The sequence below is a fragment of the Rhinolophus sinicus genome, linkage group LG10, assembly GCF_036562045.2.
Source record: "Rhinolophus sinicus isolate RSC01 linkage group LG10, ASM3656204v1, whole genome shotgun sequence".
NCBI lineage: Eukaryota > Metazoa > Chordata > Mammalia > Chiroptera > Rhinolophidae > Rhinolophus > Rhinolophus sinicus.
The window spans coordinates 97,578,952-97,723,130 of record NC_133759.1 but is presented as its reverse complement, the minus strand read 5'-3'; the positions used below and the strand labels follow the sequence as shown (position 1 = coordinate 97,723,130).

Here is a 144,179-nt window from a genome sequence, read left to right as displayed (position 1 = left end):
TCATATGAATGCTAACTGAAATGAATGATCACCACAGTTAGTTGTAAACACAAAATTAATTAAGGTGCCCCACATGGATTTCAAAGATACCCTTTTCGTTCACCACCTGCGTAGCCTTACCTCCCTAAACAGTTTGTCTTCGATATAACACGAATTAGACAGTTCGGTCTTCAATTCTGAAAAAGAGCACCCAGTTCCATTATTTTCCAAATAAGAATGCCTATTTTCCTGTCAGAGAAACTACTTAACTGTTTTTCCCTCCACTGTTGGGTCTTCCAGATGAGATTTTGTGGGGGATTGCCGGTTTTCAATACAGAAAACACCCCCTAGTAGTTTTACATTGAAGGGAGCTGTGGGAGATTGGTGTCAATCTAGCATTTTATTAAGGAGACAGCGTATGTGAGTTGCTATGTAGCAGATGGGTATATTTGTAAGGCTCAATTCAATAGAACATTTTACAGTTTCCTTCAAGTGGTGAAAAAGTGCATTAAAAAAAAGCAAAAAACTGAACAATTGTTAAACCTAGTCTCTAAAAATAGCAAACCAGTTTGTCCTCCAAAAGCTTCCAGATGTTTTAATTGGAAAATCTTACTGAAAAATATTTTTTAGACAGCTTTTCTCCCTTGGAGTGTGATCTGCCCAATTGTTGTAAACTGGCACCTTCATGATTCTAAAAAGGAGATTAAGTTAAAACCGCAAGGAATAGAATACATTTTTTTAAGGAGAGTATGCTTTTTTTTTTTATAAAAGACTTTATTTTTTAAGAGTTTTAAGTTCACAGCAAAATTGAGTAAAAGGTCCATAGATTCCCCATATATGTCCTGCCCCCACCCTCCCTGCACTGCCTCTCATGTTATCAACATCCCCATCAGAAGGCTACTTTTGTCACAGTGGATGTCCTCATAGAGTTATCTCATAGATTTATCACCCAAAGTCTATAGTTGACATTAGGATTCACTCTTAGTGTTGTACATTCTATGGGTTTGGACAAATGCATAACAATATAGATCCTTCAGTACAGTGTCATACTGAGTATTTCCACTGTCCTAAAAATCTGTGCTCTGCCTAACCATCTCTCTCTCTCTATCCCCAATCCTTGGCAACCACTGATCTTTTTTACTGTGTCTGTGGTTATGCCTTTTACAGAATACCGTATCGTTGGAATCAAACACTATGTAGGCTTTTCAGACTGGCTTCTTTTATTTAATAATATTCATGTCAGTTGCCTTCAAGTCTTTTCATGGCTTGATAACTCATTTCCTTTTAGTGCTGAATAATATCCCATGGTCTGATGTGCCACAGTTTATTATCCATTCACCTACTGATGGACATCTTGGTGGCTTCCAGGTTTTGCAGTTATGAATAGAGCTGCTGTAAACATGTGTGTATAGGTTTTTTGTGGACATATGATGACATATGATGTGGGGCATTTTCTCATGAGCTTATATGCCTTCTGCATGTTTTCTTTGGTGAGGTATTTATTATTATCTTTGGTTACTTTTTTAATCGGATTGTTCATTTTCTTATTGTTGAGTGTTAAGAGCGTTTTGTATATTTTGGATGACAGTCCTTGATCAGATATGTCTTTTGCAAATATTTTCTCCCAGTATCTGGCTTGTCTTCTCATTCTCTTGATGCCACGCTGTTCTGATACTATTGTGGTAAATTTGCAATGAGGAATTGTGAGTCCTCCAACTTTATTTTCCTTTTTCAAACTGATGTAATGTGTGTGTGTGTGTGTGTGTGTGTGTGTGTTTAGAAGAGGGTGATTTCTTAAGGTGAAAATTGCAACTTTAATTATTTTAAAGTTGCCACTAAAATATTGACTATTAAAAATGACTTGTTCAATTTTGAGTAGAGAAGGAGGCTTTCACATAAGGTAGAAAATAGGTAGGATAAGATATAGCATAAATTAAAATTAAGATGTTTGCCTGCTGAAGCTATTTACTTTGTTCTATTTTTCTGCTAATATTACTGAAGTATTTATAAGATAATGTTAGCATGATAAAATAAAGCACTGCTTAATATAACCTATGGAATTATTGATACTTGAGCTAATGTGTCTAATAAAATGCAGGTTGAAAACTGAAGTGAGAGGTGATTTTCTGTAAGAATTTACAAATGGAGTATTTTCTGAAATTCATCAGAAGCAAGTGAGAAAATAGGATAAAAAGAAGCAGATATCACATAACCTAGTTATTGTTTGGGGAACATTGTTTTTGTCTTGAAAAGCGTTTCTTTTAAGAATCATGCAAACCATTTATGAAATACATTTGCGTAATCATTGTTTTACAGGAAGTGCATGTCCTTTTTTTGTTTGTTTTTTGTTCTTCTTGTTGTTTTTGGAGGGACTTTTTCTACAACTCTTGGGAGCAAAGGAAGGGCTCATGTTTTAGGCTCAAAACTCAGCTCCACCCTGTGGCTGCAAACATGGGTAGAAAAGGGTCCAAGGATAAAGTGTCAGAAAAGCAAAAGATGCCAAATCAAAGAGAACCACCACTAGAAGTTTGAAAAACAGTTTAAGTCTAGCACTCTGCAAACCAGGATTGCAAAAAAAGTTCAATGTGGGTTTGAGGGAATGAACAATGGAGCTTGCAGATACTAAGGAGTACTCACATCTACATTTTAGAACTTCCCCCAGCCCCCAACCAGAGGGCTTTTTGCTTGTGAGTAGAAACTGAACCAATTCAGGCAATCATCCTAGAAGTAAGGCATCACTTTTAAATGTTACAGTTAATCAACCGAGCAATCTGTCATTCTGTATTAGAATACAATAATACAACACCCATATAAGTGTTCTACAACTTACCTCTGATTTTAAATCTTTAGCTCTCAGTTAACTCAGCTATAAAATGAGATCTTAAGAGTAGACTAACCTTATGTTTTAAGAAAAGTAAATAATATATCTCCGAAGATTTTAGTTTTTCATCTGGAATATAGGAAGCACTTGATAAATATTAGCTTTTATTTGTAGTCATACCACGTGCGTAGCTGTGTTCCAAGCAGAAGTGCTAGAATTAGGGGTAAGGGAGGAAATGCAAATGTATTTATTGATTCGTGAACCAATTAACTTAATTTCTGAGCAAGTTCTTACTCTCTTTTAGCCTGTGAAGATACACAACTAACTAAAATAAAGTTTCTACTAGCTGGAGGGTCCCAGGGTTTAGTTGGAGACAGGACAATATGAAGTAGAAAAGGGATAACCTTGCTGTCAGGGTGGGAAGCCTAACACCTGCCCTATAACATAGTCAATGTTCAATAAAGCATTTAGCAGATGAATAAGCAAAGTAACATTTAATGAAGAATGCTAGACTAACACACCACACACACACACACACACACACTCACACACTTACACACACACGTCCAATAGCCAAAAAGGTATAGCTAAGCAACAAAGGGATAACAGTAACAAGGTTTATCGTGTTGAGTTAGGAGGTAATAAAAATGGGTCATTCAAGGTATGTGACTTGAATTATGTGTGAGGTGTTATGAAAATTATAAGAGATTACTGTGATCCTACAATCTCTCCCAAACTCTGCTAGCTATGAGGGGTATAAGGTAAGTTAGACTAGAGAGACAGATAGAAAAACAACAATTGGAAATACAGTGGGTCAGCCTGGTAATCCACGTGTCCATTTCTGTTTATCGCTTGTACTTATTCAATGCCTGGTCCACTGTACATGTTCAATAATCTTTGATGCATGAATACAGGAATGATGGTTTTATGAAAATCAAACAAACAACCACCAAAAAAAAACCCCCAAAAAAAAATACAAAGTGAGACATGTCTAACCCTGCCTGACAGAGTTAGGAAAGAACTCACAAAGGAGGTGACGTTTGGGTCTTAGTGGATCAGCAATGGCTCACTTACTTGGGACACAGAATGTGGAGTGGCGCTTGATCAGCTTTGTGCTGGTTTGGGTTTTTTTTATTTTTTGTTTTTCTTTCAAACTGGGGGCTGAGTATGATAGGCCACTAAAGATTCTGGCCCCTGCATATCTTACTGAAGACAGGTTTCCACTTGTGTTCATTCTCCTTTGAGCTCCATCCTTGTGAAATCGTAGCATTGAAGACCTCTAGAATAATCACCTTCTTTACTGCTTATATTAAAGATCCATGTATTGATTGTCTTGGTGCAGGACAGCGAGTCGCCTTTGTTTTCTTCTGTGACAGTCTTTCTCCCCGGTTAACCATAATTGAAGTTGTAAATTGTCATTTTGCCACCAGGAATAGGAGTTTAATCTCAGAGTTTATTAGGAATCAGCTCCTTGAGGCCTCAGGATGCATTGAACAGTAGGCAGGGAATCAATTATTCAGCCTCCATAGACCTGTGCTTCATAACTTGTCATCCAGCTGAGGCGTTATGGTTAGGAAGATTTGTGCTCAGGGATGATTCCAAATGCAGCCTTTTTCCTCAAGAAGATGACTTCAAAAGCTGCCCCTTTCTCAAAGAATATCTTCCTGGTTTAGACGTTTAATCCACCGTTCAGTTGTCCCTGATTGATTTTCTCTGATGGTCATAATTGTTGACATGTTCAAACTCTAATTTCCTCATACTCTTACTGAGAAGCATGCACCGTAATTACAGAAGAAAGCTTGGGCACACAATATGCTTTCATTAACTGTGGTCACAAAAACTTTCTCTTCTCTGAACTATTAACAGGAGTACTCAAACAACTAATTAATTGTACTAGCATTAGACGCATATCAGGCTGTACAATACCAGGTGTTCATGGTCTTTCTCCCCGTTGAGAAGAGTGGGGTGAAGTTGCTAGCTCAGAGGCACATAAGAACCCATATCTTGAAGACCTTTCACTGAACCCCAAAATAACTACCACACCAGGCTCACACCCAGTGCAGTACTCTCCAAATTTACACAACTTAGTTTTCATAGTTGCACAGATCTGGGCTGATTTTGTGTTTCTTGTTATGTCTCTCTATGCTTAGCTTTTCTAGCCTTTGCATTTAGTTAGAAACTCCTCATGCATCCAGAGAACTCGTGTTACTGATTTCGACCAAGGAAGATAAACTGGGTCCTGCATAATCTTGATATGTCTGGGAGCATCTGAATATCCTGCCTATTTCTAAAATCCTAAAACTATTGGTTGGCAGTTGCCTATAAGGTGAGTTAATTGGTAGTGACTTTTTAACTGTGGGAGAAATAGTGAGAGTGATTGCCCAAGACAAGTGGCAAAAAAGGGTTTAGAGGAGGCAGAGTATCCAAATGAAGGAAAACCTTTTCATTTAATGAAATTTAAAAAAAAATTTATCTGTAATTTGTATTTTTAATCAAATTTTAATTATTTTAGGAATATAAAGTGCTTTGGGCCGGTAATTGAGAGCACTTTAAGATGATGGTAATGATGATCCAAACAGTAAAATCTCTGGTTTGATTTAACATTTCTTATTTCCTTCCTTCTTCCCCTCCTTCCTTCTTTCCTTTCTCTTTTCCTTTCTTTCTTGTTTCTTTCCTTCCTCTCTTCCTTCCTTCCTGCCTTCCTCCCTTCCTTCCTTCCTTTTTAAATTCTGGAGGTGTGCGATATTTCAAACACTGTATGGAAAAGTGGACAAAAATAGAGTCTTAAAAATTTTCCACTCAGGGGTAAAACAACCCTGAATATCTTAAAAGTTCTTCATGGTAAAACTACTACTATGTGTAATATCATTGTTGATGTATCTGCTGATAATTTGTTCCTTTAGAAACATGGATTACATTCATCATTTCTTTAATTTTCTTAACTAAACTTCCCCCTCCCTTTACTTATATAGTACAAGCAATTTATTTGTGTCTTCTCAGTATATGTTTCTGAGCTTCTAACTTATTTGTTTTGTATCCAATGGCAAATCTAAAAAATACCTGGAATATATATTGTGCTAAGAATAATTGAAAACTTACATTTATATTTTTTTTTTAGCATGGAGTAAGAAATTAAGGAGACTCCTCAATTATCTTAGAAACTCCATTTGCAGCTAGATAAGATCAGTTAATTTGGTATACCCTTATGTGGAGTTATCTTCTTTATAGGAAAATTATCCAAAATTTGAAAACAAAAACATTGATTATGTGACTTCAGTGCGATGCTATATTGTTTTCTAATAAGCCCATCTGAGTGATACCCGATGCTCTCAGAAAGTGTAATTTTGGCTAATGATTAGAGCTTGGATGTTTACAGCCTTCCTAAGGTAGCCATTAACTTGTAGAAACTGGCATCAAATGATGTTTTTATCCTGTCCAATAGAGAGGATAGTCCAAAGATTGTGGTTTATTGTTTATAGGATAGCAGTCATTTTCTAATACAACAGTCTTATTTTAGCACTCCTTTTCCATATGTATATATGGCTTATATATACATATATATACAGAGGGTGCCAAAAAATTGTATACACATTTTCAGAGAGGAAGAAGCTGTATTAAAATTGTAATACTCAATATATACCGATGACAAAAGATGAATACAAGTCATGTGTATACATTTTTTTGGCACCTCCATTATACACATAATATATATGTCATTTTCTCAAATCCTTTCCACAAAAATCTTTTATAGTCTGCCAATTCTCTCATTCAAGACTCAAATGCATCTTTGGTGCATGCTTACTCTCTATTTGTACGAAAGTTGTGTTTAACCACTTGAAAATCATCCTTTCCTATTTAATTCTTCAAACATTCTTGTTGAGTACACAAATATTTTTTCCGAAGAATATAACCAGTGCATGTAAGACAATATCTGCATGTTTATAATCTCCCATCTACTTGGAGAAGCTATGATAGAGGGGTTAAGTATGATTTTTTAAAAAAGTATCTTTGGATATGAGTTTAGTATATTGAGGAGTCTGTTCATTCAGAACTTTGGTCTTATTTACGTAATTTAGATCAAAATTCTCCTGCTTCTAGATCACCTAGAGCCAGACAACAATATTATTACATATTTACACCAGGCACCTGTGTATAGTAGATATTTTGCAAACATTTGTTGTGTTGTTTTGTTTTAATTATGAGGTAGTGGTAAAAGTAACTACAACATTCCTTTTCTGTGATCTCTCAAAAGAAACTGTTTTAATTGAGTGAACAGTTTCTTTCCCTGTTAAAATCTGCCATGTTACAAATTAGAAACAATTTACTGAATGCTCCCCTAATTGGAAGGGCAGGTAAGTCCCAGGCCTATGGGACTGGCTGAGTCTAAGGTGTTGGGCACACACAAATCACTTCTTTGTTTTGTCTCCCTGTAACTACCAAAGCCACCTTGTTAAGTCACTTGAATTATGAGGAAAGCCAGCTCATTTATCATCATTACGCTTTCTGTGGAGAGGATCTGTTGATAGGCCCTTTCCTGTCTAAGCTAACTCAATCTCTGTTGTAAACACAGGGTCCCTATTTACAGATCCTATATCGTGAGGGTGGGGCATCAACTAAACAAACACAAGCGAGCCATAGCAGCATAGTCAAGGACAGGAAAATTATGAAGCGAAGTGAATAGTTGAGAGAAAAATATTGCCACTTCCAGTTATTTGAGGAGAGGAGTGTTTTAACTTCCATACCTGTGCTTCTGTTCGTTTTCAGCGTTTTCTTTACTCATTACTTGGGAGTCTTTTAATTTTAAGTTGCAATCATCTACCTCAAAGCAGTTTAAACTGAAGAAAGGGAATCTGTGTGCCCATTGAACAGACAGTCCAAAAGGAAATTCACTAGACACACCTACATTACTGAATTCAGTATCAACAGAGTTCTCTCTTTGTCTCTTAGCTCTGCTTTTTCTGTTCTTATTTCTCTTCAAGGACATTCTTTTCATATGTAATTAATGTGACTACAGATCGCCACAAGCCTCCATCATCCTTATAGTTCTTGATCTGAAAAAGATACCGTCTTTACTGATAGCTGTGGCAAAAATTTCAGAAAACTCTACTTGATCCAGTATGAGACATACAGCCATCCTATAAACTAGAATTGTGTCCAGAGGGCTGGAGTTCATTGGTAATAGAAATGTGCACCTCACCCAAACCATGCCTATGGAGGATAAAGTGCTAGAAAGCAGTTCATGCAGACTGTGGTGAATGCCATCAAAGAGCTTCCAATAGGAATTTAAATTTCAGAGGCTATAATACTAAATCTGGCTAAGGCAACTTTCAAAGGTATTTTAGAAGAGATGGCATTTCCTTGTTTAAAATATATAAATATTTATCTGTAGGTCTATATGTCTGTGTGGTACACACACACACACACACACACACACACACGGTCAGACAATTAAGTTCGCGAACTTGTTGCAACAATGTTGCTAAGCCTTTTTGATATCAGAGGGATTATTCATTATGAATTTGTACCAACTGGACAAACAGTTAACCAAGTTTACTATTTGGAAGTGCTGAAAAGCCTGCGTGAAAAAACACAACCTGAACTTTTCGCCAACAATTCATGGCTCTCGCATCACGACAATGCACCAGCTCACAGGGCACTGTCTGTGAGGGAGTTTTTAGCCAGTAAACATATAACTGTATTGGAACACCCTCCCTACTCACCTGAACTAGCCCCCAATGACTTCTTTCTTTACCCGAAGATAAAGGAAATAATGAAAGGAAGACATTTTGATGACATTCAGGACATCAAGGATAATACAATGACAGCTCTGATGGCCATTCCAGAAAGAGTTCTAAAATTGATTTGAAGGGTGGACTAGGCGCTGGCGTCAGTGCATAGCTTCCCAAGGGGAGTACTTCGAAGGTGACCATAGTGATATTCAGCAATGAGGTAGGTAGCACTTTATCTAGGATGAGTTCGCAAACTTAATTGTCAGACCTCTTGTGTTTATATATATATATATTTGCTCCGAAAAATCTGTAAGACTTTCATCACATTTTGTGGAGACTAGAGATGTACTTGTGCCTTTCTAGGAAGAGTTCAAGGCATGAGGCAAGGTTCCCAGGGAAATCTAAGGGGTTGAAGAAAAGAAAGGACGATCAGAGAAGAAACTCAATCATGTCCATCTGAACAGGCCCTACATGGACGGAAATGATAGAAACAGCTGTTGTTTACACTCTCGGACTCTGCATACAGGGCTGCCTCTCACATATGCAATACCTGTGTGGGATTTCAAAAAGGCATTTATCTGTCTCCTCAGTACATATGGATTAGAAAAAGACACCTCCTCTTGGTTCATACAGGTCCATGAAATACAGGTTGGCCAGGAGTGTGGGACCTGAATTTCATCCTTCATTCAAAACTTTTGCCATGCAAGTGACAAATCTGTACAAGTTTGTGTGAGTGTGTCTGGTAAATAAACTACTGTCTTTTTGTGCTAATGATCTAACCCTGTTTACCCTCCTGGATGTCACAGGCATAACTGAAGGGTTTTGTGTAGTAGAGTTTAATCGTAATTACCCAGGTAGAGATCTGGCCTTTGCTCTAGGTAACTGGGATGTAACCAAAGACCTCCTTGGCTTCCATTTCTCTGTGGTTGTTTTTCGTTTCTGCATAGCCTACATTCTTGCAATTCTTCGCCTCAGGTGCCACCTGCTCTCCTGAAAATGAAATGTGGCATTTACCAGTTATATTTGCTGTGCTCAGCAGTGTCCTGGAAAACAAATAAACAATGACAGCTCCACTCCACACTATCTCTGGGTTTCACACTTCTGTTTCCCTTTGCAAATTGGGAGAAAACTCAGAATTCTGTTGAGAAAAGTTGTTGATGGACAATGCTGCTTCCATTTTCTGACTTTTAGAAGACTCTTGAAGTACCTCTCTCTTGAGCAACAACAAAAGAATTCCAAATGCAAAGTAAAGCAACCACACAGTTCCCTAGAGAGAAAAGGGAATATTATTATGCCTACTCTATCATCATTATCATTACCAAATAGTGTTTGCTAAACTTCCGGGAGCAGGAGGCAAGAAGGTGGCTAAATTGGCATATTTTCCTCCTCCCAAGAGCTTGCAGTTTAAATAAAAACAGCATCAAAGACAAACGTATACAAGGTCAGGCTGAGACCAACACTAATACTTGAACATACTCATTAAAATAGAATAATGAGTACTCTTTAAAACTCAATAAGAAACGGAGGCAGCAAGATGTAATATAAAAATGTGCTAAACTCAGAGTCGGGCTTTGCAACATTCTGGGTGTATGGCTTTGGGCAAGTCACCTCCCCACCCCTCAGGTGACATGTTTGGAAAGATTTGAGGAAGGTAGTTTGGGAAGGGGAACCAAACACAGACTGTGAAGTCAGAAAACCAGCCCATTTCTGTAAACATGATGACAAAGTGATTTAATCACTCTGGATTAATGTGTCCTCCTTTTAGAAAGAAAGACTCAGTTTCTCAAAATGAGGAAACAGAGGCTGAGGAAAGGCAGTTGGTTGTTCAGGCATCCTTTGATTGGAAGGAACAGAAGCCAAACAAATCTAAGGACATAAGGAAATCTTAAGGCGTAGAATTACAAAAAGTTAAGGGGAAACAGCAGTCAGCAGACTGCTCTTCCCGTGTCTTCTTCCCTGTGGCTGTATAATCATCTGGCTCATGCTTTTAAAAATCATTTTTATACACATTCAGCACAAAATGCTTATTGGAGCACCTACTATGTTCCAGGTAAAGTTACGTGTACTTGGGATCCCATGGTGTACATGAGTGTAGTGGAAGCCCTGACGGTTGGGATTTCTCTTTTTTGTAAAGCAAATGCCTGACTTAAGCTTCAGAGGGGCATCCACTTAAAGCTGGCTATCTTGAACAAACACATTGCCAGCCACCTGTGACTAAAGAGCCAGGCCATATACCACCACCCCCCGTTACTGAGCATTTGAGCCACTTGTTTTAGCTCTTCCAAAGCTTTAAATTCCCACTCTTACATTTTAAATTCACCATTAAAGAGGGAGCCCATGAACTCCAATGCCCCCACCCTTGACCCCAATAAAGGCAAAATCCCAGGCCTACATACTCATTTGTGCTTTCCCAGCCCCCACTCCCTCGCTGTCTGGCCCCAGGTGTGCCATGTAATTTCCAAGACCTGTAAGGAATAAAAAAAAAATAACTTTTTCTTCCAAAGTTTCATGATGGATTTTGCTGAAAGATGTCTTGCAGTCGTAATAAGAACCATGAACCCATGGGCTGGTCCAGCCACAACATTCGTTATCTACAGGCTGAGACAGGCACGAAAACAAGGAGCTATAAGGCTCCTCTTTTCATGGAGCTGCCATTCTAGGAAATGGGGAGAGATGGATGATAAATAAATAAACACAAAGAAAATATCAGATAAAACGGAGTGTCAAGCTGAGAATTGAAATGGGGTTATATTATAATAATGAGTTATTAGATTACTTCTTATATTCAAGAGGCAGAGACAATCCCTTTGCACATTTAATATTTAGGATAAGAGCTAAATATAGAAAGGGAGAAGTTGAAGATGCAGAACTAGAAAAGTCAATTGGAAATAAAATCCCTGCAATGAAGCAGAGTTCCTCCTTTCCACAAAGCAATAGCCTAGATGGCTCGTAGTTTTTCTGTCCCAGTTTTTTTTTTCCTTTCTTAAAATGTGTATACATTTTTTAGCACCCTCTGTATATATATGTTTATATATCAAATAATGTTTTATGTATATCAAATTTGAGATATATGTATCTCAAATTATATATATATGTGTGTGTGTATGTATATATACACACGTTGTGTGTGTGTATGTGTGTTAGCACAGCTGCAACAACAGATACAATTTTCATGATGAATGTGGAAAGTCAATTCATTTAAATTCACACCTAGTACTTTTCAGGATGATCCAGTTCCAACTCATGTTCATGGTGCTGACAATAAGGCTTGCGGAGGTATTTAATCAGCAAAGACAGTATTAGATTCCTTAGAAGTATTTCATTATGATAAGACTATATGGTTTATGAAGATTTTCAATCATAATTATTTAAAGAAAGACACTTAGTTATCTCTTCAATACTCTTATAATCCAATTCCCACACTCCATTTATAAACCCTTCTAGAAAATTAAAATCTTACTGTAGATAATTTGAATGATGTGTTTACAAGTCTTTCCTCTTCCCTCAAATAAATGGTTCTGTGGTCTATGGATACACACACATATATGAATGTATAAATAAAGTGTGTCAGTAATCATTAACAGCATCAACTCTAGAGACCATCATATCTCAGCATAAATCCCAGCTCTATCATTTCCCTGCTATGTAAATCTGGGGAAATTACTTAAACTCTCTAAGCCTCACTGTCCTAAAACTGTTAAGAGTTGCCGGGAAAATCAAATAAAATACCTACATACAAGGCCCTAAGTGTCGTGCCTGACTCATGATAAGTAAACCCTGAATAGTTGTTGTTTTTATATATACTTTCCCTCTGGAAACACAGCTTGCTCACCTTGTCCATCTTATTCGTCTTATAAGAAGCCGGAAAGGAGTAATGAGGTTTCTGAAGCTTTTTTTTTTTTTTTTCCAATATCATTTGTGGTGGTATCACTCTTCATTTTCTTCCTTCTTTATCATTTGAATCGTCTTCATCTCTCTGCCTGTAGTGCTAACAACTTTGGGTATTGGGCATAAAGAAAAAAAGTATGTGTGCGTGTGTTAACCATGTCTTTTACCTTCGGTATTCTGATGCGTTGACACCAAGGGCTTTGCTGACCCCGGAGAGAATGCCCCTTTCCAGTGTGAGCCAATTCTGAGAGATCGTACACAGCTCACTGAAGAGCTAGCTTTGGAAATGTCCACCAACTATCCGAAGCCCACGCCCTCAACCACATTTTCTAGGAGGCTCTCCCACTTTGTGCCGCTATCCATCTGCCTTAGCCACCCCAGCGCCAGGTACCAGACGACTAAGGACAGTCCTTCTGCCCTAGAGTCCCCTGAAGCTATTCAAACTAGCCAATGCCAAGCGTATTTACTCTGTCTGCCTCTTCCATGCCTTCCCATGGAAGCCAGTGTGCAGAGTCTTGCCCACATTTACCCCTTTTGCCTCTGCCTCCTGACCTGTGTGGCCAGGGTTTCCCTATGTGGTCCCCTGGGGTATGGCATCCCCATTCTCCTGGGATCTGTGAGTATAACAAACGATATAATTTTAATAGCAGTCATCTCACCGTACCTAAATAACATTACACCCTATGTTTTAAAACAATGAGTAATTCCAGTTAAGTAACGACTATAGCTGTCTCCTCCATTTCACTATAGGGAACCTTGAGATTAGGGACCATGCCTGCACCAGCCAATTAATGATCAGTAAATATTTATTGGATGAATACATTTATTGTATATCTAAAATGTACTGATGTATTTTTTATTTGGAGGACATCTTTGTATTTTTAAAGTTGAATGAATATACTTGTGTTGTATGTAGGTCTCCTCACTTGTTTTCTAACAAGGATTTGTTTGGTTATTTAAATGTATAGAAACATGCTAATTGGATATACCAACGGGGGAAATATGTCCCAGAGTAAAAAGATCAGCCCTGAGACTCCGGAACTCTGCTAAAGTAGGCTCAAGAAAGGGTTCAAGGTTAGGTGTCCTTAACTTTTTGATTTAGGACAGAAAGTACATAATATTCTATCAGCTGCCTAATGCTGCCAGCAAACTTCCTAAGGCTTCTTTCTACTAAAGTGTATTTTTTCCCCAACAATTTGCATGCTATTAGAACACCTCTTTGGCAAGAGAGAGGGATTCCAGATGAATCCTTGGCTCAAGGAATGCAAAGAACTTAAGGAGAGGGTATAGATCTTGTGTCTTGGGAGGAGCAAACAGTATGGAAATAGCCTTCATACTAGTTTGGAGGAATAACCACAACAGGGGACCCTTTGGAATATTAGAGACTGCATCCACTATATCTTTCTATCTAGCATCTGCTCTGATAAGCTGAAAAATAATATATAATGAACTCATTTTGCCCAGGTTAACTCTATTGCTTCTTTGAAGTGCTTTATTTAAAATGTATACCCGATAAACATATGTTTAATACATGAATCTGTCTTTGGATGGGAGGAGGCCCAGAGTTTGCCATCCCCAAAATATACCTCTTTTAGATATTGATTATTTTAAGCTGGTTATTTCTAAGGAACAAAAGACTCAGGAAAAACCTTTGACCTTTCCCCTCACTGTCTAAAAGAATTAGACAGAGACCTGCCTCAGAAAGACAGCTATTATCATAGATAACTATACAGTGGTACCTCGGTTTTCTAACGTAATCCACAAGTTCTGAAATGTTCAGAAACAGCCGACAGCGAAGCCTCAGGGTATGGCGGAAGCCATGTGACATGATCAACTTATGAGTCGTGTTCGAAAACCGAAGCATTTACTTCCGGCTTTACGGCATTCATAAACCAAAATGTTCGTCAACAGAGACGTTCGAAAACCGAGGTACCACTGTACTTGAATGTAAACTAGGTGTGATAGACAGGGAGGACCCTAGCAAGGCTGGGATCAAAGCCCTCTCTGTGTCCCATTGTTAAAGATGGCCCAGCAAACATTTGTGTACCAAACACTTGCTTTCCCACCGCCATGAGAATTACCCCCCTACGCTTTATAGTAACAAACCCCTATCCCCTGCCCCTCCTCCTTAGCTCTAGGTGGCTACTAAGCCTCAACTGCCCAATTGGTCCTCAGACCTCATGTTCTTATGGAACCACAGTATATACATATGTAATAAAATGTGGTATTTTCTCTTGTTAATCTTTCTCATACCAATTTGATTAGCTCAGCCAGAACTAAGAGGGAAAAAAGAGGGAATTTTCCCCTCCCTCTCAGATGCATTTTTTTCTAGTAAAGGCAACTATAATACCTGATCCAGTCATCTTTTCTTGTTATGATATTGAAATGTTTCTGAAGAAGCCAAATGTATATTAAATATATATATGTATTAAATATGTATGTTTATTTATATACTTATATTAAATATGTATGATATATACTAAACATATAGTAAATGTATATATAATATATATATATTAAATATAAATATAAATACCAGAGACGCCAAAAAAAAAAAAAAGGTATACACATTTTAAGAGATGTTATCTATGCTCAAGCAGTAGTTCGCTGTAATCAAAAGTGTCTGGACACTGATGGTAACCACTCTCAGCACCTCTTGTAATTGCAGGAGTCAAACGTGACTTGTATTCATTCTTTGTTATAGGTATATATTGAGTATTACAATTTTAATACAGTTTTCCTTTCTTAAAATGTGTTTACAAGTCTTTCCTCTTGTAAACATTCCTCGTGTATACATTTTTTTGGCACACTGTGTGTGTGTGTGTGTGTGTGTGTGTGTGTTACATGAAGACATTTTTATAAAATGATATGCTTCATTTAAAATAAGATTCTTATATGGGGAAATATTGTGAAAGTCTCCGAATAGACCAACAAGATTTCTGAGTGTCCTATTATTCCTCTCCAGGTTAAATCTGCTTTTCATTTTTAAACTACTTTACAGGTCTGTCGGATGTAGGAAACTGATAATTATGCAAAGACTTTTGTCCATTGCAATGTCAATTTTTTCCAAACTCAGTTGATGGAATCCCTATCAAGAATGACCAGTTTTGTCAATTCTGCATCAATTTAAGCCCATTTATTTCAGCATTCCTGATGGGCCAATAGAGTCGCCTTCCATTCACATTTTTCTTTGATAATCTAAGTAATATATTACTGGTTCTCTCCTTAATTAATTAGCTAAATACGAGCTTTGACATGTGTTTTTTATATATCTATATGATTATACTCTTTTTTTGGAAAGTATATCTTTTTAACGCAAGTACTATAAAAAGGAAAACAAAACACAGTTCCTAGGGAGGAGATCAGGTAATTAACAAAAGCATGTAGGGTAGTACTCCTGTCTGTCTAAATGACTAAAGTGATGGAGCCACTCAGGAGTATTTCCTAGTACTAGATAGTGAAGCTTTTTCATTCTTCCAAGGGAAGTTAATTACTTCCTCAACAGTTTCTTTCTAAATGACTCCCTGGAGCTAATCCCCTACAGCTCACTTACAAGGCTGCAGCAGTTTCCTTGGTGCCCCTTGAATCACTTCCTTCCAACCATTTGAACAACTTCTACAATTACCTTGCATTTAGAGGATCCAATCTAAAAAGAGAATATACTGTAATGCATTGCTTTGTGCACAGCACCTTTATACTTCAGCAGGTAAGGCAGCAATTACCAAATCAATTCCCCCAGCATATTAGTTTTAGAGATACAACACAGTAGCTTTTGTCTCTACTTTTTTTATGGTGTTTTAAACTGCTGTTGTATTCCGCTCAATTGTGCTCATGAATTCCCTTGACGGTCATTAATGCTTTATGAAGTAGTGCATTATTTGTTCAATGAAATTCAAAATCTATCCTAAATAACTTCAAATCAGAGGTATCTGACTGCCTGGAATACTGACAAATATCCCTGTCATTAGCTGGTAAATGGGCAATTACCTAGATAGACACCTCTGAGCGGGATAAACTGTATTTCCCTAAAATAAAATGTGCTTTTTCCTTAAATGGACTCAAATAATTGAAAAAAAAAAAATTAAAACTGATGAGGCTAAGAGGGAGAGGTAACGATGGCTGCTGGAATGCTATCCCAAATAATTCAATATATTTACTATATTCTGGTTGGAAGGTAGTGGGCTTTGACATTGGATAATCTTAGATTTAGTTGACGAATCCTCTACAAACTAGCTGATAAAAAAACTAGTGAGATAAAAACAAGTTTGTAATCAGTTTAAGCATTAGATTCTTCATCTGTAATGTTAACAATATTAAATTCATGAAGCTTTATGAGACTAAAGCTATATAAAGCATGAAAATGCTAGTGTTGACATATACTAAATGTACAATAAACACTGGCTCTTTTTATTTGATGTTTTAATTAAAAATTCACATCTTGTATTGAAGTCTGTGATTAGGTATCTCCACTGATTTCCAATGTCCAGTGTGATGCCTTGTACATAGTAGTAGAAAATTAATAGTATTTCTTGGCTGAATGAATGGCTTACTCTATTCTAGAATGTAGAATATACTTTTATTCCTGAGTATAAGAGGTCAAGCAGTGATGGTAAATGTCATTTAAAAAAAAGAAAAAGAGAGAAAATGATGTTACGGATACCAGGACCGGAAAGAACCCAGCGGCACTCAGAGTTAGGAGAGTCAGCTTTATTACACCGCAGGCTCAGCGGGATCCTTCCCAAAAGATTGAGCATGTTTTTATGGGTTGGGGACTTCCATGAGTTGGGGAAGGGGTAGGTGTCGTCTGGTGATTGGCTTGGGGTGTGGCTTGGAGGGGGCTATTCGGAAGTGGGCTGGGGCTTAGGCTGCGGACTTCTCTCTCTCTGCTCTGGCCACCATTTTAGGTCAGTTCCACGTGGCAGGGAACCACTTTAGGTCAGTTTCTCCATCAATGAGACAAAGTACAGTAAGTTCTTACTTGATGTTGCTGATAGATTCTGTGACTTTGAGCAAAATGACATATAACAAAACCAAGTTTCCCATAAGCTAATTGATATAGATAAGAATTAAGTTCTTATGGCATCTCATTAACTTTATAACAAAACAACTTGAACAAAACATTATTTGAGGACCTGTACCAGTGTGAAAAGCAAGCCAGTAGGTTCCTATTAGGGCTTAGGGTTGATTTTTCCAAATCATCATCTTAGGGTAATTTCATATCAGAAAGAATTCTTTCAGAGAAAAGATACAAATGTGAGTAAGAAGTGGACCAAAGAGAAAGGAAGAAGTGCAATACACAGCATTTCTATTTTGGGGGTGAAGCACTGAAATAGGAAATTACCAATTAAATAAATTATTATAGACTATAATTGGGGCAACCCTCATAACTTACAAATAAGTTCGTTGGATAATTGAGTTCTACACATTAGAGCGGATGGAGTTCACAGTTACCTGAAAATCCTTCTTCTGCCTAATGAGTTTATCTAGTGGTTATCTTATGTTCCTATCCTGATCAGAACACATAAATAGGACTTTAAGTAGAGTGTTAACAAGTTAAATGGCAAAAAACACCAAACAAAAACAAAACAAAACAAAAAAAGCAAAGGGCTTTGATACAGAGGAATCAGAACTTTGTATCGTGGCAAAAAGTTAATAGAATAGCATAATAGAATAGCTTAAAGAAGAAAAGTCCCAGAATGATATGAGTATCTCTAAATGCTTGAGGTTCTTAATGAGTAAAATTGATTATATTTATTCAGTGAGACTCCTGAGAGGTAATGGAGAACTCTGGACACAATTTATGAACAAACAAATTAATTTCTAAGAGTGAACACTATTTCAGCACTGTAAGAATCTACCTGGGCTGAATGGGTTTATTCCCATCAGAGAGATTCCAGCAGAAGCTGGACCATCATATCTCAGGGATATTATAGTGTTGGAATGGATAACTTCTGAAGGTCCTTTCGACTCCAAACTTCTGTGTTCTGCAATTGCTCAGTTCCAGCCAGTGTTTTCAAATTTTCAGACTTCAGGTGGGTTCTGTATGCATCAGAAAATTCTGATAAATCATTACAGCCCAGAATTTCTTCTGCTTATTCAATGAAATAACTGAATATGTATTCCTGACATAAATTCCTCTCACTTGCTTAATTTTTCATGACCAAAATCAAATTAGGAGGAAGTTATTTGCCTATTACACTGTCTGGAACCTTGTTGAGAAATTCTCATCCTCCTGGGGTCCTTTCTGAATAGGGAAAATCTTACTCTAACATGAAAAAATGACTTTTCCTTTCTCATTCCACCCAGACCACAATGGTACTGTTCCTGTAATTATTATTGGTTATCCCAGAGAGATTCACTCAGCACATTTCCAAGCAGCATTTTCCCTTTTCCCCACATATGGAATTACTCCGTTTTTTATTTAGACACATTCCAGGCTACGTCCTAGAAACTACATAATTTCTGAGCTCTACCGTGTTTCCAAAAAAAAAATAAGACCGGGTCTTATACCATATTTCCTGAAAATAAGACTGGGTATGATACTAATTTTTGCTCCAAAAGACACTTTAGAGTTGATGGTCCAGCTACATCTTATTTTTGGGGAAACACAGTGTAAGAGAGAGCCCAGAGCCTAGCTATTTGAGGAAAATTAGTGTTAGACTCTTCAATTTTTTAAACTTTAGCTTCTTTCTCTGTAACATGGGATTAATTATCTTTGCCCTGCTTTCCTTAATGAACAGTTTCAATGCTTAAATAAGCCAGTGTATTTGAAAACTTCCTGTAAAGTATCAAGTATTGCTGAAATATAAAGGATGCCAAAGATGGTGATTGTTCAGACTATCAAATCAGTTCATGAATGGATTCTGTAGAGTATACATACAATAATACATCAAAGTTAAATAAGGTTATCATTCTTCTTACTTCTTTGGAGTTGGGCTTGTTAGGGGATTTACATTAGGAGAATACACTCAAATCCTAATTCTTATTCTCTATGATGTTGGGCAGATGCCTTCACCATTCTGAGCCTTAGTTTTCTTAACTGTAGTAAGAAGAGATTTGGTGTTTTCTTATAGAATTTTTGTAACAGTTAAGAAGGTCAGTAAGGTGAAAGCCGTTAGCACAGTGCCTAGAATATAATAAGCACTCAGAAAATAATTGTTAAACTTGAATCTGAGGTTTTAGCAGCAGTAGAGATAATTTGTAGCAGTAGTGGGCGTCAGTCCTTTAAAAACGCAATTTGTTCACTCTGTTAGCGATGAGAAAAGGCTTTTCTTCCCAGAGATCACTACGGTGCTCATGTTTCTGCTGGGGGTATTTTGTTTAGCTGATGAACGGTAAGGTGACTTCCTAGAAGCACAGTTAGCTCAGGGGGTACTTTGTTGTGTTAGCAGTTTCCAGAAAACGGGGGAGCTGTCTCTTCCAGCTGGCTGCTTGAAGACAGAATACCATGAACTTATAAAGTGATAAGTCTCTTTTGTCCTTTACCTACTTGTAACCTTTTAATATACTTTGATTTCAGGGTGGCAGTGGGGTGCGAGGGGCGCAGCCTGGCAGCATCAGGCTCTGGAATGCAATGAGAAAGGGCCACTATAGCAATGAGAATCCTGGCGGGAAGTAAAACTACATCCTGTTCTAAGGGTGGAATGGGTGGCTGACCTCTGCTCTCTGCTTTGGAGTTTTGAAGAATATCACGGCCGAGCAGGGAGAGAATTTTCGGTGCTAATAATGTTGGCATTGTTATACCTTTGAGATGTGTTGGTCCTTTGGATTTCTTCTCTTTCTTTCATGGGGCAGGTAGCCAAACAAAGCAGCCTACTTGGTTCTCAGTTATATTTCCATTGCCCATGTCCAGGCCCTAGTAGAAATGGAATTTTTATTGAATGAATGAATAAATAAAATGGCAGTGGTTTGTCTCAAAGCAGATGCTGCAACAAGCACAAAACCTGTTTCAGATGGGCTCCAAAAGCTACTGTTCACAGTTCAGTTCAGTATTACTGAGTAGAACTTCCTGTCAGATCTACTACAGAAGAAAAGCATGGAGTGTATGCAAAATATTTATTACAACCCACGGAAAGAGAAAAACCCTGAAGTATCAGAAGAAAAGATTTTGTACAAAAACAAAAGGGGATTATAAACGATGTATAATCTTTAAAATTACAGCAAGTGGATGTGAAATAGGGGAAATCTAAAATTAGAAAAACACATTTGAGGACTAGCACAATTACTAACTCACAAATGAACATAAAGTCAAGCAAGTATAGAATTAAAATATTTAAGATCCACAAGGTAAGATAGTTGAAAGACATTAATAGATACAGGAGCTCCAGTTTTTATGTGTGAGGAGTACTTGATTTGGGGTGGGGGCAGTATTGGAAAGAATGCACAGAGGAGAAGAAATACACAATGAAATAATAATATTAATAATAATTACTATTACCCTGAGAGGAAAATTTGACTATGCAGAGCAAAAATTTTACTGAGAAAAATTCAGATCTAGATGTTATTTTAATTTTATTATAAGTTCAAGAATAAAGAAAATGTAACCTTTATATATCAACAAAGAAAAAAAGATATATATATAGTTTAAGAGCTCTCTCAAACTTTTCCTCTGTAGCATGAAACACCAGAAGGCAATGCAATGATGTTGGCAGATTTGAGGGAAAAGTTGTAACTCAAGAAGTCTATACTAATTTAAGTTGTCATCTATATACAGTTGTGTGTGTGTGTGTGTGTGTGTGTGTGTGTGTGTGTGTGTGTGTAAAGCCTGTGTGTGTTTATTTGAAGAAATCTTAGGGATAAACAAATAAACAAAAAAAAAAAACCTGTATCTGTTACACATCCTTTATGATGGAAATCACACGTGCATACACAGCTGTCTGAAAAATGAATGTAAAAATTCAAGATTAAATAAATGACAGTATAAAATAATTGATAATGCTCAGTGAAGCCAATTATTCAAAGTGTAATGTTATAAATCTGAGTCTTCTTCGGATAAAACAGTTTTAAATTCATGAGGGGAACGGAGGAAGCCTCATTTCAACTTCACGCTCAAGCCACCGTCTCCAACATTCAGAATCCCTGTGTTTAGTGAGTTAGAGAGTACTATTCTAAATCAATCAAGCAAAACTCGAATTCCTATTTGGGTATTCATCCTTGAATATCTCCTCTCCTAATTTAACAATCCCAGAAGGATTGTTACAGCAGAAGGATTGAGTGGTGGTCCCTTTCACCACAAGCTTTCAATTGATATGGGTGGGACTGTTCTCTTAGGGTCATCAGTAGTACACGGTGACTATTGAATCAAACCCCTCTCCATTTCATTTCCAATGTTAAGAAAGAATCACCAACTTGAAAACAATAGAGTTTTAAACTATGCATTTAAAAAATGTAACCTTCTCAGTTTCCCTACAACTCTGGGGGTCTTGCCATGAGAAAGGGCTCTTTTGGGGGACAGGAGACATTGAAAATGCTGTATTGACCCTGCTCTGGGAGCTCCCGGAAAAGAGACTTAGCCACAAGGGTACTATAGAGAAAACAGCTTTATGCTTTCATTTAAAAAGTAAGAGGTCGCTATGAAAAGGGTTTGTTCATTACATACTCCGTAACCAGGACCTTTGTTACAAAATTGAGCCCAACAACTTTTCCAAATCTTCTGCATTTGTGGTAACAGGATACCAGGCTACAGAGGGGAAGATTTCAGACTTCTTTTGTTGTGTAAAGAAATCCTGATTACTTTCAAAGAGCTTAGTAAATAGGGAGGGGTATACTAATTTCAGAATCCTGAGAAAGCAATTACTGCAAAGCTTTTAACAGAATTGCTTTTTTTGGGGAGAAGAGAGGGAAATGGTGAGGGAAAGGCAGAGAAAGAGGGAAAAGGAGGAGGAAGGTGTTGAGCAAATAATGACAAGTCCTGTTGGTAAAGATATATACATGTATATCGTTAATTTACTACCAGGCTATGCTTGGTCAAAATCCAAAGGAACATTTTAAAACTGGGTTTTATTTAACATTATGACAATCACAATTTACTATAACAGAATACACTAAAAAAAAAAAAAAAAAAAAAAAGGGAATGGAGGATAATTGTACTTCATTTCATATAATTAATCTTGTTAGTTTTAAAGGCGATCCTGAGAATCTTCATAAGTCTTCTCATAAACAACGTTACAGCTTTCCAATATTTTTTCTAAGCATCTGCAAGATTTAATTACAGTTGAGCAATGCTACACTTATTAGCAAATAATGTTGATGCATCATGTGATATATTGAATAATTATGTTGATCTTCAACCTTTGAAATCCATAACGGCTTTTTGTGAGTTAATAAGGTGACTTTTGAAAAGCACCTAAGGATGGAATCTGGTTACCAGAACTACCTATGTGATTAGGGGGTGGAAATGTTTAGTTCTACCCCCTGACCTTCAAAGAGGAGAGAAGGTGGAGATTTGAGTTCAATCACCAATGGCTAGTGATTTAATCAGCCATGGCTTAGTAATGAAGCTCCATAATATCCCAAAAGGGCAGGGTTGGGAAAGCTTTTGGGTTGGTGAACACATGGAGATTGCACCTGGAGAAAGTATGCAAGTCCCCACCCTTTCCCCATACCTTACCCTATGCATATCTTCCATCTGGCTGTTCCTGAATTGCACCCTTTTATAACAAAAAGGTATTCCATTAAGTAGTATGTTTCTCTGAGTTCTGCGAGTTGCTCTAGCAAATTAATTGAATTCCAGGAGAGGGTAGTGGGAACATCTGAGTTATAGCTGATTGGTCAGAAGTATAGATAACAGCCTGGACTTGCACCTGGCATCTGAACTGGGGATCAGGAGAGGGGGGAATACAGTCTTGTAAGATGGACCCTTTAATCTATGGAATCTGATGCTATCTCTGGGTACATAGTGTCTAAATTGAGTATATCTCTCAGGCACTTAGCTGGTATCCAAAAATTGCTTGGTTATATGTGTGGGGGGAATCTCCCTCCCACATTGGAATTTAATAATCAAGAACTCAAAAGACTCCCCAAGAAAATAAAGAGGATACCTCTGCTCTAAGATAAGCTTTACTTGTTTTATCATGATAGAAAGAAGACAAGATATGGTAAAGATATAAGAACAGTAGAAGAACAGGATATGTAAAGAGAGGGGCAAAATAAAAATCTGCTCTATAATAACAATAATTAAATTTTATTTTGTTTTTATTATACATCAGAGATAGTACACTGAACTCAGATTATGGCCAGGACAGGAACTAATTACTCAGTGTGAGCAATGGGAAATGTTGGCCACTTTCTATTACAATAGCCAGAATACCCATTGAAAGTCAGGTCCTATGGTTAGTATCTCCTAGAACCAAAGGGTGAGCGTCTGACCTGTTTGTTGAAATCTGTAATTGGCCATTTAATGTGGGACTGGCACTATGTACCTTGAAATTGAACTAGGAACCAATGGATGAAGATCAAATTTAGAATCTCAGAGTTACCCACTAGAAGATTATTTCTGGCTGTAGTGCTAGTGCTTTTCTTGGCACCTATTGTTCAACCATTGGGTATCTGCATTTAAAATTGCCTGAATTTAGTCCTCAAACATAGGTTGTGAATATATAATATCTAGCAACAATACCAGCTGTGCTAGATCAGTTTTATAGAGCTATAAAACATTTCCTGGTGGTTAATTTTATTGGTTGGCGAGGTCAACAGTATTTTTGCTCTGACATGATAATTCTACAGAAGAGGAGATTAAAATTGACTCAGTTCATCCAGTGACGTCCCTGGTAGTGATGAACAGGTCAGCTAAGATGCCTGTAATGTAGACTCAGGAGGATTAGAAAGGCATAATAGAACCCCCCTCACCACACACAAGCACACACATACACACGCGTGTGCACACACACATAATTATTTAATAATTGCAATTCCTTCATAAAACTTTTTGTAAAGGATTTCGTAAGCGGTGTAGTAAGGAAGGGTAGGAAATAATGACGTGGATGCATGAGTAGGTCCCCTTTTTGATGCATGAACTTCACTGTGCTGGATAGCTTTGTTATGCCCTGCGTGCACATCGTCTTTCCCTGTGGGCCCACTCTCTGCCTCCCAAAGGCTGACTTTTGTGGATCCCTTGCTCTCTTCCATTGGCTTGACAACTAGAAAGAGAGAGAGAGAATCTATTCTCCTGGCTCTGTGGTTTCTCCTTGGCCTGGCTTCATCCTTTAACCAAAGGTTCAATCTCCAGGTGGCCATCTCTGCATGACTCTCTTTAAGAATATCTATACATGCTCTGTCCACTCACCCATCAGGGGTGGACATAGCCCTGGTGTTGACATGGCCACATCTTGGTAAATAGTCCCTTTATTAAACTCCCTTGAGTTATCCTAATTGGAATGTGCCATCTGTTTCTTGATGGCACCCTGACTAATATGCACATGACCAGATCTCAAAAATTAGTAACACTATGCAGCTTCTGATGATTGAACAGCTTTGTTTGAATAATTCGGAAACTAATTGCTTGAAGTTCCTTCTATTTAATAAGTCACAGCTAGTACAGCAAGGCTATGCTGGAACTACTGGATTGCTTTCCCAGTGAGATGCAATGGGGATTATAGAACACCCCAACTCTCTATGAAATAATCTCTCAGATGCCCCATGACTTGTATAATTATCAAGTATTAAACATGCCTATGTTTAATGTGATGCCTATGTGTGGAGGGTTCAAGGCCAGTATCGTGAATATAGTTCATTGAGCTATTGTTAAAGTAAGAGCGAAAGTATAAAGGTTGAATGATTTATATATATATATATATTCGGTTACTGTTCCAAAAAGTATACCAGGCTCCTAGATTTTTTCCTACATTAATATTTCACTGGGGACATATTTTATTTGTCAATCTCTACACAATGTATTAAAATGTATTTAATCCTTAGTGGAAGTTCTTTCAGCAGCTCAACAGAGCATTCTGGCATGCACTTGTAAAATCTCTTCCTATTATTTAATTCACTTCAGGTGACAGTAAAAAAGCATGTGTTCTAAGAACAATAATATTTTATCTTTAGATAATTTGTTTGAAGAAACAGCTTATTATTTGGACCTTGAAATCATGTCATGACATAGGTAAGTTCTTATATACCTAAGGAATACTTTAAAAATACGTTAATATATGAGTGCAATGAAAGAAAACATGCACATTGTGTAATACAATTGTGTAATCCATTGATGAATGAATTATGAATTAAGATTATGGATGAAATGTTTGAAGCAGCAGATTCATAGCATCATGTAATTTGTCAGGTCACATGGGAACAGAGTGGGTGAATGAAATACCCTCTTCCATGAATGTTCGATTCCTCTTGAATTTGCTACACTATAAACTGTGATAATTCCATGCCTTCTAAAAATTTCCAGCTTTAAAAAAACACCCTAGAAAAGACTTGCAATTTAAGTAGTGTTCTCTAAGACAATAGATATTATAGTAATGCTATATTCATATTTACAAACATTTATTAAAGCCAAAGTAGGTATTGTATGATACCCATATAAAAAGATACTCCTGCTCTTAAAGTTAATAATCATACCTGACTAGTCACAGCATTTTTATAAAAACTTTTTGAATGAATGAATAAAAATGCAAAGAAAGATCATCAATAACTAAAATGTAATAATCAAAGTATGGACCTAGCATTACACATGTTTGTTTCAGTTTTTTCCTTAGAACTTTAAGTAGGTAGTTTTATTTCAGTTTCACCAATTAGGAAGCTGGAATTAAGAAGGTTAATAACTCGATTCAAGGCATAAAGATTGGGAGCCATAGTACCACGTTTTGAACTTGGAGCATCTGAGCTCAAAGCCTATGCATTTGACATGATCTTAACTGCCTCCAGAGTGCTAGAAAGGGACCTCATACAACTGAGAGGTCCTAATACCTATGCAAGCAATATAGACACATAATTGTTACCCAAAAGACAGATGCCCTGCTATTTAACGGTTTAGTCTAATAAGAGGTCAGGACTCAGAGATGTAAAAGCAAGAATAATGATGAAAACTAGCTAATTGCTTCTCACTATTTGACTATCTCCAGGATATTAGGTTCTCTGATGAGAATTCAGCTTAATCACAGTCATAAAAGTAGAACTAATGACGATGATCAATGCTACCCCTGCCCCTCCAGCTAAGTGTAGCGTAGGAAATTGAGGTTTAAGGGAAGAAAGCTGACATTAATTTTAATGTGTCTTCACTTATCTTAGCAGAAATGTCTCTTCCTTTCATAATACAGAGTATGCAAGAAGCCATCCTTGTGGGTGGTGCCCCAGTGCAATTAGAGTGGCAGTAGGATGGGAGATGAGTAGCAGTCAGCAAGAAAGTTTCTCTGCAGGGACCCAAGATGACACTGCGTAGCTGGAAAATCTGCAGCAGGGGTTGTGTTAAACTTTTTTTTCCCGTCTTGTTTTGATAAAATAGAATCATTTTAAATTAAATTTATTGTGGTAACATTGGTTAATAACATATATGTTTAAGATATACAATTCTATAATACATCTGTATACTACATTGTGTACTCACCACCCAAAGTCTACTTTCCTTCCATCACCATATGTTTGACCCCTTTTACCCTCTTCATCCTCCCCCAGTCCTCCGTCCCCTCTGGTCACCACCATACTGTTGTCTGTGCATGAGTTTATTTGTTTGGTTGGTTTGTTGCTTTCTGTTTTACATCCAGCATATGACTGAAATCATATGGTTCTTGTCCTTTTCCATCTGACTTATTTCCCTTATATGATACTCTCAACATCCATCCATGTTGTCACAAATGGCAGTATTTCATCTTTTTGTGGCTGCGTAGTATTCCATTGTACGAGTATATATGTACCACATCTTTATCCAATCATCCGTAGAAAGACACTTAGGTTGTCTTGGCTATTATGAATAATGCTGCAATGAACATAGGGGTGCATATATCTTTATGGACAAACATTTTGCTGAAAGCAAATGAGAAAATGAGCGCAAATGCCCTAACTATCCATGATGTCTGAGGCAGTCATGGGTACAACTGGCTAAGAAATGATTTAGAAATCTTTGGTTGGTTGCCCAGCAGCAGTTAAGGAACTGGAAATTATTGCTGAATTAGAAGAACGTTTGGTAGCTGCTGAAAAAAAAATTAGCACTAATAAGAACCGGCAATAAAAGCTAAATATATTTAGGAGGCATGCCTGCTGTCTGGGACTTACTCTTGCAATAAATATAAACATAGGATAGAGGAGATGTGGCAAAGAAATTGTAGAGAGGAAAACTGGGTCAGTAGTGTGGTTGATATAACTCGGTAATGATGACAGTAATATAAATGCTGATTTATTTTTATTAGAAACTTCTTTTTAAATGCCAAATAAATACGTATTGATTATAATTTAAGTTAGTTGTTGCCATTAAATTTATCTGTTGAAAAAGTGTTAAGGTCAGTAATAACTAGATGTAAAGATACCCTCCTTCTTCCTGAAAAATAGCACAATAAATGATTTGTAGTTTTTTTAATGAATTTTTTTCAGGAGAATTAATTTAATAAATTTCCTGGAATCTGTCATCCTGTGAACTCTGCAAGGGACACGATAATTTTTCATTGGTCTCCCCTCAAAGCCTGATACAATGTTCAGCACATAGTGCTGACAATGTTTATTTAATTATGAAGCATATGATTAAAATATCTGAGATATTACAAAACCAAGGATGGGTTGGGTAATTGTTTTTTTGACTTTTAGTGAACATGATTGCTTATGTCGTTAAGGACCCATCCATTAGCAGTGTCATAATATTCACGAATGGAATATGTTTCTTTCCCCCCACCTGTCACTCATAAATGGCTTACAAGGCGTTTAATTCTTCTGGATTCTGTTCTCAGATGGGTGTAGCTATTTCTCCTCTTCTTCCTCTTCCTCCTCCTCTATCTCCATCTCCTTTACATTAATTAAACCCCTACTGTTAACCGTGTTGTGCATTCTATTAATCTCTTTATTTCCATTACCCCCTTTTATTTTCAAACAACCACCCAAGCTAGATTATATTGTATCTAAACATGTGATCAGGCAATCCATGTTTAGGAAAGTTAAGTACTAGTCCGTGGTAACAGCATTCACAAGTGGCAGATTAGACTGAAAACCTAATCTTTTAAAAAGTTATTTAGTTATTATTTTTAGTTGATATTCAATATTATTTTATATTAGTTTCAGGTGTGCAGCATATTGGTTAGACATTTATATAATTTTTGTATGCAATGATCCCCTCAATTACTCTAGTACCCAACTGGTACTATACATAGCGGTTGCAATATTATTGACTATATTCTCCGCGCTGTACTTTACATCCTCATGACTACTTTGTAAGTACCAATTTGTACTTCTTAATTCCTTCACCTTTTCCACCCTTCTCCCAACACCCCTCCCATCTGACAACCATCAGCTTGTTCTCTGTATCTATGAAGTCTGTTTCTGTTTTGTTTGCTCATTTATTTTGTTCTTTAGATTCTACATATATATGAGATCATGTGATACTTGTCTTTTTCTGTCTGACTTATTTCAGTTAGCATGAGGCTCTGGGTCCATCCATGTTTTAGCAAATGGTAAGATTTCATTTTTTTTATGGCCGAGTAATATTCCATTGTGTATACGTACCACATCTTCATCTATTCGTCTATCGATGGGCACTTAAGTTGCTTCCATATCTTGGCTATTGTAAATAGTTCTGCAGTGAACATAAGGGTGCATATATCTTTTTGAATTAGTGCTTTGGATTTATGTGGATAAATACCCAAAAGTGGGATTATTGAGTCATAAGGTAGTTTTGTTTTTAATTTTTTGAAGAGCCTCCAAACTGTTTTCCATAGTGGCTTCAATAATTTGCAATCCTACCAACAGTGCATGAGGGTTCCCTTTTCTCCACATCCTTACCAATATTTGCTGTATGTTGATTTATTGATGATCATTCTGACAGGTGTGAAGTGGTATCCCATTGTGGTTTTAATTTGCATTTCTCTGATGATTGGTGATGCTGAACATCTTTTCAGATGTCTATTGGCCATCTGTATATCCTCTTTGGAGAAATATGTATGCAGGTCCTCTGCCCATTTTTTAATTGTATTGTATTGTTTGTTTGTTTGTTTGTTTTGAGTTGTATGAGTTCTTTATAAATTTTGGATATTAACCCCTATCAAATGTATCATTGGCAAATATCTTGTCCCATTCAGTAAACTGTCTTTCTGCTTTGTTTATGGTTTCCTTTGCTGTGAAAAACTTTTTAGTTTGATATAGTCCCATTTGTTTATGTTATAATGTTTATAATGTTTATTAAATCAGAAAAAAATATTGCTAAGAGCAATGTCACAGAGTTTACTGCCTGTGTTCTCTCCCAGGATTTTTATGGTTTCGGGTCTTACATTTAAGTTTTTAATCCATTTTGAGTTTATTCTTATACCTGGTGTAAGAAGATGGTCCAGTTTTATTTTTTTGCATGTATCTGTCCAATTTTCCCAGCACGATTTATTGACTAGACTACCTTTACCCCACTGTACATTATTTCTTCCTTTGTCATAGATTAAATGACCAACAGGCATGGGTTTATTTCTGGGTCCTCTGTGCTCTTGCACTGATCTATGTGTCTGTTTTTATGCCAGTACCATGCTGTTTTGATTATGACAGCCTTATCATATAGTTTGATATCAGGTAGCATGATACCTCCAACTTTGTTCTTCTTTCTCAAGATTGCTATGGCTATTTGGGGTCTTTTGTGGTTCCATGTAAATTTTAAGATTATTTGTTCTAGTTCTGTGAAAAATGCCATTGGTATTGTGAAAACTTAATCTTTGGTGATCAGCTCCATCATAGTCCATCATCACATTATTTATGCTATACTGCTTACTCTGTAGGTCTCCTTCACACAGTAATAGGCTTGGCTTTGGTTTCTCTCAAACTTCATTTGTTTGTATAAAAACTTCATAATTTGTGTATGTATTATCAATACTGCAACGCATCAACACTAATATTTACACAGTACCTACCATATTCTGAGCATTTATTTGTATTAACAATTTTAATCCTCCAATAACCCTATAGGTAGTTATTATCCTTATTTTATACATAAATATCATTATCCTTATTTTATATTATTATCCTCATTTTATCCAAAAATGTGTTCTGTATTCTTTTAAGAGATAGTCCTATGCCCAAAGAACTTAAGTGGCAGAGCCAGAGTTAATACTAGAGTCTGACCCCAGAGTTTAAGTTCTTAAAAATTATATAATACTGCTCAATATTATCAAATTACTAAGTACTTCTCTTAAATAAATCATTATGCACACATTTATTTTTTTGAGTTTTATTCACTGTTATTTTAAATACTAGTTATATATTTCTCTAAAACTTCTTAAAGTAAAATATTTGTATTTGTTGATGAACATTTTTAAAAATGAGTATACTATCTAAAAATCAGCTCATGTAGAACTATTGGAACATGTACCACATTTTGGAGTCACTTGTTTAGTAGAAAACACTGGCTTTTGAATCACAAGACCTTTGTATTCTGGACCAAAAGCACATGGGTATGTATTGTCCGCCTCCAATGATGCCTTTGGCAGATATCATCTAATTCTTTACTCATCTCTTTTCCACTGAGTCCAGATCAAACAGGTGAGTTTTTCATAATTCATGATTCTGGGAATTTACCAGACATAGAAAATTGGTGTAAAAGATGAAACATAAAACCATCCACATTTTAGATCCAACTCTGCTCTCAGTCACTGTGTTACTTTAGACTAGATTTCAAATTCTTATATGTGTCAGATTCTCCTGCTGTACAATGGTGTGTTTGGTCAGTTATTGTCATTTTGGGTCCAGAAAGGTCTTCTGTGTTCTTTTAAGTGATAGTCCTATGTGGCCACTGGAGAGGATGCAGGAAAGGCTCAGGAAAACAAAGTTTGTTGTACTAACAGGTCATAAAGAGATAGAATCACTGCATGCCAAGAGGTGGGTCACACAGGAGGGGAGAGAAGGGAGCCAGCTCAACCAATCAGGTGGAGAGCAGAGATCAAGGACCTGTGAGTAGCAAAGTGCCTTTATTAAGTTCGGAGTGGAGTACACAAGAAAAGGCACGAGGAGATTTCATTGGTATGTTTAGATGTTACGAAGTCAAGACCAAGAGAGGACAGGAAGAGAAACTTATGGCAGGGACCGACTCTATTGCACTTGTACACCTGATAACCTGGGCAGAGTGCTCACATCCTGCTTGTGGGATGTTGAGGCAGCAAAAAAGAAAAGAAAAGAAATAATAACTTTAAAAATTTTATAAGATAAAGTTCATAATCCTACAACTTTGTTTCTCTGGCCCCTCACATATGCTTGTTTCCAAGTCTTGCCACAAATTCAGAGAAGAAACAGGAGGCCATATAAAATTATATCTGCACTCTACAATATTAAAAGTAGACTTCAGTACCCCACTTTCAATAGTGGATAGAAGATCCAGCAGAAGATTAATAGGAGACAGAAGATTTAAACAACATGATAGACAAAATAGGCCTAACAGATGTATGCAGAACCCTTTAACAATAGCAGAATAAAAACCTTTTTGCGTGAACATGGAATATTCTCTGGTATAGACCACATGTTAGGCCATAAAATAAATCTTAACAAGTTTTAAAACATTAAAATTATACAGAGTATCTTTCGGATCTTAATGGAATAAAAATGGAAATCAATAGCAGAAGAAAAACTGAAAAATCCGCAAATAATGAAAATTAAACAATATACACTTATAAAACCGTTGGGTCAAATAATAAATTACAAGGTAAATTAGAAAATATCTTGGGATAAATAAAAACAAAAATACCACTGCAAGAGATGCAGTGGCAAATCAAAAATTTGTAGCTATAAATGCTACATTAAAAAAAAAAGTAGTAACTTTACATCTTGAAAGGGACTAAAAAGAATTGAACCCAAAGCTAGCAGAAAGAAGAAAACAAAGATTAGAGCAGAGATAAATAAAATAGAATGAAAAAGCAATAGAGGAAAATCAACAAACCCCGAGTTGGATATTTGAAAAGATCACAAAAATTGACAAACCTTTGCCTAGAGGAACTAAGAAAGAGAGAGAGAGAGAGAATTAACATAACTAAAATCAGAAATGAAAGAGGGGTGATTACTATTGATTTTACAGATATAAATGTTTATTATAAGAGAGTACTATGAAAAATTATATACCAACAAATTGGGCAACCTAGATGAAATGGACAAATTCCTACAAACACACAGACTACTAAGGCTAAATCATGAAGAAATAGAAAATCTAAACAGATCTATAACCAGTAAGTTGAATGAACCAGAAATCAAAAACCTCCCAACAAAGAAAAGTCCAGATGGCTTTGCAAGTAAATTCTACCAAACATTGAAAAAACTAATGACATCAATCCTCCTCAAACTCTTTCAAAAATTGGAAGGGGAAGGAATACTTCCAAACTCAGTTTATGAAGACAGCATTACCCTAAAACCAAAACCAGACCAGAAAGACACCCCCAGAAAACTATAGCTCAATATCCTCTATGAATGTGGATGCAAAAATCCTCATAAAGTACTAGTGAAAAAAAAATTAACAATATGCAGTATAGAAATACAACTGATTTTTGTGTGTTGTTTGTATCCTGCAGCTTTGTGGAATTCACTTAATAGTTCTTTTTTGTGGAATCTTTAGGGTTCCCCTCATGAACAATGGTGTTTCTGCAAACAGATATTTTACTTCTTCCTTTCCAATTTGAATGCCTTTTATTTCTTTTTCTTGTCTGATTTTTCCAGCTACGACTTCCAGTATTGTATTGAATATACGTGTATAATACACCATGACCAAGTGGAAGTTATTCCTGAAATGCAAGAATGTTTCAATATATGAAAATCAATCAAGATGAAACACCACATTAACAGATTGAAAAGAAAAAACACACGATTATCTCAATTGGTGCAGAAAAAGCATATGAAATAATTTGACACACTTTTATGATAAAAAGCACTCAACAAACTAGGAATAGAAGAAAACTCTTTCCACATAAAAAGACCATATATGAAAAGCCCACAGCTGGCATCATACTCAATGGCAAAAGATTTAAAGTTTTTTCTCTAAGATCCAAAAAAGACAGGGCTGCCCCCTTTCACCACTTACATTTGACAGTATATATATATATATATATATATATATATATATATATATATATATAACATTTTTTTAAAAGTGTGACTTTTTGTTGACTCTACAGAAGCCAGGGTAGAGGGTGGGATGTGCTTTTCAAAATAAAAACAAACAAAACAGACTGAGAAAGTCTTGAACAGCCTGGGTGATTTTGAGCAGGAATGGAGATGCTCAGTTCTTCACTCCAACTCACCACGGTCAGGGATAAATTGTGTGTGAGTAGAGAGACCTGGAGCCTCCCAAGTTTTAACCCTTCTCTCTCACGCTGGCAAACACAGCCACTCAGAAATGATTAAGGAAAGGAGAGTTGAAGAAGGACGGGTCAGAATACCTTGTGGATGGGGCAATTTAGAAGAGCTTATAGACATACTCAGGTGAGAAGGCAGAGCGAAGTCATCTCTGGCTAACTCTTGTTAAGTTTTCAGGTATTGGTTACAATATTGACTACAACTCTAGGACACATGAACAATAAACTTACTTGTGTATGCCACTGAAGCTTTGTGACTGTTTGATATGTAGCCTGTAAAAGGAGATATATGTAGTGTGGACCTAGTCGTTCATCATGGACCCTTGGGTTTCTGATACTGTACATGAACCAGGCCTGCCTCTGAAAGTCATAAACATCGTTGATGTAATCCCATATATTACCCTTTCATAACAGCCTGAATTTTCTTTCAGAAAGCTTCCATAATTTATAATTACATATTTACTTGTCTGATTATAACTTCAGTGTCCATCTTTCCCCACTTGATTGTATGCTTGTTGAAGGTAGGAACCAGGCCTTGCAGACCTAGTACAATGGCAGGAAATACATTGAGCATTGATTCAAACATAGTTGTTAGTCACTAAATAGGGACTAAATCACCAGATTTCTGGCCTCAGTCCACTGATTGGGATAGAGAAATCATTTGGATTATTGGTGGTGTCTTTGCATTGTTGGCAATATTTATTTGCCTCTTAACCATCTAAATCAGTGGTTCCCATTTTTTAGCAATTTTGCCTCTCCCTACGAGGACTATTTTGCAATATTTGGGGACATTTTTGCTCTCACAAGTCAGGGCTGAGAGTGGCTCAACACCTGACAGAATCTCCCTGTGTATGTGCACATACACACTTGCACACATACACACCCTGCAACACATACTGAATATACAGAACAGTCCAAAATGCAGAATGTGGAAAACAGTGGTTGTCACCTTTAGAAGTCACAGTGAGTATTACAAAATACAGATGAAAGAACTGCACAGTTGAAAGAACTGTACAGATGAAAGAACTGCACAGTTGTTTGCCCACCATATCAGTCCAGTGGTTGCCCTTATGTGGACACAGCCTCCCAGTGAGGGCAGGCTTTAAGTATACTTCAAGACGAAGCATTTAACACTATTTACCAAGTGTACAGTTAGTATGTAAATGCTATAAAGTCTAGTCATTTAGTTATAGAATGTATAGTAGTCATTTCAGCAGTTGTCATAGATCTCTGCTTGTTTACCCCGATAATCCCAGGGTAGTTATTACTGGTGCCTCTTTCCCTCTCCAAAGTGTCCGAATTTAGATAAAATGAGAGGTCATCCTAAGGAGGGCCAGTATGAAGGCACCAGAGGGCAAGGCACAGACACGTATAGAGAGGCAGTGTCGGTGGCCAAAGCCAGAAGAGAACTCAAGGAGTAGAGAAACTAGCAGAACAGACCATGGGACGGTCCGCCCTTCAGATCTCGGACCAACAACTTCCCCAAATTATGGGCCCCGCCCCCCAGCCCTTGAGTCAGCCTGGCGCGTGGTTCCTTCCTCACCATCATGTGATGTTTTATAGGACTCTTCGGCTGATGCTGATGCTTTGTCAGTTTTGAGAATCACTGGGATAAATTCACAGACTGATTTGGACAAAATGCTTCTAACTAATTTGTTTTTAATATTTTGTAATGCTTTTGACTGTGGTCAAAAAGGACTCATTTCCCAGAAAATAGAGAAGTTCCAAGAAGAATGCTGGTTTTAAGGCTCAAAAATTTCCACAGTGTTATGACTCACCACACCTAAAAAATCTTCCCAGTTTCTTCCTCTTATTTCAAATAGGAGCTTTGTAGTCATTTTGAGAGTCAGCTGTGTGGCTTCAGAAGCCTGGGTTCTGATGCGGACTCCATCAGGTACCTGCTATGAAATGGTGATTCTCTCTCTCTCTCTCTCTCTCTCCCCCCCCCCCTGCTAACCTATTCTAAAATATCTTTAAGTTGTCTTTAAATGACTTTTGTTCACACCAAACATCCATGTGTTTCCATTTATATATACAATGGAAGGATTAATACTAGTTTTCCTCTCCCTTGGTTTTTCATGAAACCGAAATAACACCACATATGCAAAGTTGTTTATAAACTGTGAAGTGCTATGCAATCATAACATGGGAGGAGTAGTAGTGTGAGTCTTAGCTAGACTTTTCTTTAAATCCCAGAAAGTACAATTTTGCTTGATCAATCCATGTGTAATATTTGTGAGGAGACTTCAATGAAATAATAGTTTCTATTTTGAATGTTTTCACATAACAGAGACAGAGAGAAAAACATATTGGAAAAAAAGGGGATATTCTTTTCTTATTTAATAAATTTAGTTTCCCCTCTGTAAAAACAGGAGCTAAAGCTTTTAACAAGTATTTAATCAGGGAAAAATGTCTGGTTTGTTTCTTCCTGGGTACAATATCAGTTTCCTTTCAAAACACCACTTGGGAAAGGCTATAATGAACAAATAAAGGACTGGAAATCCATCAAATCATATTTTTGGATTGCATGAATGTTAGTGAAACCATCCAAGAAAATGAAAACCGGTCTCTATGGACTCTTAAATCCATCTCAGTTCCCACCAGGGACTTCATAGAGACACACTTAGCCACTGGGTATTGGGACATATACTTCAACAATACTAACTGAGGCAGAATAGAACCGTTCCTGGACCTGGCCAGGGGAAGATTAAGGAACAGTGAGTTACTGCCGGTGGCAAAGCTCTGATCCTGACTCCCCGCCCTCCCAGAAGTCAGCCCATCCATGATCATGTAAAAAAAATATGTTATCTAATTCCTCTAGCTTGCCATGTAGTTTTGGAAACCATAGCATCATTTCACCCACAGCGGATCAAACAACAAGTCCAGCTGAACGTGACCATGGCAGAAAGACCACACCATGGGAATCTGTGAAAAGTGTAGCTTCTGGAAAAATAGGCTTTTCATTTCCAAAGTGGGGTCGACAGAAAGTATGAAGCAGAAAAACTTTGACTTTTTTAAGGTTTTCTTGACAAAAAAGCTATTTCAGAAATCATCTCAACGCTGCTTTCTCAGGCATTCATCCACACCAGGCCGAAAATCTGTCAGAACTTGTCACTTTTATTTAAGCAAGACCCTGACGTACAGCAACTTTATTCTAATCATGCTCACATTCATGGTGACAGTTTCAGAATATCTTGTACGTCCCTTGTACGTGCTCAGATAGATAATTTATCACCAAATATTTCTCTTTTGGCAACTCTGATAGATTCTCCCCTTCTTTTAGCCCAACTTCTGGGGAGCAGAAAAAGCCTTTATTAAAAATATCACAGTTTTCCAGTTCTCTGTGGATATTGTGAGAAGACATATTATAGAAACAAACACAATTTATTTGTTACAGAGGGTAGAGGGGTGTTGAGTTGAAAAGCCAATGGAAAGTAGCATAAAGAGATGTAATACTCATAGGGAATCAAATACTGAACTTTTAAAATTTCTCTTTGAATCTAATTTTCTCAAGGGAATAGGTTACATTCACCCAGTTGGTTATGTTGGAGTTTACAAAACACCTTAAAGTGCAACTTCAAATGTTATATTAATAATGATATTTAAACTGACTCTTCTAACCATATTTAACACTCAACCTTAAAAAGACTAAAGGCCAGAGAAGCACATTACTGAATAATTTACTTAATTGATGTTGAAAAACATTGTCACAATAACACTATTAGCATTTCTCATTTCTTGACTGTGTATTAGGGCTCAAGTCTTCTATTTGCTTTATATACATTATTTCATATAATCCTTGCATCCACCCTAGGTGACATTATTGTTTCTCTTTGCAGAGGAGTAGAATGAACCACAAAGCAGTCAAACATCTCATATAAGGTCATTTTAAAGAAAGGTCATTTCAGCAACATGGTCATCTATGAATTTTCTATGTAGACAATTGGATAGCTCCATAACTATTTTTGGAGTTGGGGGGCACAGACATGTACCTTGCTATGGGCTACAGGACTGTTTGGGCAAATGTTACAAATGGGCTTTGACTAGCAGCCCATTCACAAAGTCTCGATCTCAATTGACACTTTCAATAGTAGGGGAAGCTAAAATAGGTGATTCCCCACAAATGGCAACACCCTCTTTGCAGAGATGGTTGAAATCAGTCTTCTGGCTAAATGTGTCCCTGGACTCTCTGCAGAGGTAAATTTAATTTGGTCACATAAGTGTCTAAAGAAAATAGTAAGCAGAGATGATTTGTTCTCACAAAATATCCATGCCCTCTCTTAATTTGTTAATAGAATACGGTCATGTAATGAGTTCTGATCAATCACTCTGAGAAGTGACTGGTGTGAATTTCAAGCCAAGCCAAATATAGAACTGGACATTGTTGAACAAACTGATGGAATTCTAATCAGGCCTGCAGTTTAGTTAGTAATATTCTACCAATGTGATTTTTATTTCAAATTTAAAACCGTGTATGCCTAATAATGTTAGAGTTTGTATCAGTAGCATTGGTGGTAGCAAATGGGTATTTACCAAGTTCCATACATTGTGCGAAGTACAACATGAAAATTACATGTTTAAATTCTAACATTAATCTTATGAGGTAAGAACCTACTCAAATCTCTAGAAAAACCACCATTAGATTTGACTGATGTTCTCTGAGTTTATACAAACAGTGGAGTTACGTAGTTTCTTCTGCTTTTATGCTTTCTAGAACTTTCTGGTTTAGATAAGAAGTTCCATGAAGATTTGTCCAGTTGTCTCAGTCATAATAAAGTGGAAAAGAAATACAAAAAAATTAGTTTTGTGACTTAGAATTATGTCCTGCTACATAGTCTTCACTTTTCGTCGGCATGTGGCCACTTTGAATTTGATGACCTTATGAGTATGGTCTCAGGAAGAGATAAGAACGGGATCCTGAATATCCCCAGCATGCTTGCAAATGCAAGTTTCTCTGGCATGTTAATTGATTATTTTTAGACTTTTTAACCTTAGAAGTAACACACACTTAGCAAAGTATCATGGCATTCTCCATGTATATTGTGTTCTGCCAAATGTATGGATTGTGTTTTTGTGATAAAGAGCCTAACGCTGTTTTTGATGTGTGACTGCTGAGAGGTTTTGAACAGCTTTGGTTTATGCCCCACATTCAGGAAATCTGACAGGAAATCTTGGGTGTTCTCTCTTTAGAGGCAGGGAGAGTTCTTCAAATCATACAATCCCCGGCCTGTGCCTGGTAACTCACATACTGTGGCCTCATCACCTAGTCACGATTAAGCCAATCTTTTCCTGCTTTCACTTTGGACCTATCCGTCCTCTCCTCAGAACTATTATGTGAGTAATGAAACTTTTCATGCCATCTTGGTGTAGGTGTCGCATTATCAGCCGCAATATCCAAACCAAATTTTTTTTTGGGGGGCGGTCCATCTTATCTCTGTGGAATAACAAGAACATCTTGTAGATTTCCTCCTATAAAATGGAGATAATAAAACCTCTTTTGAGACGTTATTAAGAAGTTGAGATAGGAAATCAGAAGAGACTAATGCATTGGCTGAAAGTCTCATTTCTTACTGCAAAGTGGCATGGACAAATTCAAAATCCCTTATAAAAGCATTTCAGATGATGCTTTCATAAAAATAAATTATAAAGATATCAGCGAAGAAAATTAAATATTTATAAAAAGATTAACATGAGAAAATTAACAGCAGTACATAGCAGGACTCAACAATTATAGAATATTCTTTGTTCTACTTGAATGCCGTAGAATAGAAGCATGGCAAGAATAACAGGTAAGTTTCCAAATTAGGTCTGCCTATCCATCACTGGGGAAGCATTAACATCAAACTAATTTTCAAAGTCTAGTGATTAATTTTGAACTTTTATTAAATGGAAATTATGTACGTAGTTTTCTGTTTTTCTAATAATTGAGTTAAGAATCTACATGAAAAACTCTCTTGATAAGAAAGGCACTATAATGAACTGAAGGAAAAATAATAGAACCAGATTCCACACAGCTGGAAAATTCAATCTGTATACCTCTTTCTTAACACCTTTGGGAAAATTGTCACTAGCAGCTAAAGTATGCAATATCTTTTAACAGTCATTTCTTTGGAAATCATGTACCAATGGTGCAAGATAGTTGAGTAAGTGAAGAAACTCACAACAATCCATTAAAAAAGTGGGCAGTGTAAACTGGGATTTTACAAGGAGAAATTTGTTAATTCCTACAAATTTAACCCAGTGGATTACCCTTTTACTGTGTAGTTTATAATGCTAGGCAATATAGTTCATTCATTATAGCTTGAAAAGCTAGGAAAACAGATGGTTAAGCCAGGAAACTATTAGAAAAATAGCAATATTCTAAGGTTTATTTCTCTAATTCAGTTAATATACTCTGGTTTAATTGTAACAGATATGTAAAATTATTGGATATATGGTTAAATTAAAAATAAAGAACATATATAATTTTACATAGCCTTTAAAACTTGTGTGGACATTATGTTATGTTACAATAGGCCAATAAATAAATTGATTGGAATAGAGACTTCTGGAAAATGACAGATAGATAGATAGATAGATAGATAGATAGATAGATAGATAGATAAACTTATATGACAGAAGTAGTGTATACTTCAGTATGGTAAATAACTGATTAGTGAATAATTTTTGTTGGGTTAAGTCGTCAAACATATGAAATAAATTAGATCCTACCATAATCATATAAAAGTAAATTCAAACTGGAATAATTACATTAATATAAAAACAATTAAAATTACACAAATATTACAATAAAATATATAAATATAATTGTTAATCACTATTTAGCGAAGACTTTCTGACGGATAAGTACATAAACAACTACAGTGAATTAAAAAACTGTATGCCTTAGCAATCATAAAGTTTAAAAAACATTGGGTAGACTGAAAGATACAACATTAACACTCCGTTAACAAAGGCTAAATATGCAAACAACAAAATAATCAACTAAACATGAATAAGACTGAAAAATAAAAATTAAAAAAAGAAGAAGAAGAGAGGAAAGATGGGAAGAAAAATATACAGAAGATATGATAGTCAATTCACAAAAGAAATTTGAATGTTTACAAACAAAAAATTTTGAACCTCATGAATGTAATGGAAAATGCAATTGAAAACAAAACAGCACAATTTCGCATCCAACACAGTAGAAAAAGTATTAAATGTTTCAAAGTAGTATGTATCAGCAGGAATATGAAAAACATTGTTCTCTCATATTCGTACTGATGGAGTCTAAATTGATGCAGCTACTTTGGAGAGAAATGTCAGTAAAAGAAAACTGCAAATAGGATGAAACTGACCACACAGCATTTCTTTCAAACTAACTACACTGCAGGTTCTCCTTTAATATTTTGAGTTGAAAAAAAAAATGTGTATATGTTCAGAGGATTTACAGAATCTCTGCAATCCATCCACTAACATTCTAGGGAGTCCATAAACTTCTGCACAAATGACCTGTGGTGTATAATTTCCCTGTCTGAAAACTAACAACATCAGGTAATGCATATCCTAGCAGAGCGCTTATAGGATACCGAGAACAATTTAGACATCCCCAAGACACGTACTTGTAGTGCAACAAATGTCGCTTTCTCTGTTACAATTTCACCCTTGGTAGAATTCTAGCTGAGAGGCAGATGACTGACTGCTCTAGACTGGTGTTTGTGTACCCTCAAAATTAATACTGTGTTGAAACCTAATCCTCAATGTGATAGTATTAGGAGATGGGACATTGAGGAGGTGACTAGGTCAGGAGGATGGAGCCCGCGTGAATGGGATGAATGCCTTTATAATGGCAGTTTCAGGGAGTATCCTAGCCCCTTCTGCCATGAGAGGATACAGTGAAAAGATGGCCAGCTATGAATCAGGAAGAAGGTCCTCAACAGACAATTCTGGCACCTTGGTCTTAGATTTCCCAGCCTCTAACACTATGAGAAATAAATTTTGGTATTTTATAAGACACCTAGTCTATGGTGTTTTGTTATAGCATCCCAACAGACTATAGTATTAACAGTATTGGTATTGATTTGGGTTGGCAAATTTGTTGATTGAAAGCATTCTAAAATGTTAATTAAAAATAAAAGCTAATCTGCGATATATATATATATATATATATATATATATATATATATATATATACACACACACACACATATGTGTATATTCATACATATATATTTAATTCTGAAAATCATCCTAGGCAATTATCCCTTGCTAAACTCTATAAAAATAAAATAAACAAAAACACTTATTTCAGAAGCATAACTCTTTACCTCTATCCATTGGTGACATTTACAGATCTTCCTATTGCTCCCCATCATTTACTGGACAGCTAAGCCTCTGACTTACAGCCCTGCTCCCTACCCTAAGTCCTAAAGAAGTTCCCAGTTTCATCAGCATCTATATGGATCACTCATAGCCTCAGTCCTTTGAACATTCACATTCTATCTTCACATCTTATCACATCTGCACCAATTTTTTTACTCCTTCTTGAGTTATGATATTAACTCACCTACACACAGGACCCCCTAGCAATCAGTCTCCTTGAGAGTCTGGATCATTAGTGATACAGCTTATTTTCTTTATCTTCAACCTTTGCTTCTCTAGGACTCTTTCCCAACAGTACTTCAACCTGTGAAATTCTCTCCCATTGTTAAAAGATAAAAATTTTCCCTCACTTCTTTTAGAACCTGGAGTTATTGTTTTATCTCTCTTCTTTCCTTCAATGCCAACTGTCTAAAAGGAGTTATCCACAATTGCTGTCTCCTTTTTTTTTTTTTTAACCTTCTGTTTGTGCTTCAGACAACTGCAGTCTGACTTCTGCCACCTCCACTAAGCTGAAATTGTTATAGATAAAATCACCATTGACTTCTTTACTACTAAATTCAGTGGAGACTTCTCAATCCTAGTTTTAGTTACTCTTTGTGCAGAGTTTGATCTGTTCATTAACTTCTCCTTGCATTGCACTCTATTTTAGAGGAAATGGGGCGCTGCTGTGACACCACACCCTTCTGCTATGTCCTTCATAGCCTCCTTATTGGAATTTCCTTTTGTTTTCCTCAGTTACGTTTTCTCTGTCTCTGTCTCTGTCTCTGTCTCTGTCTCTCTCTCTTTCTCTCTCTCTCTCTCTCCTCCTCTCCCCTGCTCCCTCTTTCATTCTAAACACTTCCCCTTTGTCATCTTATCCATCTTCATGGATATTTTACATACTAATAATTGTGGATGAAAAAGAAAGCCCTGTCCATCATTTCTGAGCATCTGGGTTGACATGCCTTTGAAATAAACTAACCATCCTCAAGGGAACACATAATCTTGTTAACTATCCTTTAATCCAACCCCCACCTTGCTTTCTCCCACCTTCATGCAATCTTCCTTAAATCCCCTTCGTAATTCCAAATGCATAAATGAAACTGCAAAAAACGTTATTCTTGCGAGCATTTGAGATCTTGCGTCCCTGTACTTATTGTCAGTTGGCTCAAATAAAATCCTATAAAAATTCTTTATAGGCTTGGGCATTTCTTACATCAACATAATTTAGATTATATTTTCAGTCTGTCTCTCTCTCTTTGGTCCCAATCTAAGTATCCAAGTATCTGCTGAGTATCACAACATGGGTGGTGATACTGCTGGTAAATGTAAGCATCATGATAATGAGAAATAACTGTCGTCCAGCCTCTCTGCTTAACCCATTTTCATGTATTACCTCAACCTTATAAAATAGGTCCAAATATTGTCCCCACTTTAAGATGAGTAAACTGAGGTTTAGAAATATTTAAGAAGTTACTTAACACAGGCAACTAGAATCCAGATGCATTAATACCTACTTTCTTCCTAATCTCACAATGTTAACTATGTTTTATGCCACTTCTCATGATAACATGCAAGGGCTTCTCCACAAAAACTCAAATCTAACAGGTCCTAAACTGAAACCTTGCATTTGATTTACTAATGCAACGATTTTCCATTCTGAATCAATTTACAAAAGCAAGAAACTGGACTTTTACAGACCATATCTAATAAATCACTTCTACTTCCTTAAAAATACAGCCTTTCTACCTATTCCCATTATTCAAAACACCATTAGCCCTCCCCTGAATCTTTGTAACTACCGTAATGTCTCTGCTTTCAGTGATGGCCGCTCCAATCCATTCTTCACAATGGAGTTTGAATGACTTGCTGAAGTCAAGTCTCATCATGTCATTTCCTTGCTTACTTAAAGCCTGTCAATGCCATTCGACGGCCCTCAAGATAACGTCCAAACTCCTTACCAGGACGTACAAGGTCATTTGTGACCTGGCCTCTCTTAAATCTATCTATGGCTTTTTCTACCCAAACTACTCACTTCATTCTAAGCTCCAATCATTGGACAGACACTCTTTGTAGATCCCTGAACAGTCTGTGCTTTATTTCGGTTCTAAGGTTTAATTTCTTTTTTCTCTTGACAAAAAAATTGTATCTTTCTTCCCCTCTTCAGTGAGTTAGCTGCACCTCACCTTTCAAAGTTCAGCTTGAACTTCTTGTAAGCCTTCTCGTTCCCACCAAGATCCCCCTGCTCTCCCAGAGCACGTAGTCATTCCCTGATCATAGAATTCATCACCCTGCACCATCACTACCTATTTGCTCGCCTGACGCTGTCACTACGCTTTATGTCCCGTTAAGGGTAGGCATCATGACTTTATTTTAGTTTCATTTTCACCAGAAGCAGAGCCTGAGGGAAGGATTCAAGTGCAAGTAATTTTGAAGGTGATCTCAGAAACAATGGAAGCAGAGTGAGGAAGTGAGACAAGGAAGGGAAGGCAGTCAGTGAAAAGTTCAAGTGAGGGCCCCCCTGAGTCCCAGAGTAAAATCTGTGCCTCAGAGTTACCCTACCCTAGAATTGAGATTAGCATATTCACACACTATCCTGGTTGCACTGAAAGTTATAGTTTTAGCACTGGGTAATCTTTCAGTCCCAGACAATCCTGCGTAGTTAATTACCCTACGACCAGCTCTTACCAGTTTTTTGTTAGGGCAGCTAAGAGGAGGACAGGTGACTGGAGGAGAAGGGATTGATTCTCTGACACTTCTATCCTGCTGTATAGATGGCAAAATTAACTGTAATGACACAAAAGCCCCCCGGTAAAAGAAATGCAGGAGCTGGCAGCTAAAGGTTAGTTAGGCTAGTTGTGTACACTGGATGTGGACAGTAGATATGGTTTATCACAGCATTTGCTACAGCCTTGTTTCCTGTTCTAGACCTAATGACTCATAGTGTCTGATATAGAGGAGATAATCAAACATATTTATTATAAAGAAGTGATTTTTTTTTCCAAAAAAGAAAGAAATTAGTTTCTGTGACTTGTTTAAAATTTTATCCTTGGTGTGGAGCATCTTTCTAGCACTGCGTAAGCTTAATAAATATTTTGAATGAATGAATAATTGAATAAAGTTCTCATTGAATGACGGAAATGATCTTTAAGGTTCCTGTAAGCTGTGAGATTTTCTTATCTTAAAAAAAAATCAATATGCACCTTCCATGGTGTCCTCTTGAAACATGGCACTTTATGATCTCTGTGTGGGCCCTATGGAGAGCAAAGCACAGTATTTAATCATCCTTAACCAGTCCATCTCAGCAAAGAAAAATGTTGAAAATTTCTTTCATCAGCCTCACAGCAAAGAGTCTGTGACTAATTGGAGGAGGGCCACCATGACCCAGTTTGAGGGCCCTGTCACTTCAGAAACATTTAAAACCACACTGTGGGATGGTGGAACATAGATTGACTATTGCCACCTGAGCTCCGCTAAGAAGAGAAATGTAAAGTGAAGTCCAGTCTCCAGATCTATTATTCCAATGCTCCCCATGAACATTTTCTATATTTAAAAAAAAAAAAAAAATGGAATTGAAAGTGGAGGTGTGGGTGTGGGAGAGGCTGAATTTTCAAATAGCTTCCTGAAATGCCATCTGAAACAGGAAGCGCTTGCAGGAAAGGACAGTGGTGTCTTTAAACAACAGCAGAAAGTCAATGTGCTCTATTTATGGTTTTTAGAATATTTGACATTAAAAAAAAAAAAAAAAACTTTTCTTTTTTTAAATTAATTGTGTTTGTGTGTATGTACCACTGATTTCTGCTTTGCTGGTAGTGCTTTTCTAGGTAGAATTTCTTGTTCTCTGGGAAAGCTCTTTCATATACTGGCCATATACAATGTTCTTTAAAAATCCAGATTTTTATCATAGCATTTTTCTCATTTAACAACGTACCCTTTCTCTGATTGTTAATTCATGTGCACAGTTGAGGATTTTAGAAAACAGGTGATTTTTGAGAAAAACACCAGTAATCTCTAATGCTCCAAACAGCATAAATATCATTAGCATTTTTTTCTCATGTCTGTCTTTCTGCCTAGCTAGCTAGCTAGCTAGCGGTCTTTCTATCCATCTATCTATCTAATCTATCCACCGAATTTAGAAGTTGTCTTTACGGTTTTCTGATTTAAAATATACTAGGTGGTATACTTAAAATTTACTTTGGGGAGCCCAGGGTTAGGATCCCAGAGAAGTTTCAGGGCATGATTTGCTTTGAACAGGAATGACTTTTGTAGCTCGTTTTCAGGTAGGTGGAAAAACTTGATTTTCATTGGAGAACTCTTTTGGAGAGCTGACTTTCAAAGCCACTGAGATCTCGGCACTCAACTAGAGGGCCATGTGACCCTGATCAGGGGAAACAAGCCCATGGGTACTGAGACTACAAATAGAGAAAACAGTGATTTCAGATCACCTGTCACAACAGCAATTGATTCTAATGTACTGAAGTCTCTATTGGCAAATGTATATAGCACACATCAAGGTAAACAGCACTAAGGATTTCCTCATTTGGTGATGGGTCATGATTCTCTTCAACTAAGAAATTAAGACTACCATATGGGTATAAATATATGTGTGTGTGTGTGTGTGTGTGTGTGTGTGTGTGTGTACACACACACATATATATGTATGTTTTTCAAAATAATTGCATTATTCTGTTCATACATCTTGTATTTTCCAACTACTCGAATATTATTTTAATTTCTTCTACTTGCAATTGCAAAGTTAAAACCTGTGACCAACCAAAGAAATGCATTTTGTAAAGTGAACTGTTATAAACCTAAGTAAACATAGCAATGGGTCTACTGATATTCAACAAACTATATCCATTCTCTTCCTTCTTTTTCAAAGGCAGCATTAGTACTTGGGATATTTATGTGAAATTGCGTACATCGTTTATATAAGATATAAAAAAGATAAATCTGGGCTTAATGTTGTCCAAATGCCTCAGGAAATTCTGAGCCTGCTGTTTATTTTTACCCCCCCTGAGGTCAGTGTGCTGGTTAGTTGCAAAAACAGAGCTAGAATAAAATTGATTTGCTTTTCTATCAACATCCTTTACGTCGCCCCCCCATGGCTTCACAGCCAAAGTGTATTTGATTTTTATGGTAGATTGATAGTGTTTGTAGATAGATATAAAGGAATATAGAAAATATGTATGTGCAAATATCCTTTCAGTATTTTTAAATTTTTTATGGAAAAAGAAATACAGTGGTGAAGCGGTGAAAAGTACAGTGATAAAATAATTTTCACAAAATGATCTACTCTTGTCCCTAGAATCTAGATCATGAATCTGTATCATCAATGTCCCAGAAGCCTCTCTTGTGCTCAGGAATCCTCTCCACCCCTCCTCCCTCCACCGCTCCACACATACTCATAAGAATTCTCCTTACTTCTGCATCGTAGGTTAGTTTTGATTCTGTTTGAATTTTACATAAGTTGAATCGTACAGATGTTCTATTTTGAGTTTGTCATTTTGCTCTCTGTTATAGATATGGATTCGTTCATATTGTTACTTGAAGTTGATCTGCTTGCTGTATGTAAATCCTACAGTGCAGAATATGCTATTGTGAGAATATACCACAGCTTTTTTTAATCCATTATGCAGTTGATAGGCATTTGAGTGGTTTCAAGATATAAACTTAAAAAACAGAGCACGGATGAGTAGTGTTGTAACCATTTTTATTTTGGTGAACATGTTGATGCTTTTAGGAGCGGAATCGCTGCGTCATTTGCGTATGTAGAGTTTATCTTTAGTAGATTCTTTCAACAGGTTTCCAAAGTATTGTGCAATTTACACTTCCACAACCAGAGTGTCAGCATGTGTGTTGCTGGCCAACACTTGAAATTTTCTCTTTTATTTTTTTTTAAAACCAGTTTTAGAAGTTGTGTAGTCACATGGTATTGGGGTTTTAATTTATACTCCAGTGATGACTGACTATATAAAACTATTTGGGTATCGTCATCCGTGAAGAGCCTGTTCACTTTTTGCTCATTTTTCTATTTAATCGTTGTTTTCTTACTGATACTGGATGAGTTCTTATAGAATTCTAATGTGTACTTTGTCACACATACAAATTGCAGCTAACTTCCAGCTCCTCTGTAGGTTGCTTTCTTAAATGTGTCTTTTGGAAAAAAAAGGTCTTAATTTTAATACAATCCAGTGTATATAAAATAGTTTTATGAATTATATAACACAGCATTATAAAGGATAATTTGTTAGGGGAAAAAGAGAATAATCTGGGAATATGCAAAGATCTAAAATATCAATGTGTATGAAGTAAACTATATAAGAAGAATATGTATCAAAACATAGAGACACCTCTTTTTTGGTATATACTTTTTTATTATTATAATTATCACTAAAACAGACACTTATTGCTTACCAGCTATGAGCAGCACACTGTGATTAAGCTTTATATCATAAACAGCAGAACATTTTGAAAAAATTGTGGAGTATTTTATATTAAATATATCCGAGTAAATATAAGTACTTAAATTATTGCAAGTGGTAATATGAAGGCTCATGTAAGTTTTTTAAAACTTTTATTTATTTTTAAGTGTGTTTTTCCAGGACCCATCAGCTCCAAGTCAAGTAGTTGTCTTCAATGTAGTTGTGGAGGGCGCAGCTCACTGGCCCATCTGGGGATGGAACCGGCAACCTTGTTGTTAAGAGCGCTGTGCTCTAACCAACTGAGCAAACTGGCAGCCCCACATGTAAATTTTAGTAACAAAAAATCAGATCACAGTGTGGCAGAATTATTATGTTCAGAATTCTAGTTAGATTATTCCTAATATTAGTGGATTGATAGGAAAATGTAAATATCTGCATCCTTTCTCCCACGTGCTATTAACTCTAACTTGCTATTGGTCTTGCTCTTATTGTCAGTCACTCAGGAGACATAAAGTTGACCTACTTACTATATTTTACATAAAGTGTATTAGTCAAAATAGTCCCTTAAATGATGTAGAAGTTATACAGAATAACCATAAAATAATTATCTTTTGATTTTCCTGCATCTCATTAGGTATTAGAACATGATGTACACATAGAAAAACAAGAACACAGAACTCGTTTCATGAGGAAATTATAAATAATAACTAATTGATCAGAAAAAGTATTTCTAGTCTTGCCCTTTGTTGGACAGATTCTGCCTGGCAAAATCTAATTTAAATACATGTTTTTCTTAAATCCCCCCCAAAATTAATTGAGTCTATTGGTTGTCATTCATGGATAATTAGTGAATAACAAACCTCAATATGTTTTCTGAAACTTCATTGTGTTTGTTAGTAGATACTGGTTTTGATGTTGGTCTTAACATCTGAAGATGACTTTTCATTTTGTTCATGTTAGTGTCTTTTTCTGAGGGAGGGGTTCTGGGAGGAGTGCTTTGGGAGATTATATATATATATATATATATATATATATATATATATATATATATATATATATATTATATATGTGTGTAATATATATAATACATATGTATGTATTCTGAAAACCTGTTTTAAAAATCAAAACCATCATGAGTATTTTAAGTGAAAATTTTACAAATAATGATAAGTAGCATTTGTTTTACAGGTTTTGTTTTGAAAACTCTCCATATCTCAAGTGTCCAATATGGTAAAGGACTTTGCTAGGCAATAAAGATTCAGAGGTGAAAACTGTAGCCACCACTTTTAAGGCTCTTACAGCTTTATAAGAAAGCTATAAGAAGTTTTACAAGATATTACATATATGCATGATACACATCATGGATTCAGTTTGCATATTTGGGGAAGGGTGAGGATTTTGTGATCAGATCTTTGCTTCTGAATAATTCTCACTACCTCCTGAATTTCAAATTTGATACTTTTTTGCCATTGTATCTTATGTAGTGCATGTGTATTAGTTTGTATTGTAAAATGATTTCTTATCAAACATCAGTACACATTTGAAAGTCCCAGCTTTTTTTTTTTTTTTTCACTTAATTTTTACTTGAATAATCTTTAACAATTCTCCATTGCCAAACTGGGGAGGTCAATGACTCAACATCAAACGACTTACATAGCGCTTCAAGATTCTCTGTTGCTTAGTTCCTAGGTGAAAATCAACATGCCTGAAAACCATTATGTGTTCAAAAGAAAGGCACATTGGCTATATAACCTCATATATATGCCAGAAAAGACTATGACAGAAAAACATATTCTACACTCTATTAGATACTGACAAAGAGTCTCTCCTTCACCAAACTTGAATCAGATTCCTCTGAGACCTTTGCTCAACTACGCTCCACCTTTGGACAGCTGTGTTCATCTTTGCATTGCCCAGTTTCAACCAAAATCCTGTTTAATCAGTTTAGCAAAAATCCCCCTAGCCTCGATGTTTCCTCTTGTACTTTGTCATGCACAGACGCCTGCCATGCTCCTGTGCTATAAATCCTCATTTGTCCTGTATTTGTAGTTGAGCCCAATCCCTCTCCCCTACTGCAAAACCCCCAGTCCCTCTTGAATAAAATATTTCTTATTATCTCTTACAAGTGTCATGAGTAGTTATATTCCAGTGCTTTATTTGAGTGAAAAATATATCATCCTAGGGAAACCCTATGATCCACCACTTTCTAGGCTTTTCTGTTTATAAGATATAAATATATTAAAATTAATGGACGACTACCAGCTTAAGGAAACCTCCCCATGTATACAGTGTTGGGGGAGGTGTAAGGTATTTGTGATCACATCTTTACTTAGGCGTGAATAATTCTCACCACCTACCGAATTTCAAACTTAATACTTTTCTTTGGCATTTTATTGTAAACTCTGTCAGGACAAGTCCCGTATCAATAGTTTTTAACGACATCCCCAAAGCTTAGTGCAGTGCTTGGCATATGGTTGGTGCTCAATATAATTATTGAATTCAGTCACATCTTCATTACCTTACAAAGGCATCCAGTTGTTTGTTTGTTTTGTTTTGTTCTTAAAAGAAAGTGAAAGAGGAGAAAGAGTCACTAAAGGGTTAGAAAAGAAAAGGAACTAAATTTAAGGCAAATTGTCATACTTTTCTGTTCTACAGGGTTCAGATCTGTTTCTAATGAGGACGTAGTTCCTCCTGTGACTTCCAAGCGAGTGGAGGTTGTTCAATGAGGGAGCCATAGTCTATTCTGGGGGATGCTGCGTTCAGAGTGTCTACTGAGCTGATCCGTTCTCCAAATGGTTCAGCTATAGTCACTGTAGGTTAAGTTGTGCCAATTAAGTTTTAATTGTCCCTATAGTCCTTTTGTTTATAGAAATGGGACTCTAGCTTTGCTATTTTTATTCTTGAAGCCAGTATAGAATTGTACCCTTGGGTTCCCACTGACTCAGAAGCCCTATCTCTTTTTAAACTGAGCAATAACCGGTGAGAAATATTGGCTCAGAAAGTCCACCCTTTGCTCTAGGCTCCTTTGGACTGCAAATCACTGAGTGACTTGGCACCCTTGCATGGGGCTCGCCAGAGGGCCCTGGCTATTAACCCACATTAACTCCCGGACAGCAGTTTTCTGAAGGCATTTGCTTGACCATTATAAAGCCAATTGGAAAGTTGTTCCAGTATATTCCAATTGACACAGTATAAAATATATAGGTCTCTCTATTCCAGTGTAATTTCTTTTAAAGACTACTTTTTTCAAGGAATAGGAATCAATTAAAAAGACCTACGTTTTATCTGTATCATCAGAGAGTTATGATGGAAAGGGTCCAAATAAAGAGTCTCTGATATGCGCTAAATGTGCTAATTTTGGGAGAAATTTTCTGGATAATGTCCATCTTTTACTCTAGATCTGTTCTTTACCTTTCCTTTCCATGCAGTATGTCCCATGAGGTTGACCTCTTTGGGCCACACTATCTGGCTCTTGTCCTCTACTTTCCATTTGGTTTGACCAATCGGATGCTTTGAGTAGGAGAAGAGAGAATCTTGGGTACTTATTCTCATCTGCCCTCTCTCCCTGCTCACTGTTTGGCAGTGGCTATGTCATCTGTCTAAAGCCACAGCACTTGATGGGTGGCCCCTGTTCTACAGCCTTTCTTAGGCCCCCTCACTTCTGTTGCTTCATGTACTTTCCAGATGAGATTGGGGAGGGAGGCAAAATAATGGCCCTTACAGATGTCCACGTTCTAACCCCTATAATCTGTGAGTATGGCACCTTGTTTAGTAAAGCACACCTTGCAGATATGATTAAGTTAAAAATCTGGAGATGAGCAGATTCTCCTGGATCATGTAGGTGGACCCAATGTAGTCACAAGGGTCTTTATACGTGAGAGGCAAGAAGTCAGAGCTAGAGATGTGATGAAGGAACTGGGTTAGACTGATGCGATGCTGACTTTGAAGATGGAAGAGGATCCCTAGCCAAGGAATACAGGTCTCTAGTACTTGGAGAAAGCAAAGAGCAGTTTCTACCTTAGCACCTCCAGAAGGAAGCCAGCTTAGAGGACACTTTCATTTTAGCGCGTGAGACTTCCAACTTTCAGATAGGATCATGCATTTTGCAGTTCAAAGTCATGAAGTTTGTGGTAATTTGGTACCATAGTAATAAGAAGTTGATTCAGATTATAATGGCTTTCCACTTTTGCTAGACCCATGGTACTTTTATTGGTGGTCCATAACCTTGCCCACATCTTTGTAAGTAACCCCTTCACTAAATGTTCTTCATTTATCCCTTTGAATGTACCGTCTGATTTCTGCCAGGACTCTGTTAAATGCTCGTATTTTTTATTCAGCAAAGCCACTTTTAGAGATTTGTTCTATGGAAAAAGTGGGAAATATGCATGGTGCCTGAGACATATACAAATATTCATTATAGCATTATTTATAACAACAAAATTAAGAAATAATGGTAATTTTCAGCATAGGGACTGCTAAATAAATTATGGTACAACTGTATGATGTAATAGAATGCCAGAAAACGTTTGTTAATATGCACATTCACACATGCAGAATTGTTTGAAAAATCAGGCTACCAAACAGATCTATGTCTATATTTATGCCTGTACCTCTATCTATCTACTTTTCTTTCTTTCTTTTCTTTCTTTCTTTCTTTCTTTCTTTCTTTCTTTCTTTCTTTCTTTCTTTCTTTCTCTCTCTCTCTCTCTCTCTCTCTCTCTCTCTCTCTCTCTCTCTCTCTCTCCCTCCCTCCCTCCCTCCCTCCCTCCCTCCCTCCCTCCCTCCCTTCCTTCCTATCTATCTAAGTATACAATAAAAGACAAGAATAAAAGGAAAACAAGGTAAATGATGCTTTTAGTGGTTAACTCTGGCTAGGGATGAAGGATAATATTTATTTCTTTGTGCTTTTTCAAATTTTAAATTTTTCTGCAAGGTTGTCATTAATAGTCATAAAGAAAGTTTTAAAGCTGTAATGGGACCTCTTCACATATAGTGGAATGCTTTGTATGACAAAATTTTTTTCTGGTTTCACCCACAGTTGGAATGATAATTTTTTTTTCTACCTGTAACTATTTCTGTTCAGCTCCGTTATAGTTACTTGTGTTCTTATCTGACTCCTCTGCCATATTATGGGTATTTTGGAGCATAGAATGCCCTAAAATATATTTTTTCCTGCATTTATAGAGCCCCATGTGAGACTTCCAATATGTGTTTACAGAAAGCTTTATGCTGAATTGAATTTATAGGTGCTTATCAAAACTTCTTTGATTAAAAACTTAGTTCCAGACCCATAAAAAATACAAGTAACAGAAGAAAAAAACACCTATGAGGCAAATTTATAAAACCAGGAGATAGAAGATAAACAACCTCATTTAAGGTGCAGATGAATAGTGAATTATTTATATCATATTCTTGCACAGAATTGTTCATCCAAAATTTGTGTCCTAAGAGGATTGCATGAATGTAAGTACTTAGTGGAGGTAAACACTAGGATGAAGGTCCTCAAAAATCACATCAAGTCCTGGAAGAGATAAAAGAAAACAGCCCATTGTACTTTAGTCAAATGGGAAAGTTTTCATGGACCAGTAGAATCTTTAATTAGTGAGTGACTGTTCGGTGTGTTGAGCAGAGAAAGGCATTCTAAGAATATGGCACTCTTGTGGATAAGACTCAAGGAGAAGAGAGGACAAATGAGGGAAGAAAACTATGTGAACATATGACAGAGCTCAGGAGAGTCTGAATGTTAGATAGTGGTCAATAATATCATACAGCAGAGTGATAAAACTAAAATATACCAAAAAGGAAGGACCAAATATCTTCTTTTACATATGAGACACTGAGTCACCCAATATAGGAATATTTGGGAAAATCCCCAGATGTGACTTGATTTCTCTATCCCTGGCCCATTGACATTGGCTTTTTTTGTTTGTTTTTTGGGGGGTTTTCTTTGTTTTTATTTTTTTATGGGAAGAGTCCTCAATAACGATTGAAAATCCTCATTCATTTCATTAAGGATTTTGTAAACTTAGCTACAAAAGAATTTATTGGCTTAGTTATATTATAAAAAAAATACTGTATTAAAATGGAACTCCATATTTGTTGATAATGTTACTTATGTTTATTTATTTAGCAATCCAGTTAGGCATTTCTATATTTTTAATATAGTGATTTCAATGATACAGTATTCCACTTGGAAATAGCCACTTATCACTACTTATCTCTATAATTTTCTTTATGTACATGCATTTTCCAAGTATGGTATGATGTCGATAAAGATGTTTATTGTACTGCAAAGTGGAAACATGTAGCAGTTCACTTCATAACTGATAATTATTCTTAAGCAAGGTAGACTATAATCCCTGCACCCTTTCTTTCATGACACTTCTTATCTGTGCTGAGGAAAATTACTAATATCCAATCATTCCTTAGCATTAACTTAGTTACTCCTCACAATAAAACTATGAGTTATGAACCATTATTATGCTCGTTTTTCAGATGAGGAAACTGAGGCAGAGAAAAGTTGGATAATAGGTGTCAACAGTGCAGGATTTGAACCTAGGTAATCTGGAGCAGAAGCCTCTGCTTTTTCATTTTTTTATACAAACAGTAATAAAGGAAAACTTTATAATCCCATATATGGCGGAAGAAAGTTACAAGTGGGTTTTATAATTGGTTTGTAATTTCTAACCTCAGAATAATAGTTCACCCTCACCATTTTTCTGATATAGTAGAAAAAATGAAACTATAGACTAATCATAGGAAACTCCATGGTTGTCTAGTGCCCCAATCCCTGAGGGACAAAGGCCAGCTGTGGGTCTGCAATTTTTCAAATGATTGGAGATCTCTTCTTTCTAACAGAATTCTGAAAGCAGTGGGTAACATTAGATATTGACTGGTTATTATATTAAATAGAGAATTAAAAATGCAAAACCCATCCACTTATCTCTGTGGCTAGGTATTCTAAAATTTCTGTCTCATTGCAATTAAAATAATCAAAGTGAGATCAAGATCAGAGAAAGTAGGCATCTTCAAGTTTGGCAGATCCTAAAGCATTAACAAAATGGTAAAGTCCAAATTTTACTTCCAAACCCTGAAACACTGTGAAGTTCAATAGAAAGAGCAATGCTCAGAGGACTCTTCCAGGTTTGCCATCAACTATCTGTGTGACCTTTGGAAACTCAACTAGCATTAAAATTGTGTGTGTGTGTATCTGTGCTGTTGGTGTACGTCATTCTCCCTTTTTCCTACACGTTTCACAAACATCCATAGTGACAAAGCAAAGAGATCACAATTTTTGACATAATCCCCAAAGACTGTTTCATTTGATTAACTTGAGCTTCAACCCAGGCAAAAATTGTTGCTACTTGTCAGAATAAGATTGAAACTTAAAGAAAAGGGATGTAGGCCATACAATGAATATCCACTCAGCTAGATATAGACAGCAGACAAGACCTAGGTGAAGACTGTTTCTTTTACATGACTGAAAGGTGGGAAACACGTGTTTAAATTGGATGCAGGACGCTGTGAAGGGCCAAGAGAATGACAGGCAGAGGACGGTTAGGGCAGCTGTGTTTGTAAATGATTAAGCTATTTTAATCTTTTGAGAATTTCAGAGGACTTCAAGAAAATATGGCACAGTTTCTGGAGCATGGCTCCCTATGTTTATCAATTTTAGGGGTGCAAAGAAGGGTTCTTTGGCCTTAGAAACAACGAATCTAATGTGTGAGATTTTTTTCAACAGTAGACTTGGATGTTCAGTCTATAGTTTAAAGAAAGTCTGACGTGCAAATACTCTGTGAAAATGAAATGCCATGACTAGCGCTGGATTCAGAGGAGACCTGATTGAGGGAGGTGGATGGCAGCAGAGTCCCAAAGGCACTAGAATTGAGGGAGGGAGCCTTCGACCATTTGTTGAGGGTCACTACATAAGATAGCATTATTATACCTAATTTATAGCTGGCAAATGGAGGCTTATTAAGGCTGAATTGAAAATTGTCCAGCAACTGGTAAATGAGGCTTTGGGACCCCGACTGTGTCTGACACCAATGTCTATATTCGTAACCACACTACACATTTTGAGACACAGAAGGCTTGAGCTTAATGACTTCATGGCATTTCTGCCTCTGTCTCCACTCCACACCCCAAATGCATCTATGAATTCTTTTTAAGTGAGGTGCATCACGATGCAAACCATGATCACACTGCTCACACTTAAAGCTCACGTGAAGGAAAGCAGGTTGGGGAATGAGACAGGAAAGAAGTCACAATCATTAAGACAAACAAGTCCAGCCAGACCACTGGCATGCCACCATGGGTTAGAATGCAGCGTTTTTATTGTAAAAGTCCACATAGTAGGCAATTCCCTTTGCGAAAAGGTTTTCAAATACATAGACAGGGAGCAGCTGATAATTAAGAATTAGATTATACATAATATATATTCATATTGTCAATACTATGCACACATTGGAAAGCTAGCTTTTTGGAGTATCCCCACTATAGAATACATTTCAGGTTGACAATAATAACATGTTTCTTACCATTGAAAATTTGCCAACAACTCTCCCAAAGAGGCAACATTGAATATGTTAACAACTCAAAACAAGAAAATAATTCATTCTATTTACATGTGTTTGAGGTTATATACTAGAGCACTGGTATATTAAAGGTTTGTCAAATTGGCAGCTAAATGTGTTTCAAGATTCATCCAGATGACTTGATGATAACTTTATATAGATTTATATTAACAAAGCCACTCTTGCTTCTACTCTTCTTAGGTTATCGATAAAGTTTTACCAGCTGTGATTGAATTCTGACTTAGAGTCATGATTGCCATAAAGAACTGACCAAGGGTGCTATTTTAGAGAAATAAGAATTCAGGATGAGCACATGAAGCTGTGGCCCAACTCATTATGTTTTGAAGTCTGAGACGCCTGCTTCATGTGTTTAGAATGTGGTATAATGCGGCTACAATCACAGGCTCGAGCCTCTTAGTAAGTCATTATTTTTTTTATTTCAGTTTTTAAATTTAATCTTCAGTGCAATTTTTTTCTTTTCACAGAGCATAGGATATTCTGAACACTAGACAAGTGTGAATCTTGCTTATGCCTGTCATATGTCCTCAAGCGCATTTGTGGAGGGTCGAGGCTGACTCATCCCCAAACCTAGAAAAATAATACACAAACTCTAATTATTCCCGAGTAAACTCATTTTTGTATACAAATGTAGGACATAAATATAATTTCTAAGGGAGCATGGGCATTGGCTAAAGTTAGTTTTTGATAAGGAATCTAAATTGCCTAAGTTCTTTAGATCCTTCTGTTTATTTCTGTAAGATCAAGTATCACGTGACCAAGCCTATGGGAAAAGATGAATTGCTGGTTCCAGACAAGCACAGAGTGAGTCACCAGAAGCCTGGTGGGGGGGCACTTCACTTCAAACCAGAGTTATTGAGCATCAAGTATGTGCTAGACACTACCCAAGGTGCTGAGGACCCAAAGAGGGAATGACGAGGCTTCTGTCCACAAGGCACTCATGATCATTAGAAGCAGGTATTGAGATGGAGAGTAAGTTCTATTAAGATCTGTCATCCTAAAAAGAAGAAAAAATAGTGGCAAGCACATATAGTGACTTTATACTTTATGAAATTGGGCATATTTAGAGGTGGCAAATGTCGAATATTCAGTCTGTATTTTTTAATGTGTCATACAAGGGGGAAAAAATAAGCTGTTTCAATTTTCATGCATAAAGGAGATGGTTGTGAAAATTCTTCCATCCAATTCCAAACCCAAACCCTTATAATTACATTCATGATTCTTTTGTAACCCAAAGACACAGAATAAAATATGGTGCTATGATTTTAACTCCAGTCCATTGATTTTGGCTCTAAAGAGATACATGCATTAAACTTGAAGCATTCTATGTTATTGAAATATTTACAACATTGTACACGTGATACGGAGGAAATTTTCTCCCTATCTTGGGATGGAAATGTAATAGATATCTTGTCTAGGTTCTTATATTGAAAATGAGGTATGATTTGTCTCAAATAAGGGAGATACTCTGTTGGGATCAAATTTATCACAATTTGACTCCAAATGAACATATGGTATAGTTTTGGACCTTTTGCATCTAATTGTATTTTGAATTGAGTAAAGACACCACTGCTGTAAATAGCCATAGCTTTTACTATTGCAATTGCTGTAGCTGGAAAATATCTTATTTGATTTCAGTGTTCTTGCTCTAATTTCACTTTGCCTTGCAGGTTTGCAACACAGAAACATTATAGTTCAAATTACACTTACCAAAGAAGAGTTGGGCACAAACAATGACATGAACACAGTTTACCAGGTTAGAACATAGAAACAGATTCAGATCATTATAAACCACACACAAGATTATTTAAGCGGACTTAGAAAGGACATGTTCTTTCTATGAGATTTAGTGAATAAGACCCATATCAATAAAACCCATATCTCTTTACAGGTAAAGGTAGGAGACCCAATAAACCAGATTGAACAAACAGAAGGCGGTGGGGAAGAAGATCCGTGCATAGGAGTCCATTTTGGCAATACGGATATGTATCCTCCCATGTCGCCAAGCTCCTGTTCGGCAGTCTTCAAAACAGCAGAAAAAACTGGCACAGTCCTTGCCATCCAGACACTCATACCCGTATTCTTCATCTCTCTCTTGAAGGTGCGTGGCATTGTTCATTTGAATGGTTGCCGATCTTGGGCGGATATCAATAGTAGGGGCCTGAGACAAGGGTAGGGAAAAGGAGGGATCAGAGTTAATTATACTTGACAAATCCTAGACTATTTCTCCACAATGTTACCAATGTGAATGATGAATCTGAAAATGAGTACTCAGGAAATTGCTATGACATTGTGATCTACAATGGTAAAATTGAACTTAGAAGGATAGCACATTTGCAGATTTCAAATTTTGAGCTTAAGCAGTGCAGCTGAAAATAATACCATGAAGCTAATAGCTAGAGCAAGAAGATTAAACACCAAAAGAACTCAAAGTTTAAAGATTTAAATCAAACAACTACATGGAATCTTGTTCTGGTAAAGATTAGATGTGAAATTGGTTACATGAAGGTATTAAATGGTGTTGCATGTGAGTAGAACAAAGAAATCAAAACGCATCAATTTTGAAATCAAATTTTGTGTCATGCTTGCCTATAGGCATATAGTAAATTCCATTATACTATCCAAATGTATTAAATGCTTTTAATATAAAATGTTAAAATGTAAATAAACATAGACATTTCCTTAGTGTATATAGCACAATGGTATCTAGAAGCTTTAGAATATCAGCAGTGTTTACATGTGAGTGAAAATTCAGAAAAAAAATGTTACTACCTTTCAAACTTTTTTTTGCATTTGAGAAGAAACTTGTACCAATTTACTGAATGCTAATCTAATTTTCACCTTCAGACCAATTATAAAATTGCTATAAGACTCAATGGTCTGTCTATTTAATGTAATGTGCATGACATATAGTTTTGGGATAATATAAATACAAATCCTAGTGTCTCTGAATCAGCTATGACAATTCAACTGGGAATAAAAATCTTCTAATATTGTATGATAGAGCCAAAAGGCTTCTGGATCACCCTAGAAGGAAGGGATGGGTGTTTCAACTTAAAGCATTTCAAAAGGAGTATTATTTTTACAGAACTGACTGGTAGATTTTAGATAAATGGAGGTTATTAAATTTACTTATCTAAAAGCCATCATATTTTGAATTAGGTTTTACAGAACTAAATTTTAAGGGCATGTGTGGTATATATGGTATACGGAAGATGTGGGTAGTGAAATTGGGTTCCATTTTTATCTGAGGAGAGGGTAAATTTTAGCTTTGATGTTTAAAGAGGCTGTCTCTTTACTAATGGCATCTCATAGAGCTTATAGCTTTATAGCTTCCTACCAGGTCAAAACCTGTGAATTAGTGTAGGGTTGCTGAATCAATTCTAGAAATATATCAGAACTTGCTTCATCTTAACTGTGTCATCTCTAGTAGAATGCTTAAATATCTATCCATTAAAACAAACAAATAAAACACCATGTAAGCATTAATACTTAAATTCAGCAGTTGCATGCAGTGAATTTCCATTCCAAAAACTTTATACCTTGAAGGAAAACATCCGAAGAAGCTTTGGGTTTGTAGACAGAAAAGAGAATTGCATTTTTTAATTAAAATAAGGGAAAAAATTTAAAAAAAGAGAGAGACAAAATAAGATAAATTAAAAATACATTTTGAAAACATAGTAAGTGAAATGAACTGAAATTAGAAACACAAAAGTACTGAACTTGGAACAAAGTACATGCCTGAAGTTGGAAAAGGGAATTTGGTGATTGCTAGTGAAATCTTCAGTAAATTAATTCACAGTTATCTAATTGCAAAAGCCAGTGTTGTTCATTTGTGAGGACTCTTCCTGTATTTCCTGATTTCTCTGTATAGAAATACTGTGACTCTATTTTCTAATTATCATCAAGAAAACCTTAATAGGTGAATCTAGACATAATGAACCAAAGGCCATGTTAAATGGGAAAACGAAAATTCAGACTCTCATTTACACCTTAGGTTCTTGCTTGTTCTGATAAATCATCTAATTGGCTTAAAAGGGGGAAATGCATGAAATTCTCAGGTCATTTTGTTTTCTCAGTTTCTTTAATCCCATTTCTTCCTCCTGTCTTCTTCTGTCATCTTCAAGACCCTGCATTAAAGAATTCAAGAGTTTCTATTTCTGAAATCCACTCTGCAGTGACCTAGCTATTAAGAGAGGGATAAAGGGCTTTTTCCAGAGGACTCTTCAGACTTGTTTGAAAGCCAGTATTCATACCCTTGTTACTGCTGCCAGGTGATAATGCTGAGTATCAATAGAACCATCTTCTTGGAGGAACATGTAATGGAAAGTGAAGGAGGGGGAGAAAACTAAACACAACACAATAAGGAAACTAAAGGATAGAAAAAATGCAAAGGCAGAGAAAGGCAGAACAGACAGAAAAGGAAAATACTGCACAAAGCATAGTGGATATTTGGGAAATTTAAGATAAGCAGTGATTTTGTATTAATCATTAAGACTAACGATGCTTCTTTCTCTTCCTGTTATAAATTCTTATATTCAAATAAACATGCCATTTATGGAATTTCGCTGGGATTCCTGGAGATCCATCAGGTTACAAGCTAGAATCATCTAGATCCCCCCATTATAATTCAGGCCCCCCAAGTCTATGGGTCAGATAGCTAGCCACTATCATAGCCCTCATGGCCCTTAAGCAGGAGAGTGGAACGGCTATACGTTGGGTGGATTTCTTTGCCCCTGTCTTAGAAGGGAATGGACCTTAACCTTTCTGGAGCCTTCTCTGAGCTAGACACTATGTTTAGGATGGTGAATGGGTAGCTACATGCTCTCTTCAACATTAACAATAAATAACAATTGCTTTCAACATTCAAATTTGTGCTTCATCGTCTCTCTTTAAAGTTTGGTGGCAAGGTGACGTCATCCTCCCTGTTTCCAAATCACTGAAATCAATCCCAGTTGCTAACTGTGTAAATCTTCAACGCCTACCATCCTCAGCAGCTGTTAGTGGTAAAGACTCACGTAAGGTGCTATGTAACGCTTTGTACCTCTGTCACCACATTTATTTCTCACAACAGCCCCATGAGATACGTGTTTTTTGCAGTACTCATTTTATATATGAGAAAATGATGACATGGGGAGGATAAATAAGTTGCCCAAGCGATAGATGAACCATTTCTTTTGAAACAAAAAAATACATTTTGAGTGTGAAACCAGTACAAGTCCTCTGGGGGCAGCACACACACACACACACACACACACATGCACGCACACATATACATATACACATACACACACAATTATTTGCAAAAGTGTGTTGATTTGACATTTCAAGAATCTTGTGACTTCCTAGTGGAAAGCTTTGGATGAAATTTTTAACTCAAAATATCAATAATTTAACAATATTATAATAAAGGGGCAGAAAGATGAAAATCACTGAAACCTAGACTAACAGCAACTAGAAAATGGATGCATTTCTCAGCAATGGTTGCACTCCCCATGAGGTGAATAGAGTAAGAGCCTGACTAAGTGAATCAGGTCTCTCTTCAGTAACTAATGACCATAACAAAGCCATATAACCTGGTTAAAGTCACACGTTCATTTTTCATCTTGGAACCCAAAGGTATTGAGGCTTAACCTGTAGATAGGCTAAGCAAGACTAACCCAAAACAAAAGCAGGTGGTCTTTCTGCAAAAAAAATTAAATTATATATATATATATATATATATATTTATAAAAAAATTATATATATTTATAAAAAAATTGTATATATATATATATATATATAAATGGTCTCCATGGAAAATGATACATACAGGGTTTTTCTTCTTTTTGTCTTTGTCCTTGCTTGGTTTCCGGTTGCTGACAAAATAATGCAGGGTTCCATACTCCACCAAAGCAGAGAAGACAAATATGAAGCAGACAGACACAAAGAGATCCATTGCTGTGACGTAGGAAACCTTGGGGAGTGACTTCCGGGCGATGGTGCTGAGGGTAGTCATTGTCAGGACAGTGGTGATACCTGCAGAGAGGCACAGTGAAATGGATCATGTGACCAAATCAGCAAGCAACTGAGTCACGGCTGGGACTAAACTTTTTGTGTGACTTGAGACGCAACCTCATAATAGGAAAGGAAGCGTGATTGGAACTCATTCACTACACCCACAGACGTTTATGGCCTCACAATTGTTATTTAGCCTTGCAGCACCTCTGCTTCCCTAACTCTAAAAGATGTGATAATTTTTATAATCATTGCAACCGCTTCTCCATGCTGTTGTTGTGAAAAGTAGAAAAGGCCTGGGGACTGTATAGGACATGCTTGACTTGTAGTTGGTCATCAGCAAGTAGGAGCACATACCTGCAATTTGTTCAGGGGTCTCTCCCTCACTCCTCATTCCTCATGCCTCAGTTCACTTACCTCGATCTCTTCTCCCATCATGGCCATTTGCCAGTGAGCACTCATTTAATCAGTGCTTGAAAGGAAATATCAGAGTGGCTCTACGAGGGATTTTGACCATCAGGAGTTTGGACTTTAAGAAATGGCTTTGAACTCTTTCCCTTAAAATATTTGTGGGGTGGATAAACTGGAATGCACCAATCCCTATGTTCTATCCATTCATAAGTGCATATATTATTTGAATAATCATTGAGCTACCAGCTATGTGCCAGGAACCATACTAGGATTGAAAAAGACATTTACGTGCTAATGTGAGAGATAGTCATAGCATCTAATGCAATACATTCTGCTCACAGTGGCAATTAATCCTCCTAAAGTAATAGGCTCAACATAGTTTTGGTTTGATTTAGCATGTAGCTTTAGACAAGTTATTATAATTGTTGAATAGGACTTCTAACATAAAGTACTACATATAACAACAACAACAAAAATCAAAATAACTATTTTGAAACAGATGGGAGACTAAATTAGGTTTGGAAGAGGACAGATATATAAATGATGTCCCATCCCGCCTCCCCCCCCCCCCCGCCCCCAGTAATCACTTTTGTCTTCAGTTTTAGGAGCCTGGTACAGGTCATTTTGTCAGAGGTCTTATGTGAAAATATGAGATAAATATCACCATATACAATAGATTCAGCAAACTATAAATAATCTTAAAAGTGTGGGGATGGGTTCCCAAAATTTCACAGGTAATTGTTTTTTCCCCAAATAATCTTTTTAGTGACCTTTCTATAAAAAGCAAATTAATATGTATATATGGCTTCAAATGTCTTCGTGATAATTGTGTATGTTGGAATGAATTAATAGCCAGTGGTATGCTGATAAATGTGTAACAGTTGACTCTAGAAAAAAATGAAGGCTGTGATGTTTAGCACTTGCCAGTTTCCATGGTGTTACTACTTTCACTTTGGCTCGTGTCAGTCTGCCAATGTGACATTTCTAGACAAATCTTTGGAAAAGGATAAACGATCAGCTCTCATGAGCTGGCGAGAGCAGCTTTATCACATAACTGCCCAGAGAGCAAAACAAAGAAAAAAAATCTGTTGACATTAGAGGCTTTTTTGTTGTTGTTGTTCTTGTTAACTTAAATATATTAACACAATTTACTAAAAAAACAAAAACAAAAACAGCCTATTGAGGTAATTAAGGAAAATAGAGTTAGGAAACTCTGAACACTGTTTTTGTTTGTTTGTTTGTTTTTTAATATGCTAGTTTTCTTGAAAATGAAGCAAATGCCATTTTAATGTAATTTTTGACTGCATTACAAACAAATCAGTTTAGAAAGCAGAATAAAGATGACTTGCATTGGGTACTTACCTGGGGACACTACAACACAGAGAAACGTGTCTCACCTAAAGAAGTTCTGGCTGGAACTGCATCCTTGTTGATCCAGAAAGACACCCAGGATAGAACAACAATGAGTGTGCAGGGGATGTAGGTCTGGATGGTGAAGTACCCCATTCTTCTGCTCAGGTCAAAGTAGACTGACATGACCACGTAATCTCCTGGAACAGAACGAAGATAATATCATGCAACCCCCTTCTCAGAAATGGGAAAGCATTTGAAAAAAAAAAGCGTATATTCGACGTTCATATTCACACATTTAAATTGAGAGTTCTAGATGGGTAGGTTCGACACTATCTTCCACCCACTTGGGTTAAAAACAAAAATTTTAAAAAAAGGCAAAATCCAACCTAAACTGAAGTCTGATCCTTTTAAAGGCAACGTGACTACTAGATAGAAGGAAACATTTGTCAGCATATGGATCATATTTTCTTTTTTTAGGTGATTTTTGATGGTGCCTTTTCTGCCTACTTAATATACGCAATATAAATGTCTTTGTTTGGTGGGAAGTGAGGGGAACAGTCTTTGTCCTGGGTGTTTCTCTTCCTTACAATGAATCCTAAGATTTGAAACACTCATCGTGTCCTCAGGTCCTGTCTCCATACAAACCAAAGAGAAGACTATCCCGATGCTAATAAATGACTAGTTTTCTCAGTTTATAATGAAAATCCTATGCGAAGACATTTTTTTTCCTCTTGTTTTTATTGAATCATATGGTTTTTCCTTCATAGCAGTTACTTCAATTTGTAATTTCTCATTCATGTGGTTATTTTGTAATATGTCTCCCCTATTAGACTTCATCTGCGTGAGTCCACAAACGGTGCCTCTTTTAGACCGTAATTGCACTACCAGTAATCAACACCCTGCTTGATTCTAAATAGGTATTCAGTGACATTAGTTGAATAAGCAATCAAATGAATGAATACATTTATAAATTTAAAAATAAAGAAAAAAGACCAAAGAAAGCAAGAAGCTATGTTCTAGAATATATGTGAAAAAAACAGAGTTTATGTAAATAATTCAGAGAGTAGAGTAATAAAAGAATCAAAGAATAACCATATAGCTATGCATGAGAACAATGTAATGTGACACAATTTGAAGTGTCTTTTTTGGTTTTTTTTTTAATAATCAGGATCCATGTGTTGCTTTTAAAATTCCATGTCCTTCATTTTATGTGATTCCAAGTAAAATTTTAGGGAATTTAAAGTTTGAATTTAGAAAATATGCTATGGAGACATATCCCAGTTACTATGTATTTATGTTTTCTTTATCCTCTTAGAAAATATCGATTTCAAAGACTTTATCTGCTCTTGCAATATGAGGTGGACACATGAGAGACCAGTTTTCCAATATTGCTTCTTTTTTCTTTACTAAATTACAATTTGTCCTAAAGGCATGGAGAATGAAATCCCAATCATGCGTTTCATTTTATTTCTTTGGCTTCATGCCCATGTTTCTCAATTTACTTGGCTGATTTAGATCTGATTTGAAAATAAGATACTTTAGAAGCCTCACGCAGAGATTGACTTAGCAGGATGAGTTATTCCTACTCAGTCCAGTTCTTCCTCCCACTCCCGAGCTTTACCCCACACCCTTCCAAGCTATTGAGACAGAAAACCACCATTGGCTCCTCTTTGAGGGAGTCAAGACTCTCCTTGGCAGTATTTCCTAAATGAGGTTAGGAGTACCTCCTAACACTGCCCTTTGGTGAATTAATGGACTATTACTTGTCTGAGTCAGACCTGGGATAAGGCAGTGACAATGACCCAGACACTAGTCACTGGGGAATTTAGCTTTCACTGGAACATCAGTTCCCTCTCAGAGATCAATAAGCAGAAGTTATTTAGGGATTATCCCGTAAAACTTAAACATATGAATTTCTCATTTATGATAACTAGATTTTGATTAGTTCCCTGATGTTATGCTTCTTTGTGTTGATTTATCTGGACTTCAGCTGTTTAAAGTCAAAGCATTTTATAAATTAGTTTGGTCCCTGCTTTTGTTCTAATTTAGAATATAATATACACCAGCTATGATTGTGGAGTAAAGATATTTGATTTGAAATGATCCATATAAATGTCCACCCCATCCACCCCGTTTCTTTTATCTGAATACCAGAGGTAAATGCAAGCTAGGAGAAAACTAAGAAAGAGGTTTTCTTTTAAAATAAGAATACTCAGGGGGTCCTTTTTCTGTCTATTTTCCAAGTCCCTTAGAGTTTTGTGCATATTTTAAACGTGTTAAATGAAACTTTACAAAGTATAGTATTTTAAATCTACACAGTTTTGGTGTCTTCTTTTTACTCTTCATCATGTAAATGACTGAGGATCTGCACGTTGGCATCAATGACCTGACTCTCTTAAAGGTGAACTTGAATTTCGCCTCAAGTTAACAAGATAAATATCTTGATTCCGTTCTCCTCTTCCCTTAAGTGAGAATCTAAACTCCCCTTGCCTATTTACCTATGGATTTCTATGTTAAGGCAATAGTTTCTGAGCATCCTCCATCTTCGCTAGGAGCTCCAAAGCTTTTCTACCACTAGATTACAGATGCAAACTTGGGAACAGGCCATTTAAAAGCAAAGCAGCTTTGCAGTGACAGCCTGATGTCTGTCTTTTCTCTACGGCCACGTTACTTTTCATATTTTTAAAAACTGTTGGGTGGAGGAGCCTGTAAAATCAAATCCTGTGAAGGTGCTGCATCAGTGATTCTCCCAGCCCAAAGGTTTGAATGTCAACCCTGTCAACGATGGTTGTTTCAGCCCCTTCACATTTATTCTATTGACTTATTCTAACATAAATAGCTAAAATTGTAGCATTTTGTAAATTAGTCTGGTCCCTGATTTTGTCCTAATTTAGACTATACTAGACCCAGGCTTTGATTGAGGAGAGAAGACATATAATTTGAATAACACTCATAAATGTCCATTCTTTCTTTATTTTTTGTAAGCTTCTTGTATCTAGTTTCAGGGGAAGACCATCAATATCAGTGAACAATGAGCTCCAGTTATTCTTTCTTTAGTGTAATTAAATCATATGAAAGCTTTAAAATTCAGATTTATTAGAGTGTGGAGGCTCTTATTTCATTGATGAGATTATCTCCCCTTAAAAACTTAAATATGCCAGGATAGAGAAGTCTTCCCCTCTATTGAACATCTGAAGTAATAAAAATAATTATTCGCCAGTAATGTGACCCTACTATATGTAGACATTGGGCTGAATGGTTTGCATATGATATCTCTAAATATCCTAATGACTTTGTCAGGGTGGTGAGAAGCTAAGACTTCACTTTGTTCCTCTCTTATGATTCTTACTCCACTTGAATATAATGAATAGAGTATATGTTTTTCTCTAGGTTAACTCTGAAAGCATAATTAGAGTATTGTGTTAGGAAACGTAGAGATGAAGACCTGTGGAACCTCACAACTGATTCTGAATTAAATGGATTAAATGGAAACAAGGTTACTTCCTCTCTGACTACAAATCAGATAAACAGAGTGATCTGCTGAGACAGTGCACTCCATCTGCCTTTATCACTGCTGATTCAACTGTTGAATCTGAGGCAGAACCCATTGTGACTGCAGGCAGGCAGAGTAGTCCATTGGTTGCATTTTCATTTATGGAAATTTTCTGAAATTAGACCTGTGCCTTACCTAATACACAAAAATAAATCTAAGAGTGACCAATGATCCAAATTTAAGTGTGAATATAAATACTACACAAGGAAAAAATATTGGAAAACACTTTTATAATATAGAGTGTGGACAAGGCTTTGTCAAGCTCACATAAAACATGGAAGCTACAAAGGAAAAAAATCGCAGGTTTATCATCTAAAACTTAGAACATCTATATCATAAATATTGTGTTGTAAATAATTTTAAAAGGCAAAATACCACGCTTGAATAAAGTACTTCCAAAATAAATAAGAAGTCAAAGGCTAATATCACGGATACATAAAGAATTTTCATTAATGATTGAGGAAAGAAACCCACCTTTTAAACTAGGCTAAAAAATATGGGCCATTCATGGATACTGAATATGTGAAAAGAATCTCAACTTCAGTAGGCATCAGAGAAATCCAAAGTGAAATAATAATAGTTTGTTATTAGCCTATCAAATTGGTGTGTGGGGGAAATAAACGTAATTTTCAGTCCTGAGAAGATGTGGACGAAAAGCAGAAATACACACTCTTGGTAGGGGTACACGCTGGTGTGGACTTTTCAGAAAATAATCTGGAAATATATAAAAACACGTTTTACTCCTAGATATCTGGAATAAACACCGCAGAGGGGGGAAATAAGGTTTTTTAAAAATATTGTCTTTGAGTTGGCATCAAGCTTTCCTCAAGGTTTGTTATGTGCCCAGAAGAAGGAATAGAACACCAAGTCTTTGGACAGAATCCCAGTCCCTGAAATTGGGAGTCTAGGACCTTGTGGGGGAGACAAGACTGCAGTGTTTAATCAGTTGCTAACTTGTATGCATGCCACCCCCATATCACCGCCTAGCATTCCTGGTGGTAGTTCAGGCTGTCATTAACTATTCTGGAACTACGTCGACATTCTTCCAGTGATGTCAAGAGAGGGGAAAATGAAGCCAAAACTGTAATCCTTGGCCTCAAAGAGTCCTTAGGCTAAGAAAGACATGGATATAGCATCACTAACCAGTGGCACATGGGCTCTCATAAAACACACACATGCTCATGTACCTTTCATACAATGATTAGATGACGTTTCTGGCAAGCACATTTCTGGAAGTTCTGATGAAATGATGGCAGTCTTCACCAAACTTAGAAATCTGTGCTCCTCTACAAAGAAAGTGCAAACTCCTTAGCCTGGCATGCAAGGCTGTCTGTAATTTGAATTTTATCTAGATCTTTCTCTCATTACCCAGGTGCTCTAAACCTTAGATAAAGTAAATTAAATATTTTCATTTCATGCTTCCATAGTTTTTCTGTCTTTTATTCTTCCTGGCATCATATCTCTCCCAGGTCCCTCACTCCTCTCCCCACTCCTTTTGTGACCACCTGCACCACACTATCACACACACTTATTCTATAGTGTGACTAGACTGTGCTAAGATGGTAGCTATCTTAAAAGTTAAAATGAAATAACTTAAATATAAATAATACTTAAAATGAAATAATCCTCCGTTGATCAAGCTGCATTTCAAGTGTTCAGTAAATACATGTGGTGAGCGACTACTCTGTGTTGTTAGTACAGATTATAGAAAAGTTACTTCATCGTGGAAAGCTCAGTCGGGCAATGATGGTCTAAATTAATCTTTCTAGGGTGACTTTCTGCTCATTCCCTTCAAGTTCTTCGGTATAAAAATCAATACTGCTTCACACATGATTCTAGTCCAGTCTGCCCTGATCCATACTGGACCGTCCCAGCCGTGTCTCATACCACTTATAATCTCCCCATTTGATCTCCACCCAACTGGATTTACTTTCTTCTCTCCCAAGGGATCTTGATCACTGTTTCGTTTTCATTTGCCATATATTACCTCAGATTTCTGAAATACTCTCTGCTGCTCTAATCATGTCACACACATATACACACCTCAAACCCTTCCATAATTGCCCATTGATATCAGGGCACTAAAATTCTTTAGCTTTTCCTATAAAACTTTATATGTTCTTTTCTCTGACTGCATCTCCAGCCACATCTTACATAGTATTTCTTCACACTCCAACTGGGGCTCTTAGAGTTCTTTCTCTGCCCTGGTCACGTCCTGCCTTAGGATCTTTTCACATGCTGATGCCCTTAGCTCAAAGTCTAATATCCTCATTTTTACTTTATTAACTATGTTATTTCTTAGATATCAATTAGTTGATCCCATCATCTGAGAAGCCCTTATTAGATCCAATGTCCTCAGTAAGCACTCACAGCGCCTAAGACTATCATAAAGCTGGCCATAATGGAAGGTATATAATTGTTGTGAATATTGGATTACACTCTAGATTATAATTAGCCTACTTTGCTCACTGATTTTACTCTCGGCACCTAGTACGCTGTCTGATATATAGAAGGAGTTCAACAGTTATTTGTTAAATGAATAAATAACTTAGCTCAGAAGGCCATGAAGAAAACCCTGGGTGAACTGTACACCAAAAGCATTTAAGACCAAGGTGGAGATCAACATGGGCTTTTAAACTATTCAACTTTTACTTTAGAAAGTATTGCTTCTGGAACTATTTTTACTGGATACCTTGCTGAACTCTGGCAATGTGAATATAAGGTCACAGTGAGCTGTTAGCAATCTTAACTGCTTGCCAAGAAGAAAACAGAGAAGAGAAACCAGCTACATCAGAGTGACAGTGTTATGCTTATTAAAGAATTGATTGGTGATTTCAGCTTCTCAGCCAGATCCAATTAGTGAGAGAAGAGAACAAAGGGCTTGGCTGCTGAAACAGAACCATCGAGGTCTTTCAGGTCAAGTCTAATACATGTGTTTTCATCTCAAAACTGTACCATTTTTATTTCATCTGTTGATTGTTTAAGCTCATATGTTGAAAAAGAATAAGATAGCAATTGGGGAAAATTTGACGAAAAATAAAAAGTATAATTTAACATTTTTTTCCAGGCTAAATTTATCTTTTAAAGACTCCCTCTGACATGTCCACTGAAGAAAGAGAGCATAGAATTGTGGTGACAAAAAGGGCTGCTTCAAGTTCCATTCCCTAGAAGCAGAGCTGGATTCCACAATTCTTGCAAGGATTGCTGGGTCATAAGGTAGTTCTATTTTTCATTTTTTGAGTAATTTACATACTGTTTTCCATTGTGGCTGCACCAATTTGCTGTCCCACCAACAGTGCACAAGGGTTCCCTTTTCTCCACGTCCTCACCAACACTTGTTTGTTGATTTAGTAATGATAGCCATTCTGAGAGGGGTGAGATGCTATCTCATTGTGGTTTTTATTTTCATTTCTCTGAAGATTAGTCATGTTGAGCAGAGGTTTCTGGATTTTGAGCTATGACCATTAAATAGCGTTTCTCTCTTCCTGATTTTGGAACCATTTATGAGACACATTCATAAATTCAACAGATAGAGTTCAAATATCGTATTTATTGCTAGTAGTATTGGTTTGGAAGATAAGTCTAGTCACAGATGGGATTCTGAGTCTTTCTCATCCACATCTAACCTTTGATGTTAACAATCAGAAGGACAGGTAAATGTTCAAGCCAACATACTTGCTTAGAATAGCTGGCTGCCACTTATTGAGTACCTAAAGGAGAGACTGAATGAGACAAACTTTTAGATTAACTTCTAAAAATTAATCCATGCCTTGACTCAAGAGAGCTTACCAAATGCATAACAGATACGAGAAATTATCAGATCCATCCAATAAGAAAACACCTAAGTGGACAAGTGTCCTTAATTTGCCAACCAAATAACACAGAATGATTAAAGCAGGAGGAAGTCAGAGTGGAATCTTGTCTTTGTAATACTTCTAAAGGCTGGAAATTCCTCTTTAATGTGTCAGGAAAATATAAGGCAAGAGGGACTGTTGGCTGCCCATGGCAAAAGATTCCATGTTCTGGGGAGTCTTTACAGACCTACGGAACATGCTTTTCCTATTGGGAAAGCTTGCTTTCTGCAGGTCACAAATAGGATTTCTATTCATTTCTTCTGTGAACTGCAGTCTCATCATTTCTATGCCAGAATGGCAAAATATACAACATATTGACTCCTGCCCTGTGGCCTTGGGATTACAACTCTGACAACTCAGTTTGAATCTCTTATTCCAAGGAGCATAAAATGCTTCCTCAGCTAGCACTTACCTATGGTTGACTGGAGGTAAATGACTACCATCTTCCCTAGGATTTCTCAGATTTCCACTGACACTTCTATTACACCAGTCGAATTTTCTTATTGAAGTGGACAGAAACAGATAGAACTATATTATTGTATGTGCTCCTTGCTAGTATTTCTGTTCTGAGCTGTTGCAAATATTTCCAGTAAACAACTTAGAGCCATGAGAGCTAAGAATGGAATATGAATTGACATTTTAAAATTTCTTCTGAAATGGGACTTCCGAGAGAGGTAAATTAGGAGATCTGCTGCTATCACAATAATGCTCTAAGCCAGGAGTCACCACACATAAAAGGATATTTTGTTGCCTTTGACTACCAAGCCATGCTGCTATGTAGTCTGTACTTCAGAGTGCAAGTTGAACAGAAAATAGATTATTTTTCTGACAAAAATCTGTGAACTATATTAAAATGATATTAATAATGTTCATGGATACACTGATGTTCATATAAACAAGAAGACTGACTGCTTTACTGTTATTCCTGACTGTTACAGGTAACCCATTAACAAAGGCTAAAATATACTAAGCTTATCTACTAATGTCATGAAGCTGTTTTGCAAAGCAACTGTCCTTAGGAAGCTGCACGTACCACCTCATTTATACATTGTCTCTGAAAGATTGCAAAACACTTTCCCTACCATTAGCAAATGTGATTTTCACAACAGCCTTAGCAATAGGTATGATACCCTATTTTACTGGAAGAATTTAAATAACTTATCCAAGTCTTCCCACCTTGTTAATGTCACTGGTTCTTGAATCCTAGGACTGGATCCTGTATAATTTCTGCAACCATGAAGTACTCTGCACTTATATAAAAACATCTTTTAGTATCTAGTCAGATGTTTGTGGGAGTTAGATTTAATTATGCTGGGAAATTGCATTCCCTTTGGGTGGATCAAAGTGGAAAATACATTCATTTGTATCTTCAACTTTAGATTTCTGAGCCAGAGTTGTTTTATTTATATAAATCCCTGGTGAATTTATTAGCTGTGTTGTTGGAATTTGATGATGGAATCAAAATAATGAATTGTATTACAAAAGGCCACATTGAGGTAAGAATCTGTGGTGGTTTTTTCAGAGGGCAAGGAAGGCAGAGAAGCTAGTAACTAATACAGAATTTTTTTTTTTTTCAGTAAAGGAGTGCAGAGAACTGATATATTAATAAATACCTAGGTTCACTCTGTGAACCTAGAGAAACCACTAGTCTCTGGATGCAAATATTAAGCTTCCTTTTGTCTAAAGCTATTCTCTAAGAGAAAAACTCTAGTTTGTTGAGTCAGACAGGCTGGTGTTCCAGACAAATGAGTTTCCATCCTCCTTAAAGTAGTAAGTCTATTATATAAGGTTCAAGAAGAAATGGGAGGATTTTTTTTTTTCAATCAGGGATCCCAGTTACCCAAATCAGCCTTCTATATTAACCACGTTCAGTAATTACTTAACTTTCCACTGTTTTGCTTCATGTCTATGATCCTAAATACTGGCTCAAAATGAACAGGCTGTTTAACTCCAGGAGCAGCACTGGTTTGGGAGGCAGGGGTCTTGGGTCGGCCCCTAGATAGCTTGTCTCCTAAGATAAAATACTCACCTTTTTTGATGAATCTCAACCGCTTAATCTTTTAGAGGATAGAATTGGTTAATATGGATAAATTCTAAGACTCTTTTTAACTTTAGTTCTCTTTTGAATGTTTAGTAACATTTCTCCTATGCTTAAATGCAACAGAATGGTATTAATTACATTACAAAGATTACACTACTTTGTAGTAATTGATCTTAATGGAACTTTCACTATGAGTCAGGAATTATAGCAAGCACATTATCTGCATTAACTCTTTTTGTGTTCACAATAGTCCTATGAGGTGAATTCTAGTAAGGAAGTTGCGACTCAGAGAGTTAAGAAACATTCTCCAAATCACACAGCCAGTTAGTGACAGGACAAGCATTTTTGAACCCAGCCAATCTGACAGCACAGTCCTAGCCGTGGACGTTATTAATATCCACTCCTTCCCATGACCTTCTCTGAACTCATGCACCCATTCGCCAGGTGGTATAAGGGTTGGCTGCTAACAGCCCACTTTTATGGAAAGTTGCCTTTGGCCTAAATGGAACCATCTTAACTAGGTGATTAAGGCCACCCCACATCAGCCTACAGAGTATGAACAATGGCTGCTCTTGCCTCAAGATGGTGCAGTTTGTTCCAGAACCTCCTGGAAGCTCTCCTCCTTTGGTTGAAGTAAATCGTGCTTAGATTTTTCTGCTGCCCTTTCCTGTTTCCTTCATCCCCCATTTCTAACAGCCAAATGCAAAACAAAACAAAACAAGAAAACAACAAAATAAAACCTTGAGGAAAGTTTGATGCCAATTGAAAGGCAATATTTTTAAAATAATTTTTTTTTCCCCCTGTAGCGCTCATTCCAGATATCTAGGAGTAAAATATGTTTTTTTTTATATACTTCCAGATTATTTTCTGAAAATTTTACATAGCTAGGACTGTGGTGTCAGATTGGCTGGGTTCAAAAATGCTTGTCCTGTCACTACCTGGCTGTGTGATTTGGAGAATATTTAGTGTATATCCCTACCAAGAGTGTGTAATTCTGTTCTTTGTGCACATCTTGTCAGGACTGAAATTTACCTTATGACCCAGCAATCCCACTTCTGGGTATCTAAACAAAGAAATCCAAAACACTAATTTGACAAGATATATGCACCCCTTGTTCACTGAAGAACTATTTATAATAGCCAAGATATGGAAGCAACCTAAGTATCCATCAAGAGATGAATGGGTAAAGAATATGTGATACATTTACACAATGGCATATTACTCAACCATAAAAAAGAATGAAATTTTACCATTTGCAAGAACAAGGATGGACCCAGAGGGTATTATGCTAAGTGAAATAAGTCAGATTGAGAAAGACAAATATCTTATGATCTCACTTAAATGTGGAATCTAAAGAACAAAATAAATGAATAAACAAAACAGGTATAGACTCTTAAGATACAGAGAACAAACTGATGGTTACTAAATCAGAAGAGGTTTAGGGGATGGGTGAAAAGGTGAAAGGATCACGAAGTACAAATTGATATTCCCAAAGTAGTCTCAGGGATATAAAATACTTATGGGGAATATAGTCAATATTATTGTAAAAACAATGCGTAGTGTCAGATGGGTATTAGACTTATTGGGGAATCACTTCATAAATTATATAAATACCTAACCACTACGCTGTACACCTGAAACTAATATAAAATAATATTGAATGTCAACTATAATTAAATATATATATATAGTCATGGGTAAAGTACAGCATAGGGAATATAGTCAGTGGTATTGTAATAGCTATGTACAGTGTCAGGTGGGTGGTAGACTTGTTGGAGTTATCACTTTGTTAGGGGTGTAAATGTCTGATTACTATGTTGTTTTATACACCTGAAACTAATACTAAAAGAAAAAGACAGAAACCTCTTCTGGAGACATAAGCATGTTAGTCGGAAGGAACACGTTATTTTCTTGTTGTTTTTCACTCTTTCGATGGGCCTGGCATAACTTTGTGTTTGAAGCCAGATCTGGTTAATCTAACCCAGGCATTGACATTTTCTTAAAGAAAAGACTTTACAGAGCTTGAGAAACCAATGTTACTGGAATACCAAGCTTTCTAAAATGGCTTTGAAAGCAGCTGGAAAAAGAACGTTTAAATTCAGTCAACTGCAGGCAATGGTTGCAAAAGGTCAGATCACAAAATGTTCCTGAGATGTGAAATCACTCCTGGGGATACTCTGCAAAATTATAGGCTTAAAAACTTAGCCTCACTTGCTCTATGCCCAAGCACTCAATTTTAAGTATTTTTGTTGTTGTCTTTCCCTGCTAGAATTCTCTCACCCAGGAAGTTTCGCATTTTGTGATACTCAAGGTAATTTTTAAGATGTCTGTCAAAAATCATTATCATTATAAAAAATATTTATAAATTACATCATACTGCATAGAGTTTGTTCTAAAAAAGCTCGTCTTCTCTGAATAAAGAAAACTTTGTTTGTTGATGAGGAAAGCACTGGACTCAAGTCAGCAGACCTGGGTTCTGATTTGTACCTGGCTGTGATCTTGTATGATCTTGGGTAAATTCCTTTTCCTTCCTGGGTCTCTCTTTCTCTTTTTCGTTTCTTTTTTATATGATTGAATTAATTCAATGAGATAATAGATCTTGAGAAAAGCAGGCAACCACATCCATTTTCTTATTACATTTGGCATTCAAATCTCAAGGCTCTGTTGGTTTTGAATGTATATGTCAAAGCATGAATTCCGGTATCAACCTGTTTGCCCCCTGGAGTGTTGCGTCTCCATCATTTTATAAAGGACGGCCTAGATCAGGGGGTTGATGCCCAGTATTCTCTGTCCACAGGGAAGATGAGGATTGTGTTTTTGAGCAAAATGGGGCTCTGGGAGCAACTGCTTTGAAAAAAGGATCATGTGAGCCAGTGTTTGTGGTATCTGCCTCATGTCTGGCTTCTGCTATTGCAGGATTGATATGGGAGATTATCAAAAGCCCTCTAAATCCTTTTTTTTTTTTTTTTTTGAGTTGGCACTTGCTTTATTTTCACAGATGGTGTTCCATATCTAATCAGCATCAAGAACAATGGTGTAATGCTTTGCTCATCAAAACTGAAACTGTCCTTGGATAAATTATATAGGGAGTTTACAGTGTTTTTATCGCTGAATTAGAATTTGGATTTTGATCCTAGGTGTCAGAGATGAAAGAATTTAGAGATCAGTCCCGTTTCTTTGTTTTATAAGTAAGAAAGTAGAGTTCTGAGGAGTTTGCCAAAGGTCATGGTTCACACCATAGAGCCTGTACCAGAAGCTAGGTCTCTCAGTTTTCCCCTGAGTGCTTTATTATTTTCATTAATACTGTCATTTAAATAACTAACTATGAGTTGTAAAGTGGAACTGTGGTTTTATGCATTAAAGATTTAGATTTTCTCTCTCCTTTCCCATGCTTGAGTTCCTGAATAAACTTCAAAGTTAACCGACCCTTGCTATGGAGTAACTGTTCTTATGATTTGCAATGAATAAGATAGAAAATCATGATAATTCTTAATTTTAAAGAGCTATGTTATTTGCTAAAGTAGTACTGTTCTCTCAGACTTGAGGCAACCACTCCTTAGCCAGTTGATCAAGGGAGATTTCTCAAGGAGGATTTAACATTGGCATCAATGAAATTGTACTTACTTGGAATCTGATGTTTAACAGTGAGCAAATTGAAGTCCCTTTCTTCCCCTCTATAGTGTTCCTTTCAGGGGAAAAACAAAAATCTCTTTTCAAAGAGTTTCTATAGGATGTGCCCTTTGTAGAATTTATTGACATTAATATATAGCTCCATCACCTCAACCAATTTCTTAGCAACATATTGGATTTGGTGACATAGTGGTACTAATGGGAAAACTGTAAAAACTGACTTGCAAGTTATAGGATGTTGTAGAATTGAATATGGCTGCACATAATGCAATATATAGATGATGTATTAGAGAATTGTACACTTGAAATCTACATAATTTTACTAACCAATGTTACCCCAACAAATTTAATAAATTAAAAAATATATATATATGTGTATGTATATATATATATATATATCTATGTATGTATATATATATATGTGTATATATATATACACATACATAGATATATATATGGCTGCTTTAAGTTAAATATTAGTATCTTTAATTTTTTTCAGTGATATGGAAGATATTCTTGGTAATGTTTTTCGACTTGTGTTCTGAAAAAGGAGAGTATCCTTTTTTCCTGTTACCCATGTGTTAGCTTTGATGGACAGTCTGCAGTCTACCCTGATGACAAATTCACCAAGCTCACATGTAGCTCATCTTTTATAAAGCAGCAAAGAAAATTCTAGCAACAAAAACATTCCCTACAAACTCTCATTGCTCTCTGTATAGTTTAGCCATTGTTCTTACTAAGAAAAGACACCAATACATAAATAATAGAATATAAACAGACTCTTTTTGTTCTTAGTTCTAAAATTATTCCTTTAATCACTATCATTTTAGAATAAATAAAGTATATATTACTAGGAAAAGAGCGTATCGTTTAGACTATTTAGAATTATAGGGAATTTCAAAAATCACCTAATCAATGACACCTAGCTGTAATTGAAACGCAGAGAATTAAAATTATATACCTATAATTAATTAATATCAGATAATAAAATATAGCATTCTAGTAGCTTGGTTCTTAATTTGGAATTTTCTCTTAGTAATTTTCCATTAAAAGCATTGTACAGATGTTTTTGGTTCATGTCATTGAAATAATAACACAATTGTAGAAATATGCAATTTTTAATATCAACTTGCTCAATTCTTTCATCTTAGAACTGAGGAAACTGAGTCCTAGGAGGGGTTTCTCCCTCCTGAAGCCCCGTCCTAGAGAGCTGGAAGCTATCAGTGTCTTCTGTCATCGGTCACCATGTGTCGTGTGGCGTAAGAGGGAGAGTAGGAGAGAGAGAGGAGCTGGGCACTGGGGACAATTGATTATCTGCCTGCTGAGAACTGAGCTTGGAGCAGCAGCATTTTTTGCAAGTGCTGATGTTTCCTTCTCACACGTCATGAGGAGGGGAGACAGAGCAGTTTCCAGCATTGTTCCTTGAAGAGCTGTGACATGGTATTATGTAAAACAAACCCCGACAAGGGAAGGGATGCCAACACACAGTCTCACCACACTTAGTCAACTGTCCTCCAGGGAGACACTGACAGTGTCTCTCCGCCTCCAGGAGTAAAAGAGTGCCACTTGCTGAATGTAGGCTGAATGACCCAGATGAAAATCTGAGCTGAAATCAATACACCTCCTCACTGTATCTCAGCCAAGGATGAGAACTTGGGATAGCTCAATAGAAGAGATACTAGGCTTGGCAAGTAGCCACATTCTTTAATCGCCAGGAAAGGAAGAGCATTCTGGAAACTGGACGGGTGGTTAGAAGGAAATAAGGTTTTCCCATTTTCTGCTTCATTCGGAGAATCCAGGCAAAAGTATGATAAAGGCTGCATTTATTTCTCACGTTTCCCATTTCTCTGCTCTTCCTCTCGATGCTCTGTCCTGTGTGATGCTCTGTCCTGTGTTTTCCAGCCTGACTAACTTCCCACAAGGCCTCTGCCTGTCCTGCTTGCCCAGAGTAACTCTGTGCTCTGATCATGTTCATGCAATGCAAACAGTGGGGGCTGTGGGGTCAGATCTGGATCTGCACCCTAACTCTAGTCCTTATGGAACATGTAACTCTACATGAGTTACTTAACTCCATGGAACATCAGTTACTTCATATCTACACTCAGCTCTCTTCTGTGTCACAGTCCCTGCCTTCTGGTTTAAGAACTGTGGTTAACCCCTGATTTTCTCCTGCTTGTTCCCTACTCCCAGCCGTACTGAACTTCTTGCTGTCCCTGAGACAATCCAGGCATCTCTTGCTTTAGTAACTGAGGTAATTACCGCGTAGTGTCTAGAAATATGGGGATCCTAACTTTCCAGAATGGCGTGTAGGTTCCCAACAAACCTGTGTGTCAGGACGTCAAGTGTAGCTGCTGTGCATGTTTGCACTGAGGCCGCTTCAGGGCTCATGTTACCCACAGTCTGGGTGGGAAATGGCTTGGTCACTAGAACCCAGACACCCATGGATTATTTTAGGCCTTCATAACACAATTTAAAATGATGTGTAAAAGCAGACACTCACGACAGAAAAGATACATATGAGGAGACAGGAAGATAACGTTGAACATCCAGAGGGTTAAAAAGGATTCCAGCACCAAACATAGTTGGCCAAAAGATTCAACTGGAAGCAAACAGATATAAGTTCTAGAAAGTAAGAGAGAGAGAGAGAAAAAGAAGGAAAAAAAAAATACAGGCAATAGATTTCTCTAGTTGTTTTTCTGCCAGAAAGTGCAAGCCTATGACATCTCAGGATACAGAATATTTATCCCAAGGTCGTATCTTTTCTGATTTCATTATTTGAACTGTTGTACACAGATGTGGTACAGTAAAAAAAAAAAAAAAAAAAAAAAAATAGCATGATCCAAGCTGAGATATCTTGTCTTGTGTGCTATTTTTCATGTGCTTAAGTGCAAATATACATACTTGTCCCTCCATCGCAAAACAAATAGAGAACCATGTAACGTACCTATGTAAAGACTGTTCTTATGTTTAAGAAATGCCTTTTCTAGGTGACTTGTAAGCTCTCTTGAGATATTTTGCACAGCAGTATTTCAGTTTTATTTCATTGCTGTTGCAAATATTTAAGAGGAGCTAGGAATGAAAGACTGGATCTCTAGCCCCAAATCGAGATTAGAGCTAACCAGAGTTAAAGCCCGTATACGCACAGAGGTACGCGATAAACCAGAGAAGGGAGTACCAAGCCTATTCCAGCAATGGTGAATGTTGAATTTAAGGGGTCCAGCAGAGTTTATAAATAGCCGGTTGGATAAACAATTTCATACCTCTAAGTTCATATTTATCTTGGCTTTACCATTTACGTTGTCACTGACACCCACAGAAGTTATCTATAGATAGTTCAGCAAACAGTTTTGTTTTCTCAGGGCTAGTACCTTCCACTTGTGCTGTGTATGAGGGTGCTGCCAAATGCATGTTGATTTTTCTCATCTGCAGATATTTTCCTAACAAAAGAATGCAATTCTAGAATGGGTTGAAGATAGTCTTCTGTTACATAAACTGCAAAATGGCAAGCACTGTATTTTGCCTTCTACATTATTCATTCAATCCCAGTAAACTTGGATTACTTATCCATTACTTATCCATATTATGTGTTCATTTTATAGATGCAGAAATGTCCATTTAAAACACATAACATGAATACGTCACTAAACTGGTTAATTGTGGGTTTGTGATTTAAACTTCAATTTGTCCAGCTCCTGAGCCATGTTTTCCCCATGTTTGAAGAACCAGGGCCTTTTGGAAGTTAATGAGTCTAAGGAAACAAAACAATGTCTACTTAGATGTTTACCTTTGAAACATTTGAAGCTTTATAATATTATTTGACTATAGAGACCACTATGTCACCACACACCTTTTAATAACTTTTGTCAGATGTTACAGTAAGAAAAAACTACATTTTTTGTTACATTCCTGCCATTTCTAAAACGAGAACAAAAGCCCTTACTATTCCTTGTTCTCTGTGGATTAATTTTCTGAAGAAGGTTAATTCTCTTTCATTTCCCAAGAGCTGTTCCAAGACTGCTGCTTAGAAAGCCCGGGGTGGGGGTGGGGAGAACCATCAATGATAAGAAAGGTAGAGCTAAGTATGCTAGGGAACTGACAAGTGTATCAGATAAAATAAAAGGGACTTCAAATGATACCCCTGGAAGTAGGAATACGGAATGCATTACATAATGTCATATGGGAAGAAATTTGATGGGGTGAGACTTAGTCAGTAATGCAAGAGGTAATGAAAAAGCCGGCTTAGCCTTCATATTTGCGGCAGCCCTTCTCAAAGGATTATGCCTAAGAGTCACCTCAGGGTCCTGTTTAGATGCTGATTCTAAGGCCATACTTCTGGAGATTCTAATTCTACAGATTGGGGTGTGGTCTGGAAATCTACATTTTGAATAAGGAACAGAAGTGATGCTGAAATACTCATAACATATTTTGAGAACTCATGCTCTAAAAAAAAATCAAAGGGATAGGGGACCAGGTAACAAAGCTTTGGAATGGATCAACAGCTGAGTGATTCCAATACTTCCTCTTTTTATTTCAAAGCCCTTTTCATTATTGTAAAGGGGGAAAAATCAATTGTCTTTATAAGTCATTTTAATGAGTGACATGAGTGGACAACACAATCATCTGGATCAATTGCAGAGATTTAAGTAAAGACATAAAATCCTTTATCCTCCACCTCTTGGGGATTGATGTGTTTCTGAAGCCGTTTAAAAAAACAAAAAGTTTAAAATAGTAACACTACGTATATGGAAAATACATGAATATTCATACTGAATAGAATAAAGTCTATAACAAACTCCTGTCTTTTCAGGTCAGTTTTCTCTGCCAAATGAGTTGAGACCAAGTTATGTTATTTTTACAACAATGAAATGCAAACTTTAGTTTTTAAATTAATGCCAATGCTTGAGATTTCATAATATGGAGAAGACATGAGGGACTTTTAATAGTTATAGTTTAGGGAACACTTAATATTTGCCTGGCATTGTATTCAGTTTTATATATGGTTTGTTGTTGTTATTTTCACGATAGTCCTATGAAAAAAATGTCATATTGCACCCAATTTAAAGGTGAGGAAACTGAGGCCCAGAGGGTTAAAGTGATTTGTTCAAGGACAGTGAGTTCATGGCAGAGCCAGGCTAAGAACACGGCTGACCTCACTCTGTGACTGTATCAGCGCTGCACTGCCTTTGCTCAAATATCCTCTCATTCACAACCAAACTAAGAAAAATGTGCTTCAATGACAACATAAGTACAAGTTTAAAATCTCTTGTCATTAATTCCGAAGCGTTTTACCAGTTGTTACGCACTCATATAGTCCTTCGAGCAGTACACACATACTTGCCTTCTCCTCTCTTTCAGAACCGTGGTGGAAAACCACTCATCCATCCCTTCCAAGTTAAGCAGGGCCACGTGATTGCCCCGTCCCATAATCCAGATGGTGATAACAATCATCTGCTTAAATATTCACACTTAAATATTCAACTTCTGCTTCATTTTAATCAATGCCAGTTTCTTTTAATTCTGAATTAGTCAAAATTACTTCAAAGCATGTAAGTACATATTTGGTCAGATTTTAAAATAAACGTATGTATTAGTGTGCTTGTGTGTGTGTGTAGGGGTGCACTTTATAAAGTCGGCCAAATAGTTCAAGCTCTAGGCTAGTGGAATAAGGAAAGATATATTTTAAACTCATTCAATTCCACAAATTCTGTTATGCTTCTTTTTGTAATTTGAAGTTAAGAACTTTTTAAAACCTGACTTTTGTCTTCGGTAACACTAAGACATGGCAAAGCTAGTGAAAGCTTCAATTTATCTATGCATGTATGCATACTCTCTACGTGACTCTTTTCCTTCAGCCCTTCCACATTTTACAGGCATAGGCATTCAACTGCCAAACTGCGATCTTTCAGCAAAAACAGAAATTGATAGTCTCACTCTCTGTTGAAGGCCAACAATTGCGAGAAGTACAAGCCCAGAATTCTGAAACATGTTCTGAAATATGCCTACAAACCTTACATTACATTGGACAACAGTCCCTTGCTCTCAAGGGGACACGCCGGTCTTCTTTTTGCTCTGTCTGCATCTCTGGCAAACCTAACTTCTCCAATTTTCAAAATTCAGGCAAATGCTTCTGAATCCACAATTCTTTCTTTTAGTTATCTTCCTTCAATTCTGCAACAGATATTTATGGAGCATCTACCAGGTCATATGCTAGCTGCTAGGGAGACTCACAGTGAAGTTATGTTCTTTCGTGGCACTTTATCTGTATTCCATCTTAGAAAGGAGAGGCCCACTCATCAAATACAGAGAGCTTGTGGGTAGGTCAGTTAATTTTAAGTGATCCTTTATCGTGCTAATAAATATGATTTATACACTGTTTTAAAATTCATGTTAATTTAAACACCTTGAAAATACGTATTTTATCCACCATTATAAGAAATAGGTTCAAGGCTCATTTTCTTTGAATAAGACTCTGCCCACTTCTTATCACAGTGTCACCTTTCATACTTAAATCACATCTAACTTCATCCACTTGAAAAATATCAAGGGTAAAATTATTTTAATATTTTGTAATAATTTACAATTAGCCCACACCTAAATATATGATTTTGGGTAATATTTAATACATCATTCAAATAATTCAACATTTATAAACAGATCTGGGCAGAAATTCAACTGACTCTGGGTAAATGTTAAATTCAACAGAATTATATAAACATGTACTAGAGTAACCCATGAGTCTCAAGTGTTCAAATTGCCATGGACATCAGTCAGTACTTTCCACAGAGGTAATGGAAAGGGTAGCTGTGTACACTAGTTTGAAGTGAATTAAATGAGGAGGGTAAAAAGTGCTTCTACAGTTTTATAATTACTTGAATAAATAACTAAAATACTCCTTAAGTTTCTTGAAAGTGAGATCCATGCTTCATATAACTTTTAACCTAATATCCCTTGTTACAATGTTTTATTTATCATATATGCTTAGGGAATACAAAATGAATAATGAACAAAGTTACTAACTGAAGAATAGCTGGGTTAATGAAAGCAATGTTGGATTTCGTACCAAGTTTTAATGGGAATTCTTCATATAAACTGGCGAGTTTCCTTGCATAATGGTGTATAAATGATCCTATAGAGTTATACAGTGCTTTGCAATTACAAAGCCATTTTCACATATTTTAATCTCATTTAATATAAAGATTTTCTATGGTTGGCTAAATAGAATATTCCGATCCTTATTTATAGGCATGGAAAGTAGCTCAGAAATTTGCCCAAGTCCGTGCAGCTTGCAGACGTGGCACCAGAGCACGGGGTATCTGAATCCTCACCCAGAATTCTCCCAAGTCTGCCTCTTAGGCTAGGAAGAAACATTATTCAAAGAAAAGCTATAGTGTTGGAATACTGACAGCAACTCCCTAGCTTCACCATTGTACAGAGAGAATCCTCGTAGGTATAGTGTCATGTTAGATGAGAAATTTCAATCCTAGAGTGATGGGTCTCAAGAAGAGCTCATATCCCTCCTTGACCGTGATCTGTTCTCTTAGGCCACAGAGAGGACTCCTGAGGGACGATGGGTGGATTGAAAGATTGGCTATAATGTCAAATGACTATCCTATCTAGAGCTACAGACAGATCAGATATGTCTGGATGCAAAGCTCATGCCTGGTACTTTCATGGACCACAAATTGAATGTAAAGAAGAGGAGAAGGCAAGTAGAAACCATACAGCATCTCACTCAGCATTAGGCTGGCACCGCTGTGGCAACATCACGTTAGTGGACATTTTAGCAAAGACTTCCCCAGTGAACTCCAGTGCTCAGAGTGCTGGGCTGGCAGTTGGTCTCTGCAGACACCTCTCTCCCACCAACTTCTGTCTGGGTGGCACTTAGCATTGCAGGCCTGGAGGCAGCATCCCCACTGCCAGGAAGACGGGTGGGTGGAGATAGGCAACTGGGTGAAATAAACCCCTGGAACAGTCACAATGAAGAACTACAATAGCTCTTCAACTGGATAATGACTGGACCCAATACTTTCAAATTATATTCCAAGGGTATACTAAGGTATTTAAGAATTGGAGATATTTTTAGGAGAATGGTTTCTTCGTTCAGGAAAAAGAAAAGAAAAAATGAGGATTACACGCTATTGAAGCATGTATGCCTTAATGTGCTCTGCTGTGGTGAAGTGTATGGATTTTTGTGTGTGATGTTTCATTAGGCTTGTCACATAGAGATCCATGTGAAAATTATTTAAAATTCAGTTAGATACACCTCATTGTTATTCCATTGGACTGTGGACAAGACCCAGATCCAATGTATCGCCTTGAGACCTATTAATGGTGCTTGAAATATAGGAGGCCCTGAATAAATAACCGAATGAAGTGAACTCAGCTGACCCCAAAGAGAAGCGCTAACGAGAACGGTTGGCCACTCTCGGTAGAGTGTAGTAAGTAGCATCGCACAAATGCATACAGGCAGACTTTGCAGTCTGAACTAAGTCTGAATCTTGGCTCTTCCCCTTAGGTGAGTTACTTATCCATTCTGAGCCTCTAGTTTTTCATTTGTGAAATGGCCATGTTGATACCTACTGCCTGGGGTAATTGAGAGAATTAAATAATATTAGTACTTACATCAATCGCAAAAAAATGTTTTTCTTTAGATTTTTCTTTTTAACAAAGTGAGGTACATTATTTTTAATAACAATGAGAATCCTAAGCCAGTTAAAAGAAAACAATGAAGAAACCAGTATGTTTTCTATCCAGGAGGTTTTAAGTGGGTTTACCCAGTAATTTGCATGAATCCCTAATCTATATTGAGTTTATGACTATTGTAAGAGTTGGTGAAATGCAACAGTAAATAAGCGTGCATGTCAGATGACCTTTAAAATTTTTCTTTTCATTAGTTAACACATGGTAAAGGAACAAGATTGAGAAACTAAAGCACATGTCTCTGGCAAAAACTAATAATATTTTGGTGCGTGCCTCCTAGGCATGTTAGTGTCAGTTTACAGTGGTTTTAAAGAAATGTTTAACTGCAGGATTGTTTTTTCCCCTTTATTTTCATTCCCTGTCTCTCACCAAAGGCATCTCACAAGGAATCCTACAGAGCAGAATGTTTAAGAGCCTGGGATTTGTGGCTGGTTCCATCTGATTCCAAATGCTCTATTTCTCTTACTGGATGTGAGGGCTTGGGCTAGGTACCTAATTTCCTTGAGTTACAGTTTTCTTATCTCTGAAAGGAGGGTAGTAATCTATCTACTTGGAGGTTTATGGGGATTAAAGGAGATACTGTGTAGAAATTGCCATGGGCAATTTGTTACATATAGTATGTTTTCAATAAATACATCGTGTCATTAACTATTACAACATGGGATAACTGTGATGTGTTAAAATAGACAATTATCCTGAGAGAAAGGTTCAACAAGGCTATCGGTTTTCAAGAAGAAAGAAGCATTTGCTTCTCTCGGGCCCAACCAGGACAGAGACCAGCACTTATGCAGAGTTTTATCATTTTCCTTGGATCCTGACTAGGGGCAGGAGATTGTCTGAATGTATTAAAAGGAGAGGATGATTGTCTTAAAATTTGTCGCTAAAATGCTACATGAATTCTAATTTCATAATGTTTTCACTCCTAAATTCCTCATCTAAAAGTTTAACGTTTGATTCCCAGAAAAGTTAAAGGACTGAATTTAGCCTGCTCAGCTCTCACAAACCCTTAGCAATTTCAAAACTGTCAAATGCTATGTGTCCCCTATTGGCTTTAAAAGATGAAAATGTATTAATCCTAGGAGGGCATCCAAATTCCATTCCTCTATCTTCCTCTGAGTATAACTTTCTTCATCTTTTCCTTTCCACATTTAGGTTTAAGTTTTTAATAGCAGTTGCCCCGCCCAAGAGTATTAAAAAAAAAAAAAAAAGGAATTTTGACTTTTGTCTTGTTTTAATAACACCCTGGCTTGTTATCAGTCTGTTATCCTCATTAAGTGCTGATGACAAATCTGATCACAAGAACCCAAGAGTGAGAATCAGGCACCTGAGTCACACTCCCAGACTTCCTCCTTCTGGCGCTGTGATAAATGATATTTTTGTGTATGTGTCTCAGTTTCCTTACTGGCACAAAGATACTTCCTAAGTCTTAACTCCAAAGCATGACTTTAGAACTTCAAATCTACAGAGAGCCTCATAGATAATTATTAAAGCAATGACGGCGATGCCTTGCGTATGTGGTTTGGTCACAACATGTTATAAAGCATTTTCACAGCCACTGTCTCGTTTGGCTCTCTCCACACCTCTCTGAGAAAAGATACCTGCTACTGTCATATATCCCTTTTCATGAGAAACCGAACTGCAAAGGGATAAAATACCTTGATCAAGCTAATGTGGCAAGTGAGGGGAAGGCCTGAGAGTGGAACCTGGGTGTTAGGACTCTTACTAAAATGTGTCTTGCACCACTCCATGATATATGCTAATTAATGTATTTATAAACACTATTAAAAATGCTAAGCCACGTGCAATGTATTCCCCAGAAAGCATTGAATGCCAAGATCTAGCAAACACAGAAGAAGACATAGGTTTTTGTCTTAACTCACTCATTCTTTCCCTCTTTATTCTATTTTATCTCAATATCTGAAACAAGAGAGAGGACCTGCCAAAGTAAGCTTCTGAGTTACAGAACTTAACAGGGAGGTGTGGAAAAGGTCTGCTGGAATGAGATCTAAAAAAACAATTATTAGGTGCTTCATTGACTGTGAAACTCCCTGGGAAACCTTAGGCAAGCCATTTCACTTCTTTGGATTTCATTTTTGTAATCTCGGACAGAAGGGAACGTGACTTGGCAAGTCCAAGGTCTCTTTGACTTGTACGGTTTGTCTTTATTATGTAACTATGGCATACAGTATGGTTAGTAGAGTGGTATGGAAAATAATGAACTCCTATGATGCATCTAGCAAGTGTGTGTGTGTGTGTGTGTGTGTGTGTGTGTGTGTGTGAGAGAGAGAGAGACAGAGAGACAGAGAGACAGAGAGAGACAGACAGAGCGCACAACTCCAAGTTAGTCATATCAATCAACAAGCCAACTTAATATTTCTTTCCCAAATCCTCGAGCACTTTTCTTCCAAAGCCATTTTACAAGACACCTATTAAAAGAACACTCCCACGCACACCTCTGCCCTTTTTGGGCACAGTTCAGCTTTTTTCCCCTTCGTTACTCCAAATGGAAGGTTACAAAGCAAGCAGGAGTAGATCACTGCATTAGTCACTACCTTCTATACACTTTTTATAAATTATAAATCCCTTTTTTCAGCATCATTAAATATGCCTAGAATTTTCATGCTGAAACATTTTCTTTCTTTTTTTCCCCCCAAGGGTTAGAGAAAAGGATGAGAAAGAGGGAAAGATACAATTATATTATGATCACGTTGTCATCTATTTCCAAAGCTGCTCACAATTTCTTAAGCATTTTCAAATACTTACCTTATTTAAGTCTCGTAGAAACCCTGGCAGGGCAATTATAATTCTTCTATTTGGCAGATAAGCGAGGTGAGGTCTGATAGATTAAGTGACTTGCCCAGGTGTGTACACCTATTAATAAGTTTAGCTAAGACTTTAAGGACAGATCTTCTCACTGCTAGCCCAGTATCCTCTCCTTACAAATTTTATTAAAAGTGATGTTTTACTAATACAGTACCCATGTACTTTTATCCAGAGTGTTCCTTTCAGTCATAGATAATACTTCTAGTAATAGGAACCATTTTAACTAGCCTTGTTCAAGACACTCTTTTTACTTCCTTATTCATATCTTTATTAAAAAGAAACGGGGCGTATGAGGTTACTGACAATTACCAGCTCTCTGGATATTGCCATCAACTTGAATAACAAAACATATTAGGTTGTTAAAGTGTGCAAGTGACTTGAGGGGCCTTGGAAAACATCTGTTCTTCATCTTTATTACATATCACACACACGCGCGCACACACACACCACACCCTATTCATGTGAATAGACCTTTTCCTTAATAAAAAAGAAATCACTACTTTCTGCAAATATACTGTGGCCCACTTTGAGACTACACGTTCAAATCTTGGCTCTGTCACTTACGAGCTATGTGATCATGGAAATAAAAATAAGATCTACCTTCTAAAGTTGTTGTAGGTTTGCAAGAATCTTTGAAAGTGCTTAGCACAGTTCCTGACATAGTACATGCAATGCCCAGTAAAAGCTGATTTTTAACACCACCATCATCATCATCAATCTGTGTATAGATTAATAGTGGTGGATTTCTAGGACCAAAAATCTCCTAGTACTCACTTATTCAGTGTTAGCCAATGTAACGGAAGTTCCTCTTTCTATTAGATGAGTCTTAGGTAGTGACCAAGGAACAACGGTTTGGGGACAGAGATTCTTGTTAATTAGTTCTTGTTCTGCTAATAACTGGCCACAAGAAAATGTGTTAAAACTATTGGTAATACTACACTTTATGTACTTCATCTATAACACAGAGAAACAGAATTAATTTTTAGAATTTTTCATAGAGGGAAGGGTTAAAATTACAGCTCATTATTAAGATTAAATAAAACATTTAAGTTGTACTTGAAACTGCTCTATTTATACTCTTTTTCTTACACAGGATTAGTAGAGATATTAAGGACTTCTTTTTTTTCTTTCTTTTTTTTCTTTCTTTCTTTTTTTTTTTTTTTTTGTAACAGCAATCAAGACAGCCTGACCTTTTTATTATTTTGTGGCCTTTCTTTATTAAATCATGTTCAATTACTTCCTCCTACTGACAAGAGGGTGATTCTGGTTTATTGTTTCTTAGAAGTTACCACTGCCTAATATCTGTAAAATTGAATTTAGTACAGGACTAATATTTATGGACTTGGTTCTTGTTGTAATTAATAAAGCTGTCCCAGCAGTACAGCAGGGAAAATCTTTCATGTTTATAAAATATGACAGTTCCCATCACCCTACAATCATTATCATATTAATATCGTTTCTTCTCACTGGCTCTTTTTGAAGCCAATTTCACATAGATATGAACTCATGGCTCTAGGTCATTGACAAAATGAAGAAGGCTTGACCCCAAACAGTCTCTTTTCAAGAAGCTAATTCTCAGAGTGAGACAAATTTTTATGCCGAGAGTCTCTTTTCTTGGAGAGTAAGTCATTCCTTTTCTTTGCTGGGAGTGACTTATCCTGACACTTGCTTCCTTGGCCAGGTACGCAGGTCATGTATAGCACAAAGTATTTAACTAATAGTGAATTTTGGTTATGATTTGGAGTTCAGAATATTTGCTATCTCTTTCTTACCTCCAGAGTCCTTCCCTGGTGGCCCTTTTATAAAGCAAAACATGCATCCCACCCATGGACGTTGGGTTTCCCCATGTGAGCCACGTGACTCATGCCTATCAAGCCAGAAACCTTAAGAATCATTTTATTCTTTTATTGTTTCCCCCTTTGGCCATGAGAATGGCAAGCCACAGAATGAAAAAGCATAGAGGGAAGACCAATACATGCAATATGAGGTTTTTAACTTATTTTAATTTTAAACCTCTGAGATTTGAGAGCTATTTGCTGTCATAGCATAGTCTAGCTTAAACTGACCAATACAGTCTGATTCTGCCACACTTGTATGCAATTGGCTTTAGATAGAGGATGGATGGATGGATAGATAGATAGATAGATAGATAGATAGATAGATAGATGCCCTAACAATAAAGAGAAAACAAATTACACACTAGATAAAGAAAAATGGCTGAAGACAAGCCTTTCTACAAACATGAATTCAGAAATAGCCCTGGCGTTCATCATCACTGGATTAGAAAATCAGTCTGTTAGTCAGGAAACACGGTGTCTGTTTAGTAACATACTCTGATTTTGAACAAGGTCCTTACTGTCTCTGGACATATTTCTACAAAATCAGTTGTGCGTGATAATCTCACCTGGCAAATGAGTATCACATTACAGAATTACTGTGAAAAGTGAAGGAGATGATACTGAGATTACATATGTATGTGTGTATATGTGTGTGTGTGTGTGTGTGTGTGTGTGTGTGTATGTATATATATATGGCTTACAAATGCTAGCACATCATATTCTAATTATTGTAGAGGTGGTAGTATCAGTCCTATTTTAATGGACTGCCAATTCACATCACTGTATACATCAACCAAATTTATATAACTAAGGTGTTCAGAGTAAAATAATTAAGGTCATACTATGCACTTATGTGCAAGTAGCTATTTGAGGATATTGAGTGTCTGTTCTTTCTCCTCTCAGAAAGCCGTGCCATAACCATTGTCCTGTCTCCACCCTGCCTCAATTTCTCATTCACAGGAAATTCAGTGAGCATCCACCCTCGCTCCTCACAGCCAAAGTGAACCTGTTTTTTCTGTGCCAAGTTCATTTTTTCAGACCTTAACTAACTTACCAACCATCTCTATGGCAATTCCCTGGGCATCTTGCCCTCACAGTTGCCGCCAAAGTTTTCTATACATGATGGATAAAGTGGATATGTTAATTTTTGAGTTTATAGAATAAGAAAATGAGAAAAATTTTGTTAGGAACTCTTGGGGACATGGAAAACCTAAATATCCACTTCACCACAAGTTGCTTTATGACAGAGCTGCTAAATATCAGGAAATACAGCACAGCGTTTTAGGGGTAAAAAGTACCTTCAATTTCAGTCTAGTCTGATTTTTCATTTTGAGATGAAGACATTGAAAGCTAAAAGAGAAAATGACTTGCTCAAGGTAGCACAACCACAAAGGAACTCTTAAATAGGAATCATAGTTTTTTGCTCTATATCCAGCTGTCTAATTTCATCAAAAAAATAAATAAATAAATAAATAAAAATTAAATAAAAGAACAGGCTTTATTGTAGAACATAAACTGTATTCATCTTCAGAAAAGTACAACAGAAAAAGGTGTTAATTGGCTATGCAAGACTGCTATATCAGGTATGTGAAGGAAAATTGCAACAAAGCTTTTAGCTGCTTAGTGTGACCTGAAAAGAAAGAAAAATACAAAGAAGACTAGGTGATCCGATATCCGTATATGAAACTTCAGAGTTTTATGTTTAAAGTCCGTCTTCCGTGAATGTGGATCACAGAGATAAACTGAATGAAGCTAAAATTGTTTTCAAATGTATATACTAAATAATTATGATAAACAAAACCCAATTGTAGAATTTAAAAAGCAAGTGAGACCAAGGTTGGCCAGGTTCTGGCACTTCTCTGTAACTGGCTTTCCTCAGGCAAACATTGGTTGAGTAATAGTTTTCACATTCCCTTCTTAGAGTGTTGCTTTGTGATAGAAATCCCTTTTACCTATTAAAGGTAAGAGATACTCATTTCCACAGGCACATATGTGTTCTCATTATCTTTCATTTTCCCTGATTTGAAATAGAGATAGAGAGGCACATGATTTTTTTCAAAACGAAGAAACAGTAACTGAGGAAGAAAGACATATAGTCTTAAAAATACAACACGGAGTAGTAGGGACTTTGGTAAACTGGAGATTATGCCTCATCTATGGGGACACGTGAGAATTCAGCTCTACCCAATCATTTTCAACGTAAAGGAAGACCTAGGTGTTGAAGATAGAAAGATGCTTAAGACTTACATATGAAATTTCTAAGTTTTTCAACGTTGATTACAATAAATAAAATTTAATTATTTCCTCGTCTAATGACCCATGCTCTAGGCTGGAGTTATATAATTGGTTATCAATTTATAACCACTGACTTTACCTCTTCAGAGTAAGCTCTCTATAAGCAAAGTGACAATTCAGCTTGATCTTCAAGATTTAGCCCTAACGTTTTATTTTTCTATCAATCTAATTTTACTCTCAGTCACTGATCCTGGTAACAAGAAATCAACTAAGAAAATGTAATCATTAGGTGGTTACAATTGGTGTCCGTCATCACAGTATCTCTTTAACAGGCAGCTATTACACAGCTCATGAATTACACACTTTTATACCACATAGCTCTTCACCACTTACCAGTGAACAAGGGATACAATGATGAAAATCAAAGTGCATGGTGCTGTACATTATATGAGTACAAGCACTTAGGTATTATGTTTGGAAACTATTCCAGTAAACACAGTTGTTTAAATTGGAGGTTTCATATTATCAGCAATGTCACTTATTGTACTTCAGTATTCATAAATAAAGGTACATCACTGATAGAGAAACACGTGTGGGCAAAGCATTTAGGTTTGTGGTGGGGGTGGGAGAAAAACTGTAATTAAAAAAAGGGTTAGTTTTTAATATTTCTTTTCGTCATTATTCTGAAAGGCGATTTATATTAATAGCAAAGAGTAGTTAATGTGGTGGTGGATATATTGGAAGACAAATGTGAAAAATTAGACATTTATGATGTGGTTTATATGTTAAATGTAAAACACTGTCAGTTTCTTGAACAGCAGAGACACCCATATATAAAAGTAAATAAAAAATAATACACTAAGTCAGGTTTAACGTATTTATAAATTCTCTTTCCCTTGGGCTTTTCTGCCCTTCTTGAATGGATGAGTTGGTTTGCTAAATGAAATAGCTTATAGGAGTGGCAGGTGAGAATGGTAGATAAACTCTGGTCAACCCTAGCTTGTAGCCCCAGAAAATTCTTGTCTGGGCTATTATGCACTGTAGTGTGCTGTGATCCTTATAATATCCTTCTTTTAAAGAAAAGAAAGATAACTTAAAACACACACACACACACATTATTTTCCTTATTGCTATTTGTTGCTCATTTCAGTCTCTGACATGCTTAAATTTGCATATCAGCAATGATGAAGAACATAACTTTCTGAAAATGTAAAAATAAAATGAAGAAATTATTCAGTTGTACCAAATAGAGTGAAAGGAACCTTCAATGAGCTTGAGTATACAGACTGTAGGTTCAGGGTCCATCATCTCAGTCACATTTCTGTGTTTTTAAAAATTAATGTTTTGCATTGATTTGGGACAGCAGCTGGACAGGACAGCTCTGTTAGTTGTGTCAGTGACAATGATGAACATGTCTTAAATGTAGCAAAGCAGGATTTTCAAATGACGTAGGAAACACCAAAAACTTGGATAAAAATTAATATTATTTTGACCTGGTTGGTTTTGGTAGACTGCCAAAATAACATATTGATCCTCAGAATTACTGTAAATAGTAGTTATGCAAACCTTTTATTATGTTTTCTTGCTGATGAGATTTTTATGCAAGGAACAAATTCATACAAATAGACTGGATCCAACAGTTTCTTAATTAAGGCCAGATTTGGATTATAACCCACCCGTAGGTCCACTTAGCAAATGAATAGTACTGTGTTTCCCCCAAAATAAGACCTAGCCAGACAATCAGCTCTAATGTATCTTTTGGAGCAAAAATTAATATAAGACCCGGTCTTATTTTACTACAATATTATCTCATAAGTATTATCTCATAAGCAGTAAATATATTTCTGAAAAATGCAAGGATATCATTGCTAAATTGTTTCTCACTTGATATTATTGCTATGTATAAATATAATTGCTATTCCTACAGGTTAACATTTTGTTGATGCATGTATATGGCTATCACATTAAGTGCTATTACTTCACTTCATTGCCTCTGTAAAATGACCTATTATTAAGCTTAGGGATACCTTCTAATTAATTCATCTCTTTATCTAATATGTTTCAGAGAGACAGTAGGATAATAATTTGGGATCTATATAAATAACTGCTTTATTGAGCATCCTTGAACAAATTACTTAGCCCCTCTAAGTTGCTTCATCTGTCAAATGGAAAGACAGTATCTTTCTCAGAGGTTTGTTGTGAGAAATACAATGATATGCAGGTTACAGAGATACTAGAAAGTCATAAAACCTGTTGCCACTTCCTAGCACACAAATGAGCTATACTTCCCAGCCCCATTTTATCTCCCTGGAAACATGCAACTAGCTCTTGCCAATGGAATGTATGTAGAAATGAAATGTGTCACCTTGACACCAAACAATTTTCCTTCGATTTCATATGACTTTATGTAACCTCTTTCTACCTCTCCCCATTATGTGTCAGAGCCACCTTGAAATTTAAAATTTCAATGTGAGGTTTTTAAATGCAATATATGAATGTCGCAGTATTGCAACTGAAAGAAAATAACAACTAAAAATTTTGGTTTATATATATATAATATATATACTATATATACTATATATAATATATATATATACTATATATAATATATATGTGTATATGTATACATATATACATATATGTATATATATACACATATGTAGTGGCACATCACTAATAAAAAAATAGATAATTAGATGGAGTGGGTCATTATCCCTAAATTAAAAACCTAAAGGGCTTTTTACATTTGACTTGCTTTAAAAACATGTCATAAACTTAATGAAGGAAAACACTAATTTATGAAGAAAGTTACTCCTGCATTAGGACATCTATTCTATATCAGAGGTTATGGATATCTCTAAGGACAAGAACTTGAAAGAAACATCTAGTCAAATGATTTATTTTATAAATAAGAAACTTTCATCCCAATGGCTTCCCCATGGCTGTTCATGGCCCAGCTCTCTTTACATTAATTTATATATTTTTTTCTCTGCTGAAACCAAAGTTAAATTGTATGAATTGAGGCTTAAAAAAATAAAAATCTATTACTGCACAGTCTTCCACTGATTTACTTTAAGATCTTATGTTTCTTCAAGTAATTTGAAAAGTTTATTATTGACTAAAATGGGCTCACAACGTACTGTGACTCAAAAGTGATGACAAACGGTAGGACTGACACTGCAGGTGTTTATTTCTCTCTTATCATTTGAGTTTCTAAAATTTTGTTGTTTTTTCAACCTCTTCAGTGAAAAAATTACTGTTAACTTGTATCTTTTTTTTTAATTTTATTTTTTGTTTCCTCAAAATAGTTCACCTCAATGATGAGTAAAAGTCGTCTTTATTAAAATACAACCTAGAAGATGGGAGCTTTTTTTTTTTCCTTTTTCTATTTGGAGAATTATTTGACTAGTACATATACACTGCGATAGGCAGATAAGGTTGGATTTGCGCTTGGTATTTAATAAGGAAACTAGGGCACAAAGACCGGAAGTGGGTGTAACCTACCCAGAAAACTTGGGGAAGATAAATGGCAGGGTGGGAGAATGGTGGGCAAGATTTAAAGATATAGGGTGGATCATACATATTTTGGAAATCAAGTAATGAACTGGACTTCATCCATGGAGCAGGCTTTTCTAAAACCATGGTCTGCATGTCACTGTTAGAAAGTAAGATGAAGTTAGTAGTACGTGGACTTTTGACTTTAATATTTATGCATTTCTTGTAATTGAAATCAGGAAAATATAACTAGAACATAGAATCTAAGCCAAAAAGATGTTCAAGATAAAAAGAAAGTAAATAATAGTTCATGTACATGTGTTTCCCAAAAAAAAAAAGAATAAATGAAGATATTTCATGAAACACGAATGTGTTTCCATTGCTAAAGACAATGTGGAAGCTTTAATGGTATTTTATATAGGAAGGATGGGATATATTGTTTTTAATACAGAATGATGGCATTTAGACCCCAAGAATGTAAGTTCCCCTCATTTGCCCACATTTCAGAATGAGAACATGAAGTAACGAAGTTCTGTTTGATACTAAAAGTCATGTAGATAATTTAATGACCTGGCAATGGGAACATCACCAGAAAGAACAGAGGCTTCTACTTTAGAATAAACACTGAGTAATGGAGAATATATTTAATAGAATTATGCAGTGCTTATTAAACTGAGGGAAAATGTACAGTTTTATCAATATAATTGTCACAAGTAATCAATTCTAAAATTACCTACTAATTAACAATTCTAAGTAAGCCACCATGCTAATAGCATCACAGATACAAAGATGATTGTAAGAAGCCTTCTGTTGTGAAGTTTCTGATTAATTGGTCTGAAGAGTCAGAAAAGGAGGAATAAAATTACTGCAACAAAAGTCAGAAATTGTATTTTCATAAGGTGGTTGAGAATGCTGCGAGGGGAATTAATGAAATAATAATGAATAATAATAATAATAATAATAATCATACCTTCCATTACTTTCTATGTGCCAGGTAATTTTAAGTGATTTTAATGGAGTATCTTACATAATACTCAAAGCAACTCTGCAATATCGGTGCTATTGAGCTTAGATGTATTAAATAATTTATATAAGCCAGTATTCAAATGTGAGCTGCCTGGCATCAAGAGTGCACATTCTTAAAAACTGTTTGAAGTTATTTTGGTGGTAAGGTCAGTAAAGGCCTCCTTCAGGAAGTGTTGCTTATTTAAGCCTAAAAGTCATCACAGAAAGTGGGGATGAGTGCAGAAGCTATTCAAAAAAGATAGGAGACCGAGATTCAATGCGCGTAAGGGATTGGCTGGTTATATTCAGGAAAATGTAACAGATTAGTTCTATCACAAGTGGGAAATTATAGAAAACAAAGCTGGAAAGTTCCTGGGACCAGGGGCTTACATATTAGGAACAATAACTTGTGCTCAGTTGAACCTACTGAATTCTTGAGACATGATGGGAGTTGTGCTTCTTCAGGAAGACACATTGGCCACCGTGGAAATAACCTAGTGTAGTGATTAGGGGCCTGAGTCTGTGAGCAAGCCACTTGAATTTATATCCCAGCTTTCATAACTGATCCCTGAAAGTACATAAATGAACCTCTAGAAGTCTCAGTTTCCTCATCCACATGATACCCTCGGTATAGATGATAGTAACTATGACTATGGTTATGAGCATGAAAGTAGGTCATTTGTGTAATGTGTTTACTATGGGGCATGTAGTTGGTGCTCAGTAAGTGCTAGCTTTTATGATTAATGGGTAAAGGACAGATTGTGTAAGCGAGAAGCTGACAGCAGGGACGTGACTTAATGGGCTACCAACACAATCCAGATGACAACAGACAAAATCGTGAACTAGGACAGTGATGATGGCAACTGAAAAGAGGACAGTTACACAAGATATTTCAGAGGCATAAGTGCCTTCATGATTCATTAAATGTGGGAGGCAGAGACGTGACTTTTGAGTGTTCATGCCAGGCTCCCTGGGATAATGATGGTGCTATTACCAGATATAGAACAATTAGGGAGACATGATGGTTTGGAGGAGAAATCATGGATCCAGAATCCGTTTGGATGTATTGACTATGGATGAAAAGTATTCTTCAAGTTTTGTCAGTCTGCCACCGGGGCAATGTTTTTCTCAAGTGTGATACTGATCCAGCTGGTGGTAAGGAGATGACTCAGATGGTGGATGCAAGGGTTATCAAAGAGCATTGAATTCCACGGTAGGAAGTTCTTTCCTGTGGAATACTCCCTCCATCCTTCTGTTTACATCAGGGGAATGTTTTACTTGGGTGCTGGCTGTACTTCCCTCTTTCTCTAATACCTCTCTTTCTCTCTTTTTCAATATACTCGGAGTCTGGGGAACATAATATATGCACTTAAACTTTAAGAACATTTGTTCTTTATGATATTTTTATATACACTTCCATTTATGTCTAATACTTCTGATATTTCAGTTATGGTCCTAACATGAAATTTTCTTTAAAAAAATCATTTAACTAAGTACAATTTAAAGAAATTTAAATTCACTTACTATAAGTCTAAGAGAAAAACCACACTGTAATAATGGCTAAGATTCAAAAGCACTATAAATTTTATCTTCTTATAGTGTCCCAAGAAAGTTGTTAATATAACTTCTTTGTAGATATTAACTCGTTATGGAGCTATGCTTGATGATAAGAATGGCATCAGAACTCAAACAAAAGACAATGCAGAAACTTCCATTCGCTAGAAACCATCACAAGAACCATACTGCCTCTTAGTATTGATGTTAAGTTTCAGTTCAGCCCTTCTCTTTACAGAGGCAATTGAAATAGTACTGTACACAAAACACAAGCCAGCAAGAGCAGGGAGTGGACAGGAAAACAAATGTGAAGGTTAGCTACCATATTAAAATTCACAAGGAGTTGATGCCATCAATTAAATGATGCTACTCAATATCAAATCTGATATCAATGCACATTTGCTTTGATTTCCCTAGGAAGATTAATAGCTTTGTGGCGTCGTGGTAATTTTTCTTGCCATGCTTTATGTAAGTAGCTCATTTTTTTTCCTGTAAGTATCTCTTAATAGATAGTTAATTCTCTAGATCATTCTCAATAGGAGACATTGGGAAGGGGATGGTTTTAGGCCCCATGATATAAAGACAACCCTTCCCGCACCACAATTTTGTTTTAATGCTATTCTGGGCTCAAATGACTAAACAAAAGATCGGCTAGTCATGAATTTGTAGGTTCTGTTTTAGGGTGCTAGAGTAATTATAGAAATTTGAACAACAAGTTAATGTCTAATTTCTCATTCTGGAAGCATGCAGACTTGGAGATGGTTTTTACACATGTTCTACCTTTCACAGGTGGAAGACTTCAGTTCTAAGGCAATCCTGAATCTTTTCTGGCACCAAATGAAAGACCATTCTAGTACTTAATAGTCAGGATTTCCAGTGAATAAGGGAGCAGAAGGCTACTTTTCAAAAATATATTTTAGCATTTCTTTGACTTTTTTTCATTCTTTTTGCAAAATAAAAGAGTCTTTAGGAGAAATGCGCAAATGCCAAAAATAATGTTAGGGCCAGATAGCACTTTGACTTAGAGGATGGTGATTATGAAGGTAGAATATTAGGTTTCCATCTTTGTTTAGGTCTTAAATTTGCTTCTCTCTGTACAAAAGATGAAAGCCTTATTCCAAATTAGTCAATACAAAAATATGTCTTATAAATTCCAGGGGGAAATAAATCAGGTATGTGTGAGTAAATCCACAGAAAACAACTTGACTCATGGAAAAACACGTCTTAATAGATCTCAAGCTGAGAACACAATGTTTGTAGTTGAAATTGGGACATATTTAAATTCATGTAATTTAAAAAGGAGTAACTAGAGTAATATATTCATCATTGCAAAAGGTTCACACTGTCCATTCATGAAACAGATCTAGTCTGGCAATATGTTTAACTTGCCCCAAATGTTGTTGGGTTGTTGTTGTTTCCCAATAAATTAATACCATTACAATCATGATTTTTAATGTAAAAATGTAGATTTTTAACTTCTCTTGAAAAATCTGAAATCCTGACCACACTAGGTATCAATGCGCACTTGGTGATGATAATTTATATTAATAAACCTACTATTTATTGATGTTCACTAAGTGCCAGATACCATTCTAAGCATTTTATTTTATTTATTTTTCCCTATACACTGTATGCCTATGATGCCGATCTTTTTGTCCACATTGGTTATCTGAGAAAGCTGATCCCCTGAGAGATTCAGTAATTTTCTCAATATCTACAGCTGGTAACTGATGGAGTTGGGATTTGAACCCAGGCCTGTGGATACCAAAGTGCAGTCCCTTATCTAGTGATGGAGTCAGTTCAAATATTAAGTTACTGACTGAACAGAGAATTAGTCCATATCCACTACAGTCACTTTTCTGCATTTGTGGAAAGTTTATTTTTTCTGTGGGATTACTTTAAATGCTTCTGTTTCAATATATTATGAAACACATTTCCTAAAAGAAACATTATACCTAATAAATATTTTCTTCTTTTTAAATAATTGCTACTGATTTTTGCTTAAAGAAATTAAGCAAATAATTTACTAATCCAATTAGAATCCAATTTGCTTCAATTTGATAGCATCCATTTATGTTTATCTATTATACTAGAATACCAATTATAATTTTCTCTAGCAAATTGAAACACATTATTTAATTTTCTGAATATCATTTGTAGACAGGCATTGAAAAGCCTTCTGAATCATATATACCAGAATTTTAATTCTGGAAGAGTCACTCAAACTTCTTTTCAAGGGCATCTTACCAGAAGTTGTCTTCACTACTTCAGTGGTATTTCTCAAGCCAACAAATGAAAATTGATAAAGCCTCCAAGATCTGGTGTCACCCACTTCGACAGAACTGCGTTTCCATTGATAGACAATTTCTTCACGTGGATAGCCATCTGCCATGAGATGGAAAGCACTTATTATATGTATTCATTTATCACCTTCCAGGAATAAGAAACTGAGGAAGGTACTGAGAGAGAGTTATGACTTAGTGAGGATCCTGGACTAAAGAGCATCATAGTAGAGAAGATAAATACAATGATATCACATCTTAACTGAAAGTTAGATTTAAAAATCATGAGGTCAGAATTACCATTGAAAGTCACTAAGTTGTGTAGAAGGTATACTATATACATGGTTTCATATATAATATATGCACACTTTATAGATGGGGGTAAGATATAAAAAGTGGCCGGTATATAATAAATAGTACATATGCAAGACATTGTTTCATGGTGAAGAGGAGTCAACCAGGGCAAGATTTTGAGAGTCATGCAGAAACAGAAAATATTGGGAGAAGAGCAGACTCAAATTCCTCACCAGAGCATGCACTTGGAGTGGGAGATGATTGAAAAAATAACCTCAACTATTTACATTATTCTTTCTACTTTCTCAATTTGTTGGGACTTCATTTTAATATACACAGAAATCTACAATGAAAAGCAGTAAGTAGAAATGCCAAGGGGAGATACCAATGAGCCCTATGTAGATTCTGAAGGGACAATCTTGTCAGCCAAAAGAACAGAAAGAGGTCGATGATGCAGTGATTAGCAGGACAATTCCTAGCCCTGATACCCTGGACAGGTGTCTGAATTATTTTTTCTAAATTATTTTTTTATTTATTGGTATGATGGTAGTACTTACTTCATGAAATCGATGGTCAATGTATATCTATTTAATGGATAAACATTATTAAGTAAACTGTAGAACAAACTCAAGTAAAAGATAGATAGATAGATAGATAGATAGATAGATAGATAGATAGATAGATAGATACTTTTAAAAAAACAAGAAATCATCTCAAATGTGTGTCTACCAATGATACTATATAAAGATAAGTCTTGATTATGAAGGCTGATTGATTACTTAGTATAAAATCCCTTATATTTTCTCCATTTCTTTGATGTTGATCCAACTCTTTTTCTACTATGTGTTTATAAATTAAGAAAGAAAAGAGAAAGCTGGATCCCCAGATTGCTATGGAGTAGGGGTGTGTGGCGGGGGCAGGTTGTGGTAGAAACTAAGGAAAAGAATAATGATATTAGGGAACTTCCCATGGAAAATGTATTGGGGGATTTAATTTTTTTTAATAGAAATAAGTAATATTAAATTGTGTTTGGGTTCAGAAGACAGTTGTCAGTCAGATGTCACAGAAGTCACCTGTTTTTAAGCTTTAGTGACTCAGGAGAAGAGTGTTCCCAGTTGGAAAATTAAAAGAAAGTAAGTCCAGTTTCCTAAAGCTTGAGGAAGCTTTCACTTAAAAACTATTCCATTCTTGGATGAAGTAAAACATGTGAATAGTCTTTACAATATAAACTTTTCTAAATATATATGATATACAGTGATATTGTTCCTCTAATTCCCTCTGGAATTGATGTAATGATGAAAAAATGTTTGCTTCTGTCATCATTGTTTTGGTTTTTTTTTCTTCTTTTAAGTATGGTTATGATTTAGTTCGCTCTTAGGAGTCGTCCTTACTTCTTGAATGGGAAATTGTATTTATAAAAATAAAAACTAAAAGTTCACAATCAGTTTGTGATATTCTGCCTGATCTGCACAGTTGGCAGACCAAAAATAAGGAGGAAGTGAGCAACCTGACATGTTTGCTGAACAAGTAGAGAGACAAACATCTGGGGGAAATCAGGCTTGTTTTTGATTCAGACAGGAAATATTTGTGAAGGTTACTAAATCTTATTCTTATTGTAATTTTTGTTAGGGTCATCATGGATCTTTTTACTTTATTACCTGATGATAATTATAAAAGTAATAGAGCTCTTTATTGAATTTTGTGTGTGAAGTAGCATACCAAGCATTTTGCATATATCATATCAACAAAACAATATTGTGGTGAGACAGGTCTTTTAATCTCTGCTGGATACCTGGGAATGAGGACTCACTGAGAAATTTAGTAATTTGCTCAAACCTATACTGATGGAGTTGGGATTTGAACTAGACCCATACAACATCCCAAATCAGTCTTTTAGTCACTGGTGGATAACTAGTTCCAGATATTGCTACAACTCCAGGAGGAAGAGGAGGTAATTTTCAGTTTTGTTATCTTTAACAGTTATACCCAAACTGGAATGAGCAAACGGCACTGTTGGATCTCTGTGCATCCCGAAAGGTAAGGGAGAAAATAAGTAGCAAATACACTGCTTCTCTTTTCTCCTGGGCCCATGGGGGTGGCGGTGGGGTAAAATCCACCATTACCCCTTTCTACTTAGTCCCCACTTGGCTCTACAATTCTTCTCAACAAAGGGCTCCAGGCAACCACTGCCAATTTAAGAGTTTACACCTCAGTGAAACTTATTTATAATTCCTGATAAATTAGGTCCCTTTTTGCAAGAATCATTCTACTAGGGACAAGCTGGTGTTATGATCAAAGAAACTGTCAACATCTTTAAAATCAACAACACTGCTTAATGCCATTTTTAATTTTCTGTGAATCTCCCAATTAATTGACATTGCAATTAGATGATTGGTGAGAGGGGATACAAAACATAGAATGAGAGTTACTTACAACTGGAGAACTCCAAGGGGCAGGAGTGTTCATCCATTGGGAAATTGTGCAACTGTAATTGGCACTCAGCATCGATAGTCAGCCTAAATAGAAAGACATGAAATGGAAATAGAAAGATTTCAGACAGTTTTAAAAATGTACCTTAACACAATTTCTAATGACCATTCTTCTTTATTTCTGGATAGTATATCTCACATTCTTATTGATAACACAAGGTGATTCTCACTGAAGAAATCCACCAAGTCCAGGAGAAAATTGTTTTAAGACTTATTGTAGTCCATTTATTTTAACAGACTAAACAGTAGGTTCTCATTGACCTCAAATCCATTTATCTAAAAGTTATGATCACATAATTATTTTGGCAAAGTAATTGCACACATGAGATTGCTCAGTGAATATGTTTAACTTTCTTAATAGAACAAACTGTTTTAAGAACTTAAACTCATTTACTGTTTGCATGTAAATGAATGTTGGTAATTCTCAGATCTTATCTGCTAATTAAAGCAGAACTTCTGTTTGTAAGTACTTGTTAGCTATTAGCTTTAAATTACTGTATGTGAATTGAAAAACACCTGTTTCACAATGGAGTATTATGCACTCTTATAATGGAACACTATGAAGCAATTAAATAGGATGTAATAGAATAGAAAAATATCTAATGGCAAACAAAAAATGTTAAATACACATACACAGACATACTAGAAAAATATTTGCCAATGAGTCTAAGATACTTTACGTCTGGAGTGCTTATTAGACATACAGGTTTTCTGGATCTCAGTGTGGGCTGAGACTCTATAAGGGAGAAAATTTAAAGGAGTTCCAGATGTTTTGTCCACCTCTGGAGAAGTTTGAATATTCTAAAATTGTACTGGTGATGAGTTGGTGATTTTTAAAATTTGGTATTTGTTAGCCATATGTCTTAGAATTATATCAATCTTGAAGTCATAAAGTTATTTTATGGACATTTGTTTATTTTAAAATATTTCACAATTTGGCATAATATTTAATTGGGTAGATTTTATTTTTCTATGGTATAATAGAGTAATTACTGATCTTAAAATATAACTAATAATCCTTAAGCTGTTAATTGTTTACATCATACTGGTAAGGTGAATTATTTTCTCATTTAGTAAGTTTTTTTTTATGGCTTGATTATACTTGAACTTGCAAAAAGTCACAAAGCTAGTGGCACAGTTAAGTTCTGAACCCAAGGTTATCTGTCTCCAAAGCTAGAGGTTTTAATCATTGCTACTTAATAATTACATACACTTCCAAAGAAAAGATTAGTTTTATTCATAAGTGAAATTATAATTAAATTCAATATTTTTGGTATTTCTCCAAATTAATCTGGAATTATTAAAATTGAAAATAATATATGTTGATTGCAGAAACAAAGATAAATACGTGCATACATATCTATATGTACACACACATTCATAACTCCTTATAGATAAGAACAAGAATCAAATCATCTCAATATAGATTGGCAACTCATTCAAACTTTAATTGAATTTTTTGAGTGACATTTGAGGTGGTTTTCATAATTAAATATTGTGTAGTGATTCTGCAAATTGATAGAAGTGAAAACATGACTATAATGTTATGAGAATGATAAGGGGACTTGAGATAGTCTGACTGACTTAACATTTCAGAAGCTGCACTGAGCTCTGATTTACCAGACAAACTTTGATTTCCACTAAATTCTAATTTCAGTCATACCTTATCTCTGGTTTAATAAGACCCATGATGAATTCAAAATATATGCAGTGAATTTCTTTTATAATTGTGGCCATTTTTTCTAGCAACATATGTCACTCTGTTCAACTGATAGAAAGTTTTGTAGCCATTTTAAAATATTTTATTTTATATACTGGATATTACACAAGGCCTAAAATATGTCACAAGGGTATGTAACATGAATTAGTTCCAGGATACTAAGATGTAGAAGAATCATATTCATATCTTTTACTAAAAAATATGCAAATAAATATCTGCTGTGCTTCCTATATATCAGGCTTTATGTGAAGCACTTATATATGACCCAATTTAGTCCTTATAACAACTCTGTAAGATAAGAGTCATTGTCTGTATTTTATAGAAATTAAACAAATGAAAGATAAGAGTTTGCTCAGTTGGAGGGTGGAGGTGTGTCGTGAGGATGGTGGTGCCTTCTTTCCCAGTAATCTCCATCAGTTCCCACCTAATTCCTGGAAATAAAAATGTAACCAAGTGAAAACATCAAGCTTACAACTTACTATACAAATAAAGTTTTGAGATATGTCTTCTGGCACCAAGATCCCTGCTACCAGATAGCTGACCCCAAGCCCTGTATGTAGAAATTCTGGAGATTTATCCTAATATATACAGATAGTATAATATAAAGCTAAGAATTATAGCCAGATTTGTCTGATTTTTAAGCCTCTGTATGTATCTATTATGTTGTTTAATAATATAATCTCACCAATGAGAAACTTCAGCATAAAAATATTTAAGTAAATGCATGTAAGTATGAATTGCTAAGATAAGGACAGAAAGGAATTTAAGTAGAAAACCTTCCAAATGTTACTTAATATTTAAGTTCAGGAAAAAGAAAATGGTTCAAAACTTTCCCAAACGATGTCTGTTTCCAAAATAGCCAATAAATTAAGTCAAACAGCCTATCAATGTAGTGAGGAGTGGGTATTGGGAGGTGGAATTGACTCTAGTTACTTGCCATTGTGCAACTAAAAAGAGAAAGACATACAGGAGACTGCTGCATCAAAAATTCTCCTTTTGCAATGGTTTCCTTGGAAACAGAGGCATTTCCAAGCTAACAAATAGTGGTCCCAAAGATGACTAACTGTGTTTCAGCTTCCACATTTAAAGTAGCAGAATATACATACAAATCTAAGATTGATGCAAAGATCAGGCAATCTTACAAAAGCAAGGAAACTTTCATGTCCTTGTGAGAAAACAGAGTTTTCACATTAGTCATAGAAAATAAATTCTACCTATGATTAGTCCTTTGAAAAAACTCATTGATAACAGAAAGAAAAACAAATTTTGTAGGGTCACGTACTATTTTGATTAGACATGCCAACCCTGATATAAGCTTGACCTTTCTTTCTCTTGTCGTGAGAGAGTGTGGTTGATGTTTGTTTTATTCCCAGCTGTTACTCCTTTTTTCCCCCAAAAGAATACCTTAAGGTATAGAGCACTCGACCATCATTCCAAATTCTGAGCATCCTATTGGGTGTGGTTATCCAGTGTGCATCAGCCTTTTTTGAATTTCTGAAGAAAGTGTCTGGAATCCAGATTTTCCCCACCATGTTGCTATTCAATCGGAGAACTTTAATTGTACTGTTAAATTTCAGACGTCTGTCATACCATGTTTGGGCAAAAAATATGTCAATCGTATATTCCTGTTTTAAAGAAAAAGATGAAATATAACATTTTTAATAGATAGCATTATACTGTAGAGCATTTGGTCATATTTATCATTTTTGTTCTCATTGCCAATATGAAGCAAAACTACTTTGGCTTTGAAGAGTGAAAAAGAAAGCAAAAACTTTGCTAACAAGACTCATCTTTTGTAGATGAGTTGATATTTTTATGACAAAACAGACCAGTCTAAATGAATTCTGGCAGAATATCATAGCCCTGATACAATTGTTTGCATTTGGTATGTATAGAGCAGAGCTTCTCATATTATTCTGAGCTAGCTAATTCTTTATTGTGGGGGCTGTCATATATTTTAAGATGCTTAGTAGCATTCCTAGCCTCTACCAACTGCATACAATTAGCACAAATACCAACCCCACCCTCCAAGTTGTGACAATTAAAAAATACCTCTAGACGTTGCTCAACGTCTTAAGGAAAACAATCACCCAGTTTCAGAACCACTGCTCTAGAATGAAAGTCCACAAATTTCAAAACAGTCCTAAACTGGACCTCTGGACGCTCTGATACCTCATAATAAAATGGGGACCCTAAAGAACCTATCTTGTTAGGTAGTATGCAGACAGAAAAAAGTAATATACGTAAAGTGCTTTGCACTGTGTATGTCAAATAGTAAACACTAATACAGTGTATAAGGTAACCTTAAAAAAAAGAACTATTATAATTGTCTTTTTCTCTAAACAAGAGGAAATGAACCAATTCAACAATTTTTAATATTGTGCTAATCTCTATCACAAAATATAGTCTCATAGTGTTATGATGACAAACTACTCTGTAATGATCACGCTCAAGTATATATCACTAAAGTGACAAGTGATCAGTTTTAATCAAAGAGAAGTGTGATGTGAATTCAGACCATTAGGCCTGGAGTCAGAACACCCAAGTTTTAGTTTCACTAAGATTTAGCTATTATTTAGCATTATTTTATAACTTGATTTTAATTATGCCTATAAATGAGAAAATTAAAGGGAAAAAAAAAACTCAAGTGTTAGAATACGAGAGCTAGGGGAAGGGAGGCACCCACATTTCCTAATCCAGTCTCTTTAACCCACCGCCGTTTCATGATGAAGAACACAGAAAGACGGGAAGACTGTTTATTTGCCCAAGAATACACAGCCTGTCAGGATCAGACTGTAATGCTATTTCTTTGCCTAAGTTGTATTTGTCTATGTTATTTCCTTGCACCTCTGGCTGTCATGTCTCATTGTAATTGACTGTATTTCCACGGGGGTAAGCCATGCCATTTTGGTCACCATTTAGTTCCACATTTGCAGTCTACAATTTATGAGGAGGGAACCTATCTTATGAAATTATGTGTCGACTAATTAGTGATGTGCCAGTAAATGGAATAATTAAATAATTTTTGATACACACTTTGACAAAACACCCACACACAAATAAATAAATAAATAAATAAATAATAAATAAATAAATAAATAAATAAATGATAGAAGCTTAAAGATTCTTTAAACAAGCGTTTCCTAGACTGTGATCCTTGGACAGTAGTTCTGGGGACTCGTATTCCTGAAATTAAACGTTCTATACTTAAATAAAATACATATTTAGCTTCTTCAGCTCAGAAATTTGCAGTGCGCATCAGAATGCTAAATAATCTGAGAATTTTAGTTGCAAAGAAGCAACATGTTGGCATTTGTTTAACATTTAAACATGCAATCTTATCTGCATGGACTATGCAGGTGGACTTTTATATTTTTTCATCACCCCAAGTGAGAGCAATTTAAGTTTCTCATTTCTCTGACTCAACATTGACTGTTCTTATTGCTAGCTTGGTAAGCACTATTTTAAAGTTTTAGTCTTATGTTGTTACGTTATGTTATGTCATGTCATGTCATGTTATGTTGTGTTATGTTACCTTATATGTTCTACTCTGCTCTCCAATCCAATTTCTTATTTGAGATTTGGATAGAAAGTGTTATGCAAGAAACAGTTACATTTATTAATATTATATCTCACCACTATTTCCTCTGAGAAACATTTCTGATTTGAGGCAAACTATGCCCTCTTCACACCATCAACATTCTAAAATGTAGTGAAGCACTATATTTTCTTTTGTAATAAGCAGTACTTACCAAGTAAGCAATTATCATTGAATTTTAGAAGTACAGCATTTTACACCAATTAATTTTATGCAAATAATCACATTTAGTTCTCGTATCAAAGCATTAAAAATTATCTTCATATTGCAAGAGAGGATAAAAGGATCTGAAACATTCTCTCTCCCTTCTGAATTTTTTCGTTGGCATATTTCTGGCTATTTTCATCATACCACATATCCTCTCTAATACGTTAATAAAATAGACTATTAGGAAACTAATATACTTACCATATTAATAGCATTCACTGGACCAATGCTATTCACATACATGTCTGTGTGAATTAATGTTGGTTTCACTGTAAAGAGAACCATAGAGATATGTGCATATGGAGAAGCACCATATTATAATACTTTAATCTTTGTTATTCTAGATACAGATTTATTTTGCTGCATTAGAAGTGACTTATTTACAACTAATTTGGTTCCAGTGACCAATGTGCTACATTTAAATAACTTTGTTTTCAAAGAAATAGCTTCATTTAAGCATGTCAACCCAGTAACGAAGCATAGTAGAGTTTTAAAACTAGTTATCCCTTCAAGACTATATAAAAATGAACACCTAAGAAAAAAACTCAGATTTCCTTCCTCCTTCTCTCAAATATCCTGAACTTTACCATTTTTCCTTCAAGCTTTTATATCTACTTGGGTATTATAACCAAACTTGACCCATCTAGGAAAAAACAAGCAATTTAGTGACCTAGAGAAAATATGCTTTAGAAACATGAAGTAGATATAAAGAGCAACAAGTATTATGAATTGTTTTTGAACCATTGCACCTGTTGATTCCACCTGTGATCACTTTATCCTCATATACCTCCAGCCTACACAAAATCAATCTTCCTCAGTGACTGAATGGATTCTGTGACTCATTAAATAATATGAGGCAACCATATGGAAACCCAATACGTACCTATTTGTCAAAGAGGACTGATGTTAAAAATCATGTAGGATTACACCCATGACCAAATGCCTGTGCTCCATTTTCATTTAACATTTAATGAACAAGGATTCATAACATTGTTCTGGGCTTCAATTCAACAAGAACATGTGTCTCATCTTTATCCACTGTCCTTGCACATGCCATGCTCCGATTCTCTGTGGTGGATTGAATTCTTCACTTTTCCTGGCATCTACATGCTTGCTGTCACCTCAGTGAGGCAACTCCTCTGCCTCTGAGCTTTGGGCTTGGCCATCTGAATTGCTTTGGCCAGTAATATATGGACAAAAGTGAGTGTGCGAGTTTTAATCCCAAGCATGAAGCCTTATGAGCTTCTCCTTTCTCTCTTGCTCATTGCTGTTATCCTGAGGAGACTTACTCTTAGCTAGTCTGCTGGTTCCGGGAGAAGAATGAGAGTACAGCTTGTCTAAATGAGCAGCCCCATCCTGACTTACATTAAGGAAGACCACCCCCAGCCAAGTGCTGTGTAAATGCCTATTTTATTATATGCCACTGAGGTGAGATTTTGTGGTTATTTATATAGCACTAGATAACCAGTATATCCTTTCTTTACCATTATTTTTGCTTGTTTGTTTTTGATGTTACTTCATAAAGAAGTTGTCACTTTTCTTTTACAGCCTTTGGGGATATCTAGGAAAGTTTGAGTTTCTAGGGCTCAAGTCTCACTTGAAAAATCGTCTTTATTCATTTCTTTATCTTTCTTCACTTACCAATGCCCCGCCCTCCCCAAGGATGGAATGCTACTTATACATTCTTTATTTTTACAATATGTAATGAAAGTGTCATTGAAATGGTTCTGCTTATTTAAATATGCTCATGTTTTCCTTTAATGTGGGGGTCATGTTTATGACGTTCTATCTACACCACACTGTAGAACACTGTAACTTACCTCCTATATCAGGTCGAAGTTTATTGTCATAGCCTTCCAGGAGGTTGTTTAAGATAACAGTGACATCACCCTCAGGAACTTTTGGTGTCAAGACCCATGTTTTGTTGGAAGCATAATCTTCGTAGTCATCATCAGATTTTTGGCTAGTGAGGCTAAGAAAACAAAAATATTGATCAAGAAATATATAGACTAGATTCAAGTTAACTCTTACTCCCAGACCACTGGAGGGAAAAGAGAAGTTAAACCAGATTACAGGAATGGATTAAAATGAGTTACAGTGAAAATTCTCCCCTGAGCGTTAGTCTAATACTTAAACTGCACAGATGTGCATTAGAATTTACAGAAGTGTCCTCTCCAGTTGTTCAGGATGCCTTGCCCTCCCGTCTAGAAGTATACCATGCTTTGCCAGTTATTTGGCCTTTTTCATAGTCGATATTCTTCTCGCTCACATGCCCAGCTTCACGAAGGACATATAAAATAACGATTTTTTGTGCAAGTGATACTTAAATGATCATAACGTAGTCCATGAATTCAGGCATAATGTCTACTTCTTTTTCCTTTGAGAAGTTCACTTGCTCCAACCTATTAATGAAAGTGAGAGACTGATAATTAGATTCACTCCCACACACTGCCAGATGAGCCTCTCCTCCCTCACTTGAACTACTAAGGAGAGCTCTGTCTTGCTGCCTTTTCTTCCCGCAGGGTGTGTGCATGTGTATTTTTTTCCCCCTCACTTGCACTGAAGGCAAGGGTGGTTCATTTATCTTTGATTGTTAAGAACCTGGTACTATGAAGTAAAATGTAGTGGTAGCTTTAAACCACTCTTTACTCCAGCAAAAGTTCCTCAGCTGGAAACGCGTTCTATTGGTTGGTGTACTACAATGATAGAAGTGAAAGTACCTATCTTCAGTGATCAGAAAGCCACATGATGTCCTGTGCTTCAGTTTTCTATGCCCAAGCCTGTCGGAAAACCCCCACATTTGGGCTGGAAGCTAAGGCTCACTTTGGAAGGATGTCGGGCTGCCTGTAGCATGTCTCTCCCCTGCCCTAATTCCATGCCCTACCCCCACACAAGATAATTACATTTTCCAGATCTAGAGGTCATGCAAAGCCTTGCAAAAGCTGCCATTTTCATCAGCATTTAGCGAATACTGGTTATTTCTGTGGTGTATAGTGAAAACAAATGACAAATGCAAAATATAAAATTTCCCATCCCCATCCCCATCTTCAGTTTATTTTCCTAAATATATGGCATAGAATGGATCTTGTCAGAAATAAAATCACTGCCACATTGCCCTAAATGAATTTATATATATTTCATATTTCTAAAATATATATATTTCTCAAACCATATTTATCACTTTAGTTCAGTCATACTCAGTCATATATCTCACTATTTTTTATATATGTAGCTTGAAGATAGATAGATAGATAGATAGATAGATAGATAGATAGATAGATAGTTGATAGATAGAGAGATGATACCGTGTTTCCCCGAAAATAAGACCAGGTCTTATATTAAGTTTTGCTCCAAAAGATGCATTAGGGCTTATGTTCAGAGGATGTCATCCTGAAAAATCATGCTGGGGCTTGTTTTCCAGTTAGGTCTTATTTTTGGGGAAACACAGTAGATAGATAGATAGATAGATAGATAGATAGATAGATAGATAGATAAGATAGATAGATAGATAAAATACATAGACAGATGATTAAATATGGCAGAAGAAAGCTGATTAAGTGATTAATCTGGTTTGAAAATGAATAAGGGAGATGAAGAGTAATCACTTACATGAATCAACTTAGTAAGCAAGTAATCCCTTTTTATATTGCTTTAAAGCTTTATGAAAAGGAAACATTATATAAACTGAGCCATACATGTGCATAAAAACTAACATAGCCAGTGTCTTACATGTTGCGCTTTAGTTAGCATAGGAACTTGAAACAGCGGGGAATTTCATAGCTTACCCATAGAGGGTACGATGGTTGGACAAAGCTTCAGTGAGCCCTCAAGGAGAAAGGCCTCAGGATAGCCAGAGACCAGTTCTCTGCTAGAGAAATTCCTCTTGCTCCTCAATGCATCATTGCTCCAGAGCACGGTGAACTCTGCCTAATAGAAGGACTCTAATCCCGTGATCTAAAGCTTACTAGTTTAAGAAGAAAAAGCAATGAAAAACACTCTCAAACTAAGAGCTTTTCAAATCCTTCTAATAAATCATTGAGAAAAGAATGTGTTTGGCCCATTGGATATTACGGTAATGGAATTTCACTACTGTTTAATTTGTTAAAAGGGCCTTTTCACACACAGACAAAAAAAACCTTCCTGTTCGCTCCCCTTTCTTTCTCTCTCTCTCCCCCCCCACACTCCTTCCCCTCTTTACTCTCTCTTTCTTTCTCTCTCTCCCTCTCTCTCTCTACAGAAATATGCACCCTGTTAAAATTTCTTCAAGGGATGTTGATATATATTGTAGTTTGTTTATAGTGCTTCCTCATACTAACAAAGAAATGATCCAAGCCTGATGGTGCTGTATTACGGTCATTACTGTTATTTGGTGAACTATGAGGATAAGTACATTAAATGAAAAAATAAGGGACTTGCTTAGAAGGATTGCTATTTTCCAGAATTGTACCAATAATTCTCTTAGCATCATCACATATTGGATGCCAGAACGATAATCAAATTGATTGTTTCATATAAAAGTGTCAAGGACAGATTTTTTTTCATACTTCAGGATGAGTCCTTAGCCACAGAGAGGTAAAAAGGAATAGAGAAATTAAGAGCATATACTTGGGAGTTAGAAATTACCAGGTCTGATTTCTGCATTTACATCTTCTTGCCTTTGTCACTGCTTTATAACCTTGGGCATGTTATTTAAACTTGCTAAACTTCTAAGTCCTCGTTTTAAAATAAGGTTAACACTAGTATTCATACTGCATTTTTGTGTAAGGTAAAGGTATTACTTATTAAGTGCCTAGCATAGTGCCTGACAAATAGTATTGAAAAAAGGTTTATTATAATTAATGATAAAAAGTGACCACTGCTAGATATATTATACTTCCAAACATGTAACTAAAACCTGATTCTATAGATGATTTTCTAGGTTTGTATCTAATATGGGTTGAGAATAACTAAAACACAGATGTTTTCCAGGAATAAAAATAATGAGCCCCTATATTATAAGTAAATGAAGTTTTTATTCTCTAGAGTTTTCCCACTGGGGTTTAAATTAATTGGGAGACTACATCAGCTGGGATTGTTTCCAGATTTGTCTTTTAAAAAGAATTTCTCTAATTCAATGAAGGCTGTTTCTTTCTCTAGAAATCTTTGGAGTCAAGAACATCCACATTCATAAGTGAACAGTCCAGAGATAATGAAGTCTGACCATTAAATAAGGCATTCTGTACAATCATGAACTGCATGAGAATGCCAGGGTAGAAACCGATTGGTAAAGAGTCAAGAAAATCGATTTAACAGTTGAGTGAACTAAGAGCAAGTGCACTTCCAACTTCCAGCTCAAGGCACCTATCTGAATAAACAGCCTTTAAAAGTGATTACTCCTTCTTGGGTCCTTTAGTTTAAAAAGATAATCTTAAAAAGGGAAAGAACTGAAATGAAAATAACTCTTAAATGTACTTATCATAATGGTCACAGTTTTTGTCATCTGAGTGCTAATTTCTGAAATACAGTGCCAGAAAATGTTGAGTTTTCATCTTTGAAAGCTTTCAGAAAATAGGAAGCATCAGACTGAGAGCTTTGGACTTAGCAAAATGATCATCTCCTGGGAAATTGCTAGAAATGCAGACCCTTGGGCCCTATCTGAATTCCTGAATGAGAATCACTAATAAGATCAGGTAATTCATATGTATATTAAAATTTGAGAATCTGTCATCAAATGTTTAAACCAGTGATGCTTACTTGCGCACGCCTGTGTGAGTTGCGGGGCTGAACTCTTTTAAATATACAGATTCCCAGGTTCCTACTTCTGAATCTCCATGTTGTCAGTTAGATTCTTACTTTTTATTTTCATCTTTACAGTTTTATGCATGATTTAAATTTATGCACAAATACAAACACATGAGTTCATGTTTATAATCTGAAAAAAAGTTGACTCTATTTAGTGAAAAAGTGACTTATAACACAAAACAAATACTGGATAGGCATAGTGTAATGAGAGTTTGCTCTCAATAATATAGAAGATTCTAAATATTTGAATTTTGGTACATATTCTGGATATTTGCCATTGAAGAGTAATCATGCAGTTTATGGAATTTTACATTTTAATCCAGGTATTTTCAATTTGATTCCCATACATTCAGGAAAGCTCTAAGTTTTGTGCGTGTGGGGGGGAAATCTAGTCATTTTACTCTCCCCGGGTTGTACAACCACAAACATTTGGATGAGATACAAAACATGTCATTCAGGTATCTTCAAATCCATTGGTGTTTGGCATCATTAAGACCGAGTCTACACTTTTCTTTTTCCGGCATAGGTAGGTAAATAGTTGAATAAAGAAAAACTCATTTATTTTTATACTTGAAATATTTTTAATAACTAGGGTGACTTTCTTTCAAAACATTAGTTTCATTAATATTTTGTTGGTATAAGTTATGGCCTACTTTTGTTTTATAGGTGTAATGAGTCAAATGTAGAGTTTTACATGTCAAAGTAAACCTCCAAGGCATATGTGTCAGCAAAATTAAACCTTATGAACATTTTTATTGAATATTCCTGTGCATTGGATCTTCTGCTGCTAATATTACCTGTATTGTGAATCTCCACTATGTAGCATTTAATCTCTTCCTTCCTTTTACTACATTCACAGGGATCTCCTGCTACCCTACATTCTCATCAGGCTGTAAAACTCAGTGGGAATCTCATACTCCTTAAGCATCAATAACAGAAGAATATGTTGTTCCTTACGTTATCATGTACCTGAGAGTTTGTTGAGTTCCAGAAACCTGGCCAAACTCCAGTAAATACCTTTGCATATATTATTCTTGCTGCCTACAATCTTTTCTTCTCTCCATCTCCTCAAGCAGTATTTGTCATAGCTTATTCCTTTGACCTTTCAATTTTCAACACAAATATCACCTTCGTATAGAGGCCATCTTTTACTGTTTATCTACCTTTGTCACCCACCCCCACCTTTATATGTTCTAACCAATCCCTTAATTGTTCCTTAGCATTGTCATATTGTGTATTTATTGGTTTTCTTAGTATCTGTCTCCATTGCTAGACTAAATACCATGAGTGCATGGTTAAGTAAGATTTGCAAAGATTCATTTTTTTTGTTGTTGTTATTAACTAGTTTTCCTCAGATAGATACTAAAACCAACAATGACTGCTGATAAATATTCACTATATTCTAGTGAAGTCCTTGCAAGACTTCCTGATATTCCTATAATTATCCCCATTTTACAGATGAAGTAAAAACAATGGTGTTTACCGATAGTCACTTCAGTTTTCCAAAACCAAATGTTACAGGCATTGGGACCAAAGAATCTGCCACCATCCATTCATCAAAAAATAGGGCCATCTAAAATAAATGCTTGCTCAAGTTCATTTTCCTTTAGGACAATAAATTCGTTTATGTCTTAGCTCAATAAAAGTATAGCACCTTCAGCACAAAGTTAATAACACTCAAATTTCATAAGCTGACCATTGTAGATACAGATGATTTAATCTCCCCCACACTGTGGAATAAAAGCAAAGCTCAAAATTTAACTTCATGGATGTGATAAACTGCCTCACTTAAATAATTTCTTGGCTTGGAAAGCAGTGCACGCTGCAGGGGTAAGGGACGCACATAAGCTAGTTCATGTCACAGAATGTCCTCCAGCCACTGCAAAAGGTGGACTTTGCTAGAAAGTGTAGGAGCAGCTATAATACATGAGTAGATAGCCTCAAAGAGCATAGGGGTCTCAGCTTCTGATCATGGGAGAAAACTCCCTCTGTCCTGTCCAGGAGGACCGGGAGCTCTAGAAGGACATTGTGGTGTCGTCCAGTGAACAGGAGCGTTAGGGCACCGGGTGCTCTTTCATACAGGGTCCCTAGTGGCCGAGGGGATGCTGTACCTCCCAGGAAGGACATGTAAGGGATCGGCACAGAACCCGTTGGGAGGGGTGTTCTGTGCACAGGTGTGTACAGAGGAGTGTGTATGTGCAAAGAGGATAGAGTGAAGGCAGAGAAGTAAATCCCTAAGTATTGATTCGCATAGTGAATTGCCCTGCTTGTAGTGACTTCCTTAGCTCACACCTAGTTCAATTTTTTGGTATTAGGTTAACAGCTGTTGAGAAGTGTGTTTGACCGAGTCAATTATCAGAACTATATCTCCCAATATGTAAAACACAAGCTGTTTATTTTATTAGCAATCACCAATGACCTATATCAAATAAATATGTGGGCTTTCATTAGCTAAGATGAATTTTATTGCAAGTATCAGAACATTCAAACTAAGTTGAGAGGTACTGGAATATATAATTATAAAGCCGAAGATAGAATAAGCTTCCTGATGCTTTGATTCAACTTCCCAACTATCTATTTAAAAACTCAGATTTTTTTTTCAGTTACAGTTGACAATAAATATTAATTTATATCAGTTTTAGGTGTGCAGCATAGTGGTGAGACATTGTATAATTTATAAAGTTATCACCCAGTAAGTCTAGTAACCACCTGGCACCATACATACTTATTACAGTATTATTAACTATATTCCTTATGCTGTACTTTACATCCCCATGACTATGTTGTAACTATCAATTTGTACTTTTTAATCCCTTCACATTTTTCCCATCCCCAACCCCCTGCCATCTGACAACCATCTGTGTATTCTCTGTATGTATAAGTCTGTTTCTGATGTATTCATTTATTTTGTTCTTTAGAGTCCACATATAAGTTAAATCATACAGTATTTGTCTTTCTCTGTCTCACTTAATTCTTAAAACACTGGTATTCCTATTATAATCCCCATTTTGCAGATGAAGGAAAACAGTGATATTTATCAGTAGTCACATCAGTTTGCCAAATCCAAGTGTTTAACCCTATGCAGCAAGGCTATGTGAAGCAGGAATTGGGGTGAAAGATTCTGCTGCTGTACATTCATTAAAAAATAAGACAATCCAAAATAAATGATTGCTCAAGTTCATTTCCCTTTAGGACAATAAATTAGTTTATGCCTGAGCTCAATAAGAAGATGTGGTACATATATACAATGGAATATTACTCGGCCATAAAAAAGAACGAAATCTTACCATTTGTGACAACATGGATGGACCCAAAGGGTCTCATGCTAAGGGAAAAAACTCAGAATTTTTTTTCTATCCCACCTTTCTATCATCCATGCTCAGCTTCAACCCAAGATGGCCTGACCGTGTGGTCACAAGATGCTGGCAACAATTCCTTACCTCTATGCTTCCTTATTTACATGCATGAACACGAGATAAACTCTTCCAGAAGTTCTCTCAAAAAGATGAGATGTCTACTTTTTTAAAAGCCCCCAGAAAGTCTCATTTTGCCTGTCATTAGCCCAACTACATATGAATTCATACATATGAAACCAATATCTATGACTACAGAATGGGACTCTATTCATTATTTTAGCCTAGCTATGTCCCACCACTAGTATCAAAGATGGAATCAGCTTTCCAAAAAGCACGTGGGCTTCACAGATACCAAATGAAAACTGGGACAATTGAGAAAGTGAGGAGAGAAAACGCGGAGAAGACAATCACAACACTCACTGGGGGCAAGAGGCATAAACAGGAAAAAAACGTAAACGTCAGGTCATATATTAATACTAGGATAACCGCTGAAGTCCATTTTCTCCGGTTTGGCTCCCTTATCGTAGTTCTGTTTGCATTGCTTGTTTGTTTAACTTTTCTTAAATAAAACTGGGAGAATGTGGAGCTGAGACTCATACGCTGCTGGAGGGACATTTTGGCATTATCTGCTAATGACGAGAACCCATGTATGCTGGAAGCCAGAAAGGACATCCCTAGATTTTTATTTCAAAGAGATATACATGCATATGTCTACTCAAAAACACGTACAACAGTGTTCATAGTTGCATTATTGGTACTAGACATGAATAGAACCCAAATCAACATGAGAATGGATAGATAAAATATGAGAAATTCATGTAAGGAGATATTATGTACTACAAATTAGTGAACTAAAGCTATGTGCTGCAAAATGAATCTGAAAAATAAAAATTGGAGCAAAAGATGCTACACATACACACACACACACACACAGTATGTTTCCGTTTATATAAAATTTAATAACAGGCAAAATTTAACTGTGGAACTCAAAGTCAGAACAATGGTCTTGAGAGAAGAGAAAGGTAAGCTGAGAGGCAAATGAGGATGTTTTCTGGGGTGTTGTCAATATTTTATTTCCAGACATGGTTGGTAGTTACATGGGTTTTTATTTCTATTTGTGATCATTCATTGAGCCATGTTTTATGTACTTTTCGTACATTTTACCTCACAATAACAACAAAAAAGCATTGAGAAAATTAGCCTTAGGTATGAGAGTTAAAAGCAGAGCATTAAGTCACTAAGGACAAAAATGATTCCGTCTTCAACAGTGTCATTTTCCAAAACTTTACGAGTGTCTGGCACTTGACAAGACACCAGATGAATATGTTTCAAAATATTGAATGAATTGATGACAGTAGGGGCTATTTTTATAGATTTCATGTTTATGAAAATTAACTAGGTAAAACTCACTCTCTATAAATGTGCATTTATATATAACAGTTGTGGCTAATTAAAATGAGCTGCCTCTATTATATACATCACATGATTGCTATCAGTATTGATGTCCCATTAAGATCACCCCATGTTAGTGTTTCCCAAAGCTTAGGACACCTTCCCCTGGTATCCAAGACAATTGTGAAGTTCACACAGGCATAGCATTAAAAGACATGGAAACATATAATTAGACGTTTTTTCCCTTTTCAATATTTTTCAGCACATCTAGTTATATTAAGGACAATGCCTTATGTTATTTGTAATTTGTCTTTAACCATGTTTTCAATTTACTAATCTATTTTCTAAGGAGAGCAGCATGAAGCCCAGCAATTCTGGTGGCTATAATATGTCATTAAAACCTGATAATATAGTTTTTGTTTTACTGTATTTACTCTGTAGAAAAGGGAAACTAATTTTCCGGATCTTATTATGTTTATTAAGTGTATTAAATAAAATAATTACATTTAAAAATATGGATTTCATGAAAACGATTATGTTAAAAAATAACCAGGTGTCATTTAGATGTGACAAAAACCATAAAGGTTTGGGAAACAATGCCTTATACATTTCGATTTCTTGACCCTTCAGTTAATCAGCATGTTTTTTATTGTGCAAGGCACAGTAACAGATAGAAAGAAGTGCAAGGCACAATGCTGATATCAAAACACCTCTCATCTATTTGAGGAGACAAATACCTGAACAGCTCGAAGAATGCAATCTCAACTTCTGTGGTAATAATAGTATTTTTCTCTAGAACATAAAAGCTTTTGGGGGAACTAATAATACTTTTGGTTCCCTCTTCTGGAAAAATAGAAGGTAATACACGTAAAGGTAATACATATAAACATGAAAAATTGTTCACTTATTTACAAGGAGGCCACAGGTGGAGGTGAAGAGAATTATGTGTACTTTCTCATGGTCTATGAAAGAAAGGTTAAACTATCCCCAATTTAAAATAATGTAAAGGTCACTGAGAGCAAGTGGATGAAAATAAAGGCTGATTCTATTGCAGGCAGCATCTACATATCTGCAGATATATACTAAAGTGTATCAAATTCAAATATATTCAAAATGTGTTGAAAATGAGTATCTTAGGTATATGTTTAATCTTATACAAAATCCCCAAATTGTTCTTCATTTTTTAAATTCTCATTGGCAATGTATGAAAGTTCCAATTCCTCCACATCCTTGCCAACACTTGGTCTTGCCAGTATTGTTTTTATTTTACTCATTTTGATAGGTACATAGTGGTATCATGTTGTGGTTTTAATTTGCGCTTACCTAATGGCTAATAATGTTGAACCTCTTTTAATCTGCTTAACTAACCTCTGTAACGTAGATGAATCTCAAAGGCACTATGCAGAGTGAACTATATGATTCTACTTGCATGACATTCTTGAAAAGAAAAAAAGAAAAACTACACTGATAAATAACACACCACTTGTTGCCAGGAGATAGTGGGGGAGGAGGGTGTGACAACAAATGGGTGGCAGAAATGGGGAGAGAGAGCACTGCTCCATTCTTGATTTGGGATACTGTATTTCAAAAATTTCCATGTGTGTTTAAATTCACACAATGGCACACCAATAAAGGTCAGTCTTGCTATATGCAAACTTAAAAATAAAACAAAAACAAAGCTAGCATTCCGAAAAATAAATCACTGTTTTTTTCAAAATATTCATTGATGTGAGACTTTTGTGAAATTTCTTGATAACTAAAGTACGAGGTAATTGAGTCTAAAAATTTAAAAATCTCCTGGTGAGAAAGAAGATGTTCTTAATGAAAGGGTACTCTGGTTTCTTTTTAATTTAGTACATAGATTTTTGTATCTCTTTCAGGCTTTAGATGATCTTGCTATATACACAAGATTAAACTCGATAACATATTTTATATTTAAGTGTACTTTCGTTAATGCTCTCTATGAGAAACTGTTAAACTTTTTAAATGAATCATTCAAATAACTGCCCACAAATCATATTTAGTAATTTGGAATTTAAGGATCTTCTTTGCCATTTCTTAGATGCAAAATATTTATCTTAAACAAAACAAAACAAAACAAAAAACACTATATGTGTTTAAACACATTAGTTAAATATAGTGCAGTCATTTTATAATGATGCCATAAAATGAGTATTATTTTTGAAATAATTGACGTAATAGATGAATCAATAACTAATCATTGATCCTGCTATGATTTTGTAGCAAAATGTAGAGCAACAATATGCAACTCTTAAGGAAGCTAAAAGTCAACAATTAGGTTAATTGCCAAGCAACTGAAAATAGATAGGTAAATTGTAACCCTCACCATTTCCCAAACACAGAGGCACACTTCTCTTCCTTAAGAATAAAACCACTGGTATTATTATATGAAGTATTTTCGTAAATCACACAGATTCATACTCCTTTCACGGTTCCTGCACCTACTGTTATTCATGATGAAAAAGGTTCTTCCCTTCAGTTTTTTCATGGCTGAATTTTTTTCATCCTCCTGTAGTCTCAACTTCTTATCCATTACTCAAGATTGACCTTTCCTGACCATCCTATGTAAAGTAAATGTTTTCTTCATAGCACCACACTTTTTACTTCTTTCTTCAACATTTGTCATATTTTGAAATTTTTTTGTTTACTGTCTGCTTGTCCCCAGACCACAAGTTCTAAGAGGATTAAGAAGATGCCCATTTTTTCTCACCTTTTTATCTCCAACCCCGAGTACAGTGCAAAACAAGTATTAGGAACTCAATAAATATTTATTTATGGCAGGAAGACAGGAACCAAGAAGGAAGAAACTTGTCCTCCTTCCATTTCTTTTTTAGTCTACATTTAACATCACAATTTAGAGCTCAACAAGAGAGAAATGATATCCATGTTAGGTTATTTCAAGGAGAAAAAGGACAGAATCGTGAGGACTCATGGGTTTAAAAAACGGTTGAGTGTAAAATGTCTGTCTGGTTACACAATTTCCTTAAATCTGAGGCAATAAATGAAATGAATCAGTTTAAAGGTAGAACATTGTCAGTAAGTAAAGATATAAAATATGGTTATAATATGTAAATGTGCTATTATATTATGCTATTATACTATTATAACATTATATGTAATATAGTGTTATGTTTTTAAAAGCACATCTTTATTCTAGAATGTAAGTTCCACAAAAGCAAGGACTATGTTTGCTTTCTTCAGTGTTACAGCTTCAGCACCTGGCATAGTGCCAAGAATATAGTAGGCAAGAATTAAACAAAATGTGATTCACAAAATGAATAGGAATTAAGAAGGGCACCATTCAGATCTCCAGTCTTCTGCTTTATGTGCATGCGATTTTTTTTTTAATATCAGTTTCATTGATACTTAAGCACCTTTTAAGAATCTGCTTGGCAGGTTACTTAGAATCTGAAATCAAGGAGAATAAAATTGAACGACAAAATCTCTCCCTCCTCACGTGACTTTCTACAGAGTTTAATTTGATGCTCATTCATCACAGAAATTGATCTGCAAAATACAAATTGCAGCAGATCTATAAAAATGACCTTGGAAACTCTGTTTATGGCCTGGGGACCACAAGGGTACCTGGAAAATCATAGTCAACTGTGATGGATATTTCAAGGTGTTTTTAAATGTCAACATGTCCTTGGTTTTATTGCACCGAGTTGACTTTATTTGCTTTTTATTATGTAAAAGATTTTGGGTGAGGTCACATGTGATACGACTGGGGAAAAAAAACTTTTTTAATCTAGGCAGAGTCAATTTTTTTATTGAATAGTTTTTCATGCTTTCAAAAATAATTAGCTTACTTAAGTATCAATTCTCTATGACCTCTCCTTTTAACCATGACACAGAAGAGTGATAATAAAACTACCTCTCCAATCCTAAAAACATCTCTCAGAGGAAAATGCCGTATTAAAGACTAAAAGTTTCAAAAGAAAATGGGAGAGAGGGAATAGGCTCTGAAAATGGTGCATGGAAAGGAGGTAGGAAAATAAGACCAGTGTTTAAAGGAATCTAATGGAATATACAGTATGGCAGTTCACTTGTGTCTGATGGAGGGGCCGGAGCTGATGCTGGAGAGGTTGTCCGGGAGCAGATCATGAAGGACCATATTGAGTGATCATATGCCCAGTTTGCCTGGGAAAGTTCCAGTTGGCACCTGTGGTCCTGACCTAATTATTAATAATTGTGCCCTCATTCACTATAAAAATGTCTCCATTTTCCACAATAAATATATGGCTGTATTGCCTACAACTCTAGGTAAGACAATTAGATCTTATGGGCAGAAGGGAGTTATCACAAAGCTTTAATATAACAACATAACATAAACACATTTATGTTTTAAGAAGTCATTCTGAACTGAAACTGTCTTTATTTATAGATGACAATATTGTATGTAAAAAACATAATCTACAAAAAAGATTAGAATAATTACTAGAACTAATATCACAGAATAGAAAATTAATATACAAAATAAATTACTTTTCTATATAATAATGATAAGCATTTGGAAAATAAATTTTAAAATATATAATTTAAAATAGAATAAGACATACAACATAATTAAGAATAAACTTAAGATACCTACACTGAAATATACAGTAAGGTAGTGAGAAGCATTAAAGGAAACCAGAATAGATGGAGAGATAAACCATGTTTATGGATTGAAAGACTTAAGACTTTCAAAATGTCAGTACTTTCTAAATTGATCTATATATTCAACACCAATTCAATAAAGATGCAACGGGACATTTTTATTATTTTTATTTAGTATAAATTGGCAACTTTTATAAAATATAGAAGGATATGAAAGATTTTAAATAGACAAATTAGTCTTGCAAAAGAAGAACATATATGAATTTGTTTCATATTTATTACCTAATTTCAAGGTTTATGATGAAGCTATAATGGTCCCAGTCATATAGTGCTTACATAAGCATAGACAAGTAGACCCATGGAATGGAATACAAATTTCAGAAATAGACATATGTGCTAATAACATTTTGACAAAGTGACTAAGGAATGTCAATGGAAAAAGGTAAATCGTTTCAAAAAATGGGGCTAAAGCAATTGGATAAATGCATGAGGAAATGAATATCAGTTTATAACATTAATTTAAAAAATAATGTGAGATGGATCATAGAACTAAATGAAAAAGCTTCTTAAAAATACATGAAAATATCTTTCTGAACTTATGGGAGGCAAAAATATCTTAGAGAGGATAGAAAAAAAGCACTAACCATAATGGAAAACATGGCAAACTTTACTTTATAATTAAATGTTTTGCGTCTGTCTATCTATCTATCCATCCATCCATCCATATAACCAAACCAAAAAACTGTAAAAAAAAAAAATGTTTTCACTCCATATACCTGACAAAGGATATTTAGTTAAAACTCATAAAATACTTCTATAACTCAATAATAAATAAAACATAATAAAGCAAAACCAGAAGACCTAGAGTTTTTAATTAAATATCTAAAAGTTGCAGATTTGTGTGTTTGTACATGTGGATAGTATGTACACCTTGCTTTTAGAATGATGATTATTTGAAAGGAACTAGATGAAGAGGGATACTGGAAAAAAGGAGATAAAATAGATTTTAAAAAGCAGTTAGTAATTTATTAACATACAATTACTAGCGTCCATACTCTCATCCATACAAAGATTATAATGTATCAATATTAAAAATCACTGAGGCACTAAAATCTCATTCTGTACTTTTTAATAGACCCTACACCAACCATTTTGCACTTAATTCAAAAAAGCTCCAAAATTTTCACTATATTTCTTTATCTTAGTATATCCAGGTTTTCATGCCTTAATATTTGTGAAATTATTTGAAGCTGACCACTGGTATGTATATTTAAGGAGGTCTTTTTTATTCACTATCTCACTGTATTTGACTACTTATACTGGATTGACAAAGACTCAGAGAATATGAACATGAGTCAGTTGCAGGTGACGGTGGGGAAATAGACCATTTTTATACAAAAAAACTATAGCATAGGCTGTAAGTGAAGAAAAAAATGCATCAATTGGCTATTGACTTGTAAATCTGGTCTATGTTAAAATAGAGTCATATTTTAACATAACCATGTTGCTTTATTTAATTTGGTCGTTTATTATGTAGCTAATTTTTTTAATATTAAAGAAAAATAGTTTTCAGAACATTAAAAAAAATGTCTTCTTCAAACTTTTCTTCCTCAAAAAAATGCCATTCATTTTCAAGTGAAAACCTCCCCAATTGAAGGCAACAAATCCAGCAAAAATTATTATGACCAAGAAAAGAAAATTGGAATATTAAAACTAACCAAATAGATAATCGTAGATTAGTTTTAGCTGATTTGTTGATCTCAGTTTTTCTGCCCTATGCTTTCACCATGCTAGAGAGCTATTATAATCTCTCATGTGACTTTTTTGTATAGCATTTACCTGAGTTAAAATGTAATACTTTTGTGTGCACCTCTTTGATAATTGCTACCCCATGAGATTTCTAACTTCATGATGGCAGACATAGTGGCTTCTGCTGCCCCATAATTATATATTCAGTTCCTAGCACTGACCTAGCTGAAATACTATATATACCAAGGTACCTTTTGTATCTAGAGTTGTTTTCCTCAATTATGTATTTCAAATGTGTTTTCAAAAGACATTTATAAGAAGGGACTGATAACCTGCCAAAAAGAATATAAATAAGAGTCGGTCATTTATTCCTTCCTCCTAAGATTATATTGACAAGTTATATTCAGTTTGTTTGGCCCATTTCATTTAAATATATCCAAATAAATTACAGAACTCAGTATATATTTGTCTCATTACATAAACGTTGGTTCTACAACTAAACTTGAGCTCATGGCAGGGTTTCACTGATTACAAAGGATCTTAAAAAGCATTCCTTTTTCTCCCCACGGTAATGTTATTTGTATTCATATGGTTTTCTTTATGAATGGGTGGAGAGTGTAATATCAGTGCTACTTATTTAGCATTTACATGGCACTTTATCTACAGAGTTATACAATGAGTTTTATAATGATACAGAATTATTACCATATTTTGCACTCATAATACTATAGGGATTGATATGATTTGAAGTTAAATTTCATTTTTACCCTAATGTGTAACTTAAAAGAAGCTTTTTATTTCCTTTTAAAGGGTATTTTATTCCCTAGAATAAGAAAGAAATGAATAGTAAATAACCCTCCCAGTAAAGCAAACTGAAGAGGCCTTTTACATCTCGAAACAATCCAATTATTTTCTTACCTTTAGAAAGAAAAAGGGTGACTATACTTTTCATTTTGCACTAAGGGTGTCTAAGGATAGATAGCCTTAGACAGATTAACAGGAGAAAAGCAAACATAAATTTAATAACATGTATACCTCCTGCATACACGAAGATACTCAGGAAAACTGAGTAACTCCCGAGAAGGGCCCCAGCCACCACCTTAAATACCATCTCCAGCTACAGAGAAAAGATGTTAGGGGTAAGGGGAGTGCAGCTTGGGAGGTTATCAGGCAAAGCACAATAAACTGAAGATATGGTTATTATGCAGATTTAAATCCCTGCCTTCTCCACTGATATGTTTCTAGATTTAATCATACTTCCCTTCCTGAAACAGGGAGGGAAATATGAAAGGATAACTTCTACTGGTTTTCAGAGCTTCTCTTGTGTCTGCTGGTTCTTAAAAGTGACCAGCCATAATCTTTATGCCAAAGAAGCATATTTTGTGAGGGCAAATTCTGCTCCCCTTCAAAAGTATCTGTCATTCCAGTAAAACCTACTTGTACTTAAATTGTGGAAAGACTGTCTTGGAATGCCAAGGAAATCGTGACAGTGAGAGGTAGAAATGACTTCTTAATATAATATTTACAGCAAAGATAATGGCACTAATGTCAGTCTTAAGTCCATTTCAATTTGAGCAGAAATTGTTGCACAAAGCATTTTTTAAAATGTGTAGAACAGGGACCTCTATGACTAAATATTCTGTAATTTAATTATTTCAAGATTACCTATTCTAAACTGGGTATCAGAGATCAGAGACATTTATGTAACTAGTTATTTACATTAAAAGCCAATTTTTTAATTCCTGCCTACAATCCAGATGTTTTGTCTAGAAGGTGGTGGGCAACTGAATTCTGGGAAATACTTGGTGATATGTATTTCTTTTCTTTTTTTTTCACGTAGATATTTGCATCAGGGTAGACTTTGAAATGTTATGTGTACAATTTAGCAATTAAATATGCTGAAAAATATTTATTTCTAGATAATACCAGGTGGAACATAGGGAAAAAAAGGAAATAACCAGCTTATTTGTAGAGATTAATTCTGTAAAGAAATAGGTTTATAGTTAAGAATAAAAATATCCCTCTATATGCATGGTCATAGCCTGTTAAAGTTAAACACTTAACAAATTAGTTATGGGATTAAAAAAAAGTTTAGCAGCTCATAAGAAAAGTCATTTGAAATATTTTTGTTTGGGCAACAGTTAAGAACAGAATATATTTGCAAATCTTTAGCTCAATTTTGTTTTTAAAAATCAAGTGCTAGCATTTCAGAGTAAGGCTTAGATTATCAACTTTAATCCAATTCACTTCTACTCAGTCTATCCTTGAAAAATAATTCTTTCTACATATACTATAAAATCTTAATTTTATTCTAAGAACAAAATAAAACATCTTATAGGACTTATTCCTATTTACTCTAAATAAATTTTTGTTGTTTCCCAGTTTCTTTTTCTTAAGGTATTTTTACTCTGAGATGAAATTTAGTTACATCAAAAGAGTTCATAAAATTAGGAAATTTATTTTAAGACCTATATGTATGAATATTTGTACATGGAGTGTATATAGTTTATAAATAAGACTACGTACTCATTCATGCATACCTTTAATGACAGAGGTCTCTGTTTATTTTTCAACCAATGTTTTCTCCTAAGGTAGGTTTATTAAAATTCTTTATAGCTACTCTCCACCCTTTATGGTTTGTGTGACACACTCAATGATTTACATACAAAATAAAAATTCTGTAGGTGACTCGTTCTGCTTCATTGAATAAAAATATCAATAATCAAAGCATTTATAAACATTAAGAATGATGAATAATCTTTTGGAAATTAGCAATGCGTATACCACTTCTCTTTGATGTGCAATCTAGGGTACTTGTTGAAAATGAATATTCCTGGGCTCTACCCCAGACAATGAATGATTCTGAATCTTTCAGTGTCTGATCCAGGAATCTCCATTTTAACAAGTTCTCCAGGTGATGCTTATGTGTACAAAATATGGGACAGTTTACATGATTTTGAGTTTCAGAAATTAACTATTTCACATATAACAAGAGATATTAGCTCTTAATATCTTTGTATTCCTCCCTGTTTTACTTTTGTGTAAACACAACCTAATGAATTTAGTCAATTTAATGAGAGGGAAAAACTTTATTCTTGGGAGTTATATAAATAAAAAAGTCAATTAAATTTCTTTGAAATTTCCCCTCAACTTTCCAGGTGGTTCTACTGACACTATTTACCCAAAAGCCCTCTTTCAAATTGTCTTGTAGCATCCCACATTTTTCCAGTCACTTACGGTCCTTTAGAATCAGCTTCAGATCAAAGCTTCTATTTAGATCTAGCCTTATCCAGCCATTCAAATGGCTTTTTATGGGATTGCAGCAAACTGAAACTCGGATCACATTCTCTGCACCAAACTGCAATGACTCGATTCTCTAGCATTACTGAGAAAATGTGAAAAAGCCTCTTATTGGAGAGTTTAAGTGACACATCACTCCCCTTATTTAGAGCTATTTGAAATGTTCATCTAGACTACTATGCTAAGAATGGGAAACTAAAATGTACCTCTAGTTTTAATTTTGTATGATATTGGAAAAGAAAATGTGGGACTGTTGTGAAAAATAAGACATCTTAAATATGATACTACTATGAATAATAATAAAAGTACACATTTTTCGTTAAAATAAGATCATTATAGATAAAATGCATAAGAATGCTCTCATCTACTTAGTTATAAAATCGTTTACTAAGATGGATGTGAGCAGGACCAAAAAACGTATTTCCGTATTTCTTGTCTAGATTTTAATCCACAGGTTTCATAAATGGTAGGAATATGAGCATAATAATCTCTGTCCATGAGCAACTATTAATATTAATTCTCTAATTTCTGAAACAAATTAAGAGCTGCACACATTAGGCAGAAAAATATGCGTGCAAACTTTGAATAGAAAATTGTATTTCCAGGATTCCACTAAAACGTACTTCCTCATAAACCATCTCTAGTAAAAGGCCCTCTCCTCTTCTGAGAAAGCTACTTAATCTTACACTCTACATGAAAATGCCCTAAATTTTTATGGTAAAGGAGGAAAGTATGAAAAGTACTGGAAGAATTCAGCAGACCCTCTCTCTGCTTAGAAACTCCAAAGAGAAGCTTCCACTCCTTATTTTGCCTTGGTCTCTTTATCAGTGATCTTCATCCACTATTACCTCCCCTAGAGAATGAAGGATCAGAGACGTTAACTAGATATTTTTAATAAAATACAGTCACAGTTTAACCCCCATCACTTTTATCTCGCTTTGTTACAACTACTACATGAGAGTGTCAATTCCACAAAAACCTTAGAGCAATGGCTTAATATATTCTACAGCTAGTTTTTCTTTCCTTTTTTTTTTGTAGGGGGGGGTGAAATTTAGAATTCCCCTAAACATAGGGCCTTATTTCAAAATGTCAGTATAGGAGAGTGCAAGTAATGTAAATAGCGGACCTCTATCCTGCCTCTGTCCTCGCTGGAAATCCTGAGGTATGTGTGTTGTGTGGGGGGAGCTATTTAGGTGGGCAGATAAATGGTAAACTATATGTAGTTCCATTGATATTCCTTTGATACTTTTGGTGCAAGAAAGTTCAAGAAAATTTAGGTGCAAACACTTCAGAGTATACACCTGCTCGGGGTTTGGGGGACCCCATCCTCAACCCCTTCCCATCTTTTCTATTCAGTGCAGCAAGGCTCTAGGGCATCAATACATACTTCCCAATTTTGGCATCACATTCCCCTGGTTCAGCATATTTTTCAACACTGCAGCAAGGCCAGCTCTATTCCAGACATATATTCCTCCACGTATTTATAAACTAGGTTCTCTAGCCCATGCCCAAAAGTCCCTCTCCAATCTCCAGAAGAGGGTAGGGACAATCAGAGCAGGGTCCCCTGATGTCATTACTGCTCCTTGGCTCCGCCGGCCTTCTGTCTGCACTACATGGATGTCCTGTGTAAATTTAGAGATGTCCTCTGGTTAGACAAGCCTTTTTGCATTTGGCCCTAAGCAGGATTGCTGTCCCTGGTGCTGAACTATGTTTGCCCATCAGAGAGACTGCTGCTAGGTCAATGGGGCTGGATAGAAAACCTGGCTGATTGATCTTAAGAATGCGGAAGAGCAGGAGCAAGCAATACTTTGATGTACACGAACAGAACCCAGAACCCCTCCCCCGCCAAAAAAAAAATCCGCACATCTCCCGGGTTTGTGCCAGTGCCTCATTTGCAGTTTTCTCCTCCAGACCCCCACCCAAAACAGCTCCAACATGGCCTCAAACGCCTGCATTTATCACCACAGCCCACCTAGACATCACTGTGCAGTAATATCAAAATGCTACTCCCCAGAAACAAAGTCTTTATGACGCTAGCTTTTCCACTTTAAAGCAAAACAAATAAATCCAATAAATTAGCAAATAAATGAAAGTGACCTTCCTCTTTCCTTCCTCCCCACATATTCACATCCCCCTAAATTACAAAGCCCCAAATCCTAGAAGAGTGTTTTAAATCTGGGTGGTCTCCGTAGTGCCACATCCCCACCCCTTCCCCCTCCTCTCCGGAACAAAACGAAGCCGAAAACAGCACATCTTACCCAGGGTAGAGCGATAGCAAGAGCAGGATCCACACCGTCATTTTCTGTGAAAATACAGGAGTCGAGTAGACTGAGCTTCCTGTGCTCCATATATTTGGCGAACTCATCGCCTTTTTTTTTTTCCTCCTCTCGCCTCTTGGTTGCAGAAGAATCCCTCCCCTTTGTATTATTATTATGCTTATGATCTGATGGTGGCTCCCCCCACCTGCCTCTAGTAGGTCCCGTCACTGGGGAGATGTATTGCTATCAGCTTCGGAAATTAATATTCAGGGGGCAGAAATAAGATCAGCACAAATGCTTGCAGATACCATCAAAGCGTCAGCTCAAGGAGCGGCTTCCAAGTCTGGGGGAATAATATAACTGAGGCAGGGGGAGGGTACAGAGAGACACACACAGAGGCAAATAAGGGAGAAAGGCGGGCGCACTCGTACACATACTCGTGCCCCTCACACTCACACACTCTCTCCCGGGTCCATCGTGGTGGCTTTGTTTGCTTGCTTTATTTTGATTTTTTTTAGAGGGAGCAGAGGTGTGTGTGTGTGTGTGTGTGTGTGTGTGTGTGTGTGTGTGTGTGTAAAAGAAAAATCACGAGAATCTCTGCGTGATCAACTATCACGCAGATTAACGATGAGGTCAAAGTGGAAGAGAGGCATGGCTGCAGCATGAATTAACACATGCGTGGTGTCTTTCCATCGCTCTTTAACCCTTCACTGCACACACAAGTGTGCAAGGACTGGCTTTTGAGGAGACAAGAAATGTTTTAGCAAGCCCATAAACTATATTATCAATGACAGAAGGTATGTCTCCTCAGATCTGCCAAGAATCCTTATTTAAAACTGCAGTCTCGGAAATCATGATTACATGGGGCGGGGGGGAGGGGGAGCAGAGAGTGGGAGAGGCATGTGTGTTTCTCTGTAAATCATCCCATTTGAAAGCAGATTTGATGGATTTTCCATTTCACTGAAGGGAAAAGAAAAATGATAGAATTAAAGGACATGGAGAAGTCCTATGCTCCCCAGGATTCACGCCTCCCTTTTCTGCTCTCCATCCCGGTGAAAATGTAGACACAGACTACTTGAAGGCTAAAAAACCGAATTAGCTGCCTGAGTATAGACTATAGACCACAAAATAGAAGGATGCTTTTTGAAGGGAAGTTGGACAAAGAGAGGGGATCAAGAGAACATTTTACAATATAAAGGGATTTCTAGTTGCTGTGTAGTATTGACATTTTTATGTTGTTGTTCTGCTTCGTGACAATCCTGAAAATTTCTGGGATGAATTGGTGTGAGCATGCTTCCTTCTTGCCTAGAATGTTTCCATGGATACTGATGCATGGGAGATATCTCGCTCTGCCAACCTGGTTCATCCACCACAGAGGAAACCCCATTCACCAATCAGGGAGAAGAACGTGGAGGAGAGTTTCAAGGTCTAGTTGAGACCATAGCAAAGATATTCAGGTAGAGGTTCAGGTGAAGAGAACCAACTGGACCCCTTCTGGAACATAGCAATAGGTCATATCAAAGCCAGTGCCTTTTCTATAAGAACTGAGTCTCACAGGTAGGGGACATGAATAAGGAGTCCAGGAGACATAGGGATAGAACATAAGATGTTTGGGGTCCACACTCTATCTCCAACCCTAAAATATACTCAAGGATAGCAGAGAGAATTACTTGCTGCTTCTGGTAATGACATAGGGTGAGGAGACACACTCTGACTAGGAAGGAAAAAGGGCCTGACACACCTGGAAACCTGCATGCTTTTGGAACTCTACCTTCGTTATTTTATGGCTTAGGAAAAAGTCCAGTTAAAACTTGCAGTCAACTGACTTCTTTCTGTTGTGACTGAATAGGAGGCCTACCAAATGTAAACCCCCTTTTTTGTAATTTTTCTTGTTCTGTGCTGCACTGTGAGGAACTTTGGCCCCTCTTATATTTACAAATTTTTTTACAAAAAAAAAAACACACCCCAAAAACCTCAGTTGTTTATAGCTGTGTAATTGTTTTTAGTGAAGCTGTTCGGTCATATTTTTGTAGGCTAAAGTTTACATACTCAGATGCCTACGAAAACCAGACAAGTGAGATAAATGAAAGAAATGGGCTGGTTGTCAATCAGTAAAGTGGTGGAAACCACACACACTGGACTGACCGTATGTACCCTATTTGAATGTGTTGCCTCTGTTCTGTTTTAGTCAGAGTTTCTAGAAGAAATGGAAAGAAAATTATGAGAAATGTCCTAATTTTTAAAACACAGAGGAGGCCAAGGCAAACAGATATGCAGGCTGTTTGGTTGCAAATATTGTTTCCTACCATGTAAAAAAATCTATGTGACAATTGTGTCTTCTATCATCTAGAACATTTACAATTTTCCAAAGTAAGCCTTTTTTTCTGGCATTTAGTGACAAACATTGAAACTGTGAGAATGAATACTATCATATTCAGAAAGTAATAATTCATATACTGATCCCTTATCCGTTATCATAATTATTCCTGTGGGTTATAATCCGTTTCAATAATGGAATACCTCCCATAATATTAAGAGAATCCATAAAGGAAATTTTACTAGTGATAGTATCTGAGTACAATTTCAACTGTGCTACTCCTGGCTGGTAAGCTTCGGTTTGCCCCTTGTGGATTTTTCCCACCTGGTGGCTGCTCTCTGCAAAAAGTAATTTAATATATTTTCTAAGACTTAGCAACACATATTCACTGTTACTTGTAAGAGACCTAATCTAGTAATTTCTTATGTAATCATCTTTTATTTATTCTTACCCATTTTAAAAAAAGATGTGTTTGTAACACATTTAAATACCAGTATTTGATAAAGATGATGTTTTCATTTTCATTGTGAATAATATATATTTATACTAAAATTTCTAAAATATGAAAAAGTTGAAAGAAAAAAAAAAACTACCACTTATATTCTTTCATTCAAACAAGCCATTGTCAATACATTGGAGAATTGTTTAGCAGGTTATTTTTCTCAGAAAAAAAGTTTTAGTTTTAATTTGACACTGTATTGCTATTATTATTGTTGTTGTTATTACAATACCCAGAAGTGAATTATGAGCTCAAAACTTTCACTAGTTTGGTTGTTGATACCAGATCTCTTATCATTTGGGAAATTAAAATAATATTACTTAGGTTCTGGTTTGACAGTTATGAAGGAAGCTAACCATTCTGCAGATAACAATTATAATTGATGGACAGAACATTAAATAACTATGTGAAGTACTAAAGAGTTACCAAAAGTACGCAGAGTATTAAAGATTTGATCATAGAAAAAGAAAACTGAATTGAATGAGATCTAATATTATGTGGATTTTCCCATGAGGACACTTAAAGGATGAGCAACATTTTCCCTGTTTGCCTGGAACTTACCTGATTTTAGCATGAAAAGTCCCACATCCTAGGAAAAGCCTCAATCCCATAAATGCAGGATGGCTAGAAGTAGCAGAAGGGAACATCTCATTGATTTGAGGTTTTATAGGAGAATGTGGTGCTTGCTGCCAGAGCAGCTGAAATTGAGAGTGAAATCATAGAAACAAAGGAACAACAAAGAGGTAAGATACCATATTCATATGCAAACTTCCTTCAAATGTTTGTTTTTGAGTGGAAAGAGAGAAAAAGACCAAGAAGCCTCAGAAGAAAGCAACAACTGAAAGACTGAAAAAGCTGAACCAGTATTTCAGCTGCCACTCACTGAAGGAGATACTGAATTTGGAATTTGAATCCCATCAAGTTGGAGTCCTGATAAGCACTTCAGACTCTCCTTTAAAACCCTAGGAGGACCATGAAACCCTTCTCTGTTTTAGAACTAAGGATTTGCTGTACGCCTAAGGGCAAAACTGAAACTAACCTGAAAACAGTATAAAACGAATCCTGCACAAGATTAAGGTGATTTGTCAATGATTTAACTCCTTTTAGAACAAAAATCAACTTTCAGAGGAGTATTAAAAATCAGAATGTTGATAATTGTGAGATATCTGATACATGGTAAAAAAAATTATGAGATATACAAAGTGCAGCATATAGGACACATATTAAAAAATAACAGTTAATATAAATGAATAAAACCTGAGATGCAATTACCAAATAAAGACTTTCCATTAATTGTTTTAAATAATTCAAGAGCTTAAAGGAAAAAATGGTCATGATGTTTATGTGGTCAATATGTGTACAGTAGGGAGTCTCCACAGAGAAATGAAAACTATTTTCAAAAAAACAAAACAGAAAATTCCAGAACTAAAAATTTGAATGCCTGAAAGGCAAAATTTGTGCATGGGCTTTAATAGCAGATTGGCAATTGTAGAATAGCAGTAGCAAAAGATCAGTAAACTTGAAGACAAATTAACAAAAATTATCCAATGTAAAAATCATGCGGGAAAATATTGAAAAAAATTAAAAGCTACCGGAAACAGTGACACAATATTAAGCCTCCTGATAAAGTAGTGTATAAAGAAGAAACATATTTAAAGTAAAATAATATTCCATATTTTTTACCAACTTTTGGAAAAATTTTGAAACTCAGTGGACCCCACACAGAATAAACACAATGGAAACTTTATAGTTATATCCAAGAAACTCAGTGGACCCCACACAGAATAAACACAATGAAAACTTTATAGTCACACATCTGAAAACTAAAGATGAAATGAAAATTTTGAAAGCATACAGAGAAAAATGAGACATTATAATTGCTAGAAGCTAATACTGCAATGATGGTTGACTTATTAAAACAATTGGTGCCAGAAAACAGTGGATGACATCTTTAAAGAGCTGGAAAAAAAAAAAGGTACACATAGAATTCTATATCCAGTAAATAGTCTTCAAAAATGAAAGCAAAGACATTTTTAAATAAATGAAGACTGAGAGAATTTCTCACCAGCAGGGCTGAGATAAAAATAATACTAAACAAAATTCTTTAGGCTGCTGGAAAGTGATACCAGATGGAAACCCAGATCTACAATGAGTGAAGAGCGCTGAAAATGGTTAATATGTGAGAAAACAAAATATATAAGTGTATGTGTGTGTGTGTGTGTAATTTTTATTCCTTTAGAAGACACCTACTTTTTAAATGCAAAAATTATGACTGTACTTTGGAATATAGAACACATATATGTATTAAATATATGTCAATAATAGCCCAAAGAATTCCAGAGTTGGAGTTAAATAAAATTACACTGTTGCATTTTTTTGTGTATTTTATTAAATGATATAACAGCAACTGTAAATAGAGTTTGATCAGTTAAAGTTGAATATAGCAAGTCTTAAAGCACCACTAAAAATCATATACAATGTATAACTAAAAATCATTACAGAAATTAAAATCAAATAGTAAAAACCATTCCATAAATGCAAACAAAAGCAGAAAATACAGAACTGAAGGGGAAAATAATGGGACAAACAGGACACAGATAGCAAAGTGGTGACTGAAAGAAGACACAAATGGAAGAATAATAATAGAACTAACAATGGAACCTCAAGAGAAATAGAAACAAAAACTGACAGAACAGGAGAAATAGACAAATCCACAATCATAGTTGAAGATATTAAAATTTCTCTGACTTAACATTTGTAGAATGTTATACTCAATAATTGCAAAGTGCAAAATGTACATTCCTATTAACTGTTCTTTAACTAAGCCTCAAGACATTTCAGAATTTTGAAAACTTTCAGTGTTTATTCCCTGACCACAACATAATTTAATCAGAAATCAATAATATAGAATAGATAAAAAAAATCCCCCAAATTTTGAAAATTAAACAATATAGTTCTAAATAATATGTGGATCAAAGACATAACCACATGGAAAGTTGTAAATGTTTCAAAACAAACAGGAAAGGAAATACAGCATATTAAAATTTGTTTTGTGGAGCTAAAGCAGTACTTATAGGAAAATGTGTAACTAAGTACCTTGAAAAGAAGAAAGGTTAAAATCAACGAGCTAAGTTTCTGGCTTTAGAAGCTAGAAAAAAAGAATAAATTAGAGTCCTACATATATATGTTCATTTGACTTTCAATAAAGGTGAGTCATTTCAAAGGGGAAAGATTACTGTTTTAAACTAATGATGTTGGAACAAATGGGTAAATTATTTCTAAAGCCAACCTTTGCCTCTTATTTCATATGACATGTAAAAGCTAAAATTATGAATTTTAAGAAGGAAACAGAATATCTTCAGGACATTGTGGTAGGCAAAACTTTCTTAGAAAAGGCATAAAAAGTATTAGGGATAAAATATAACATTAATAAATTGGACTTTATAAAAGTCAAAAACTTCTATTAATCAAAAACCTGTACTAAAAAAATGAAAAGGCAAGTCACATGCAGAGAAAACAATATTCACAATGAAAGTATCAAACAAATGTCTTATATCCAGTATACACAAAGAAATCCAACATCTTAATCATGAAAATGCAAACAACTCAATAAAAGTGGTCAAAATACTTGAACAGACTATGAAAAAAGTTATATGTGTATCTAATAAGCACAAGTTTCTCATCATTAGCATTCACTAAATAAATGTGAATTAAAACTATGATGATATCTTTTTATATGCATTAGAATGTCTAAAATGAACACAACTGAAAATACCAAATTTTTTTGAGGGTATAGAATAAAATTCATACGTTTTCTGGTGAGAACGTAGAATGGGACAACTATTTGCAAGATGTTTTAGCAGTTTCTTATGATGTTAAACATTCACTTACCATATGACCAGCTGGTTCTACTTTAAGATAATTATCAAAGAAAAAGAAAAATATATACCCCCAAGAGAGTCCTGTACAGAATTCTGTAGAAGATTTATTCAAATTTGAAACAATCTAAACATCATCAATGGGAAAGTGGATAATCAAATTTCAGGGTATATTTAGAAAATGGAAAAACATATTATTCAACAATAATCTTATAAATAATTTATTCTTATAGATATATACATACATATAAATATGTAATATACAAATACATAAATGCACACTTTCAACAACTTGGTTGAATCTCAAAAAATATTATGGTAAGCAAAAGAAGCTAGGCAAAAAAGCCAGTACACACTGCATGGTGATACCATTTATATGATTGTCAAGGGCAGCAAAATAAATCTATGTGATTAAAATCAGAACAGTGGTTGCCTGTGATGGTTGAGGCACAAGAGACATTTCTGGGATGAATTAAATATTCTGTATGTTGATTAGGAAAGTTATTACACAGTCTTATACACTGAAAAAACTCATGACATTATATACTTATAGTATGAACATTTCACTGTATATTAATTTTACCTTAATAAAAATTCTATTGATAAATATCCTCATCGATAAGCATAATCTGTGACAGCCACAGTGCTGTGACAGGTCTTACTGGTTCCTCATTAAAAATCTACAGAACAGGTGCTATTAAAAGCAAGGTTTTATACGTGGGAAGTTTAAAGTTTAGGGAGGTTAAATTACTTGCTTAAAATAATCTAGAGTGTTCGTTATATAGTACATGGCAGAGCAGATTTTAAACCCAGGCAATGTGATATAAGAAACTGAACTCTTAAGCATGGTTGTAAATAGTTTCTCAATAACATGATTGTGGTGATAAATAACATAGTTATTAACTTACTCCCTTAATCATCAGCTATACTAAAACTTCAGAGGAGACATGATGTAAAACAAGAGCATATGGACCTGAGTCAGAAATCTTGGTTTTGTCATGAACTCTGTGCCTTTGGAGAAATTACTACATTTCTCTAGGTCTTATTTTCTCATCAATACAATGATGGATGAAACAGGCGACCATGGATCTTTTCAGTTCTAGCCTTCAGGGACCTATAATTCAAATAGCATTTCCTTGGGAGTGAGGTGGGAAAAATTATCTGTAGCTCTTTCAAATAAGTTAGCTCCTTTAATTAGAGCATGACATTAAACAGGTCAATATCCATGTTATTACACATTAAAATAAACTGAAGAAAAGTTTGGCTTAGCTATCTCCATCTCTCTTATATTTCAAGGGCGAGTCAAAGTACCTCATTGCTCAGGATCCTAGGTGAGTGAGAGTTAGAGGGGGGTCTCCATGCTTGAATTGGGGCTGGCCTTAGGATTTGGTTTGTCCAATAGAATGTACAGCTGTGTGAGTTCTGAAGTCGGGACCTCAAAGGGCATCTCCACTTCCATCTTCATTCTCTTGTCATGCTCCTGCCATCGTGAAAGAGCATCAGTTCTCCAGGACAATAGGGCTTTTACTTGCTTATCCTGTGCACTTTCCCCAGCACCTAGAAGGGAGCCTGGCACTTAATATGTTCGCTGAATATTTGAATCTTATAAAACATCTTCCAGAGAACATTGGGTTAGTTCACATTTGCAGTAACAGTGTATGGGTCCCATGTTGGCCATTCTTCCGAAATCACTGAATATAGTTGTTTTCTTTTTTTTTTTTTTAATGTCAAAACTAAGGTCTGAAAATCGCATTCTCAACATTTACTCATATAGCAGATGATATAAGAACTTGATTAATGCTGTGAACTATCTTGTAATAATTCTCAGTTGTTCTAGGCAGTTGTGACATGGTGAAGCAGACTTTTCCCAGCCTAATGTGTCTCGTTGCTAATGATGTGCCTCTCAGGGACTTTCTTTTAGACTTTGGAGTCACAGGAGTGTCATTTCGTGTGACGATGTTAGTGGATGGGACTGGTAGGACAGACAGGCCTGGAACTGTTATAGTATAAATCCCCTCCCTCTACTGACTTCAGAATCCCTTCAAGCACCCATAAAAGAGGATTTTTAAACTGCAGGGCAATATAAAGACAAATGAAAATGACAGCAAATGCTTATAGTGATCATTTATGATATTCCTGGAATATATTTAAATTAATTCCCTTTTTTTGTGGTTCAGTTGAAAGGTGAACCAATTCTTAAATAATTTCATTTTTTTTAAAAAATTAACTGCGGTAAAACACATATATAAAATAATTATTGCAGCTGTCACAATTTATTTGACACAGTTTTCATCAGCAGAAAACAAATGTGAAAACTTAGAAAATATAATATGGATCTAGCAAACTGTAGGAAGACTTTCAGTGTAAAATCATCACACCATTTTATTGAGGAAACTGATGCCAGCACCTCAAATTAACACTTAAAAGAAAACATAGCTTCTTTATACTTTGTGGAAAATATGTAAAAAAACATTCTACTGCCTTTGTCAAAAAGTGAGAGGTTTCAGCACCAAAAGTGATCCACTTTGTAAGTCCTATCAGAAATTTTACTGTCATATCTGGGTCACAGCTAATAAAGATGTTTACATTTCTCTCATCAGTGTATGGCCTGATAAAAGTACTGAACTCATAGAGCTGTATCGATTAAATGAATTAATATATGTAAGCAATGTAAATTTCACGCCCATATTAAGTATTCAAAAATATTGCCTATTATGATGATGATGCATTCTTCTATTATTTAAAAAACAGCCACCAAAATATATTAGTACCTAATAATTCCCAGGCCTCAGTGTAGGCATCATTTAAACAAAGTTGCATCAAACATATTCCTTGCCTTTGAAGAGATTATAATTTTGTGACTTGATTTTCTACCAGTCTCACTTTTACTGGAATAGAAAGTCAGCCCTTTCCCAACACACTTATGTGTTTCATAAACAAAACTCCAGTGCCAAGTGACCCCTTCACGTAGGCGTCTCCCAGAACGACCAACTCAGTGTGTCTAAGACCTTGGTTCTTATAAGACTTTTCTCACAAAAATTCATTTCAAGTCTCTCTGTGGACTCATTCTTCTTTCTCCCACGTGAAATCCCACACATAGCTTACAGCTTTTCTGGCACTGTCAGCTAATAAATGAATAGATATTTACCAAGTATTAACACGTGCAATTCAACTTAGCATAAAACTCTAAACACTTTGCAATGTAAAACATTCCTGTGGCACAGAAAAAATTTACTTCAGGATAAGAAACCTGAAAAGGGAAGGGGGATACTAACCGACATTTCTGCTTTTTCCTGCCATACCTTCCTTCATTCTGGTGCTAACACAGAAACACCTCCACACACACACCCACACACACATGCAAACACACACACGTACATACCCGATAGCTGCTATTTAACAAGGATTGGGAGGAAAAATGATACCACTTGACTGGTACATTATAATTCGGGGTCAGGGCCTTAGATACGTAAGTACTGTCTCTTGTGAGGCACTTTTGAGAGTTCCTAAGAGATCCCACTAAAGGTGACCAAAAAAAGTTTTCTGGTGTGGACAATGTGTCTGAGTGGTGGTGACGATCTCTCTCAGTTTCTTGCATCCCTATGTAGAGCTCAGTGTCTTTGTATTGATCAGAAATCCTTTATCTGGATTCTTTCAAGATGGCCCACAGCCAACCCGTTCCTGGGGGCTACATCTAACTCATGGTGAACACACAGCTCTGAAAGCGCACAATGTGTCCTACGCACCCAGTCTCTTTCTGTTACCAGGAAGCTCTAGTCATAGCCTCTTGCCTTCCGACTGTTACAATTCTGAGCCATGTGTAGATCCCTATATCCCCCACATTATCCACGAACTCATGTCATTCTCTTTGAGTGCTTCTCTTGAACTCCCAATCTGTGCCTTAAAATGAGGGAAAGAATTCACAACAATTAAAAAGTGAAAGTAACCCAAGCATCCATCAATGGATAAGCAAAATGTAATATATATGATGCAATGCAGTATTATTCAACCTTAAAAGGAATGAAATTCTAACATGGGCAACAACATGGATGAAACTTGAGGACATTATACTAAGTGAAATAAGCCAGTCACAAAAACACAAACACTGCGTACTTCCAATTGCGTGAGATACTTAGAGAAATCAAAATTATAGAGACAGGTGGTAGGGTGATTGCTTAGGGACAGTGGTGAGAGAGGTACGGAAAGTTATCATTTAGTGGGTATAAAGTTTCAGTTTTACAAGATGAAATGAGTTCTGGAGATGGATGGTGGTGATGGTTATCCAACATTATGACAGTAGACTTGACAAAGAATTCCTTTGTCATTAACTCCTCAATTCACATTAGTAAGGCATCTATTTACTTCACTTATTTATAGTTTATTCCTACTTGCTTGATTCCTTTTTCTAATGGAAAATTCTTTGGAAGTTAATCTCCAAAAAAGTAGTCATACCAGTATGCTTTCAAGTCAGTTTATCAATTCATTCATTGAACAAATACTGCTAATTACTGAGTAAGGTGTCAGACTCTGTGCTGGGTACTGGGGATATAAGAATGAGTGAGCCATGATTTTTGTCCTCAAGCCCCACAAAAATTCATGAGGAAGGCAGCCTGGTGTTTTCTTTCAAGATGCTATATGTACATTTTGGAAGAGCGGTTTAAGATGGTGAAGTATTTGTTGACATTCTCAGATATTACACATGGCTGTTTGGGTGGATTTGGTATTTCCTGT

General features: G+C 35.9%; 1 protein-coding gene across 2 annotated transcripts; it reads right to left on the bottom strand.

Moving 5' to 3' along the window:
* Positions 1 to 56,939: 56,939 nt before the first annotated feature.
* Positions 56,940 to 133,353, bottom strand: GABRG2 (gamma-aminobutyric acid type A receptor subunit gamma2). Of its 2 annotated transcripts, XM_019740791.2 has the most exons (10): positions 132,755 to 133,353; positions 112,119 to 112,270; positions 110,500 to 110,567; positions 107,898 to 108,118; positions 104,718 to 104,800; positions 101,956 to 102,093; positions 65,025 to 65,177; positions 63,032 to 63,237; positions 60,762 to 60,785; positions 56,940 to 59,380 (listed from the first exon to the last, which is right to left on the bottom strand). In XM_019740791.2, the coding sequence occupies exons 1-10, from the start codon at positions 132,859 to 132,861 to the stop codon at positions 59,105 to 59,107; spliced, it is 1,428 nt and encodes a 475-aa protein (XP_019596350.1). In that variant the 5' UTR covers positions 132,862 to 133,353; the 3' UTR covers positions 56,940 to 59,104. The 2 variants fall into 2 exon arrangements, with proteins under 2 accessions (XP_019596350.1, XP_019596359.1); XM_019740800.2 differs by lacking the exon at positions 60,762 to 60,785 and having other exon boundaries at positions 132,755 to 133,099.
* Between the last annotated feature and the right edge of the window lie 10,826 nt (positions 133,354 to 144,179).

Bases quoted from the DNA above. Each gene is read 5' to 3' on its own strand.
- GABRG2 (XM_019740791.2), bottom strand. From the start codon at position 132,861: ATGAGTTCGCCAAATATATGGAGCACAGGAAGCTCAGTCTACTCGACT. The intron at 102,094-104,717 runs GTAAGTAACTCT...ATCTCATGGCAG, and splicing joins CCCCTTGGAGTTCTCCAGTT to ATGGCTATCCACGTGAAGAA. The intron at 65,178-101,955 runs GTAAGATGCCCT...GTTCTGTTCCAG, and splicing joins AGTAGTGAAGACAACTTCTG to GAGATTACGTGGTCATGTCA.